Consider the following 137,500-nt stretch of genomic DNA (forward strand, 5'->3'; position numbering starts at 1 on the left):
ATAATTAAGTAATGCATTTATTTACTTCATCCAAAGTGGTAGGCGGTAACAGTATGACTAAGGAGACACACACAGTACAGTTAATAGGTCAATTCCGCCGAAACATAAAAGCTAGTATGTAAACAGTCTGTCTGACCTTTACACTACCAAGCCTCTGTGGGTGTTCTACACCAATGCCATGTTATTGTTTTACAGCTGAATACTAAATCAGCATGTGAGAGTCCCTGTCATGTAAGCTTGTCTGAATGTAGACTCTTTAAAATGTCTTATAGTCCGTTCATCTGGATACACTGCAGCCATTACATCCTCAGTGGGCAACAGATCTTGAATACAGTCAAACTTGTTAGCTTACCTTGAGCATAGGATAGTAGAAAATGTAAAACCTAAAACTAAAAGACAGGACATTGGAATAACCCCACAACCCTAACCCTAACCAGCACAAGCAGGTTTCAGGATGTATAGAATGTTTGAAGGACAGTAAACAACCAACTACAGTACTGTCACTGGTGTACCATCTTCTCACTGTCTGATTGCATGTAGAACACTCTCGCTGCTCATTGTTATTCTTATTTTTATATATATTTTATTTTTTATTTAAATTGTTGTATTCTTAGATTGTTTAGTTCTTAGAAATACTTAAATGTTGTACTTACACTTAATTTAAGATTCGTATATGTTTAGTGTTTTGCAGCCCCCTGCCACAGTAAATTCTGTGTTTGTAAAACATACATGGAGAATAAACCTGATTCTGATAACTGCGCTTTATATTGATATGCTGCTTAAGACAGTGTCCTTATCTCTCTCGCCTCTCCCCAAACCACTTCCTGTCATGTTGCAAACTCTGAGCCGAGGGAGTGGTCCTGTTATCAACTTCTAAACCCAGAAACTCAGAGGAAATCAGGTTTACAGAAGGAACGCTGTTTACGCATAGTTCTATATTCCGTAGCTCCAGTCAAGCAGGGCGTGTCTCCTGTTGACCAGATGAGGTCACTGAGCTACTAGCACTGTGTGTCTTTTGTCATTGGCATATTAAGGGTTAATGTGCCTGACTGCTCTGGCTGCGAGCAATGTTATTGGTTAACAGAGAGAATGTTTGTGCAGTCATTACCTTCAACAGGTGAACTCAGCGTGAGAGAAAAAAGAGACACAGTTAGAATCCTCTGAAATGGAGAGAAAATGTTGTGGGAGGAATTGATCAGTTGAGACCGAAGCAAGCTTGTTTCTAAGAATGTGAAGGTCCTCAGCTGTGCTGTCCCACCCAGACACATGGGAGGCTGTGTGAGCAGGTACCATGGGTGAGTGTGAAGGGCTCTTCTTTCCCCTTTCCTCCTATTACTCCATCACCATACACTCTTGTATCTGTGTTATTGACTTTGGAAGGACTATACCTCGAGAGATCGTGTCTGTGAGTGTCGTAGCTTTGGTGAGTCCTCTAGGTCTGCTGAAGCATTAAGTGCAGGAACTTTAAAACTCAGGAGCGTGTTTGTTCTAGTCGCGTGAACAAGTTGGGTCCTGATATTCAGACGTGCAACCATGAAGGTATTTATTGGTTTAAGGGCCTCTTAAGGTATTTGTGTACTGTAGTTTTTCCAGCAAATCTATTCAATGTCCCATAGAATTGCATACAAATGATAGGGGCAGGGACGTCGTTAGGGCTGAAGCCCCCCTAAAATGTTCTTCAGCCCCCCCAAATCATTTGGCATTATTGGCTTAATTTTTTTTTTAATAATAATATTTAAACTATTGTTTCTCACACGGACAAGTTATTTATAACTCTAACAAATTATAATCCAATAGCCTGTCATCATACTTTACGATACAAACCCCAGGCACTAGTACCGTCTCAACGTCAACGACAGCCAGTTATAAATTATAGGCAAGGAGTTCAAAGTAAATGATGCACGGAGTGAAATTGTAAGTACAAGGAGTTACAGAATGTGGCTGTTAGCGTAGTTGTTAGCGAGTGTTACCTGCTTTAGGTTTACTTGATATGAGGCAAATGAAAGCGAATATTGTAATGGGCTATGTTAAAACTAAGCTAGCTAACTACTTAGTTAGAAACTGTCCCCAGTTTGCAAGAGTGTGAACTAGCGAATTCGAAATACAAGAAATAACTACCGACGTCTCTCTATTCTTTGCATTGATATATCTCTCTAGTATTTCAAAACAATATTATCAGTCCCTATAGAATGTTGTTATTTATAATCAGTTAATTCTAGTGAAAACTAAATGTCATAGTGTCCTCATAACGCTATTGTGCCGGTATATCATCCAATTCATTGACCAGATGGATATAAGAACATTCTTTAGGAGAGGTGGCAGCTCCACCCAGTCAGATGAGAGAGAGAAGCAGGAGATTGACAGGGCTGAAGGAGCCGGTGTGACGGAGGTTAGCGGTCTACAGGTCTAGAAGGAAATGAGTGGAGTTTTTTTTATTTTCTTCTACTGTGGTAGAAATGTATAGGCATTTGTTGTCAGGCCTAGGCTACTCCAAGGCATAGCCTAAACTAGATTATTACATGATATTTTTATGCCAAGTCATAAAATTGGCTTCTGGATTTTGATCAGTTATTTTTCAATGTTTGAACTTATCTTAAAGGTGACATGACATGAAAACTTCATTTTATGAGGTTATTTAACATTAATATGAGTTCCCCTAGCCTGCCTTTGGTCCCCCAGTGGCTAGAATTTTCAATAGTTCTAAACAAAGCCCTTGGTGTTCTTCTCCGCCTTTGACAAAATCAAGGCTTAAACGCTCTGTTTGAAAATCTCCTCCAAGTGACGTAGATACGAGAAAGGTTACCTCCCCTCTCTCTGCTTTGCCCGCCCAGATCATCTGGCCCGCCCATGAGAAACTGAGCTACCACCGTGCAAGGGCAAGTGCGATATCGTTTTTTCCTGGAGAGACATCATGGGGAGCAAACAAACAAAGCACAACAGTTGCTCAGTGCTTGGATGTACAAATGCAAGCTCAAATCTTTATTTAATTCCTTCATCCGAGCCTCTGCACAACCAATATCTCAATTTTATTTTTGCTGGAAATGCTCCGACACAACTTCCCAAAGTTTTGCATGTCTGCGCCAAACATTTCATCCAGGCATGCAGCCCTAAATCTCAGAACTTCTTAAGTGAATCACACTTAGATGAGCTTGCCAAGCACTATAGCATCAATCTGAAAAAAGAGGATAAAAAATAATAATAATTGCCGCACGCAAACATGCCACTCCCCTTGGGGCTAAGCCCCCCCTTTCTTTGAATCCTAGAAACGCCCCTGGATAGGGGTAAGTATTTTAGGCACCACACTTAATCTCAAGCCTTCTGGTTGGAAATGGCAAAATGGCCCTCATCTCCATTTGATGAGGCTGTAAATCAGCTGCTCCCCCCCTGCCTCTCGCTGGCTAGACGGCTGGAAGCTAGTTACTGTGATGTTGAAGGATGGCTCAAAGCCTGTTACAGAGAAGGGATCAACAAATGATCCCAGGAAAGAGAGTTTCTATTCTAACAGTGCCGAGTGTAAGGAGGCTTTATAATAACTTGGTGTATCATCTTAGGATGACAGTGTTATGTTATAATAATAATAATAGTAAGACTTTATTTATACAGCACATTTCATACAAGAATTGCATCTGAATGTGCTTTCCATAAAATCAATAAAAGCAATAATACAATTAGTGATAAAAGTAATACAAATAAATACAAATTAAAATGTGACTCAACAAAGTACAAGCCGCAGTCTTTGCGGTATCTCGAATCCGTCTTAGACTCGAGCTGCCTTTGCAGTTTCCAGAACATATAACATGGTGTGCTTGGTTTCTGTGGGAAGGATCCTTTTTAATGTCCCTGTGCTTCCTGAAAGGAGTCTTACCATCAACTTTGCTCTGTTTTGATGCTGTTCTTAATTTGAAGTAGCTTTTTGAGCAACAAGACTAACATTGAGTGTCTTTAAGAGTGTTCAGGAAACCACTGCATCATATTAAGTGGGAATGTACCTTCCTGTCCTTTAAATGTCCCAATCTTTGATGACTCATGCTTATGACAAAGCATGCATCATTAGCATCACAGGAAGATGACTAAGGCTGATTGTCACCATAAGCCATTAGCTCTGCAGGCATCAATTCTGAATACTGCACAGAATAATGACACCTATGTTATCTCCCCACAGCTGAGCTCCCAACATCTCCTGCCTGTCTCTATCGTCTCAATCCAGCCCTCCCACCCCCAAGTGACTCAGCTCACTGTTACAGCATGTGTTGTGACAGGCAGCTAAATCTCCACTTTGCCTTTCTAAACCCTCCAGCAGGCAGACCCTGTCTGGTCATATAACATCAACCATTTAACATGGTCCTCTGTAGCATGGTGTTCCCCACTGAAACGCTTCATGTTGTTGTCTCTTTGTAATTGTATTCTGCCCCGTGTGCCCACGTTGGGTTTGTTCACACTTTGAAAATATGAAAATTGTCTTTCTTTTTTCCCCTCAAACAAGGGTTCCTTGTCCTTAACAGCTTTTTTTAATCCATGATCCATATATTTATTTCTGCTCCTTGTCTAACCCTGCTACCTTTTCTGTGCCCTCACAGCGAGTTGCCAGGCAGCGCTAATGAAGGCACCATGCCCACAGCCACCTCCCAGCTGGCCAAGCTGCAGCTAGGCTCTGTGGGTGAGGCCTGTGCCCCGGCCAGCGATGGCAGTGCCAGCGTAGGTGACCCAGATGATGACGGCTCCCACTCACCCGCCTCCAGCTCCTGCAGCGCCACCTACAGCAACATGGGTAAGCAGAACGCCCTGACGCCCCCCCCCTCTGGTGAGGAAGAGGCTGGCTGTCAGTCCTCAGGACCTTCTCTGCTGATGAACTACAAGACAAGAAGTGGGGAGTTTGTGAACAAGTCCGAGAGGGTGTAAATCATCTGGGTAAATGGTCAGAATATTAGTAGTGTGTTAAGAGGATACATTAAAGACTACCCTGTTTTCTTTTACGTGAATGACTGGGCACATCCGTCTGTTTTGTTGCTGTACTCATTAAGGTCTAAATATATCCTTCCATAAATAATGTTTGATATTTCTATGGGATATCATGTCCCTAGTCACTGCTCCAGAGACAGAGAGCTCTGTCATGTTTTGGATCAGCACCCGCTGGCTGCCAGTGCCTAGCTACTCAGCAATGCAAAGAGGAAGTTCAGTTTCATGGCCAATAAAGTTGCGTGCAGGACTCCTTCTGGTTTGGGCTGGCTGGAAGCCACGGCCGAGCCCATTCCTGGCTATCACCAAGAGGTGCGGCACCTCAGAACCTGAGGGAGGGAAGGTGGGTGTGCAGGCTCACTGCACAGAGCAGCCAGAAGGAGGGTCACAAGCCAGATCCTTGATCATGAAGGGAAAGAGAAGACTGGTTCAGACAGTGTGTGCACACCAGAGAATGGATGAATGTGATTGAGGACTGATGAGCAGAGTGTGTGTGTGTGTGTGTGTGCGTGCGCGTGCGTGCGCGTGCGTGCGTGTGTGCGCTTGTCTATGGGCGCTTGTCTGTGGGCGTGTGAGAATGTGTAAATTGGCATTGAGCGCTGTATGTGCCCTGATTGTAATGAAAGACTCCAGGGTGACTAAGTGATGAGCACCCTGCAACCTAGTTACAAACAACAACTAATGAGAGAGAGAGACAGACAGAGAGACAGACAGAGAGACAGACAGAGAGACAGACAGAGAGACAGACAGAGAGACAGAGAGAGAGAGAGACAGAGAGAGAGAGAGAGACAGAGAGAGAGAGAGAGAGACAGAGAGAGACAGAGAGAGACAGAGAGAGACAGAGAGAGAGACAGAGAGAGAGACAGAGAGAGAGACAGAGAGACAGAGGGAGAGAGACAGAGGGAGAGAGACAGAGGGAGAGAGACAGAGGGAGAGAGACAGAGGGAGAGAGACAGAGGGAGAGAGAGAGACAGAGAGAGAGAGAGAGAGACAGAGAGAGAGACAGAGAGAGAGAGACAGAGAGAGACACAGAGAGAGACACAGAGAGAGAGACACAGAGAGAGAGACACAGAGACACAGAGAGACACAGAGAGACACAGAGAGACACAGAGAGAGAGACAGAGAGAGACAGAGAGAGAGGAGCTCTCAGTCCTCACACCCAGCTTTGTCTAATCTAGTTCTGTCAGTCATGAATGCTCACCCAGACTATTCCACATCTTAAACATCCTCAGACATGCATGTCCTCTCAAGAGCTCCCTCGTCTCCTTCCTCCCTCCCAGCTGCCTCCAGCCTCACTCACACCCTCCTCCTGACAGCAGGAGGAGCTGCCTCCAGCCTCACCCAGACAGAATCTTAGAGTAGCCAGCCGCTTGGCCAGAGTGGTGCAGTAGGATGTTAGTGAGGGCTGCTGGCACAGGGCTGCATGCTCCCTCTGCCTCTCAGATCATCCTGACACGTTAGCACGTCCAGGTAGGCTTGTCCTCCTGTCTTTCTCTCTTTCTTTCTCATGAATACTTTTCTGACGCACCTGAATATTTGATTGTGCTGTCATACCATCTCCTCTCTCTGCCTGTGCTCCGTTCTACTGAGTCGCTCGCTTTCGATGGATGCATCTACATTTCAGTGTAATGTTTATGTTCAATACTGGTCATGCAGCATTGCAGTTGTACATGATCCAATCAGAGTAGATGAATAGTCCACAAAGGGCCATGTAGTGTGATTTAAATACCTGGGTTGGGAGGAGGGACCTGCTGTGGAGAAGAAAAGAAAAAAAGGTTTCGCTTCGGGATCGTCTTTCAAATGTTTTACTTAGTTTTGGAGTGCTATCCCTTCATGTTTGTTTGGGTTGGACGTTGCTGAGAAGTAGGAGCTGTGTGCTAGTGATGTCCTGGTTTTACAATTCTGTAACATATTCATAAATTCATTTCAAGTATACCTAGTACAAGTGCTAAATTTACAGCCAATCATCGCTGGTGTTTTGCAGCTGTGATCCCTTGTGGGCTGCTGTTGACCAAGAACTCTGAACCTCAAGTCACATTACTGTGGGATAGCTGATCAGGATGACGATCTGAGATAGTTTGTCCTCAGACAAAAGTCAATGCTCAATTGATATTCACTAATAATGATGTAAAAAATGTGAAAATAAAAAAGTTAAGACGAATGCTGTAATAATGTTGATATTGAGGCTTTTAATCACTTTATAATTTAGGAATATACCTTGCTGTAAATGATGATATGATGAACCGCAGTATGTCTTCTGTGGCGTTGTAGCAGTGGCAGACTTAGCAGTTAGATCAGGAGGCAGATTGTGTTTCGCCTTTGACGATTTTAATCAGATTTTCAAGGGGGGGTGTTGACACTTGTGTGCAATCAAAGGATTTAAGGAACTCATTTAGTACAATCTGGTCAACAGCTCCTCACTGCAGACCTGCAGTGATGGCAGAGGTCTGTGATGGTCAGTCCCAGGACAGAATCTGGAATCTGCTTTTATCCATCTTAAAAAATACAGTTTATTTAGACTTTTTGCTAAACACGTTTTAAGAGGCTTTCATGTGAGGTAGACAGAGATTGTGTCAGAACAACTTTGCATAGGAATCTTGTACGGCATCGTGACCTCCCAAACCAGCAATTGATGTAATGGAATGTTCCAGTTACATGTAACCACAGCTTCAAATCATTTGTTGTATAATTGTAATTTGTCCCGAAACTGGGGCATTCTATGAGTTTGCCAACAAAACAATACTACAGTGGGTCTATGCCCTGCTCTAAGACAGACATCACAACACATTAATTCCCCAAACTTTTTGGATCGCTTCTGTTTTTATTCCAGATAGGATCTGGAGACTTTTGCCCACTTAAAAAATGAGGCCACTATTAAGTAACGCCTTCTGCTAAACTTGCTGTCCAACCTCAGTCTTTTAAGCACTCTCTCCCAGATCATGGGATTGGATGGGGCTGCAGCCAGCTGTTCTTTTCACTGTCCTGAATCCTTAAGACCTCCCCTCACATGCTACAGTATCTGACCTTACGTGCTAAAAGGCTTAGTCTTGCTCACCATAAAACATACAGTTGTTCCTTAGACTGAACACATCACAGAGAAGACAAGTAGAGGATGGAATCTTCCTAGCTTGTAACTATAGCGTTAACCAACTGTAACAGTATCTTGTAAAATAGGCTTCCTGGCTTTAATAAGATATTGAAAAAGGTTTTTGTTCACCGTTGTTTTCCCTTGAGCCAATGGCCTGGTGATGCATGTGTTGTAGATGCTGGTTTAATCGCTTCTCTCCTCTCTCAGGTCTGTCTCGAGCCAACATGATCCCCCTGAAGCAGCCCCGCAACATGAAGAGCTCCTTCGACACCCTGGCCTCGCTTGACCTGGACGGCCCCCATGACCAGCACGTCCCCCAGGCCACCCCTCCTCCACTGCCGAAGAAGTCTGTGCCCCGCTCCACCACAGAGCCCTCCAGCCTGGTCATGCCGCAGGGTGCGCTGAAGCCCAAAGCTGAAGCCAAGCCCGGGGGCAGCAACTTCAGCGTGGCCAACCCTCTCTACGACTTGGATGGTACCTGGGAAACCACCAGCCAGAGCTCCTCCCTCAGCTCTGAGCCCCGCCCCCACGACCAGGAGAGCGGCGACTCCCTGGAGAGACTAGTCACCGGCGTCAACAAGGGCCGTCCGGCCAACAGCCTCTCGTGTCTGGCGTCGGCTCCCAGCGCGACCACGGGGAGGGAGAACAGGGGCTGCCGGAGTGCTGAGTCCCTGGCTGGCAGGGCCCGCACCACGGCCAGAGGGGCAGGGGCCAGAGGGAGCAGCAGGACCCAGAGACAGGCGCTGTACAGGGGCATGGACAGCTGGGAGGAGGTGGTGGGCAGGATTCGAGGGCTGCACACAGACACTCTGCGTAAGCTGGCGGGGAAGTGTGAAGACCGTTTCATGGCGGGCCTGAAGGACCACCTGCGCTTTGGGAACGACAGCTGGTCTCTCTTCCGCCTCACCACGGGAAGGCCGTGCTGCGAGGCTGGAGACGCCGTGTACTACACAGCCTCCTATGCCAAGGACCCCCTGGTCACCTACGCCATCAAGGTATGCCTGAGACCACACCACCAACACACTCCTGCCCAGCTCATAACTACAGTTACTAGATATTGATTGTGATCGCACGAGGACTGCCTAACGTGTACTTTACACACTTAGGGTATACACTCCTATGGAATACTAAACAGAATATCTTGACATGTTTCAGTGTAATGATCAGGTGAGGCCAAGGTCTTCTCTTTAGTACGAGGGATGCTGCATGTATGAGACATGGTGTGTGTGTGTGTGTGTGTGTGTGTGTGTGTGGGTTCACCCAAGTGTTGTATTATTTACATATTCTAGAACCTTCCACGTTGCTGCGCTTCAAAGCCTTGTCTGCACATTAAGAAAGTAGACTGGCCAGACTGAGCTCCCGCTACCCCATTAAAAAGTTCCGCTCATGTTAATGTGACCTACTTGTGTGAGGTTCTCTCCTCCTGCTGCCCACCAGCTAAAGGGATTTGTTTATGACTATTTAATGATGTGCTTCTCATTCTCTGAGGGTTGTGTCTGCATTGTGTGTGTGTGTGTGTGGGTGTGTGGGTGTGTGTGTGTGGGGGGGGGGGGGTTACGTGTAAAAGAGGAGAAAGTTAGAGAATGCAAAAATGTTATGTAACAACCAAACAACACTGTTCTGTCCAAATACCATATTCGGCGTGCCGTTGTGCAGCCCATAAACACCCAATAGACAAATTGTTCTATTTCTCCTCGTTTTTCTCACGCTCAATTCTGTATCCAGCTCAGCATGAGCCTCGTGAGAGTGAGGAGGAGCTGCCATGGTAGTCCATGGTGCCTGGCTTCAAAGGGAAGAGAATTGGGAAGACAGAGAGCTGCAGAGGCTGTCACTGGGGTTTAGGAAGCAGAGAGCCAGGCTGGGCAGGGCTGTCTCTCAGTACGCTCTCATCTCCCAGATACATGCAGGATCAATGGCATCAGCAATGAAACCAGTTTGAGGGTAGAGGGTTGAGACTGAGACGAAGGTCTCCCGTGACCTCTCTAGTGGATTTACCAGCTCTTTCTGTTCTATTGAAGCTGGAGGGAACTTTAAGCATTCCTTTTTGTCTCTGCTGTTTTATGCAGAATAGCATCAGAGTGGCAACTGCACATAGAGGACTTGATGGTGATGCGCACAGTGCTCAACAGTATGGATACTGACACTTTAATTTTTCCCTCTGTCCTCTTCTCCCTTTCTCTCTCTCCTGTTTCTCCTTTGTTCCCTCCAGATCTGTCGCAGTAAAGTGAAGGAGACCCAGCAGCAGTTCTTCCACAGTCTGGCTGTGAGGCAGAGTTTGGCCCTGCACTACAACATCCAGCAGGACTGTGGACACTTCCTGGCAGACGTGCCAGCCCGCCTGCTACCCTGGGAGGAGGAAGAAGAAGAGGAGGAGGACGAGGGCGAGGAAGAAGAACAGAAAATGAAAAACAAGGAGACAAAGACTGAGAAAGTTGGTGAAAGTAACACAACGTCCTCAAACACAACCCACAACGGCCAATCAGAGGAAAGTGATGCGATGAGTCACATGGGCACGACGGGGCAGTTAAGAAGTCGAGTGGTGGTCATCACCCGCGAGGTCCCCTTCCAGACTGTTGCCGACTTTGTCCAGGAGGGCGAGGTGCGTCACGCCAGGAACCCCGACCTGTATGAGCGGCAGGTGTGTCTGCTCCTGCTGCAGCTGTGCTCCGGACTGGAACACATGAAGCCCTACCATGTGACCCACTGCGACCTGCGTCTGGAGAACCTGCTGCTGGTGCACTGTCAGCCTGGGAACCCTCCAAACCCGGCCCCGATGGAGGCCAACAACAATGCTGCCCCCTGTGGGTCTGGCCTCGCTACTGCCCCCTGTGGGTCTGGCCTCGCTACTGCCCCTTCGGCCGCCTCTGTCGCTGCCAGCTCCACCTGCCCCGCACGTCTCATTATCAGTAACTTCTCCCAGGCCAAACAGAAGACCCCCCTGGTGGTGGACCCCGGCGCCCTCCGCAACCAGTCACGTCTAGCGCCTGAGATCGTCACGGCAACGCAATACCGCAAATGCGATGAGTTCCAGACCGGCATCCTCATCTATGAGATGCTGCACCGACCCAACCCCTTCGAAGAGACGCCTGACCTGAAGGAGAGGGAGTACACCTGGGCCGACCTGCCGCCGCTGCCCGTGCGCTCGCTGTACTCCCAGGGGCTCCAGCAGCTGGCCAGCCTCCTGCTGACCGTCAACCCCTCTGAGAGGATCCAGATGGCCGAGGCCCGGGCCTGCCTGCAGTGTCTGCTCTGGGGGCCCCGTGAGGACCTGTTCCAGGTGCTCACCAACTCCCCAGCGCCAGGAGCCAACCCCAGCCAGAGGGAGTCCACACTCCAGAACTGGCTGGACCTGAAGCGGACCCTGATGATGATTAAGTTTGCAGAGCGCTCCCTAGACTCTGGGTGTGGAGTGAGCCTGGAGGACTGGCTGTGCTGCCAGTACCTGGCCTTCGCCAGCACAGACTCTCTCAGCAGGGTGGTGCACATCCTCCAGCAGACCCAGGCCCAGCCTCAGACCCAGCCTCAGAGCCAGGCCCAGCCTCAGAGCCAGGCCCAGCCTCAAACCCATACTTGTCATGTGACCCAGGCCCAGCCTCTTTGAGAACCACAATTCAGCCCTACCTAACGCCACGTCTCTCTTTAAAGAGACCCCATCTCCTGTTCTTCACTGATGCAAATGTTCAACACCAGTAAACTTTGGCCTCTTTGGCAGCATTCACTGTTCTCAGTCTAAATAATGTTCACAGTCTCCAGCAGTGTAATTCCTCTCATACTTCTCACGCACACAGGAGTATGGTCAGATCAGACACACACTGTCCTGGGGACGGAAACACTAGCCTGCATCTGCTCGGGCCAACGAGAGATGGATCTCAATGAACTTAAAAGAGCAACCATAAGGAGTAAGGTTACATAAAAAAATCTAGTGACCATGGCAACAGAGGTCACAAGCTCTAGTTGGTATCAGTGCCCTTCCACCATGTGACTAATTGGTCCCAAAAAGTTCAGTCATTCAGTAGTGGATGATGTCATGAATCTGGACAATCGTGTGTGTGTGTGTGTGTGTGTGTGTGTGTGTGTGTGTTTGGAAGCAGTTGACTTGAGGAAGGAGGGGAGCTCTGGAATGATCACTGTGAATGCCCTTGTGTGACACCCTCTTTAGAAATCATTTCTAAAAGACAGGAACTATTCTACCTGTTTAATTGTCAGAGAGCAAGAGCACTGTTTTGCACGTTAACATCTCAAGATCCAACAGTGTCAATACACAGTAATGTTCTGCTTTGACATTTTGGAAGCATCTCTGAGCAGTTAACTTTACTGATAGTTTACAATTATTATGGATAGGAAACTATCCTACAAATTCTTTCAGTTTTCAGAGAGCGTGTGCAGAGTGGAGCTTCCAACATCAGCATGAAGCATGCAGGCAGTGCCCAAACAGATGAGGGTTGACTCAGTATAAACTGGGGGAACATTTGTCCAACACACCTTGCACTCTTGCTTGGGTAGGTTGAATTAAATGCCCAAATCCACATTTCTAGAATTACGAGAAATTACAAGATTTTGGATTTTCTATCGCATTTACTGTATACATTTATAGAGTTCTATCTACAACACCAAAAGTTAATTAATCTTAACCTTAGATCACTTTTTAAGCACTGAAAACCGGAGTGGACAAAAAAATGCTTTATTTCCTCAGATAATCTGTAAGAGTTGGGTATAGCTCAGGGGTTAGAGCACTTGACTCCAGATGGCAGGTTTAGAAACCCCCCCATGTGCTGTATATCGGTTTAGATAAAAGCATCTGCTAAAAGACATTATATTTGTACCATTAGTGTCATGCAAACTTTTGTCACCAAAGATGTGCCCTCTGGTCTCTTTAAAAAAATACACAAAATTAAGTGATATAGAGATGACGGCATTTTAAATATAACAGAAGTATTCATTTAATTAACTTGTTGGATAGAGAATTATCATTCAAGTGTCCTTACTGAGCTTGTTCAAAAATCACCTTGCTGTGGTGTCCAAACCATCTGGGCTGACCACGTGGCTTCATGCCGTCAGCAGAACAGGATTTGGGCTCAGTGGCACCACGGCTCCTGCAGCCTCCCTCCGAGACCTTCTGGTATCTGGTGTTGGGGGAACACGCACTCCTTTACTCCATGTGTTGGGGGAACACGCACTACTTTTGTCTTTTTCTTTGAATTTGTGCAATTATTAAAATGTCAATAACAAAAATATATAAATGAGCTTATAACCCATAAAAATCACAGTATTTTAAACCTGTATGTTTTCTTTGTCACAATATGCAACTTTGTTTCACATATTCTCTTGTATGTATTTTGTGGCACATACTATGACTGAACTGAAGATGAGGATCATGTTTCAAATTTTAAGAACAATTTGTAGTCTGGAACTAAGACTACATCATCACAGCAGGAGGGAAGCTTGTCGTACATTTCAAAGGACTGCACAATCAAACATTTGTACTTTTAGTTTGTACTTTTTTTTTTATTGTTTGTCGTTGAAAAAGTTGGGTTGTCAATGCTCATCACTCATTCAGTGAACAGAACTCAAGAATGCTCCTAGATGAGCTTGAAACTGGAGGTGGATGACGTGACAAATTAAGAGTTAGCTGCCTGCCTTTTGGTTAAACAACTGGTTGTCGAATGGCTCATCAACCCTTGGAATGTAGCAGAATGCACCTGGACTAGGGAGGAACATGACTGTCTGGGTCTTTCCATTATTCACTCTTTAGAGCTTATATCTTTGGTCAACCACTACACTTTACTTCACTCAGATGCCCCAGATCAGTGTAACACAGTAGAACTCCCACTGCCTTAAAACCCTGCTTGAAGACCTACCGCCACCAACCCACCTGCCTATGACGTGCTGATGATGTGTTGTGATATTGACTTGGCTGTTACTGGTAGACACCCTCCCAGCTTCATCACAAGTGTCCTCCTACAGCGAGCAGACCCTCCCATGCAGCAGCTTCAGACTCATTCTAGCTGAACAAATGAGCTCACCGTGAACTCAGTCTTCCCTCCCTGGAATCAATATTGCCGATTTGATCAATGTATGCAGGTTGTTGTTTGCTAGTAAGGGAACAGTATAGAACAGAGACCATCTTGTTTTGCACACACACAATTAAATAAAGCACTTGAGTAAATGCATCGGCAACTTGAACTATCTTGTTACATTTGTTTTCATTCTGTGTAATACTGTGTTTAACAAACCATTCAAAGTCGATAGGTATGATGAGTTTTTTTTTTTTTGTATCAGACGGAAATTGGGATTAATCATCCTGTAGTTTTATTAACCTTTACAAACTGTTGTATTTCAGTAGCTTATCTTAGCAATTATTTTGTTGTTATAACCAAAGTCCATGGCAGCCACTCTATGCAGAGTTCAAGCTGCATTTCAGAAGAGCCCTGGTGGTAGTTCAGTGCAGCCAGAGGAGTGAATGAAGCCAGAGATGTGGAGATGTGTGGCTGGAAGATGGTCAGTGTACCCATGAATGGGTGTGGATGGGGACTGCACTGGTGGCCGTCCTCACCAAGACTGACATTTATGTTGGGTCTGATCTCATCTATTTTAGCCCACATTTCTTTCTGAATACAGTGCACCTCTATCTGTACGCTTTAGGGAAACTATCGTCTTTGTTATTAAAAGAAGGCTTCACTTGACTGGGGTCTAATTTACCGTGAGAAACAGTATGGAGGGGTGTCTGATCTCTGGCCTGATTAAGATTAAAATACTGTGTTATTTTCACCTCTAGGGGGGAAATGTGTTAGTGTACAGATCTATGTCCAGTTTTTCCCTCCTCTTGTAATAACAAAGAGTGAAACCACTTGGGCAGGATGAGTTCCAATAGGTGTCATTCATGGTTATTAATTACCAACAGTCTAATTTGCTGTGGTGTCATTGCATTGTGACAGATTAGCTCATTTGGCTTTCTATATATGTGTATATCTTTCATTAACCGATGGTAAAAGAACAATAAATATATGTTTTTATAAAAAATGTGTGTGTCATGATTCTGTTTGAACGTCTTCAATGCATGTCCCTCTTGTTGCAGTCCAGGGACACTGGTCTATACACACTGGGAATGATAACTGATGGGTTAGTATTGAAATATAAAGCATTTCTTGTCTTCCTCCACAGTAACATGGAAAGTGTAAATACTACGAATGTAATACTTTAAAAATATGAATTATTTTGCTTTTTTATCAATGATGAACTTTATTAATTGTAATTTCATATGAAATATAGGACAGCAGAGACCACAGTAAATTCTACTCAGCGTTGACCACAAGATGGAGACATTGTTTTACTGAATAAATATGACGCGTGAACCAGGGATAACTACTTCGTGTGATTCAGCCTCGATACCACCTATATTGGAGAGAGAAAATTGTTCTGTTGTGTGTCCACAGTCCCTGTCTCTGACATTTCACAAGAAAATTCAGAAAACATTGCGAGATCTTGACTGGGAACTGGGAAGCATGTTTAGGAACGCACCTTGTACGTCGAACGTCTTCAGGAAACCCAAGCTGAACTGGTCACGTGGATAGCCAGTTCATCATACGTGTGTGGGAGGTTGCCCTCACCTAAGACCTGGCTGCCTTTGTGTGAGCAGACTCTACAGTGCAGAATGGACATCTTTTTTAAAGGAATACAGCAAAACTCTTTAGGAGAATGTCATGGCCAGGGTACAGTACAAAGTACAGAAGTTACACCAAATAAGGGGAGTCAGGTGGCTGAACGGTGAGGGAGTCGGGCTAGTAATCAGAAGTTCGCCAGTTCGATTCCCGGCTGTGCCACATGACGTTATGTCCTTGGGCAAGGCTCTTCACCCTACTTGCTTCAGGGGGAATGTCCCTGTACTTACTGTAAGTCGCTCTGGATAAGAGCGTCTGCTAAATGCCTAAATGTAAATGTAAATAACCGCTCCTACTTCTGAATTACAGCTAGTGTGTGTGATTGTCACAGTTGGTTAATGATCCATTGGCTTTGATGTGTTTGGCTTCTCCTAAATGCTACAAACTATGTTTTTACTTTTTTAAAGGTACGCTATGTATAGGTACGCTATACACGCTATGAAACACCCCAGCCATGTATGGGGGGGGGGGGGGGGGGCACAGGCATGTCTGATTATTATTACATTATTAGCCTCATCGCCCTCCACCAACAATGACTTCATTTAATTTGCTTTGTCTTTTTAATTTACGTTTTCACATGTTGATGTGCCCGTTGCGTAAGAAAATAACGCCTTCTACACGTTCTATTGAGCGCTTCGGTGTGTTCCGGTCAAGGGTTGGAAGTTGCATTGCAGGGGTGGGACTCCTGCAGTCAGGGGGAGAGAGCTCTCATGGAAATGCTTCTGGCAGCGGTCTTAAGAAAACCCTACACAAAAGGCATTTACAAACAGCAGAATCTTTCCACGAGAATGATTTCGACACTGCATGCCAGCATACGAACCCCCCAGTGATACATTAAGACCAGAGAAGTATCACGTTTCTCGTGGATTGCAAGGCACCTGTGCCTTTGGATGGAGAGTGGCGCGTGAAGAAGGGAGAGCGGTGGAGTTTTACCCACGTCCCCGTTGCACCAAAAGAAAACTCATTCTAGGTAAGTGCTAAGATCCCAGTTTACCGTTCGCTTGGCACCAATTCACCGTCTCTTCATATTTGTTTCTGAAATATAAACTACAAACTGTTGGTCTCTGTCAGTATTTAATCAGACCCTGCGGGACTTCTCAATGTCTCTTTTCATCATCTCCGTTTCAACAATGACTAGATCAGGCAGAATAAAATGGTAATTATTTGCGACGCGTATGAAAGCATAGCCTTTTTTAATATAATAAACATTTAAGCCGACCCACCCGTGTAAATTAATCAAGTATATTCTTAAGGCTTTTTCAACCGAAACATTAATTTGAAATACATTCTTTCAAAAACCAGTTAATCGGTTGGTAGGATATGTAAATAAAGTGTCTTAGACTGTGTTGGCTTTTATGCATATTTCATGGTTTATTGTGTTTAAATTGGATTTCTGTTGTATTTTAAATTGGCCAACCATATATGACTTTCTTTTTGTCTTAAATCGTTTTCGGGATAGGCAATCGGTGTGCACAGCATTACCGTTCTGGGAGCTGTCCTTTCAGCACCACTCTCGGTCGGGAAGTCCCTGTCTTTTAAAAGTTATTGTCCTTTGGCACGAACGACCACATTTTACTTTATTGAATCGTCCCTTTTACTAAACAACCAGCTCTCTGAAAGTCGCTCGTCCATGATCGAGGATACGTCTCACAGATGGAGGTCAAATGTGCATTCTGCCTCAATTCACTGCAAATGTGATAACCAGTACCGTCGAGTCCATGTTATGACACGCTAGTGCTTCTGCGAGGTGATGCAATAATCTAGAATAGACGACATGGTTTTTGCATCTAATGAAAACTACAAGCTACCCCAGTCTGCCTAGAAATCAGTTCAACAAGAAAAGCTGTAAACAAAAACTGCTTGCCTGCAAACTGAGGTTAGGCCTTAGGCAACAATCCACTGTTAAAATTTTGTATCCATTGTATCATATACCATCCATATAACATTTGTATCCAAGCACATCTTCAGCATTTCAATTATGCTTTAGGACTTATTGAAGACACTTGGTAATGTGTGAACTGGCTGTGCAGATTCCTTCCTGGGCTCTGTCCCCATGCTGCCCCCAGCTTTGATGAAATACTGCACCGAACAGTTAGGGTCTCTAGGAATACACTAGTCAGCCTGGCCATTCATCTAACAGCATCTTAGAGATACTGTACAATCAAGTGTACCCACTCACACACACACCAGCCCTATATCCAACTAGATAATAATGTATCAACATTAGTCAATGCAATGCTTTTCAAAGAAATAAGTAACCAAATGGTATGATAAATCACAAATAACCCATGGGTATTATTCTTTTACATTATAACCACATATATTTTGAGACTGAAGCTACCTGTAGTTTATGGCCTAATAATGTCAGAATTGATCTGGAGCAGCGAAGTTTGAAGTGACACATTATCCTACCTTCTCTCTGGTGTGCAATAAAGATCTCTGAGCTAAAGCCCCATTGGCATCCTTGCCCTGTATTAGGAAGAGCCTGGAAAATCATCTGATCTCAATCATTTTAAAAGACAAGCAATCAGCTCCAACCTCTTTATTATGTTCTACTTGTTTAATATTTGTTTCTGACCAGTTGACAATCTATCGACCATCTGTTCTCTATGGCATACATTGATTGTTAGTGCTTTACCCAATCAGGGTTCCTTTTCACATTGTTATTTTCCCACACACCGAGTCTCAGAGAATGTGATGCCAGGGTTGAAGAAGAGTGAGGTAGAGTGTTCAAATCAAATCAAATCAAATCAAATTTATTTGTATAGCCCTTTTTACACGCAAGCATGTCACAGAGGGCTTCACATACGCCCATAGAACTGCCCCTCAACCAACCTAAACCCTCAAGGAAGACAAGGAAAAACTCCCAGAAAAACTCCCAACGGGAGAAAAAATGGAAGAAACCTTGGGAGGAGCAATTCAGAGAGGGATCCCCTCCTCCAGAGACGGTTGGCAAGAGAGAGGAGCAGAACACAAGCTAAACATAGTCATACAGTGTCAATGGGTTTTGAGAGTGTTGTTTGGGTCCTGATTGATGTTCAGGGAATCAAGCGCGAGGGGAGGCCCTGCTAGCAACATTCACCGTCTGACATTTCAGCTGCGATGCAGACTAGCTCTGGGAGGATCGTTTTTACTCCACCACAGAGGAGAAACCACTGTCAAAAGAATGTGGAAAGAGAGAGATGGAGAGAAATAGCAGAGAGAGAGACACAGAGTAGACATCAGGACATAAGAGAGGAGATTCAAAGGAATCCTCTAGACCGCTCACAAGCTCCTCTATAGAAGCACGGCTGTTCATTTGATTATGACTCATCTGGCCACATTAAAAGCAATGTTGATTTATTAGTAGTGCTGAGGCCGGTGAGAAATGAGAGGGAAGCTGACAGAGTGTGCCCTCTGAGATCACTCCCTCTATTGGTTTGACTCTAACTTGCTTTGCCCCCCCCTCTCTCTCTCCATCTCTCTCTATGTCTCTCTCTCTCTCTTGCACAAACACAAACACACTCTTTTCCTCTTACAGTGTTTCGATTTAAACCTACAGTAGCCCTACCCCCATCCATGTAGCCCTACCCCAATCCCTACCCCCATCCCTCCCCCATCCTACCCCCATCCTTCCCCCATCCACTTTCTCCTGTGCAGCATCCATTATTATTGATCCCTGGGGTTTTAGCTGGGAAGACTAATAAAGGCAAGTACACATTTTCATTTCTTCTCAGTACAGAGTATGCACGACACAGAGTAAGATTTTAGCCGTCAGTACACACCAACGCATGCATACATACCAGGACACTAAAACAAAACAGAATAACTTGAAACAATTAAGTATACACACCCGTCAGACTTCAAACACACACACACACGTCTAAATGCACACACACACCTTTTCCTAATAGACACATCTCCATACACATAAACACTTGTGTAGATAGAGTTACAGCTTGACTTTGATAGTGTTTATCTTTGTCTTCTTCACAAACAGAACACATTTTGATGATACATTGTGTTATAGTGGGATACCCATGACAGTGCAATACTCTAGAGAACATATGGGGTTTGTGTTTAAAGCAGCGTGTGTGTGTGTGTGTGTTTTTATTCTCTGTTGCCTTCGTCCATAACCCCGGTCCTGATGCCTCACCTAGCTGCTGTGATGACAGAGCTGACAGGCACACACACCAGCTGAGCGGAGCAGGTTGTAGACCTGGTGTCCACACACCAGCTGAGCGGAGCAGGTTGTAGACCTGGTGTCCACACACCAGCTGAGCGGAGCAGGTCGTAGACCTGGTGTCCACAGTCTGTGTGGGCTGCAGCATTCTCTCCCCACAGGAAAGAGAGCCTGCACACACAATAAGATCGGGCACATTAACATCTTCTTGATAAAGATGGAAAGTGAAGGTCCTTTATCTTGCACAAGGGAAAAGAAGAACAACTAGTCATCAGATCATGTCAGCCATCTTGTTTCTATAAGGGCAACACTTTTGTGTCTTTCTCCATCAGATTTTAAGATTATTTGTCCTGTGTGGTAGAATTGTTCAATGAGTATTGGTTTCTTGACTGGGTTTTTAAAATATAAGCGTTTTTTTTTTTATGTCAGGTTACGTTGCATTGCACTCTACCGTTGTGGAATGCATACTTTTTAAGGATTTGGATTGGCTAAATGCTAATCAACATATTTTAAAATATTCAGTAAATTGACAGTACAGAGAAAAAGAGGCCTGTTGATATGCTGATATATCCTGCTGATATCGATCTCTCTGTTCTCTGTAGCATCAGTTCTCTTTTGTTTTTTCCTTCTCTTCTTCCCCACTCTCCCATCCTTCATACTTTCCAGTTTCCATCAGGGTAGAGCTTCTCCTGCCTAGTGAGGGTCTGTCAGAGCAGGGTAGAGCTTCTCCTGCCTAGTGAGGGTCTGTCAGAGCAGGGTAGAGCTTCTCCTGCCTAGTGAGGGTCTGTCAGAGCAGGGTAGAGCTTCTCCTGCCTAGTGAGGGTCTGTCAGAGCAGGGTAGAGCTTCTCCTGCCTAGTGAGGGTCTGTCAGAGCAGGGTAGAGCTTCTCCTGCCTAGTGAGGGTCTGTCAGAGCAGGGTAGAGCTTCTCCTGCCTAGTGAGGGTCTGTCAGAGCAGGGTAGAGCTTCTCCTGCCTAGTGAGGGTCTGTCAGAGCAGGGTAGAGCTTCTCCTGCCTAGTGAGGGTCTGTCAGAGCAGGGTAGAGCTTCTCCTGCCTAGTGAGGGTCTGTCAGAGCAGGGTAGAGCTTCTCCTGCCTAGTGAGGGTCTGTCAGAGCAGGGTAGAGCTTCTCCTGGGGATGGGCTCTACTGGAGGCCTCACTTCTTGCAGCAGCTGTCACTGTGACTGCACTGCACCAGCCAATTAAATTGGGCTGCCCTGAGTTTACAAATGCTAAGCAATAATTGAGGGATTTCTTTTGCCCTCCCCAACCCCTTCCCCCCACCCCCCACCCCCACCCCCCTTTTCCTCTTCTATGTCATTAGTGTAATGTTCCATTTCACTTAAGCCTGAACCAATGGAAGTTGTACGTTTATAAAAAAAAAAAGAAGCAGGGCAGGGGATGAAGTGTTGAGGTGAGAGGGTTCAGAAGTGATCAAAACTGTGAAATGACACATTGTACCTGCTGGCACACAGCTAACACTAGGTCTCTATGTTTACATCACATTTACATTTATGCATTTAGCAGATGCTTTTATCCAAAGCAACTTCCAAGAGAGAGCTTTACAAGAGTGCATAGGTCACTGATCATAACAATGAGATAGCCCCAAACATTGCAAGCAGCCAAAACATGAAGCAAACATTGTGAAAAACCCAATAGGTGCCAAAGGGAAGAAACATAAGAGCATGCAGTTAAACGAGTTACAATTAAACAACATGTACCTGTAGAAAAGCAATCAACAGTAAAATATTTCACAGCTACTACAATAATTTAAATCTGTTACAACTAACCAACAAGAGCAACAAGTCTCAATAAGAGTCATTGTGATAATGGAGGATACTAGCATCAGGTCGGGCAAATCATTCCTAAGTACAGTTGTACTCCTGGAACAAGTGCGTCTTGAGCCTTCTCTTGAAGGAGGGTGGGGGTGTAAGGCTGCAGGAGAGACTTGATGTAGTCGGGTGCAGTCCCATTCACCACTCGGAAGGTCAGTACCAGGGTCTTGAATCTGATATGGGCCGTGATGGGTAGCCAGTGAAGGGAGATGAGGAGTGGGGAAAAATGGTAGCAACTGGGTAGGTTGTAGACCAGGCGGGCTGCTGCATTTTGAATCCTCTGGAGATGGCGGGTTGCGCATGCTGGAAGACTGGCGAGCAGCGAGTTGCTATGTAGGTGTTTTACCCTGCACATTTTTACCAAAGGCTGTTCTGAACTAAATAAAACCTCTCCCGCTGCAGTAACACCAACATGTTCCCTGTAAGGTGTTTATGTACTGCGATGAGGCATGACTGCCATGACTTCTTAATTACTAAACATGACACTAAGCAACCATGTGACGTGTTAACGTTTATGCTAAGGCCAACAAAGCTAAAAAAAAATATTTAAGGGCTACTAACTCTTTTGAAAATCAAGAGTATTCATATGCAGTACATGTTTACCTGCAAATACATTATATGACATGCCTATTCAAAGTGTTGTGTTCTTTTACAGGATCCATCATAATGTTGCCCTACAAAATGATGACAGCTTTTACAGGATCCATCATAATGTTGCCCTGCAGAATGATGATGACAGCTTTTACAGGATCCATCATAATGTTGCCCTACAAAATGATTACAGCTTTTACAGTAACCATCATAATGTTGCCCTGCAGAATGATGATGACAGCTTTTACAGGATCCATCATAATGTTGCCCTGCAGAATGATGATGACAGCTTTTACAGTAACCATCATAATGTTGCCCTGCAGAATGATGATGGCAGCTTCTTCCACAATTGATCCCCCTTTTTGCGATCCCTAGTTTCTTTAGCTTCATCTGTGATGTCGAGACAATGCCATTTTTGTTTCTTTACTTCATTTGTTCCTGTACAACTGAATGTAGCAATAAAACTTGATAAAGTGATTGATTGATTGTTACTGGAGTACAGGATTGCTGAGTTCTTCTTCTGTTTGCAGGCTGGTAGCTGCATGATGTCCTCAGCACATGGCAGGGATATATCTGACTACCATCTCAGTGGTCAGTATCCAGCACACTCCTCATTTTGTTACCAACTGTATTACATGTTGTGGTAAACAGTGGAACTTGATATTGCCTCATTCACAATGTCTGCCCTGTGACCCCAATGTCTGCCCTGTGACCCCAGTGGTCCGGAACCCTCCAGGGTGGGAGGTGGGTGTGTACCTGGGTGGGTTCCTGGTCCTGCTCGGCGTGGCCGGCTTCAACATCTGGAGGCTGTGGAAGTCCGGCACGTTCCCTGCACCCTCACCCTTTCCCAACTTTAACTACCGCCACTTGCAGGAAAAATATGGCAACTCCTTCTCCGAAGTGCGACAAAAGGTGAGATCAAGTGTTCCAAATATATATTCAGGACTTAAACAATAGTATTTTTAAACAATGCTTACAGGCCAGAGGTCTCAACATTAAATTGATGTTTATATTTATTTTAATCACGGGATGTATTTCTATGTATTTTGTGTGTGCACTGTGTGCGCACTGTGTGGGTGTGTAATTGTGTGGGCGTGCGTGTGTGTGTGTAAGTGTCCTTTGGCACCAGTTAAAGAGCATTCTGTGCAGCAGATGCTACATTCCGTTTCTTTCTTTGCTCTGTAGAGAGTGGTGGCCAACAACCACAGACGGACCTCCACCACCATTCCCCCCAGCCGCAAGCCCAGCTTGGCGCTCGGGGACACCCCCGATGACCTGAGGGACCTGGGCCACCTGGAGATGATGAACCGGGAGCTAATGCTGGACGCCACCGTGCCGGTGCAGCTCAACCGCTCCATCTCCACAGACTCCCTCAGCTCCATCTCCTCCGTGGCCAACAACTTTGGGCACGACTTCACTGTGGGTCAGCTGGAAGTGACCCTGGAGTTTGAGGCCCGCCCGGGGCCAGGGCCGGGCCTGCTCCACATTGCGCTGCACCAGGGCAAGGACCTGCTGGAGCGCGAGGAGGGGGACTTCCCTGGGTGCTTCATCCGCGTCACCTTGGTGCCAGAGGAGATGAATGTGGGCGTCACTAGGGTGAGTTTGGGTGGGGTTGTACAGCTGTGTAAGAGTGTGTGTTCTCTGATGGTGTCTCTATTTTTTATTAAAAACATTTTCAAAAAACATTTTCAACCTTTCAAAAACCTATTTTTCGAAATAAAAAGATATATGTATTTGTTCAACCTTTCAAACCTATTTTTCAAAACTTTTTAAGGGGACTATTTTTCAAAATCCTCCTCTCTCCTTTTCTTTCACCGTGTGTATGAAAAAAAAATCTAAAAAGTTTACTTTATCGATGAGACAGAAGGAGTCTGACATTTCCTGGTGAATATATTACGTGTCTATAGTGTTTTTTGGTATTGATGTATTCATAGGATGTGAGGTCCAGTTACCATAGTGACACTATTGGCAAATTTTTACCTAAGTATATGTCAGAGTCCATACATATTTACTTTAACTTGTGTTAAATGTGAAAAAGTGTAGTCAGTATTGCCATTACTGATTATATATTGAAAAACAAACCACTCCCAATTGCCATTCCTTTTTTAGGTTCAGAGCAGACCGTAACTTCTAAAGGAATGTGTGGTAGTTCCTGCTGCAGCGTCAGGGGAGCTATTCCCTGTTTATGTAGGAATGACGTCAGCTCTATTCTTCAGCACAGTCCACAGGGGAGCAAGCCATCAAGCCTGCTACCCCTAGCTATCGTTCTCTTCCTCTCTCCTTTCTCTCTCCCCTTTCTCTCTTATTGTCCTCTCCTTCTCTGTCACTCTTCATGGTCTCCTCCTTATCTTTCTTGTATCGTCTTCATTCTTCTTCTGTTCCTCTCCTCCTCCCTTGCCCCCCCCCCCCCCCCCCAGTAATCTTAAACCTGTAATTAAAAACGACAGTCAGTCACATGTAGATGTAGAGTTCCAGTCGCAGGCAGCATAAGCAGTGATGCAGGTGAAGATGACGCGTTGGGTGACGCACGTGGTTTAGATGTGTATATTTATAGTGCTGTGGTGTTTCACAATCTGTAAGTGTGAGAATATGCAGCTTGTGTTTTCTCTGTGATTCTTGTTGTAAGTTATTTCTCTGTTGGGCAATGGTTGACTGTTTTGATGTTATTTATGGGTATTCTTTTACATTATCAGGGTTTTACAGGAACTGAACAGACATGGCCACACAGAGATTCCAGTATATAATCATACAATCTATGATCTAGCCAACCAGACCTTTTGTGATATAATCGCAGGTCCAGACAAACGCGTTCACAGTCGTGTTCGACGAGCGCTTCTCCATCCCGCTAGAGCCGGCCGCCCTGGAGGACAACAGCCTGAGGTTCTCCGCCTTCGGGATCGATGCAGAGGAGAGGAACATCAGTGCTGGGGTGGCAGAGTTGAAGTTGTCTGACCTGGACCTGTCTGTCAGACCCTTCAACGCCTGGCTCTACCTACAGGATATCAATAAGGTACCGCTAAAGAAGACACTAATCACTACTTTAGCCCATTCTGCTCTGTTACACTGACGGGTTTGTCTGCTTCTCTAGATGGAGGGATGGATGGATGGATGGATGGATGGTTGGTTGGATGGATGGATGGATGGATGGATGGTTGGTTGGTTGGATGGATGGATGGATGGTTGGATGGATGGTTGGATGGATGGTTGGATGGATGGTTGGATGGTTGGATGGTTGGTTGGATGGTTGGACTAACAGGAGTGTCACTGTGCCCAGGCAGTGGATGCAGTGGGGGAGATCCTGCTGTCTCTCAGCTACCTGCCCACAGCAGAGCGCCTCACAGTGGTGGTGGCTAAAGCCAAGAACCTTGTGTGGACCAACGGGAAAACCACCGCAGGTGAAACTATTCTTTAGTTGCCCCCCCCCCCCCACCATATCCTTCCTTCACCTACTTCTTTTTTCTATCCAAATTCAGATTTGACTCGTCTCCTCTGCAAAAATCAATTAAGGACCTTATGCCATATTTAAATTATGACCTCAATTCAGGGAAATATACAACAAAAGTATATAATTTTATAATGATAATATATGTTTTATACATGTTTTTAATACTGGGAGATTGCCCAGCTTCAGCAATGGAAACTACATTAATGACAAGCAATTTAGCAACATCTGCAAAATGTTCAAAGTCATTCAAATCTCTCTTGTCAACAGATCCATTTGTAAAAGTGTATCTTCTGCAAGATGGCAGGAAGATCAGCAAGAAGAAGACATCCATGAAAAGGGACGATACAAACCCTATCTTCAATGAAGCGATGATCTTCTCTGTGCCCGCTGTGGTGTTACAGGTGATGCTCGGAGCGTCCTGGTGAATGTCCTCACGTGGGGATCATGTTAGAACCCAGTAGGATTCCACAGCTGACTAACTAGTTTGAACTCTGTGTCACTCTGAGGTTTCTGCAATTTGTATGAGTGTAATCACTTTGATATGTTCTTGTAGACCATATCAATTCATACTATTCCACAAGTCTCGAATGTACTATAATTAAAATCCATTAAGTTCTGAGTCTGAGTTCTACTGGTGTGCTCTGTCCCCAGGTCCTCTCCCTGAGGGTCACGGTGGCTGAGGTCACCGAGGACGGCCGGGGGGAGAACGTGGGTCACGTGATCATCGGCCCAGAGGCTAGCGGCATGGGCATCACCCACTGGAACCAAATGCTGGCGACCCTGAGGAAACCTGTGTCTATGTGGCACCCTCTGAGGAGAACCTAATACTCCCCCCTCCACCCCCCCACCCCACCCCCACCCCACCCCCACCCAACCCCCACCCCACCCCACCCCTACCCCACCCACTCCACCCCACCCCCACCCCACCCCGCCCCCCCCGCCCCCACCCCGCCCCCACCCCGCCCCCACCCAGCCCCCACCCCTGCCCTATGTGGTATCCTCTGAGGAGGACCTAGTGCCCCCCCTTTCCCTGTACAGACCCTTCAGTCACCAGGGTCGGGCTTGATTCTATTTTAGGATAAGGAGAGTTCAAATTCCAGTAAAATAATTGGAAACAAGTATTTTAAAATAAGTCTGTTAGAGTTAACTGTTGAATACTCAACAGAGGTACATTTATTTTAAGATTGTAAACAAAATTGGAGGCAATTTTAGTTTTCTATGGCTAGTAAAATCCATACCGCTTTCCAAAGTGCCTCCAGTTTTGTTTATGCAATTGTGATGCATCCACTTTCAGTGCATATTGGAATTTCAACTAAGTCCTTAAAAGCAGATTTTGAATTGATTATTGAATGGATGGAGACAGAGTCCAGCCTTGGTGTTCACAGCTGTATGCATGGTGCCTACTGTTGTTCTAGTTTACTGTCCTCCAGAGCAAGACAATACAAGGGGGTAATTAGCTCCTTTTCAGGAAAGGTTTCTTTTGAAACCCATCATCACTCTGTGGATGATCACAGCCCTGTTTGATGAAGGACTACAGCGCTGATGCTGAGGTGAGCTTGATCTGATTTTCTTGTGGTTATTTGTAAATAGTGAGAGTGACACATTATACCGTTTAGTTGTTTTATCTTGTGTTTTTTGTTTTTTTGAGAATAATAAATCCAGGTTCTTTAATCCAGGTTCAACCAATTTGTAGCAGTTGTTACAGGGTGGCCCCATCTGACCTAAAACGTTGCAGTATCAATTATTTATATTTAACAATTATTGGGGTGCTCTGTAAAAAGTGTACAAAGTATTTGCTTTCATTGTTTATTGCATAAAAATAGTACAATCTTATTACTATCATGAATGAATAAAACTGTCATTACGCTGATGAATATTGACAATGTGACAATCAATATTCCTCACAATTACATTTTCATTTAAATTAAGGAGCCATTGGAAGCTTAACAAAACTTTTGACAAATGTTGTGGAAAGGTTAATACTGTCAGATGTTTGCACCCAAGCAATCCCCATCAAAACCCCACACACAATACACACACACCCACATCAACACAATACACACACACATCAACACAATACACACTCACACACATCAACACAATACACACACACCCACATCAACACAATACACACACACCCACATCAACACAATACACGCACACACACATCAACACAATACACACACACGCTTACTGGTAAAATACACACACACCCACATCAACACAATACACACACACGCTTACTGGTAAAATACACACACACCCACATCAACACAATACACACGCTCTCTGGTAGAATACACACACATCCACATCAACACAGTACTGGATGTTTGCCGGGAGCTTTACTCTGCTCTTATGTAGCCCTTATGAACACTTATGTAACCCTTATGTAGCCCTTATGAACACTTATAACAACATCCTGTTTGTAGGTGATCAACTCCACTCGCACTACTACTCATAACCTTTCTGGGACAGTATACAAATAACGGCACTGTTCTCTGTGGCTGCATCTGTGAAGTCTGATGTCTAATTATTAATAACCCCCAGTGGGGTTTAAAATGTGTCCACACAATATTTTATGGGGGTTCTTTGCATTGTACTCCCGTTTGGCAATACAATTTTATTGTACAACAGAATGTGAACTAACACGTGAACTAACCTCGTTTGTATGACAGCATTTTAAAAACTGATCAGTGAAATATAAATGTTAATCATGCATTTTCAGATTACTTTGCCCATCTACTTTCTCGAGTAACCGTTCTTCAAATTCTGTGTTGCTGCTGAGCTCGTGGTTGGCTTGCCTTCCTAGCACCTCATAATTTCACAGCTAACTCAGCTGTCGAGCGCTACATTTCCTACTGTGCCAAATGCATAATTGAAGCAATATTTTCATTTTCTGTACGCATTTGATCACCAGTTATACATTTGACCATGCATGTTTGAAATGATTTTGAACTTGATGTGGATGTGTCTTCAACATAGTGTGTTTTGTGTGAACACTGTTTGAAATAAAAGTAATGCAACATAAACCTTAGCCAGTAGATTTTTTTGTTTTATTTAAAATATAATTACTTTACACACACATTTTAAATGTTTTACAAATTGTACATAGAACTATCAACAAATATTGTTTCTTTGTAAGAATGGAATATTTAGTTATTAGAAGTGACCAATAAATGCATATGAACTCATTGTTTGTAATATCTCAATGAATATTCATATTCAATAACCATATTCACTTAAAAAACTGTACAAAATAAAACATGAATGACTATTATCGTATTCATAAGATCAGAACACTTTTGGGGTATAATCAATTTTCGCATAATGTAGCTCTAATGTTGCAAGAGTGCCTTTCAGTCAGAAAGTAGGTCATGTGATGTGAGCCAATAGAAAACGGGGTAGACCCGGAGCAAAGTTCATCGTCATTTCTAAGCAGTAAGCATTGAAACGGACGATTACCAAACTACAGACGCTTACATTTTTGTTTTAACGTCTTGCGACCTAACTTAGCTGCTCGTCAAGATGGCTGAGAATAGAGAGAAAGCTACAGATCAGATGAAGCTATGGAAAGAGAGTCGAAACACCCAGGTTGGCATTTTATTTTTCATTTTGTTAGCTAGTAGATAATAAGTTCTGCAGAGACAAGAGAGCCCTAGCCAGTTCGTGCCAGCAACGCGTTGTTATCTGAAATGGGCAGGAGGTCGTTTGAGGACATTAGCTACACTCCGGCCAGCTTGCTAATGTAAATATAATATTTAAGTTACTTAGTTAAAAATCTAACTACTGTAACCAAAGCTATTCCAACTAGCACTATACTGTAGAAGTATGCTGTTAATACACGATGCAAAAATAAGTAGAGCTAGCTTGCTAGCTATATTCTTAGCTACATTGTTTACTATTCTGTTACAGTAGCAGAACCTGCTGAGCAACAAATCAGGAAGCTTCCGACATAAGCAAGAAATGTGTTTGTTAAATTAAAGGCTAGCCATTTTACAATGTATTCATTTATCAAACGCTTATCCAAAACGGCAATAACGGATAAAGTGCAGCAGAACAGATCAAGGATCAAAGTGCATTGCTAATTTGAATGTATCTTACTTTTGAAACCTAGCCTAATGTCCGTATCCTCGATAACTGGTAAGCTCGGTAGCCCTTGTAAAGACTTTGACCCAGCATAATTGCATTTTCATTCTCTGAGACTTTTCGTGGGTGATACTGCAATAGCTATATGACAGCTTGCGTTATTACATTGTCTAATGTTTGTCCCTGGGAAAGCGTTAGGTTTCCCAGGAAAAGGTTATCTGTTTGCAACTGAGAACTTCTGTTCATAGACATGTAGCTATCAAGTTGCAGCCATCCTGCATGAATCATGAACTTTAGCCCCAATGCCAACTCATGTTTATCTAACCATAACATTCTTGGAAAATATACGAACTTGTAAACATTGTGCAATGTTGAAGGCCATCAAGAGCTGTTTATGAACTTGCCTGAAAGCTAGACTGCTCCTTTTTAACCATGAACTACTCTTCTACGACAACACACTGTATTGAAATGCATCTGAATTAAGAAGATAACAAAAATGTGTATATTTTGAAACAATCAGAGACCAGACGTACTGACCACAGGAGCAGGGGTCCCCATTGGAGACAAGCTGAATGAACAGACGGCCGGCCCCAGGGGCCCGCTGCTGGTGCAGGATGTGGTCTTCACCGACGAGATGGCCCACTTCGACCGTGAACGCATTCCTGAGAGAGTGGTGCATGCCAAAGGGGCAGGTGGGTGGAAAAGCACCAGCCAATCAGAGACCAAAGCACCGGCCAATCAGCAAATAAAACGTTGTATGAAGACCAGAGGCTGACCCATGTATGATGGTAGAAAGCCCAGTTTGTTGAGGGTAGGCCTAAAGCAGACAACCACATGTAGAGCTGTGCTGGGCCTCCTCAGCAGGTGGTTGGTCCATACTCAACGTTACTACGGTTACTTTATGTTGACCTCTAACCTATACCACCACAGCCAGCAGACTGCTCTAAGCCGGGGGAAAGATTAGGCTGGAGTTTGATCACTTGAGCTGTGGTAAAATCCTCATGGTGAGCCGGGGTTTAGGAACCAGTGGGAACCTTTTTAAACAGTAAATACAACTGCTCTGTTGTATAGAGTATTCTCTGGTCATTTATTTTATTTGTTTTACATTGGAGAGTTATTCATAATACATTATGGGTTGTTTCTGTCTGAACACTGAGAAGTGCTTCCCGTGTATCAGTCTGCTGCAGAGGCTGACCCTAACATCTCATACACAGGTGCCTTCGGGTTCTTGGAAGTGACCCATGACATCACCCACTTCTGCAAGGCCAAGGTGTTTGAGCATGTCGGCAAGACAACACCTATTGCAATCCGCTTTTCCACTGTTGGTAAGACACACCACAACCTCCATGATGTTCAAGAAGACACCCACTACTTAGGAAACACATTTGTAGGGTTGAATCCATACTGTCCATCCATCAATTTAATAATAGTGTAATATTGTTTCCAGCGTTACTTGCAATCAGTAAGTCCTTCACAAAGAGTTTCCAGAAGTGCACATTCAGCATGCAGTCATGTGTAGCTGTGTTGCTAGTTTACTCATTTGCTCGGTGGTTTCAGCCGGGGAGTCTGGCTCGTCCGACACGGTGCGTGATCCACGTGGCTTTGCTGTCAAGTTCTACACCGAAGAAGGCAACTGGGACCTGACAGGAAACAACACTCCTATCTTCTTCATCAGGGATGCCTTACTGGTAGGTGACAGTGGGCTGAGTGATGGTGTAGAGTGATGTCTGCTGATTGAGTATTAACGTCTCTCCCTGCTCTTCCTTGTAGTTTCCATCCTTCATCCACTCTCAGAAGCGTAACCCTCAGACCCACCTGAAGGACCCGGACATGGTGTGGGACTTCTGGAGCCTGCGGCCTGAGTGTCTCCACCAGGTACTCCTCAGCCCCGGGGCTCCTCTGGGCACATGTTGCTATTAGAACACAACTTGAAGGTTTGGTGTCGTGGGTGAGTCAGTGTTTTTGGAAAAACCTGAGAACAAATTAAAATGACTTGAACTCAAACAGCTATTGCACAAATAAATGGTATTGCTAGAAAAGCTATATTTGAGCTGAATGGTTTACCAGGAGATCAGTGCAGTGTGCATGAAGATGGCATTCCCCATGTCTCTTTGAAGGTGTCCTTCCTGTTCAGTGACCGGGGGCTTCCAGACGGCTACCGCCACATGAATGGCTACGGCTCCCACACCTTCAAGATGGTGAATGCTGAAGGCCATCCTGTCTACTGCAAATTCCACTTCAAAGTAAGGCTTCCATATAAACTCCATGTATCCTATCAAACAGTTCAAAAGATCTTTTGTCTCCCTAATTTAGGATGAATTTTAATATCCATGTAATGGAATACTGGCAATTTTTGGGAGGGTAATATCAATATTTAGTATTCAGCCCTTGGTAAAACATGTCCTTGTCCTAGACTGACCAGGGCATCAAGAACCTGAAAGGGGAGGATGCAGACCGCCTGGCTGCCACAGACCCAGACTACGCCATCCGGGATCTGTACAACGCCATCGCTACCGGCAATTTCCCCTCCTGGAGCTTCTTCATCCAGGTCATGACCTTTGAGCAGGCGGAGCAGTACCAGTTCAACCCTTTTGATCTGACGAAGGTAACGCCCTCCTGCCTCAACATCCACTGATTACATTTAATTACATTCAATTACACCAGAACTCCTAAACTTCTTTCATCTGAAAACAATTAAATAAGCTTAATGCTGCCTACATTGAATACCACTTAACATTAGCATGTCAAAGGTCCTGGTGTGTGATCTGTTGTTGATTCTGTCCATTTGTTGAAGGCAAAATCTTTGGATGTTCAAACAACAGATAATATTAGCTGGCAGTTTTCCTCTTTGTTCAGACTGTAGAAAGTAACCTTGTCTTTTGTGTGAGCCCCTGCGGTGACTCCCTGCGGTGACTCCCTGCGGTGACTCCCTGTGGTGACTCCCTGCGGTGACTCCCTGTGGTGACTCCCTGTGGTGACTCCCTGTGGTGACTCCCTGCGGTGACTCCCTGCGGTGACTCCCTGTGGTGACTCCCTGCGGTGACTCCCTGCGGTGACTCCCTGTGGTGACTCCCTGCGGTGACTCCCTGCGGTGACTCCCTGCGGTGACTCCCTGTGGTGACTCCCTGCGGTGACTCCCTGCGGTGACTCCCTGCCTCCTTACCCCTAGGTGTGGTCCCACAAGGACTACCCCCTAATCCCTGTGGGGCGCATCGTCCTCAACAGGAACCCAGTCAACTACTTTGCAGAGGTGGAGCAGCTGGCCTTTGACCCCAGCAACATGCCCCCAGGTGTTGAGGCCAGCCCAGATAAGATGCTGCAGGTAATTCTATGAGAACAGGCAAAAGGTGTCTTTTGATCTAAATGTAGGTGTGTATGTGCACGTATGCAGAAGAGAGCATGTTTATGCCATGTGTCTCAAGGTATTAAATCATATGTATTATCTGTCTGGTAAGAGGCACAGCCTGCCTTACCCATTTTAACACAGGCCTCTAATAGTTGTCAGTTTAATTGAAGTGGCTCTATATTTAAGAGTGTGTGCGGGCTCCGACTGCTCATGCCTCTGCAGGGTCGTCTGTTCTCCTACCCCGACACACACAGACACCGGCTGGGCGCCAACTACCTGCAGCTGCCCGTGAACTGCCCCTTCAGGACCCGCGTGGCCAACTACCAGAGGGACGGCCCCATGTGCATGTTTGACAACCAGGGTGAGTCACTGGCACCCAGCCATGCTGTTCTGGTGCTACAGGAAGACATGGCCCGCTTATCACTGGACTTTCAGACGGTGTGTTGACATGCCACTACTGGTTAATATTTAGGTGAGGGCTAGTGGATAGTTAGTTGAATTTCTATATGAACAGTATGTATACACAGGGAGGAGTCTGGTGTGTGGGGGACATGTATATAACATGCTTTCTTTATTTTTCTTCTATTTGTGACCTTTTAGGTGGTGCTCCTAACTACTACCCCAACAGCTTCAGTGCTCCAGAGACACAGCCCCGCTTCGTGGAGTCCAAGTTTCAGGTGTCGCCTGACGTTGGCCGCTACAACAGCGCAGATGACGATAATGTCACTCAGGTATTCCTTTTCTTTAGGAATGTTGAACTCAGATTTAAATTACAGACTGTTCCTTGGCCCAGAAATGCTGTTAGAATTGTGCAATTTTGGTCCTAGTTTATCGACTGAAGTACTGACTTTATGCACTATGCCACTACAGAGAAAAGTGTAAATGATCATATAAAGAATAATAAAATTGAAAATGCACAAGAATGTAAACATCCTGTGAGGTCTGTCCGAACAGAACAAAGGTTGCTGACGTGTGTGTGTGTGCGTGTGCGTGTGTGTTGTAGGTGCGTGCGTTCTTCACAGAGGTGTTGAAGGAGGATGAGCGGCAGAGACTGTGTGAGAACATGGCTGGACACATCAAAGGAGCCCAGCTCTTCATCCAGAAACGCTGGGTGTGTGTCTCTTGACCTGTTCAGATATACAGATACATCTCTGCTAGCGTTGTCAACTTGACCACAGATGCCACAGCTTGTAGTGTCTGGCAGCCATCATTCTGTCTTCTCACTGGTGTCCTGTCCGTCCTCTCTCAGATCCAGAGCCTGATGGCTGTCCATTCTGACTATGGCAACCGTGTCAAGGCCCTGTTAGACAAGTACAATTCAGAGGCCAAAAAGGTATGTGTCAAAAGCAGAATAGAGTACAGTAGTGCTTTATTGATGCCCAAGAGGGACTTCCATAGTCACAGCCTCATTGATGGACACAATGCAAATTATACAAAACAAACAGTATGTGTTGAATAAAGGACTTGTGTGGTGACCACTTTCTCTGCCTCTTCTCTGTCTGCCTCTCCTCTCTCTGCCTCTCCTCTCTCTGCCTCTCCTCTCTCTGCCTCCTCTCTCTCTATCCTCTCTCTGCCTCCTCTCTGCCTCTCCTCTCTCTGCCTCTCCTCTCTCTACCTTCTCTCTGCCTCTCCTCTCTCTGCCTCTTGTCTCTCTGCCTCTCCTCTCTCTGCCTCTCCTCTCTCTGCCTCTCCTCTGTCTGCCTCCTCTCTCTGCCTCTCCTCTGTCTTCCTCCTCTCTCATCCTCTCCTGTTCCCCCTTCAGGACTCCGGTGTGCGTGTCTACACCCGGGGAGGAGCCTCTGCCATGGCTGCCTCCTCCAAGATGTAATACCTACTTTAACCACCAGGGGTTGCACATGCATCCATCCCAGAGAACTGACCACCTGCCATCTTGATCATGCAGATCTGGCTACTAACCGTCCATGAATGCTTGCTTATGACAGTGGACAGTCATCTTTTCACATCAATTTTCAAAGTTCATACAGAAAAGATGTCCATAATGCAGCATAATTGTAGACAGCAAGGAAGCTTTTTAATTATTATGCACATTTCACAACCACCAAATTTCAGACAACTGTCCACTGTCTCAGAAATACAAATCTGATCAATAGATAGCTTTTTTTCCATTACATTCATTGTCCTGGCTCCAGTTCATGAATGTTGTTGATGTAGTTGATGGGTGAAAACCTGCACCGCTGCTATGTTTGTCAAACAATGAGCAAATGCTACCAGTTCAAAACCAGGGATAACATGTTCCTGATGGATGGCACAATGCTAAGAGACACAAAGCATCTCAGTTCTTCTGCGATAGGAACTACCTGCCTCTGCTACAATGTATGTAATTATTCTCAACGCCAAAGTAACGCAACAGTGCCTAATTCAGCTACAGCCATAAAACTTCACTGGAGCATTTCAGAAGAAGTTTGTATGGATACCCATTCATCAGAATGAAAGACTGAAATATAGTAGTTTGGTAAACTTTCACAAATAGCAGTGTTTAGGTTTAATGAAAAATACCACCACGTCCGTATATATCTCTCTCCTTTCTTCCCTCCCTTAATCATAGTTAGTCACTAATGGACTTGTCTGTTCAATCTGTACCTGTGATCTTGAGAAGTAATCTGTTATATTAACATGAAATTATGAACTTCTTTCTACCACTAATTGGATATATCAAATTGTTGTATTGCTTGTTTTGTTGTGTAATAAAGGCCTAACTGCAGTATGCACAAAGCTGTGTTTTCTGTGACAGATGTCGTGGTCCGTCTCAGTCCATTACAAGATGAATTGGAGGCAAAACAGCAACATGTCACTTATGTCTGGTTGTTTCAACATATGTTTTACCAACTCAGAATAATTGCGCTTTTATAGGTTCTTCCCCCCATTTTATTGGGATATTTGGCTTAAACTGTAGGTGTGGGACAGTGGGAAACTGGTCCCAGTTGTCCTCAATGGGATTGCTGGTTTTGCTCATTTACCTTCAAAATCAGCGCATATTATGACGTGTGATTAATTTATACATATTTTCATTCCTCAAATTTTGATGAACCCCCAAGGCAACAGAATTGTCATGTTTATTTAATAAAAATTGCACCCTGTAATAAAATAAAAAATTACATTTTAATAACAAAAACCTTTATTGTGAAAAGTATTGATGACCTCACCCGGAAATGAGAATTGTTTTAAGCTTGCTTTTGCTTCTGACTATCATGCTCCTTGAGTTCCACGCAAGTGAAAGTTTGAGGACGAACTGTACACCAGTAGCCCGTATAGATGTACATCTATTTGTGGAGTTCGTTCAAATAAACTGTCACGAGATGGTATGGGACTACGGCCGGGCCAAAAACATTCACCACCACTAACGTTGCTTCACCTCCGAGTTTGTTCTAAGCAAATCCTACCATTACCAGTATCAGCTACGTGGTTAGCGAGAAACTATTAGCCAGCTAGCTAACCCGGTGAGTACTGTAACTCTCTCACTGACGAATTAGCACAGCAAAGCCAACTAGATAGCTAACTGCTATAACTGATTGTTATTTATGGACTTCAATGTTATGAATTACGTTTCTTGGTGTGTGTACTGTAAGTGTTGCTCACTGGCACAGTCTGGGCAAGTACTAATAGTTTAATCCAGCTGACGAGCTACTTTCAGTAGCTAACGGTAGCATTGGCTAGCTAACTATCTTAATATATGTTCCTGGCTGGGTACTCCATCTAGCTGGATAACTGAGTTGCTGAGTTGGTTTTTACCATTTTATTGGAGCAATTTACACCTCCATACGATCTTAGATGGCTTGTTAGCTTGCATACGGACATTATTTCAAGACAATTTGCACAAGCTTAGCCTACACATTTTGACAAGTGTTCGTAGGCTGTGTGGTAATTACAGGATGTGGTGTAGCATTGCAGCTACAGTGGGTATCTTTTTTTGCTTGTAGATAGTATGTCCCCACTTTGGTTCATCTAGTTATCAGAAGGTCAACGTATCACTGACAACGTTCATTTGAATTAATATTTAAACCTTGTACGAAATAGAGCTGGTTTCATATAGTCATCCAATGTTAGTGGAAACAAATGGACAATTCAACATCATGTACAATAAGAAGTTGATGAAGTTTCATCCTTCCCATCCAATAGCCACCAGTGACACAAACCATCAGCATTACCCAACTCCTCCTCCCTGTTAAGGGAGAGTGGCTTCTGAAAAAAGCACTTGACAGCACTACTAGGGGTTGACAAAGACTTTAACATGATTCAAAGTGTTCTGTGGGTTGATTAGACAAAGCTGAAGGCATTGTATGAATGTGTGTTCCCATATTAGGAGTCATTGTAAGCATGTGGAGGAAGGCTGCAGCCGTTGCCCTTTTGGCTCTTGCTGTGGGGTACTTGTACCGCTCCAGACCTGATCTACCGGACCAGATGATTCAGTACTTCTTGCCTCTGCTGCATCCACCCCCCCACAGCGAGCCCAGTTCACACACCGTGGAACAGGTTATCTCCAGTGCCTGGGAGGTCATGATAACCACACCTGCTAAACAATGGGGAAGAGTGGCAGTTGGGTAAGTTTCAGATATTCTGGAATGTTCCCTGAGGAGTTTCCCCGCTGACAGAAATATTAACTCTGGGCGTTTTTACTCTTGTTGTCTGTGGTTTTCCCCCTCTTTCCTCAAGGGTAAATGCATGTGTGGACGTTGTGGTTTCTGGCGTAGGGCTGCTCCAGGCTTTAGCGATGGACCCCGGCACGGGCCTTGACCACCAAGTGTTGCACTCCAAAGAGGACCTACGGGAAGCGTTCATCCACTACATGGGGAAGGGGGCAGCCGCTGAGCGCTTCTTCAGTGACAAGGAGGTCTTTCAGAGGATCGCACGGGCCGCTGCAGAGTACCCTGGGGCTCAGGTAAGCTAGAACAGCCTCAGTCTGTGTCAGATCACTAGGCTTATATGGTAAATATATAGGGGGTGTTAGTGAGAATATCAGCCTAGGCCATCACTCTATTGTACGCAAAGTAGCAAGGACCCATCCAATCAAGTTCATGAATATTAAAGTGTAGGAAGTCAAGAGTAAACAGCACCTATCAAGATGCTAAAAGCACCATATCATATATCAGCCATGCCTTGCTTGGCATAAGGACTGTGATCATGACTGAAATATGACACAGTAAAGGGGACTACTATATTTGTATTTAGAATCCATTTCAGCTGTGATCAGACTAGTCCTCAAATTAGAAGGGAATATTTAGCCCGTAAGGTCAGTGAGGACGATTGTACTGCACTTCCTGTCATGGAAATTGCATGTACTTTCTTGTAAGTCGCTTTGGATAAAAGCGTCTGCTAAATGAATGAATGTACTCCGCCTTTGTCTCACTTGGTGTCTCTCTCAGTCCAAGAAGCCATCTACTGGTAACTTTGTTCTTTGGTAGGAGAGCTTGACAGGACTCTTAAACTCCTGACAGGGCTAATAGGTATGTATTGACTCAGAGCGGGTTGGTACATGCATTACCAAGTTTCTAACTTCAAATTTCGGTTAGGTTGGTAAATTAGGATTCTGAATATTAATTCACAGTATGATTTAAATTATTCTTACCATTTCAGTAGAGTGCTTGGCTTGGCCAATAACTGCTTATTCACTGATTGAAACCCATAACCTTTGTTTTTCTAATATGTTGGAGATATGGTGTTTAAGTTCTCCAGCCGGTCGCTGATAGTAACTGTGTTCCCTTTTAGCTTTACGTGGGTGGAAATGCTGCTCTCATCAGCCAGAAACTTGCTTCCTATCCAGAGCTGATGGTAGGCTGGAAATCACTGTTAAGGCTGTTGTGTAGGATGCACTGGCTGGTACATCTGTGACAGTTAAGGATCAACATCATGTGGATACCCACATGTGGCTTTAGGCTTGCTTTATACTCCTCTTTGTACAAATCATCAGTACACATAATATATTATACAACCCCATGCCTAGACTAACTAATAACGTATGAAACGACTATGCACAAGCCTACTTCATACATTATCTCTGCGAGAGAGCGATCCCTGACAGCTAGTGTTGTTTAGGTTCTGCTGTGTGGTCCTGTGGGACCTAAACTGCACGAGATTCTGGATGAGCAGATCGTCGTGCCTCCTGAGTCTCTTCAGGAAATGGATGAATATCACCTTATTCTGGAGTACAAGGCAGGTAAGATGAATGATCAGCTTTGTCCTACAGGCTTTGACACTTTTTGATCAATACAATTAGACTAGACTAGATTTATGTAAACAGATGGAATGGCAGACACAGGATGTGACATGCCCAAATTCCCAGAGTTTAAATCTAACAGCTTTGCATTTTTGTCAGAGGTGTGCCACACAGGCCTGTACTTGTGACTGAAATAGATTTTGTCTGACCATCATATCGGTGTGTTTTTTTTTTTGTGCCATCATTATTAGTCTCATTCCAAATGTTTAAATTATCATTGTTTGACAACTTGGAAGTTATTGTATTCTACAAGTTATCATAATGTATTCTAAGTATTCCCACTCATGTGAACACCCTTGTTCCTCTGGTCTTGTGCTCAGGGGAGCAGTGGGGTCAGACTCAGGCACCCCAAGCCAACCGCTTCATCTTCTCCCATGATGTGTCCAACGGGGAAATGCGTGCACTGAAGACGTTTGTGGCCAGCCTGGAAGAGTTCCAGCCAGACCTGGTGGTCCTCTCAGGCCTGCACATGATGGAGGGCCAGGGGAGGCACGTCTGGGATGAAAGGCTCAAAGAGGTCTGTCACACAAAACTAACTTACTAAAGATGACAGTTTTTGTCCTCTCCTTAGTGACTTAGTCATTCTGGTCTGAGCATCAGTATCCTGTGTTGTCCGGAGAGTTGATGGTGATATTTGTAACGTTTCTTTGTGTGTAACTGAACGCTGTGCTTGGTCCCCTGGGGGCCGGGGTGCTGTCTGTGCCTCAGGCAGTGGCTTCCATCTCCGATGTACGAAATCAAGTCCCCATCCACCTGGAGCTGGCAAGTATGACGGACAAAGACTACATGAACCGTGTCATGCAAGAGGTAAATGTGTAGGTTTAACACTGTGAACAAGAAAAGGACGACATTTTACAGAATGACTTCATCTGGTGCATCCCATAATGTCTGTCCCTCCTCATACAAACGGTGTCGGATGAACAACATCCATATTTCAGAGTCATCGTCGGCAAGCAGAGATGCCATATTTTAAAATGACTGTATAGTGTAACGCTGATGCCTACTAAGGGTGCTTTGCTGCTGTCTCCTGTTAGCAGGTCGTACCTATGGTCTGCTCCATTGGCCTCAATGAGCAAGAGCTGCTGTTCCTGTCCCAAGCGGGTTCAGGACCTCACTCAGAGATGACCTCCTGGAAGGGGATTCCAGATGTTGGGCGTGTCAGCGATATCCTTCTGTGGATCCTGGAGACCCATGGGCACAGCGACCCTGAGTCCGAGGCCGACCTGACACGCATCCACTTCCACACCCTGGCTTACCACGTCATGGCCACGGTGAACGGCCACTGGGACAACCAGCCGGCGGCAGTCATGGCTGGCGCTCGCGTAGCCAGCACCCAGGCCTGTGGTCTCCAGACGGTTGACGTCAACAAGGTAGTTCTCAAAGCCCCACTGGAGTTCTATAGTTCCCACCACGAGCCTAGGGAGATCCTAACTCTAAACCCAGGTGACCCTGTCACCGTGTGGCGCCGTGGCAACGTGACCTTCTACCTCACACCCGTGCTGGTTTGTAAGGAGCCACTCCGGACAGTGGGGCTCGGGGATGCCATCTCCGCAGAGGGACTGCTGTACTCTGAAATGAGGCCGCAGCAGCCTTTTCTAGATTAGCGCTCCCTTAACAACAAAGTCTTCAGTCGCCTCATGGCTCCTGGGATTTGGCTCAGTTTGCAATGGTTTGTTTTTAAGCAATTTGGACAAACACAAACTGCACAAACATGTACTGTGCCTTGATAAAGAAACCCACCCCCACCATGCTTCCCACATTTCAAAGATACATTGAGTAGACCATTTAAGCTAAAAGAATCTTTGTGGAACAGGTATCAGCTATAAGCACATATATTGCATATTGTGTCATATTGCAGGGTTTCCAATCATGAGAATAATTTCAACTCTTAATTGTGTTTAATACCATTTCCAGTACTCCTCTAAATTTGACCAGCATTGGGCTTATGTTATCATTAGGCTTATGTTATCATTAGGCTTATGTTATCATTAGGCTTATGTTATCTAATCACATTCATTTGGCAGTTGAACAAGTGCTATACAGAGCACATCTAGGCCAACTGATGATAACCTACTAAGACTTGACACTCATTAAATTACAATGAAGAGATTATTTAATTAAAAAGCATTACACAATTATTAAACTACAGAATGTCTCAATAGAAGCTGAAAATGTGATACTGTTGTGGAAGGGGTTGGTCTCATTATCATGGCATGTCAATATGCAAAACAATGTTGATAATACTGTATAGGTAATTCTAGAAGTATCATCTAGGACATAAACATCATCCTGCCTGTGTTTCCTGTTCAAGCTGCATGCAGGTCTTGCCACATTCTTTTTATCTTCTTTTTTTGTCACATTCATAAACTACAAATAAAGAAAATTATGACAGAACAGCAGTGATCTACCCAACCTTGAAGGAACTCCTAACATACATCTTTACTGTAGGTTTACTTTGCATATATTTGTAAGCTTTTCAGAAAGCTAATAGATAAAGTACATACTGTAGACCCTCCAGATATTCTTCAAATTCTATGCAAAATCCATAATGGACTAAAACTGTCTGGACATATGCAGGATTGTACCTTTAGATCTGCAATTTGTGTTATCTCAAAAGGCAGAGAATCACATGCAAATTATTTAAACAGATGCTAATGATATACTTTTCTTTCTGTTCACATAAGTCATGAATTTTCCCAACGAATACCTGTCCTCGTGAATATCGTGTAGAAAAAATGTATTAATATGATTCATTTGTTGCTGTCAAAGATTGCAGAAACATGAAAGAACAAAAAAAGTTTTTAATGCAAATAAACGCTTATATTTTTTTCTCGTGAACCATCCATTTGAATCACTCCAGAACTAGTGTGCCTACTCATCAAAAATTATATTTCCATGTGACATTTATGTTGAAAGATGCCAAAACGCATCTGAGGTGGTCAGAAGGTTAGTTGGTTAAAAGGCCAACTTAGGCCTTTATTTAAGCAACACCAGCCGCCCAGGCAGGACAACCTAGGCTTTGTACATTTACCTGATATGGACATTTACTTGATAGCCATTTAAAAACCTTTACAGTACCATAGACCATTTCTGTTCCCAGTGTTCCTCATCTCATTAAATTGTGTTTGATGTATTAGGCGTTAGTATATTTGATTCTCAAAACATTATCAAATCGTTGACATTTAGTCTTTTAGCTTGTGTTGTTATTGTTACTGCATGATTGTATTTGGTTGGTGGAAATGTCCTCCAACAGATTGGAGGAAGTATAGGATCATTGGTACAGTGTCATATGGAATCACAGAGCAATGGATCATCAGCTTGGCTGTTGCACTAGGGAGTCTTAATGTAAAGTCTGGATGAGAATAATTGTACTTCCATTCCTGAAGATGAAGGCAGTCTTAACTCAGCTGACAGCTTGTCTCTTATCTGAGACTAAATCTATAGGGACATTTTCTATAGAAATTGAGATTTAGTGAGCACTATGTTAAGACTTTCTTACTAAACAAAATGTTTGAACTAAGTTGGTACCCTTTAAACATACATGGTTCTTGTGTGGTAACCAGCCAGTCTTCATGTGCTTACACTACATGATTATAGGGAATAAAACCTTTCTTTTTTTTTTTTTACAGAAAAACTTACCTATTGTACTGTTAGGATTGAAAATGTAAAGCAAATATGGTTTTGGTGGGGGGCCTACCTTTTGTTTGTATGATGTTTGTCCTTACATTCTGCAATAACTGTTTACCATGAGCTAACCATTCTCATTTTGTCAAGAAGGCAGACCAATTCTGATTAAAAGTACTGGTAAAACTTATCGGATTGAAATCTTCTTTTCTGGTGCTTGTTTTATACAGAGTGAGAATTATACAATGATAATCGAGGGGGTCAACTTATTCTCCAGGTCGGAAAGTAATATTTACGATTATGGGTAAGAGCGATCTATAAATGTATAGCCTACCATGAGCTAACCATTCTCATTTTGTGAAGAAGGCAGACCAATTCTGATTAAAAGTTCAACAGTCCAAGTCTTAATTAGGGAGGGGGGGGGGGGGGGTGTCAAAGCCCCCGTAATGAACCCTAACCCTAATGTGAAAATATAGCTTGTTCAAGCCAGCATAAGTGGTGTTTGTTTTTTTAGGTTGCATTTTCACAATTAGAATAAATTCAGTTTTTAAGAGTATATAGTGTACTTGGCTTGAACCCCTACTGTAAATACTGGAAGCCATATTAATAATTTAAAGGAACTTTCACAAACAGCACTCTAACTACGTTGGAAATGTATCATGTTGTAATATATGCCCAACCGAGTTTTAAATTCGTTGTTGTCCTATGGTACTGACTGCAGAAATCACGAGCGTTTTACGCGTTACAATATTCAATTGGCTTTCAGATTGAAAGGTGAACCAATCAAAGTGAAATTCGTCTCCTTGTCAATGAGCTGCTTGTTTGGAATGGGCGTGGTAAAGCTCACATAGCAAACTACGGTCTCCTCCCCGGATATCCACTTTTCTCCCCGGCACATATAGGTCAGCCGCCACGGCTACATTTTCACTGGTTCATGGTTCGTATCTACGAGAAGAGGATGAAGTTTCTAGTGGCTGTCACAATTATAGTGGGATCGGTGGTTTTTCTGCTGTTTCCCAGCGGTTCAGACGCTGACGAGAAAAAGAAAGGGCCTAAAGTATCGGCCAAGGTAAGCGAAGCCTGCATTGCGAGGCAAATAAGCTAGCCTAGCTACGTTAGCTATCTTCCCCAGCCATAGTTATACATTGTTGGCTTGGCAATAAGGTTACCTGCAGAAACCAACGGCGATCAGATCAGTGTAGGCAACGTTAACAGAATGTCGTTTGCATGGAGCATGGAACAGAACGTCGTTTGCATGGAGCATGGAACAAAACTATCCGCTAGTAATATGCAATACAATATGCCAGGAGTAAGAGAGCGCGACCAAACCTGTAAATGATCGAATTCGAAAAGTGACGTCCTTAAAATGGCATAGCATGCTATTTTAACTAGATATTTCCCTTTTGTTGCAACGCAATGTGATGCAACAAAATTTAACTTAACTTAAGTGAAGCAATTGTGGTTAGTACCACAACAGCGCATTGGTGTACCAGACAATAAGAAGCTAGTTAGCAACCCAGCTACTATGGCCACGTCGACTAGCTTTGCAGAAAGCAGGGCCTGCATTTCCTGCCTCCCTATTTACCATTTCCGCCAGGTTGGGAAAGATGGTGACTGACTTTTTAAGCTTTAATAGTTGGCGTATTTCCCTTTTTATATTGAATAATTTGGTATTTGACCATTTGTTGTCTGCTCAGACAGCAGTGATGTATGAACTTCTACCCGGCAGGTTTATTTTGACATCCGAATTGGAGACGAAGATGTTGGACGAATTGTTATCGGTTTGTTTGGGAAGACTGTTCCCAAAACGGCCGAGAACTTCATGGCGTTGGCGACTGGAGAGGTAGGTGTTTCATCTCACTGGTTCAGTTAACCCCCGAACGTGTAGTGTAATAGGTTATGCACCACATTTATTCGAAAATTACTCAAGGGACATATTTTTATATTTTGTTTGAGCTTGATATAGTTGAAAGGGTTTCTTAACTTTTTTTGGTCATTCAATATGCTGTATCACAGCCACTGCAGCATCTCTTCCAATGAAGATTTTGCCTCCCAAACGTTTCGTTTAACTTGTTGTGTGGATTTAAATGAATGTGTCCTTTTGGCGATCCGACAATTACTGACATTATGCATTATCCATCTCATCTAAACAGAAAGGATTTGGCTTTAAGGGCAGCAAATTCCACCGAGTTATCAAGGACTTTATGATTCAGGGTGGAGATTTCACTCGTGGAGATGGCACTGGAGGTAATCTCAGCACAGACATTTAAAAATCTGACAGTGGTGGGTATTTAGTGCAGATGTAAGTCGTCATTGAGTACCAACATTTTTTATTTGATATTTAACAAAAAAACACAGCACTTTGAATCCTAGATGACACAATGTGGGCTGTTGGGTGTGTAAAGTACCAAAACAATTGCAGTGGTATGAACTGTTAACATTGGCTTTTTATTGTAGGCAAGAGCATCTACGGAGACCGATTCCCCGATGAGAACTTCAAGCTGAAGCATTACGGCCCTGGCTGGCTCAGTATGGCTAATGCTGGGAAAGATACCAACGGCTCTCAGTTCTTTATCACCACCATTCAGACACCGTGGCTGGATGGGAAACATGTGGTCTTTGGCAAAATTCTGGAGGGCATGGTGAGTGTCTTATCTGCACACTAAGAGGCTCACCCCCAACTACTGAAAATTACAACTTTTGGAAAGCTGTTGGCTTTCACTTCACTGTTTATTAGCTTAACCCTTGTGTTATCTTCGGGTCATTCTGACCCATCAGTCATTGTGACCCACCATCGTATTGCGACAACTTAACCGCATACAAAAACAAAGTGAAGCATTTTCTTTTAACTGTTCGGCTGTCTCAGACCCCCACATTGCGAAGGTTAAAATACAATTATTTGTTTTTGTATTGGGTAAACCTAACAATGGTTTGTTATGAACCTTTGGGTTATGTGACCCAAAGGCAGCACAAGGGTTAATCATCCGTCTTGTTTTCAACAACTATTCAAGCAGACTGTCAAGATGATGTACAGTGTCACTTAGATGAATGGTCTGTGGTACTAGATTGATAACTAGCAAGTAGTTCTATAAGAAAGATTATGGGTAAATCCTCTTGGGCAGTCATGCAAAAGCTTATTAGAAACTGCCCAGACATACTGACTGAAAACCAAATCCCAAAGCAAGATGACTCGAGTTTGCTACATTTTAGAATCAGTCTCCAGAGTTGGTCTTTAAAGTCTTATGTTTACTATGGGAAAAAAACAGTGATGTGTGGATCCTAACATGCCTCATCCACAGGACGTGGTGAAGAAGATCGAAGCCACAAAGACAGACGGCCGGGACAAGCCTCTTAAAGACGTCACCATCCATGACTCTGGCACGATAGCAGTGGAAAAGCCATTTGCCATTGCCAAGGAGTAGTGCTCCTAGCGAGTCCACCCAGAAAACTGGACTGGGGGGGGGGGGAGAATGACACCTTGTTTATTTCAGTCTTTTTCTTTGAGAGCCCTCTGGCCCCCACAGACTGCCTCCTGTGGCGCAGGGTTAGGGTGGCCTCTGGGGGCCATGACGGTGCCACACCACAAGATGGTGCTCTGGGCCCATTTCCATTAAGGCATTCCATCAAGTCACTCAGCTTTTGTGTGGTTATTTTATAAGGGATCTTTATTAAAAGATTCAGATTTTTGTTAGTGAGGTGTGGACAGTTTATTTTTTCAATTTCAAGCAGTTCAAGTTTTCACTTAGGGGGTAAAGTGTCGTACAAGGTCTAGTACTCAAGGGCAACCCATTTAACCATTCATCCCAATGAGGATTTCATTATAGAATAACCATAACATGGCATTTACTCATTTGGCAAGTATAAGGCACCAACATTTTTTGTATTCACTTCTGAAAATAGTATGCACAATTATGCTGTGTCTGGGTCCCCTGCTGAAAGAGCTGGAGCTTCTAGTCAAATACAGGTACCACAGTCAGGGCTGGGGATGGGCTAGGCTGGGGGGCTGAGGCTGGGCCTGGGCTGGTGTTGGCTGTGAAGCTGACCCGGATGTTTCTGTGGTACAAGCCCTGGAGGACTCCATCCGCAACAATATCAGGAAGGTCTGTTAAAGGGGAACAAAGATTTTGAAAAATAAAATGCATCTTTTGGATTTAATTGGGTATGCATTTAGAGGCTGCCATACCTGAGCCAGAGACTTTAAGATAGGGATCCTTGCAGAATCCTAGCACCTGATGTTGCAGCTGACAGCTAAGGGATGAAGGAGAAGTGGGTTTAAATTGAATTCTGGTTTATTTTATTCACTATGGGACTACAAGTATAGAGCTCATGGGACCGATGCATACATTAATACAAATAAACAGATGGACAGAAGTGTTTTGTCAGCGTTCATATATGAGCCAGAGCATATTTTATAATAACTACATCTGCAGAGGTAATAACTACATCTGGAAGGCATTGATCCAACAAGCCAAAATGCATCACAGTTCTATTGCAAAGAAGCTTGACAGAGCCTACAAACACTTCATAATGGGGATAAAATAAGTCAATTTCAACATGGCCAAACTAGACAATATGCATGACTTTGGGTAATTGTATATATAGGATCATATATAAAGTCTGGGGTGAATGATCTCACCTGTAGCTCTGAGGACCCATATTGTCCAGTGACCTGCAATTAAAGGAATAATGTATTATACATGTTGATTAGACTCAATATGGTTAAGTAATGTAAGAGTGGTGGGAATGGGCACAGTATTTCATCTGACAGGCGTGTGACAGTAGTGTGGTTGTCGCTAGGAGACAGGCGTGTGACAGTAGTGTGGTTGTCGCTAGGAGACAGGCGTGTGACAGTAGTGTGGTTGTTGCTAGGTGACAGGAGTGTGACAGTAGTGTGGTTGTTGCTAGGAGACAGGCGTGTGACAGTAGTGTGGTTGTTGCTAGGAGGAGACATACTCCAGGCTTAGGCTCAGCTTGCTCCCTGAATGGAAGTGTTTGATATCCAGAAAATCAAGTAGAATCTGGGGAACTTCATCATTTTGGTAGAAGATCTCCTACACAGAGAGGTCAGTGTCAGAATAGAATGGGACATCTCACCAAACTATACTCTTCATTATACAAAAGATTAAAGTTTTAAGAAGACATGTGTGTGCAGTAGATCACAAGTTTTTTTACTGCAATGAATAACTGCACAAGGAGTTCCCCCAATAATAACCCATATAAAGCTAAAGGCACATTTTCTGATTAATTTTAACACGTACATTCCCGTCCTCCCTCATTTAATTGTTCAACGTTTTAATAGCATCAAAAAAGTGTTACTGAGGGATGTCAACTATTTAAAACCGAAACTAAATTTGAATCCATGTTCCATACCTGAATGTAGTCCTCCAGCTCCTGCCTTCTCTGTTCCAAAGGTTTTGTTCTTAGATGAGGGTGTCTCTTACTGGGGAAGTCTGGGGTTGCTATGATCTTCCTCAGCTACACAAACATCACATTTGTTAATACAGAATAATACAGGACTTGTATTTTGCAATTCAAATAGCTGCCTATTTTTAATTCGAGAGCAGCTTTTGTTTTATTCTATGAGGGATATTTCTATTTAAAACCAGAGTTTGTCTCCTTATGAGAAGCCAAGTCACATGTCTTACCTTTCTGTGCAGGTTCTGGAATTCACTGTGTCTTCTCAGCACAAAGTGTTTCCTCCCATTGAACAAGATCTCAACTCTGAAAAGCTGTGAACGATGGAGTGTTTGGGGTGTGCTGGTTAGACCATGCCTTTCACGTCAACACTCAATATCAATTCAGTGTAGCACAGTTCACTCTGACTGGTTGACAGTGACAGTCACATGGGACAGAAAATGTAGTTCTCCAGTTATGGCTCTAAACCAGGACAGGAAACACATTACCCTTTAGACTAACTGGGTTGTTGGCCCAGAGGAATGTCAGCTAGATCACATGTCGGTTATACACACTGTCCTAGGGAATGCAGACAGATTCAAGTTGAATACTTAGGAAACAGATGAGATATTCACAATGAATACATTGAATGGCTTTATATGCATATATACATAGACTACTATTTATGACAGACATTTGTAAAATGTACATATGCTCTTTTGTACCCCAAATATGTTTACAAATTATGATTTCCATTAAGTTTATAGTTTATAAAAAGTCTAAAATAATTTCATTCAGTAAGACAAATTACACCAGATGTTTAATTATCTCGATCGCATTTATTATTGTATACAAAAACTTAAATAGTACAATTTTAAAATGTTTACAATGTTTGCACACCGTACATTGTTTCAGGTAGTTTGAGTCACTGTGGCAAATAACGACGACTGCAGGGGATATTTTAGTTCGGTTGGAAAACGTCACACCCTCTATAGTCTAACTGTTTAACTGTTATACTTCATTAATTGGTTATATTGAGAAATGCGCCAAGTCAGGTCCTTAGACCGCACCTTTGGATATATATATATTTGTTTTTTTTCTGGTGAAAAGTTGTGGATTATGGTCCATGAATTTCCATGTTGCGGCTTCTTCAGACACATTTGACGTGATACAATTATATACCCTACAACAGTGGTCTTCAAGTTATTACACTGATTTCGGATACCCAGTTTCATTTTACCAATTAAATTGCACGTCTTCAGCATGATTTAAAAAAAACTAAAGTATTTTCTGAAGTGACTCAAAGTTGGTTAATTGTTTAATGTAGCCTACAAAATCTGCTCTGAAAAATTTAACGGAAATCTATTAAATTACTAGCGTCAAAGCATTAGGCAAATTTGCCTCAACCAGGTAGAAAGGTGTATTATCGTCGACTGGACCAGGTGAAGCAGTAGCATAGCCTATAGGCAATAATTACAGACAAATAAGACAGTCATATTTTTGGCTTTGATGTTATAGCCTGTAACAAACACGTTTAGTTTGATGTAGGCTACATTGTTGTCTGTTATGTAGTCATTCAACTGTTGTCTATTCGACAGTATTCGACAGCTTTCCCTCTCGTTGCCGAATGGAAAACTGTACGGACTAGCCCACTTCCTAGTTGACTTGTTTGTACACCGTATGTTTGAATAAAGGGGGCAATGAATCGTGTAGTTCTATTTAAATACATTAAAAAGCCATAAAAAAGTCGATGAAACAGGCTTTCCCTTAATTTAAATGTGCACGCTTTCTTTTTTCCCCAAGTCGCTGCTAAAAGGTGTGATCTGTCCGTAGTGTTACTTGATTAGAAAAATTGTTTGTCGAGGTATAGGCTAGTGAGAATAAATCGCACTATTATTCTTACCTTTCTTAACTTTCCCGACTCGTCGACCTCCTTCTCGAGCGATGGAATCAGTATTAGGATCATAGGGGATATTTTGGGGATCAGCGTTATGCTTCACACATGCAGATACCAAACGGTTCGGTTGACAACTGGCGACTGTGCACTCGCGTGTACTCCTCCTGTTGCAGCCCTCTCTCACTTCTCTTAATTGGATAGAATAAACCTATACAAGGGAAGCTCAAACTGGGAACGAAGAGAAATGACAGTCATAACTTAAACTATGATTCGAGGTTGATGAATAAATGCCGATTCTTTATACTGATGCCACACAGATATCCCTGATCACTTATATCCCTTTGTAAGGCTTCTTGAAATCAAATTTAGGCTATTTGATTGTGAAACAAACTGAGTCTAAATTGATATTTTGACTCTTGTCTTGAGTCCGAATTAATTTTTATTTGGATGGGTGGACGGGATCTGAATCATAGTTCAGTTAATTTACCAATTAATTAGGCTAAATGTAGCCTAATTAAGACTGGAGTTATGAGCTACAACTGTAAAAGTATGATGTAGCCTAGGCTACTTTCTGATCTAGTTCCATAAACAACCGAAATGGTTTCACTTCTTAAAGTAGCCTTAACCACGAGGTTAATGTTACCGAAATAAGATCTTCCATGTTAAAAAAAAACATTTTTTTCCTCAAATAAAAGTTAATAACAACAAATTCTTCACACATTTTGTTGTTATTGTTTCTACACTAGTTTTTTTTTTTCTCTCTTACTGTTATTAATTTGTTATTACACTATTATGTTATTACACTATATTATGACACAGATTACACTGTTACACTGACGCTGGGAAAGGAAGGAGTGAAGTACTTCAGTAGATTTTTCTTGTATCAGTACGGTACTTCACTTTTTTCTGTACATTTTTTACTTTCACTCCGTATATTTTTTACACAAATATCTATACTTTTTTTCTTCTTACTCTTTCAAGCCAGACTCGTTGCTTTAGTTTTATTCTGTATTTGGTGACATGATCTCTCTCCTCTCACTGTGTGTGGATTTATTTTTCCTTTACCTTACTAGTAATGGCTACTTAAGAAAAGTGTTTCTTATTATAAAGGTATGTTATGGATGAGACGGAGGGAGTTAGCAATGTTGACATGACTGAGAATAGAGACGTTCCTGATCATCCATGGCCATATATGAGGGAGATGTTCGAAATGGTCAGGGTCATAAAGGATTCCTGTCGAATGCGCTGCATGTCTATAGTGTCCTTTGTATTAATGTATTATTATGATGTGAGGTCCAGTTACCAGCGTGACACTAAAACAGCTAGTAGTAATGGCTACTTTTTACTTAAGTATATGTCAGAGCCCACACTTCTTTACTTTAAAAGTGTAATCAGTACTTCAACTTTTACCAGTCTTTTTAAACACTAGTATCTGTACTTCTACTTGAGTGTAGGATGTGTGTACTCATGCAGGTAACCTCACATTGTCAAGTTCAATAAACACCAGGAGGGACCAAAGAGAGTTGAACTACAAATTATATTTTATTTTAAGCAATATTGGCAGTGTCATTGTGAAAAGTAAAAAAAGATCTGACCTTTGATACAGATCTCTGCTATTTTTTGTTGTGTCTAATCTCCCAATTTGTCAATTTATGAAAACATTGTGATTTTACAGACTGTAACGTTCAATACAATTTCAGTCGTCGGTGAGCCTCTGATTAAATATCTGGAGGTCACTAGACTAGAGTGGTTTCATATCAACTGTGATTTTAGAGTCAGTTCAGTTCACCTAGTGACTGATTGGCTCTCAATAAGGGACATGTTTTGAACCCATCCGTAAGGTACAACTATAAGAAATATATCTATACTAAGTCAACAACCTGTACATGTACAGTACGTTAGAACTCTATATCCATATTTTCTACAAGTTTGCATTCTTTGTGAAATCAGAGAATAATAGTTGTAATCCTTGGCTCTGTGCCTTTGTAGATGGTTGTTTGATCAAATGAGGATCAAATAATGTGTCATTACATTTTGAGTTGTCCATCCGTATTTGGAAAAGTCTGGCTAATCAACAACCACTGACATAGCCAAGTAGGCCAACATCATTAAAAAGAAAAAGCATCACTTGGTAAACCAGGGCTAACAATGTCTGTTACAGATAGAAGACTCCAAAAACAAGTAAAGGGTTGGGCCGCATGGCGATGCAAAGGAAGAATCTAACCCTTTAAAAAGCAAGACAGATATTAGAGAAAAAGAAGCTACAGACTAGAAATGACAACATCCACACAGGACTTTCCTGCTTTCCACCTATTGTGTTTTGAATGCAGTGAAGAGGGTGTGTGTGTTGGAGGTGAGGTATTTTGAACAACCATGGAGTTGTGTTGACAACTATTTTGTTTTTGTAAGTTCTTCCACAACTGCAGTCAAACTGTTCTGAGTGGTGGCTGTGTTAACTGTGGGGCTGTTTAATGTGAAACTTGTTTAGCACTGAACAGTGATATTAATCATATCAAAAACAGTCTGAATTTAACCCAACATGGAACAGCTTGTCTGTTTGTTATGTCTCTCAAATGATGCCGAATGGCTTCAGGCATCAGCACCTACTAAATATATGAAAAGTTCAGACATCTAATGACTCCAGAGTAAGAGTCCTCTCTCCACCCAAGACTTGGAACATGACCAATGCTTGATGCATGGCAACCGTTTTCACACCCTACATATCAACTCAGAAGTGTCTCTTGTAGCACTGTGTTCATGGGGTTGAACCTGCAGATCTTTTTTTAAGGAGTAATTTCAAAATCAGTGCTCCATAAAGAGCTTGATAATTAGATTAGGTCCCACTTGAAACCTCCACACACTGTACATCTGTGTGGAGATGACCTAGATGTAAACAATATGCAGGGCAAATGTGTAAGATCTCTGGATCGAGCAACGCCCTAAACCCAGAGAAAACGGACTTGTGTAATCATTCACTACATTTATAAAGACACATAAACACCTTGCAACCAGACGTATCCACACCCATCGCACAAGAGCTTAATATTTGTTTATCCAATAAGAAAATATATGTGGCAAGTTAAATGAAAAATATACAATTATTAATACAACAGTTAGTGAAGAGTTATATATATATATTTTTTAGGGTGATTAAAAACGTGATTGTAATATAGGGTTTCCCTTTCCAGAACATCCTCAGGTTCTATTCATGGTTTATAGAAGAGAGGTCAACTGTATGAAAAAGGCAACCTCCTGTGTCATTTTAAACTTCCATCTAAAGGTCTGGAAAAAGGCCAAATCATGCAATCGCTTTCGCCTCTGGCAAGAACGCCTCCCAGTACTTTATCAACTAAAACAAAGAAGAAAAAAACATTTTAAGGGTTATATTACATCCTGATGTTCCCAACCTCGGTTGGAGATGTTCACTATATTACATCCATCCTTACAGGGTTTTTTTTTCCTAAAAAATATTGCTGATGTATGCAGTGAATATCTCCAACCGAAGTCAGGATTATTATTACATTTTTAATTTTGTTTATGACAATGACCAGGAAGTCACCTGTTGCTGAGACGTAAGAAGAGACTCCAGATATTTGACAATCAGTCTTTTGAAATCTCTGGCTTTCTCTTTCTGCAAAATAAAAAAAACATGGAAAATGATACATTTGCGATGACTTACTAAAAAGATAAATAAGGACTATTAGTACTTCCTATTTCTTCCACCCAGGCAACAAAGAAATGCAGAAAAATGTAATCGTTGGAGTTGTACCTCAAAGCGGAGGACTTCCTTGCGGACAGTAGCAGACACTCTGTCAAAGTCTCTCTCGTACTGAGTCACCTTGGCTTCCCACTGTATAACACAAGTTGTGAACTCTGAGTTTTCATCTCATGAAAACGTGACGGCCACTTTCTCTCTCCCTTTCTTTCTTACTTTCTCCCCTCCCCCTGTACAGTCCTCATCTGTGTTTTGTCCTATCATCACATGTAGAACATATGCAAAGACTGTAAGTCTTGAGATTTGACCTTGCTGTGTGTGTTTAGATAAGGTTCTGAATCCTGTTCAGGGGTCGTGCTTGTAAATCAAGCTGGAGGAAATACTCTCGACTAATTTCTGGATGACTCAGCAACATTTTCACCTCAGCTACTACTTACTATGCAACAAAGTGGAGTTTATAATGCAGACATGTTTTCCTTTGTTAATCCAGCAAATTGCAGTCGGCTCTGTAATAGTGAATGTCATCTTTATTTCTGTTTGGGTCTTTTCCCATTATAGTGCTTCGTGTCTGGTTTTTGACCTTCGTATAAATCTACTTTCTGACTGACTCAGACCTGGTAGGATATCTGCTTTGTACCTCTGAGATCTCTTCCTTGGCCTGCTGCAGCTTGTCGGGCTTGTTGGCCCACAGGAGTTTGGCTTCAGTCTCACGCTTCTTCTGCAGCATGTTTTGAGCATCCTGCCAGCGTTGCCACACTTTCATACGCTGATCAAAAGATGCCTGTGGGACACAGATGAGACTGCCTGCTAACTGCACTGTAATAAGAAAGCAGTCCTACTTCGCAGGAAGGCAGGAAAACGTTTCTAGATTTGTCTTGTTTTAATCTCTACGGTTACGACATCCGTCACCCTCACCTAAAACAATCCAGCAACATTAGCTTTAAGTGATCAGTAACTGCACACGGACACTGGTGAGCTGTTTGTAGTTTGTCTTTACCCTGACAGAGCCGAGCAGACGGATGTAGTCGGCTAGCATCTCGGCGAAGCCAAACGAGTCGTTGGAGGCCTGATCCTGGTGGAGCTGCTCCATCTTGTCTTCCACCTCAGCCAGCTGAGAGAGGGCGCGGGACAGGGCCGTGTTGTCCTCAGAGCTGCCCAGCATGGCCACGCTCTTGGCAAAGCCAGCCGTGTTCACAGACAGCTCTGTGGCATGAGGACAAGAGAGAAGAGGAACACACGCTCTGCTACTAGCCATGTTCCACTTGGAGTCATCTCCTGTCAGGTGGGCAGACTATAACCCCTTCATCCCCTCAATATGATTGAACTGCCCCCCCCCCACCCTCCCATGACCACACCCCTGCATAGAACACCCCCCTCCTATAGAAATCACAAAAACGTGAATGGAGTTGATGAATGACTAACCTTTCCTGTGGTTAACCAGAGACTCCACCATGACATGAAGCTTCCTCAGCTGCTGGTCCTCAGTCTCCACCTCCTGCAGCTTCTCCTCAAACCACTGCAACCAAGACAGACCAACATCTCAAACCACTGCAACCAAGACAGACCAACATCTCAAACCACTGCAACCAAGACAGACCAACCTCTTAACAGATACACTGTTTTGTTCTTAACAGATATACTGTGTTTTAGTATTTAGGGCAGGGATGATCAGCAATAAGGGCTTTTGTTTGAATTATGCAGTATCACTTATAAAAATATCTTCCTTGTAAATTTACAAAAATGTCCCCGTTCAAACCCTACTCCCATGTAGCCTCATTAATGAATGAGCAAATTAATCACTCGTTTTATGATATCCTATAGCTTATTCCTAAGCAAGCACACCAAATGTGTTTATGTTCAAAGTCCTGGGAGCTCTGAATGATTTTTCACTTCACGTACCAGAACACCTCATGTACCAGTACACCAAATTCAATTAAAACACAATTAGGCTGCATATCACCTTGATCTTTGAAAAGGAGTACTCACAACATCCGATTCGTTCATCTTGATGGTCATCTTACTGACAGCGTCAGTGGCCTTAGAGATCATCTTAAGGAACCCAGCCCCACTCAGAGCTTGGGTGCTCACCGCTCTGGGCAACTTCAACACAAACACAAAACACTTATTATGTCTCTGCTTGTTACTCAACTGATTTTGTAATGTACCAAGAAGAGGCCTGTGAGTACTCATAGTAAAATGTGTTTTATGATGATATTCAGAAATGATTGAATGAGGAAGAAGGACAGGTTCTCTTATATTTTGCCGTAACTGTCAATAGAAATGTGTTCAACTGACAGCCCTAGTTAAGTAAACATAACAGGTTTCAGATCACCTGCTCACCGCTCCCAGTTCTGGGATCACCTAACTCCTATTGGTAGTCTGATAAAGACTTCTACTGACAGGGCCTAACCCTAACCCTACTGACCTAAATACTTCTTTAGTTCGGAGGGACTGAACATATTTCCCCAAAATGATCTCAATGACAATTTAAAATGGACAACACAATTAACACCATCTCACTTTTATGGACCAAGTGATGCAAACCTGTACCCAAACTTGTCTTAGTACGGAAATATGCATCACTTACCTCCTCCCTCTCCAAGAACTCTCTGACATCAGGGTCCTGTAGCAGAGATGGGTGGCAAACTACCCGCTGCAGATACCTGAGAGGTGACCAAATACAAATAAAAAGTTTTCATCTAGATAACCAGTGAAGGACCATTCTTAGTATCCCCACACAAAACATGAATAAAAAAAAACATAAAAAAGGTCCACAATGGCTGTAGTCAAGGTGAAGCTACAGGTTTCCTTATGATGTGGTAAATTTAGAAAAGAAAACTTCAGGGTTTGTTGAGAAGGCCCTACCTCTCCAGAGCCGCTCTCCTCCTCTCCACAAACTCAGCGGATGAAGGGTCCTCTTTCCCCACCTTCACCTTCGTCATGCCTGAAGACACAAGTCAGGACCATCAGAAGACAGACATGTTTCAACTGAGACATCCTACAGAGATGGTTCCCCCCCTCACCCAGGAGGCTCTTCTCTGGAGGGGGGGGCACGATGAAGCCGTTGTGGGCATGCTTCTCAGAGAGCTTCTCATACAGGCCCAGGAAGTCACTGAAGCGCCTGCGCACTGTGAACGTCTTGCTGCGGAACATGGGAAGGGTGGTCTGGAGAGGAAAACAAGAGCTGTGACCTCAAATCCTGGAATATATCTTCAACAAACTAACAGGAAATGTTAAATGGTCGAATTAAACACCCCATCCCTAACACAAATTAATTTCGGTATGAAACAGTATTATCTCATTTCAACACTATTGGAGCCAATAAGGTTTACCTGAGTGGATACTTTGTAGCCCATGTATGCATTCATGCCATCTCCTGTAAAATGACAGAAAATAATTGAAACATGGTTTAAAGATAGGTGTAGATAGACTTTTGTTAATGTGTATATTTCCTTTTCCATGGGATTAATTAAGTACCTACCAACGATTACTACCCTTGGGTACATCCAAAACATTTAGAGATCATTTCAAATATGTTCACCAATTGTATGGCCAAAGCTGCATATTCACCAAGAGAGAGCTCAAAGGCATAGACTACTTATTGATCTTACCCACTTTCTCTGGGTTTGTTATAGAGATATTAATCTCAAATTTGTCTTCACTTTCCTCCTCCTCCATCTGTGAGAAAGAACATAAATGAAAGGCTTGCATATAAAAGTATCTTAATTTACAGGTTTTATTGCATATCCTGTGCACATCTTATGATTTGTATAAAATGTATTTATTTAAGAGCTACTAATACACAAAAGACAACTATAATTCCAAAACCTCAAGATAGAAAAGCTAACAAGATGCCAATCAAACACAGATGATATAAAAACATTCAAGGCAAATACAAATATAAAGGCTCATGATGGTTCTCTACCTCCTCCTGGGCAGTGGTCTGTGCTTTGGACACACTGGCTGTGGCAAAGAGGGAGGGTGCAGACACAGTAGGAGCCACCGTCTCCTTCTGTTTCCTCTCACCTCGAGGGCTGTCCAAAGACAGCTCCACTGTGGCTTCTGAAGAGAGAAAAGATGAACACAATAAAGACAAGGATGCAAGTCCACCCTTTGCCACACACTGCACTTGTGCTATGCTGGAGCTTTATTCTGAATGCACACATAACCTGGAACTTCCCATGTGTGTTGGATTGTTAAAGTACTTGTTTTATATTTGCATGCTTTTCACTTCTCATTATGTAGACGTTGTGTATTGTTATAGCGCACTGTTGTTAATTGATCAGTGGATCATTGATCGAGGACAGACCTCTTCAGCACACTGACGTTGACAGTCTTGTTGTGTTCTACAGATCATAACATCTAACTGGCAAGAGTACCAACCTGCAAATATATCTGTTTCCTCATCAGAATGGACTCCATTGGTCTTGGAATTGGCACTGCTGCTGTTGACAGCACTAACAGAGACCGAGGACAGGCCTTCCTCTGCGAAGAGGTCAGCGGCGTCCTGGGTAAAGCTATCACTCAGAGGCCCACTGATATTACCAGCTTTAGTCTCCACTTTTTTTCTGGGTTCCTCACTTATTGTAACATTTGCTGATTTCCTTGAGGTTCCACCTATTGGTTCATTGAAAAGTTCCTCATCAGGGTCATTAAATAAACTTGTTTTCTGGGGCTTGATTAGGTTCTTCTGTAATGGTTCAGTGAACAGATTGCTTGCTTCATCGTCAAATAAATCACTTGTTGTATTGGAAGTTGGGTGTTTCTTGACAGAGTTTTTTAGTGACAGTTCAGCAAAGAGGTCATCCTCAACCAGATCTCCTGGGGCCTCACTATCTATGTTCATACTCACTTCTGTGATCTCACTGACAGACGGAACCTGAATGTTGTCAGCTAGTGGGTCGTTTTGAGGAGCTGGTCCACTCAATGCCTCAGTGACTGCCTTGTCAATGTCATTTTGTGGTATGTCATCAGTGTCAATTGCTGGTTCACTGTTACCTCTTTGTGGTTTTACTAAACCTTCAATGTTCTCAGACAATTCAGTAACATCACTTTCTGCTTCTGTAAAGTCACTTGGTTCTTTAATTTCATCTTTTTTTACCTCAACACCTGTCTTTTCATCCGGTTTTTTAATCACATCTTCAGACAAGTCAACAATGTCACTTTCTGACTCTATGTCACTTGGTGCTTCAATTTTGTCTTTTGGTACCTCAATAAAATGTGTCTTTTCGTCCGGTTTTTCAATCACATCTTCAGACAAATCAACAATGTCATTTTCTACTTCTGTAATGTCACTTGGTTCTTCAATTTCAGCTTTTGTTACCTCAACAACGCCCGTCTTTTCGTCAGGTTTTTCGATCACATCTTCAGACAAGTCAACAATGTCATTTAATGAATCCGTAATATCACTTGATTCTTCAATTTTGTCTTTTGGCACCTCAATAACATCTGTCTTTTCATCAGCTTTTTCGATCACATCAACAATGTCACTTTCTGATTCAGCACTGTCACTTGGTTCTTCAGTTTCAACTTTCAATAGTCCCCCAGCATCTGTGAGATCACTGATAATGTCATTGGTTGGTGTATTGATGAGAACATTCTCAATTTGGCTGACATGCTCGGGTTTGGCATCACTGAACAAGTCGATAGTTTGGTCTTTTATAGAACTGCTGGGTTGTTTAAAAATGTCACTTTCTGCTGCTGCAGGATCATTTTCAGCATCCAATGGGTTGCTCTGTACATAGAAAAATAAATTATTAAAATCTGGCTGTCAATTAACAGTCAGAAAAATATGAAGTGTGAGCATCTATTGGTACAACATTATAGATATTTTGCAGACAGGTGTATAGACTCACTCTTGGCCTATTTTCTTTCCAAAACATAACTTAAATTAAAAGAAAAGGAGCTACAGAAAAGTATCAGTCACATTCTATCAACTTAGTTATGTTTTCAGTAATGAAAAGTTTGTGTTAAACAATTTCAGATTTCATTTGGAAATGACTATAAAATCTGGCGTCTGAACTTTGACTGTTGATTTTAAGAAAAACATCCTGGTTGTGCTGCAGGTGGCCCCACACTCACATGACCGGAGGCTGAGCCAGCCTTTTCAGCAGCAAAGGACAGGGGTTACTTGGGTATGCTGCAAACTTAAGTACCAACATGAGACTATTTTTAAAATTGAGATTTTGTTGCAAGTTTACACATCACACAGCTCTGCCTTTAACACAGCCAGAACAAGTGAACTAGGAAAGACCAACAGGCTGAAGATACACTGCCTTTGTAAATTGAGTTATTTGGTGTGTAGACTAACGTTTAAATTTTTTCGGGGGAAGGGGGGGCGGTTGTATAAGACAGCAATTTGATGACCCGCAAACTACTCGATTCCATACCTAGCCATAAGTCTCCCCTCCATACAAGCCGAACCCAGCATCATTATTATTATTTTTTGGGATCAGTTAAAGGTCAGCTACCCATATGGCAGGGTAAACAACAGCAGAGCTACGTATCACAAGGCAGTAGCAGCAGCCTAAACAGGACAGGTCAGAGTACGGGACAAGTTAATTTATGAGTGTGTCGCCTAATTTATGGGTTTAATGCTGTTCAGACTTCTTTCTAATGCTGGCTGGTTAGTTCAGCAGGCTAAATTACAGCACACAACAGCAGATAATACGTTGTTGCAGACAAACGACAGAGAAGGTTAGGCTCTTGGCTGCAAGGGCTAGTCAACTTCAGACGTTAGCTACGTACTTGTTACCTAGCTAGTGACTGTGATAGGCTAACCAGCTAGTCGGCTGGTAGAAATGAAATACACTGCATTGGCACGAGCTTAATTTACAGATTTATTAGCTGACTAGCTCTTCACAAGCGGGCCTTGTACTGGTACTACTAGGAAGTGGCTAGCTAGCTAACTTTTCCTGTAGTCTTGGATTGCTCAGACAGTAGCCTACTACTTTCTTACTAATCGTTTTAATAATTTGCTAGCTGGCTAAACATATAATTAGATTCACTAACACTGACCGAGTCAAGAAAAATGTCTTCTCCGTCATCACTGTCTTGGGCACCAACTTCTTCAGTCTCAAGTTCTTGATCCTCGGACTCTGGAAAGGGAGGAGGACTACGCTCTGAACTAGTCGCCATCTTCATACATAGGTTAGCAACCTAGCTATTAGCTGAAACTGACTGTGGTTGCAAGGAGCGAAATGCCAGGTTTCAGCACAGGATAAGGAAGTCAGGTTAGAGGTGCATTCAGAGTCGGGATGAATAATGCATTTCTAGCTAGCTATGAGGGGCCAGTTTTCATCTTCAACACAGCGACAATAACATACTGCAAACGTTACAGGCAATGGCACGGAAATATTTTAGTTAAAACTAGGCTACTAAGACTGTGAATGCACCTGTCGCATTCTGACTAGTCCTACGACAACATTCACGCAAACAATATTTCAATTTCCAATCTATGAGAATACTGCTATGTTAAAAACTCATGTTACTAATATAATTACAACTATTTCACAATTAATGATTATCAATTATATTTGGTAACCAGCTGATGATCAGTATTTGTTTATCTAATCATATATTAATATTAAAGCTCTCCTAGTGCTGTCTTGACGGCAGCTAATCTTACGCATCATACAAAAACTAACACACTCTTGAACATAGCTCCTGATCATGTGGCACAAACGAGGACGTGTTGCTTAATGTGTAATGAACGTAATAATCTAACTATATGATTTATTCAGGCTACTGCTATTCACTTGATTTTGTATGATTGTTATTTACATGTGCATTCTTCCCCGTAAGATCTTAAGGTTTTTCTGGTATGCACAACTAGCTCGACATAGCATAGCTGGCAGACATATCAGACTGCTAGCTATCAAGCTAGCTAGCGTTACGTATTGATGTCTCGTCGCATTCATGGAGAGTCTGGCGATGCAGCTGCACGGGAGCCACTACTCTTAGGCGACTTATATCCATCGAGCCTCGACTCCGACGAAGGTAGCTAACTTGCTAGCTAGTAAAGGTAGTCACGCACACCAGCTAGCTCTAGCTATCCCCCAAAGTCGTATCTGATCATTAGGGCTGCACATACTGCCAGTCACACAACTACACAGTGCTACCTGGGCTGAAATCAATAATTGGTAATTGCTAGAGCAACATTCCAGGGCCAACAACGATGGGCCTTAGTTCATAAGTGACCTTATCTTGTCAGGGTGGTTTGCTTGAAACTTAAAACTGATGTTTATATGTCTCTAAAGATACTTAATTGAATTAAATGCCCAATATTCAGCTATTTCATTAATTTACCATTAATCCTTTAATTCTTGTTGGTAAGATACAAACTAGTTGACTGAAAGTAAAAGTTTTGTTTTGTGTGTGTGTTTTTTTTTTTTTTTATGTTAGGAGAAATTATTTTAGAAAGTAGCGCCAAAGATGCTGCTAATGTGGAGAGTGCACACAGAAAACTTTCATATGAGGAAGCCATCGAGGAAGCAGGTAAAGCAAAAAAAAGTGTTTTTTTAAATCAAATATTCACCGTTGTTTACCCTCCCGAAACGGAATTGTCTCCTTTTCCCTGTCATAGGTTTTGGTTTGTTTCATGGCCTCTTGTTGGTTGTGTGTGGCTGGGCCAACGCCAGTGATGCGGTTGAGATATTATGCGTCTCCTTCCTGTTGCCAACTGCTCGTTGTGACCTGTCGCTCAGCTCCTCAGACATGGGTCTATTGACCTCCAGTATCTTTTTAGGTACAGATCTCTGCACCACCTTGTCCATGTGTTTGGGGTCCACACATTTATTTGTCATTCATTCAGATTAATTGTCCACAGATGCTGGTTTGTAATTTAACTCCATTACAATTTGCACTTGCACAAAGCACTAACCCTTAACTCCAAGCGCAAATCTGACCACCTTGCATGTGAGTGTGGAATAGCTCATCAGCACTAAAAGGAACGACGTTGGAGGTGTTATCCTTTTTAAAATTCCTTACAACAGTGGTACCCTTTAGATTTGAACATCAAAGGCATTGAGATTGTCGGTATTGATGTCTGCTTCTCCCCTTCACAGGAATGATGGTTGGTGGGTATGTGTGGGGTTACCTTGCTGACCAGAGGGGGCGCCAGAGAGTCTTGGTGATCTCTTTGACTGTGAATGGGGTTTTTGGGGCACTGGCTAGTCTGGCCCCATGGTTCTGGCTATTCCTCATTCTGCGGTTCATCAGTGGTGTAGGGTAAATATTTCATTACAGTTGGTGGTTGTCGATCATTAGTGTCAGCTATACTGGGATACTTTTACTCTACAAAACAAAGAGGCAGTCCTTGAGACCAGTAGGTTGCTGATGTATTGCTGGTGTGAATACCAGCTCTGTTTGTGATCCGATGTTTCCCTGTTGTTCCAGGGTGGGAGGTTCCATCCCTGTCATATTCTCCTACTTCTCTGAGTTCCAGCCGCGTTTGAGGAGAGGGGCCATGATCAGTGGACTGGCCACCTTCTGGATGGCAGGAAACATCCTGGCAGCAGGTTAGGGTGGAGACCTTCCCAGCTGGGGTTTTAAACACGTGTACATCTAGCTTACAAATATGTGTACATCTAGCTTACAAACACGTGTACATCTAGCTTACAAACATGTGTGTGTATTCTTCAAGGTCTGGCGTGGCTGGTTATTCCATGGAGCTGGGCACATTTCCCTTTGGGCTCGATGGATTTTCAGAGCTGGAGACTTTTCGTGGTGCTGTGCTCTGTCCCCAGCCTGTCGTCTGCTCTCATCTTCAGGTTGGCCATGCCAGAGAGCCCCAAGTTCCTCATGGAGGTACACCCTGATGCATTGCCGCAGCACAGCTTCCTCAAACTGACTGTTTTTGTCTGTTTCTTTTTCTTTGTCACAGTAACAAACCTTCTTCTAGCAGTACTGATATTGCATTACATTTAATGTTCTCTTTCTTATAAAATTGTAAGGTAGAGGTGACTTTTGAAAACGGCTAAAATGTGCAGCATACCTGTTTAGATGTTTGGATGGAAGTCAAGCTTTGACCCTGGATAAGTGTTAATCTGGTCTGTCTTTGACCCTGGATAAGTGTTAATCTGGTCTGTCTTTCCCAGGCAGGCCAGGAAGCTGAGGCCCTACGAGTCTTTAGGTTCATGTTTGCTCTGAACAATCGACATTGTCCCAAACCCTTCCCAGTGAGTGTATATAAATCCTTGGTTACTACATTCCTTCAGTGTCTGGGTTTAAAATATTGAAATATTTTACATTTCTACCTGTAAAATCTTATATTCACAGATAGCTGGTCTCCAAGTCCCTCCGCCACAGAGGAAGAACAGTGTGGACACTCAGGGACCTGGTCCTCTTTCTAACTTGCTCAAAAAGGTAAGGACACAGCTGCACAGCACACACACACACCCCCTCTGGGTTTAGAAGAAAGGTTAAGTAAGGAGGAATGACAACATTTACTGTTGTAAGACAACTAGATATTTGGATTTTATACAGCTTTCAGGTTGTGTTGTTGTTGCCTGCTGCAGGGCCTGAGTCCAGTTCAGCAGCTGTTTAAAGCCCCACTCAGGGAGAGGAGCACAGTCCTGCTCATCATATTCTACTGCATTTCATTTGGGTGAGTATCAGTAATATCAGTAGTGAGTATCAGTAATATCAGTAGTGAGTATCAGTAATATCAGTAGTGAGTATCAGTAATATCAGTAGTGAGTATCAGTAATATCAGTAGTGAGTATCAGTAATATCAGTAGTGAGTGTCAGTAATATCAGTAGTGAGTATCAGTAATATCATGTCAAACCGTTTAGGACCCCCAGCACCTCTGTCCTGTGATAAGCCAAATTAAAAGAATGAAAAGAATAATACTTCTACTTATCTTGAACTTGTGTTTGCCCAGACGGTCAGTCAAAAAGAGAAGGTTTGGGTAGCTGAGGACTACAAGAACAACAGGGTTATGTCAAGCATGCATTAACACGGTCTTTCCTCTTCTGTAGGTATTATGGTCTGTGGATGTGGTTTCCAGAGTTGTTCAGAAGAATCGAGAATGGAGGTTCTCCTTGTGCCAATGTCTCCCGCTCCCTAACACAGAACAACCACAGCTGCTACCCAGTCCAAACGGCAGGTAGATCATCCAAACAGCAGAACCAGTCAAAACAAAAGGCAGCTAACCCAAACCCTGTCTCAGTTTTGGTCTTGTTGTTGCCTTGCATCTTTTTGCTCTTAACATAATACGTTGATATGTGCTATTTAATCAACAGGGGGTGAATTAAACACACTATTACTTCAGTTGAGGAAAATATATTCAAATATTGACCAATGCAGTGTTTTTGTAATTCAAATATCTGTAATCTAAAAGTGATGGTAGTGGACAAATGTAAGATGATCCACAAACTTTAAATCCATTTGATGTTATTTGTGACAAAGTATTTCTGACTTCTTTCAGTGTACAAGGAGGGATTTATCACTGCAGCATCAAACCTACCAGGGAACATTTTCACCATTCTTATGATGGACACCATTGGAGGAAAGACCTTACTTTGTAGGTTTGTTTTACACAGTTGAATATTAGCAAGTAGAAATGTAGTTAAAATTTGAATGTGTGTGTGTGTTCTAGCCTGCAGTCTCCTGCTCTCCAGCCTTAGTGTGTTTGCCATTTATGAAGTGAAGACCAAAACTCAGAGTCTGCTGATGTCCTTCCTGTTCAGTGGAGTGTCTGTGGTAGCCTGGAATGCCCTGGATGTGGTGGGCACTGAGCTGTACCCCACACACATAAGGTACCAACCTTCTAACCATCAGCCACTGATGTTTTTTACCGTTTGTCTATTAAGTCAAGTCTGATCTTGAGGCTCGAGACATTTCTTTCTTGGCAGGTCTTCTGCTCTTGGCTTCTTCACCGGAGTCGGCAGAGTTGCAGCCATCATGGGTAATGTAGTCTTTGGCCAGCTGGTGGACACCGACTGTGCAGTTCCTGTGTTGCTGGTGTCGGCCCTGCTGCTGGTTGGAGGGATAGCTGCTCTCCGCCTTCCCAGGACCAGGCAAGCAGAGCTCACATAGGAGATGACACCAGAAGGCTGGATGCTAAACTACAGGCTGAACATTTCTGGAATTTCTAAGGAAAAGTAGTGTGTATGTATGAGGAAATTCTTGAGATGTGACACTAAAGGCTTCATAAAGGTATACAGGAGTCATACTCTGGTCATCTGGTGGGTTTTTCATGTGGGTTCTTTCTCCGGCCTCAGTTGTAATTGACCTGATTGAATCAATCCACAGGGTGGATGATTAGAATCAGGTGGTTTCTAACGCACATGTAAAGGATGTTCTGTGGTTCTGCAGGAACAGGGCTTCTCAGCCCTGGTCTAAAGATACCAAGTTAAGTAATGATATCATGACGCACAGTATGAAGCCAAATCACACCACTGGAACTCTGTGAAAAGAGACATTAAGAAAATGTAACTTCCAGACCTTAAATAATTTCTTGCTGAAATATTTTTACATTCGACATTAAATTATGACTACCTCATGCACAGCTGTATACTATATGTACTTTCTGACCAAAGAGGATACAGAACTTGCGTTTGAGTTTTCTTTACATGTTGTTAAGTCAAGACTACACTTAGTTCACAATAACTTTTCAATCAATTGTTAACTTGCCAACAACTTGTTAGTTGAAAAGTTTGTAAAATGCTAGTGAATGTCTTGTCTGTCCAGCTGTGAAAGAAAGCAGTCAGTCCAGCAGGCATCAGACAGATGTCTTCTGACTCCTACCCTCCACACAGAAAACACACTGTGTTCAGATCAGGATCTTTGAATGCCATAATTACATCAAGTGCTTTGACTTAGTCATTATGTCCATAAGCAACTGTACTTACGTACAGTGTACACAAGCTATTTACCATTTATGAAGTGTGGTCCAACATTTTGTATAAAATGATTGTTTTCTACAATTTGGGGTTTTTGTATACACTGGACAATAGTTAAGGTTCTTACAATAAACGCAAAGTTAGCCACTTTATGCTTAAACGTCTTTAATGTGTTTTATGTGCGCAGAACATTCACATCTGCAACAGAAACGCATGAGGTAGACAATCCAACTCAAATAAAATAGTGACCCCAGTGTTTTGTTTAATTATTAATGTTTTGACTTAAAACTGTAAAAATGGGTAAGACCCTGTAGTAAAAATTTTGAGGTATGCCACAGAACCTGCACATCCTCAAGTTTATAGCTTACATCCTAAAGGGATGCTTTACCTTACAAAGTGTGCCAGTAAAAAAACGTATCAAAAAAGGAATTCTCTGGCAGCAGCAAGTCTAAAAACAGAAAAAATTAAAAAGATTTAATTAAGAGAAGAAGCCATGTAATGTGGCTCTTTAACACCCTGCTTTGAACACACGGTGTGGAACATCTTGAGGGTAAAAAAGGAGTCCCTGATCACCACAACCTCTCCACAGCAGCTGTAAGAGTGTGTGTGGGGGGATATCATCGTGGTCAAAGTGAAAACTCTAAAGTTGTTTGGGACCACCCCGCTCCTCTGTGTACAATGAGAGTGGCTACAGAGGGGTTCAGCTCAAGTTCACCCTTTTCTGGTTCTTCATGATGGGCCTGTGGCAGCACAGCACATCCATGGAGTGTTGCCAGTGCCAGCAGGTGCGGCAGTAGTACTTGAAGCAGGCCTGGCCGGTCCAGCACAACCAGAGAAGAAACATGTTGCTAGTTATCCTGGGTGGGCACCTCCACTTCCCCTTCACTGCCACTCTATACAGTGAAAGCCCATACTGCACTACTGCTTCATTACACCACCAACTGCACCATCGCCTCAGTTCAGGCTGCCCACAATATCCTTCCTCTTAAACAGGAAAACACTAAACCTCAATAAATTCCTTAAGCAATCCAAATATCCAAAGAGCTAAACAAAGATTTGTTCATGCCTCTAATAAAATTCCCATGGCAGGTTAGCACACAGCAACCACAGAGGGAGGATGTGTGTATACAGAGCTGGAGAGCTGGGTCAGGGCCAGTGGCTGGGGCTCTTACCATGTCTCTGCAGAAGAAGGACCCAGGCTGGCGGCTGCACCTCTGGCACACCGAGTCTTCCACGTAGGGATCGATCTGGACCTGTCAACACCAGAGGGGTTACATCTGTGTCTGAGCCACTCCCAGAAGTGACACTACAGGAAGCTGCTGATGCCAAAGCTGTCTCTGATTATTCTGCCACTTCTGCCAGACATTGGTATTGGTGCAGCTCATTGGTGGTTATTTGCCATGTGACGAACTCTACAATGACTTGCTCTTTTCTGAATGGGATGATGTACTGGTATTTTAAACCGTGTGTCCGTACCTTCTTGGTGAACTTTGGTGTTTTGATCTCCACAAATGCAGCGTGTAGAGACTTCAGATAGCTGCTCTGGGTACTGAAGCTCACGCGACCTGACCCTGTCAGCAAACTGGGATGAGAAATGTGTAATGTGGTGCCAATCCACAACCTCAGAGCTGCACTCCTACCTATGGGATACTTGTGTCTGTCAGTGTCGATGCCGACATAAATGACCCCTCCAAACAGGTCGTTCATGATGAGAGCCAGGGCCTCTGCATTCAACATGCCATGCAGCCCACCCACAAACACCGTCCTGCTGGGAACCAGACGCTGAGGTGGGCACACAGAATAGTTACTGTCTGCCAGCACCCAGGGTATCACCTGCACCTGCAGACACACGGTCACACCCAGGTCACGCTAAAATCAGGCCTATGGAAGATCAGTAATATGTTGCTTTGTGGGGCAGGAAGGAAAATGTTAGAGACATAGTCCACAATCAATACGTGTATGATGCATTAGCAAGTGCTAATTCTTTAGCATGAGGCAGCATTAAGAAAATATATATTTGTGTCTTCAATATTTCATTTTACTGAAAGAGTACACCTTACTTTACACAAGACAAGGAGTGCATTTCGATGAGACTCAATAAAATGGTGAAAATAATTTCCAGTCAGGAACCTTTTTGATGCGCATTTTGCGGCTGGCCATCTCAAAGTAGTACTCCTGGGAGTCCTCCGGCTGGAGCAGGCTCTGAGAGCAGGCCTTCAGCAGAGCCGCAACAGACCTCTCGTCTTCAAACATCAGGTACACATAGCCTGCAGGAGTAAAGACCAGCTTCAACCTCCACACTGACCCACACCCAAACATAGACCCAAAACCCAGAGATAGATCTACCAGAGAACCCAGGTAGGTGGTATCAAATGGGACAGCACTGTCTATACTCGACATCATCACCAGTGGCAGGTCTGACACAGTGCTCTCTGACTACACCCTGCAGTGCACTGCACCTGTGGACCCATTACCTTTGGGTGGGCAGTGTGGGTTTTTGAGGTCCTTGCCAGGCCACTCTACACTCAGGTGGCCAAACACACTGAACGTGCTGTTCAGTCTCGCTGTGGAGAAAGGAGATCCCATTCAATACACCTTTACTCATAACCTCAAAGGCAATTGAAACACTTACCATTCAATGATCTGTCCACATGCTGCACATGATCATAACACACTAATAGATTTCCATTAACAGCTGGCACATGATTTGAAATGAGAAATGTATTATAGAATACCTAATTTTGCGTTTATATATATATAAATATTTTTTTTTTACATTTATAGGTAAAAATAAAATAATCTATCGATGACTGCATAAAGAATAGTTACGGAACCCAGTGGCCCTTTACACACAAGGGAGTGATAAAGAACGTTTTCCTCCTCACCCTCAGTGGTGTCCCAAGGCAGGCCGCCCAGGAAGACCTTACAGGAGTACTTTGCGTTTCTGTAGTTTTTGGGGGGCAGTTGGCCCCTCCATGTCAGGGTGGCATCGTTCAGGGCTACAGGAGGGAGCAGCCAACCGAACAGAGACATGAAAAATCACTGAGAGAATCTTGTGTTTCAGTTACACAGCACTACACAATACACTGGTGTATTGTGATGTAGAGCACAATCTAAACTGGACCGAAATGGTGTGAACAAACACCACTGACACCTGTACTATGCACTGTGGTACCTGCACACTGTCTGTGGAGATGAGCCTCTGCCTCTATGCTGAGGGGGCGCTGAGCGCTCCCACCCTCTGGCCCGTCCCAGCTGGGCCACCCCACGGCCCGGGGCCACCGCCTGGCCCGGGGCCCCACGCTGAGGAGGTGCTGGTCCAGCTCAGGGGGGAGAGGGGACAGTGGGTGCAACAAGGAGTCCTGCTCCAGTTGGAAGGAGGCAGACAGGTCTCTCTGTCCTCCACACTTTAGTAGGGGCACCGAATGGGAGATCTGCAGTGTTGACTGAAACACACACACGGAGCTCTGATTTCAGAAACGAGATTTGAACTTGTAGCATAACATTGTTTGGCATCAACAGACTAATAACCAACAAATCAGACCCATGGCTCCATGAACATGTTAAAGGCTTAACTGCTCACCAGCAGGTCACAGAGACGCTCTGATCCAGAGCTGAACCCACTGGTCTCAGAGTCAGGCGGACTGTTAAAGCAGGTGTCCAGGGTGCAGCTCTCCGTGTGGCTGTTTGACCCACCCTGCACGACAGCCCTGCCCCCAGGCCAAAGGCTGTTCAAACCAGGATGGGGCCCCAGCTTGGTGACTGTGATTCAACACAGAATTAGACAATTGTTAGACATGATAATATCCTATTTGTTTTTCACTCATCCACATATTATGTCAAGTGTGTTCAAAGCCTTACTTGTGTAATGTATCTCCGACCACTATCTAGCAAAATTACAGCAGCACACTATTAGTATGAGTGTACGAGTGCGGAAGATACTGACTGGAAGATGGGCTGGTGAGTGAGGGAGGGTCCAGGCTGCTTCCCCAGTCAGCCAGGCTAAGAGACTCCAGTCCCATGCCCAGCCATGCTGCGGTGAACAGGCCACTCTGCAGGCCGAGAGAGGGGTCCTGATAGGACCTGGATCGAGTGGAAGGGAGACAGTTGTCCATCACAGAGGTACCAATGTCTCTCAGTTCTGTGAGGAGAAAGAGGGAAAGTAGGGCAGCATCAAAGTGAATTGAATGGAAAAGAAATGAAGATTACACCATCATACCATTAAAGGTGCTGAAGTTACCTGAAAGTGGATGGTCTGCGTTCCTCTCATTGAAAGGGGTGGTGCACAGTCCACTAGGCACCAGCGAGTTTCCCAACATAGTATTCATCCCATTAAAGATATCTGCATTGCTACTTGTTGACGGGGTTAGGGAACCACTATCCCAATGGTTAACGTGCCTTTCATCTTTCTACAGCATGGCAACAAGGTGACAAGTTGGTAGTGACAAGTTGAAACACATTAACTAAGCTATTTTTTTTTTTTTCATGTTAATTCGTCATAACAAAGAAAATTATAGCACGAAAATAAGGAACTTTAATATATATGTACGGCGGCTCGAATTCAATGTCAAGTATAAGTTTAGGTATTGTGCCGGAAAGCTAAAGATGCTAAACTAAATTTATATAAAGGGAGACTGGTTTATTCAGTCTTCGAAGAAAAGTGTAAGTTAGCAAAATGTTTACGAAGGAAAAACTGTTAAATACTTACCAGAGTGAACGCCATTTTCAAATACTCGGGGCTAACTTAACTGTCTCTTATGAGTGTAAAGTACCCAAATTAGGCATTCGTCATTGTCATAATAAGCCTAATTAAATGTTTATTTCTGTTGTTTTTTAAGTCTGTAGCAGGACCTCTATAGTTGTGTGACTGTCTTGACACTATGGCTTAGTAGTACATTAAATATAAGACAACTCTGTGTGGCTCACTGCTCTGGGCCTACAGTACTGTCCTCCAATACCTACACTGCACGCGGAGTGCAATCACGCTCTCTGTTCGTGGGAAGGGTCTAGACCTGAGGTCATTCGAATGAGAAATGTATTGGTGTATCTAATTTTGTGGAACACATTTTTATTTTATTTAAAACATTTATAGGTAAAAATAACAGAATCTATCGATGACTGCATAAATAAAATTAATCTTAAAGCGAGCTCATCTATGGAAAATTACCCGGTTGACCAATCAAAACCGCCGAAGAGGATGACCGAAGAATACGGTTATCTTAAAGAGTTACACGGACCAATTTCAGTCTGTTTTCAGAGAAAATTTGTGGGTTCATGAATCAGGATTTTGGCACTTTCTCTAACTCTCCAAGTCATACCTGAATGGACACAGCCAATCCACAACCCTTCCCTGTGAAATGTAATGGTACCACGAAAACGCACACACAGATCACGAGAATCTCCAAAAGTTATTAACTATTATGGGCAAAAAGACCTACCACCAAATAAATCCAGAAATCACTTTAGCAAAGATGTGCGAGTTTAACCGTGTGTGTGTGTGTGTGTGTGTGTGTGTGTGTGTGTGTGTGTAAAAATAATAATAAAAGATTTTGGTGTTCAGTAACGCTTAAAAAAAAAAAAGGTTAATGATCCAACTGTTTATAAACACTAAGCAGGACCTCATTTGCCAATGTACACAACACACAGTATTAAGAGTGTCAGATTACATGCAGATGTAAATAACATGCACTGGGCAAACGACTACACATTTATCCTTTTTGTGTAATATTTTATTTATATTTTCATTAGAATAATAAATAAAGCTGCAACGCTTATACACCACATTATTGCACAACCACACATGGATAACGCATTGTCTTGATATCAGACAGACATTTAAATAATAACCATTTAAAAGGTTACTCAGGTCACCCTTTCTTGCTAAATATCACTGAGAGGGAAAGCTTTTATCTTTTGAGTTAAACACTGTATTTGGTGGTTATGGACAATTAATGCAATTAAACTGTGTCATTTAAACAGCACCCTCTTGCCAAGAGGATTTAAGTGACACTAAGTTTACATTCATTAATTGTACAATGACTGCAGTAACAGTGACTGATATTTGCAACTAGGAATGTTTTACTGGCGATAATGAAAAACAATGAAGCATTATAATTTCTAAATAAATAAGTAAATAAATAGATGCACAAATGAAACAATGCAAGGGGCTGTGATTTTCCCAAATATGTCTACCTACAGACAGAGAAATTGATGTATATAGAATTAAAACTGATGCATTGGTGACCTCTCAGTGTGTTTTCAATCCTCCTCTCAAGATGCAGGTGGGATGTATGATACAAGGGAAGTTCAAGAAGATGGTTCCTAACTCAGTAGAGAAATGTGTAACATTGTTAGAGTCTATTGTAGGTTATCTACCATTTCAAAATAATATTGCACCTAAGTAAATAAAAAAGAAAGTTATTGGAAAGGCAGAACGAGGGCATGAGTGAACCGAACATGATTACCTGGGGTCCTCATTTAACATTGCCATATGTCACAGCCTCTCGGAAAACAATATTTCACATCACACTTTGGAGTGGATCATGTGCCCACACACACAGACTTTTTTCTATTTGACTGATGAAATGCATTTAAGGACATACAGTATACTGTATATATATAATTTACATACTTTTTAGTCTGCTAGTCTTCTAATTAAATAATGTCTCCATGTATGACAGTTTGAAAGATATCCAAGCTGCTAAATGACTAGTAGAGTGGAATATATTACTCTCACAAATATAACGATTCAGCATTAACAATCATATTACCAGTATTGAAATGAGGGATTGAACATCCAGTTGACAAAGGCTTGAAGGAAATATCAAAATAACGAATGACCATCTTTTCCTAGATTCTATATCCTGTCACAATATTGATCATATCGCAGTACGTTCCTGTCTGACAAGGCCTTGTGAGTTGGTATTTTTCTGCATGCTACATTCTCGCTCACTTGAAACATGGTCAACTGTCTAACGTGAGATTAAACACATACAGTATGTGCATCATTAGCCGTTCTGAAACAGGGCTAACATTATGTACTGAGAACTCAGGCTAAAGGACAAACTGAATTTCTATGCCTGATTGTCATTGCAAATTGTGCACTGCAATAACATTCTGGATTTCATGAGGACTCTGTAAAGTTGTAATTTGTTCTGGTACCCAAATGCAAAAATATGTATCCAAGTCTAGGACTCTTAAGCTCAGGTCAGGGCATGGCTGTGTATGTGAGAGATGAGACGATACAAGAGCGATAAAGAAGTAGGGGTCAACAATCCAACACCAGGGGGTCATCACTGGGTCAGAGCCTGAAGGATGTCCTTGACCAGCATCGTACCGATCACCATTTTCTCACAGTTAACTGTCAGCTGGGCAGCACCTTCCTGTCTGGCCACCACCGTGACCAGCACCAAGCTGCCACTGGTCACGGTCTTTGCTGCAAACCTGTGAGTCGGCATAGGGGGAGGAGGGACAGGAGGGCTGAGTTCAAAGGTCATAGTGTAAAAGAGTGAAATCAGAAAGACAAAAATAAAGAATAAAGCAGGCCAACAAACAAATGTTAATTGACAAGGTTTTAGCACAATAAAATTACAACATTCACTTCACTAAATTTTAAACAAAACTGTTCAAAACAACATTTTACGTAGTAAATGATGCTTGGGAGTCAGCCAAGCCCAGCCTTAGTGTTCTCTCACCTGCACTCCCTGTCAGACCCACAGGGCACACGGCCCAGGCTGGCGGCCGTGGTCACCCTCTGGACGATGGTGTGCTCCCCCTGACACCTCTCCCCCAGAATCAGCTTCTCTGAGATCTCGTTCATGCCCATCAGCTGACCTACAGCGGGGCACAACGGCACCGGTCAGTCTGGGGAGATTCACTGACATCACTGTTCAGTACACATCAAGGCCTAGGTTTAGCTTAAGATACTTGATTAATGTAAGAGGTAGCGGGGTTATGAAGACTGTGAATGTGTGTACATTTCCAATTTTCTGGGTTTTGGAAAGAAACAATGACCTTCATTTCGATAGTCTACATTAACCATTTAACTTAATGAAGTGATACATAAGAAATCTGCAATGTATTAAAGGCTATTGACTCTAATGTTGAGGGAACGTGTCAATGTTACAAAACTAGACTAATACAACGAACGGTCCAAACTATTCTCCTGCCTCAGACACACTCAGACACACTCAGACACACTCAGACACATTCCAATACTTGTCCTCACATCCAATTTTTCAGTTTATATGTATATGGTGGCAGACATAGATTTGAAAAATATCCTCTACTTGATTTCAAAATCTGATGCATGAAACTTGAAAGATGCCCCCCCCCCTCCTCAGAACAGCTCTACTTGATGGACCAGCACTTTAAACTATAAAATGACCTATACTAGACCCAACAGTGTTACGCATTCATGAGTTCAGATAAACAGTCTGCAATCATTCTGCAGAATGTGCGGTGCTGGGGGCTCATTCTGCAGAATGTGCGGTGCTGGGGCTGAGTATGAACATTAGCAGACACCCAGTGAAGCAGCGTTCCTAGTCATTCTTGCTTGGGGCTCAGTGTCAAAGCCTTCTGAGATGCGTGTTAGGTCTGGGCAGGTTGATTGGCTTGATCAGTGAACTGAAAGTGCAGAATCATTGTCAGGCATTAAAGGGAAGGATCAGCTTGAAGCAATGAGGGGAGGTAAAGGCGGGGGGAGGGGGGTGGGGGCGGAGTCTTGTGTGAGGGTGACTGAGGCAGGTGGCACACAGACAGCCAACGAGAACAAGTCTATCAAAGGAAACTTACCTCGACACCTCTCTATTGGACCAGTATCAAGAGAGAGGAACGGAGCATATGACACATATTTAAACACAAAAAACCTGGTTGACTTGATTTCAAAACCTTGGCAAAGGTTAGTAAGACATCCAGACGATGTTGATTTGGACCAAGGTTTCATGGATGATTAGGTGACAATGTTGAGATATTATGCCTACTGACTACACCAGTGTGTGTGAGAGAGGATTGGGGACGGATTGATTCTGTAAATCATTAAAAGGAAGAATGTCCCAAATATGGTACATAAAATAATATAAACAATGATCATGTATTTGACCGTTTAGGGAATCAACACAAAATGTGGTGTTAGTTTAACTGGAAAATAACAACAATAAAAAAACAACTGTGACATAAATCATGTTGTGTTTTGTATTTTGTTGCCATTCTGGTTCCTGTCCTTACCTTGTTCCTTTTTAAATGCATTCTCCGTCATGAAGACAGGCATCATCAGCTCTCCCACTGGGGGCTGGATTGACACAAAGAACTTCTTGGTGTGAGTGCTGAAAGCACACAAGAGGAGAGAGATGGTCAGCGCTCGTCTGGTGCCCTGACCTGCGGTGTTTCAGGAGCAGGACAGACAGCGTCTCTCACAAGCCTGTTGTCTCACCACAGCTGGAAGTTTGCAGCTTGCGTTGAATCGCAGAAATCAATTCCCATCACCACTGTAACAGTCTCACCAGCTGGTAGCACCTCTGAAAAAAAGTTTACAAAATCAAAATTAAATAAGAGTACAGTCTAGCTACACGTGAGCTTCAAAATAAGATGACTTGAACAATGTATTTCAAACGGCAATTAAAACAGGAAGAGAAATCCCAATTATAGAAATGAACTCTTGATATTAAATTTTGTACACACATGGACAGAATACAGTTTGCATTGCATTGATTTATTTGTGGCGGCCCACCACAATTAAAAATTGACTGCCACATATGTATAAAGTGTTTTTTTAAAATACTTTTTAACATGGCAAAAGAAAACATTATATTGTAGAGCTGCGCGCAGCGCATTGACCCGCTCAGCCCCATCTCGCCCGCTCGTGTTCTCTCTCTGAGTACAACGGGCCGACACGTCTGTGAATAACTATGGAAGCAGATCAGTGACATCATGTTTTGAATTTTGAAAGGCATTGAATACTTAATATTGACATTTTAGGCCAACACTTGACTAACCGATTTCAGTGAACTCTTTGATTCTCATGCCAGACTGTAGTTTGGCGTCTTCCACATGCAGGTTCTTGGCCTCGGTGTTGGTGCTGTTGGTGAACTGGATCTGCACGGCCACCATGTGAGGGTCAGGACTGAAAGGCTGCCGGCTGAAGCAGTACTCCACTGACAGGCCCTCACCAGTGATGCGGTGAAGCAGCTCGTAACTCCTCAGGCCTCCAGATGGGGTGATGGTCTGTGAGAGTCAGCAGAGGAAACAATCTTAAGTTTTGCTGGTCGAGATTTGACATAATCAGTTTGCTCGTCCTCGAACCCAAGCTGATGACCCACAGGACTAGTCTAGATCGTCTGGTGTTCCCTGGCTGCCCTCTCTGTGGTGTGTGTCTATCCTCTGGACATAACTGAGGGGATTAGATGATGAAAGTAAAATTCACAGAAGCAGCTGAATCACTCCTGCAGAGCTTCAGGGTTAACAGCCATGTGAAAACTTTGCCAGATCTATTACCAATGTTATGCTACACCGCCACCTGGTGGTATAAAACTATAACACTAGACACCAAGACCCTGAGATGCTTTGCCTGGTTAGCTGAAATATAGCCTATGGGAAAACCTATCTAGGGGGATGCACTGTAGGTGGCTGGTACATAACCAAGCGATAACATGAGGTATAAAATACACAACATTCTGTACACATCGTGTATGTGAATATTCTGCACATGCAGTAAACATGTCTGTCCTGACAGTGGGGGCAGGGAGGGTGTACCTACAGGGGACAGGACACTGTCCTGACAGTGGGGGCAGGGAGGGTGTACCTACAGGGGACAGGACACTGTCCTGACAGTGGGGGCAGGGAGGGTGTACCTACAGGGGACAGGACACTGTCCTGACAGTGGGGGCAGGGAGGGTGTACCTACAGGGGACAGGACACTGTCCTGACAGTGGGGGCAGGGAGGGTGTACCTACAGGGGACAGGACACTGTCTGACAGCGACAAGCCCTCCAGGTCCGTCACCAGACTGCTGGACAGGAAGTTGTTCACAGGCGTGACTTGAGGAGATGGGCTGGGCTCGACTAAGGAGAGAAGGAATTACTGTTAGCTCCATCCAACTGAATTGTAATACAACTTTATTTAGGATTAAATCAAATTTAACAAGGACATGCTCTTTATGTCAGTTTTCACAGTTGGCTTACAGTCATCAAGATCCAGCAGAGACATCTCTTTCTTCTCCTTCTTGCTCTCTTTTTTGGGTGGTTTAGAAGGAGGTTTGGATATGATCTGGAAAGGAATAAAAATATACTAAAAACAAATAAAAAATTTGTATGCATATATGAATGTGTTAAATGTTAATAGTATGGTGGTGTGTGAGAGCATGTGAGAGGGTTAGGTTTATGTTGCTGTGAGAGGATGTGAGAGGGTTAGGGTTTTGTTGCTGTGAGAGTATGTGAGAGGGTTAGGGTTATGTTGCTTTGAGAGTATGTGAGAGGGTTAGGGTTATGTTGCTTTGAAAGTATGTGAGAGGGTTAGGGTTATGTTGCTTTGAGAGTATGTGAGAGGGTTAGGGTTATGTTGCTGTGAGAGGATGTGAGAGGGTTAGGGTTATATTGCTGTGAGAGGGTTAGGGTTATGTTGCATCAGAGAGCTCGAACCTTCTTCTTCTTCTTCTTCTTGTCAGTCTCAGACTCTGACTCTTCTTCTGACTCTTCTGATTTGCTGCTCTCTGATTCGCTGTCCTCTTCTTCCTCTGACTCAGACTCGGATTCGATCTTCCGTGGCTGAATCTTCTTCTCTGGTTTCCTCTTCTCGTCTCCACTGCTTTGCTCACTGAGAACAGACGCTCGTTAACGAAAGGTTCATTTCACACAACCAGATCAGGTGTGTCTCGCTGAGAAAACGGACCCTGAACGAAACTAGTAAAAACGACTACAAATTCCACAGCAGCACTAACTTACTTCTTGAATGAAACCAGTTGAACTCATGTATGCATTACTCATGATGTATTCTACCTTTCGCTCTCTTGCACTGCTTTCTTAACCTCCTTTTTTTTCTTCTTCCTCTCCTCCTCCTCATCTTCCTCCTCTTCGGACTCTGACTCGTCTTGGCTGTCATCGCTCTCTGACCCAGACACGCTCTCCTCGCTGCCGCTGGGGCTGGGAGAGCTGCTGGCCGTGTCCGAGTCTGGCGGGGGGGGGAATGTTTCAGGCATCATGTATACCAGCACACATACAGTGCCTGTTGTCTACACCACCTTAAGACCACAGCTTTTAACACCAAATGCACATTTTTACTTTTTAATCCACATTCACAGACGTACAAGCACAATCACAGCTTCTGTTTGAAGGCTCCATGTGTGAAAGTTTGTAACCGTCAGAGGTGACACAGTCTGGTGAAGTGAGTTGTGTTTTACCAGTCAGAGGTGACACAGTCTGGTGAAGTGAGTTGTGTTTTACCGGAGTCAGAGGTGACACAGTCTGGTGAAGTGAGTTGTGTTTTACCGGAGTCAGCTGACTCTGTGGCCCCTGACTCTGCTTCTGAGTCAGAGTAGAACGGCTTCTCCACCTTCTTCTCTTTCCTCTTCTCTCGGCTACTGCACTTGGTCCACTCAGGCACCTGTCAGAGGGTCAGAGGGTCAGAGGGTCAGAGGGCACTGCTAGGACTGACACACTGGGTGGAAGCACACCTGTACAGAGGGTGAAGCATGGCCATGAATGCTTCTCCTTAGCGCACGAGTCACGCCACAATGCACCCCACAAGCTGCATGTGTTTGTCAATTCCACAATTTAGTTCCAACATAAAGCAGCCTTGAATCGGTCCTCCACCACTAAGTGGCAGCACAAGGCGATGCCTTCATGGCCAGTTCTTAACGTATTGTACTGGGAGCAGTTCCATTAAGGGAAGTGATGTCCTTGAGGAGTTGTCAATTCCTCCCCCACCGAAAGATATAACTAATTAAGAAATGGAAAGAGATATTCAATCAGCAGCAGTTTACAGTCCCACTGCAGTGATGCATGTCTGTGTCCATCCACAACAATACTAAAACTGTTACATGAGAACTGAGGCTAATGGTGTGGGAGGAGATTCAACACTACTGAAGGATTCAGCTCTTTAATGGCAGAGACACAGTAGAAGTGTACTGTGTTGGGGGAGCTAAGCACGAATAGCGACTAAGATAGCTTGGGGTGAGGGGGGTCAAAAGCACGTAGGTTCAAAGGTTTTGGCGCTATGGGTGGAGCTCCAAAAAGACAGTCTAACTAACTCACACTGGTTAGAGTTGTGACTCTTTCAAGCAGCGTAAGAACCTGGCAGACGAGAAAAGAAAAGATTGGGATGGAGGTGAGATGAGAAACGGAAGAAAATTATCAAAGAAGTTGAGAAGGAGAGAGAGAAAATCACAGACAGGGAGAGTAGTTGCACTGGTTAAAACTCTGTATGAAGCAAAAAAAACTGTTTAATATTAGTGTCACCTAGAAATATCAGACAGAAAGGAACTGTTGATAATCAAACTAATTATGTTTTTTAACCAAAGAGCATTAACATAAATTAATTACCTTAATATTATAAATAACGCAATTAAAGATTGCTGTAAAATAATACAATTAGCATATTAACTAAAGCTTCTCATTATTGTCATATTCTCATAAGACTAATAATTATAGTCAACTATCTCTTACATTGGGATTTGGTAAGTATCATTAAAGTATGTTAATTTTTTAACCTGGCCAAGGCAGTGCCACATAGATGGAATTATTTAAATACAGAATAAGTTCAATGGTGAAACATGGAGACATTAGGAACATGAAGAGGAATGAAGTCGTAAGGTAAAGGCAGATTTCTACATGAGCGGTTTACACAATGTCTGTCTTCCAAGACGTTTCAGTGTAGTGCATTTACATCTATTGACAGTCCCAAACCCTATACAAGCACACTAATCTTATAATTTACACAACGCAGCAGCTATCATTCTCAGTGGAGCATAGTTGTGTTAATGCTAAGGATTATGAGCACTAGGAAACAGCTGGAAACAGCCTTCCCTTCATAAAGCTACCTGCCCTGTCTGCTTGTGGTCCACAGAGAGGCAAGGGAAGCAATAACCATCAAAACACTGTCATCCTAAACTGGGAGCACTTCTCCCAAGTCTCTCAAGGTACAGAGAGATCAAGAAACTGAAGGCAGAAAGAAGAGAGAGAGATAAAGAGGAAGAACAGAGAGAAGAGAACAGAAAGCGTAAAGGACAGCCATTAAAACACTGCAATCCCAAACAGAGGGGCACCTCTCGCCAGTCTCTCTCAAGCTACAGAGACACAGACTGAACACGAGAGAGAGAGAGAGGTAGAGAGAGAGGTAGAGAGAGGAAGAGAAGGAAGAGAGAGAGGTAGAGAGAGCTAGACAGTTGTTAAAACAACACTGCACTCCCAAACTAATGGGGCACCTCTCGCCAGTCTCCTAGCAAGCCGATCCTCCCCTCGCTGGTGGGAGTCCCCTCCTCCAGCTGTGGGCCCAGGCACACGGAGGGACAGACCAATCAGAGGGAGGGAGACCAATCAGAGGGAGGGAGAGACCAATCAGAGGGAAGGGGGAGAGCTTCCATATGTCCAAACAATAAATACCACTTTACACTTGAAACCTCAATAGAAAATCTGCCACACCGATGAAGACATGGTTACCACTACACCATGCGGGCAATGTGAAAAAGCATTGTACAACGAACAGTTTACAAAGCAACCATGATTACCAAATGTGAAATGCAAATCAAATGTATTTAGTGGGGGGGGGGGGTTATAGAAACGTAAGATACAGAAGATTTGATTTGAAGTTCAGCATTTGGGCCACATTGTTAAACATGACCCGATGGCACATGGAATGAAAATATGGAAATGTTCTGGGATGTGAGAGCTTCCCGATTCCCCATCCTTCATCAAGACAGCACATCATGCAGCAGAGCATGACATGTCTGAAGAATGTTTGAGATGTATTTAAAAAGAACTCACTGCTGGTTGACAGTCAGCTTACACTATCCCATGTGCCATTAGCTCAAACAGGTGATTTCTCACCGATGGAGGGGTGTTTGAGTGTTCACTGCCCAGTGGAGGCCATGGCAGCAGAGGGGTATGGGTAATGTAGTTCATATGTAAGACACTTGTCGTCTAAAGCTTCACATCAGACAATGACTGCCATCTTTCACCGACCATACAGTTAGCTATGGATCAGTCCTATGTGCAGAAAGATTTCTTTGGAGATGTCTGGGAGCCAATAGGGATGAAGCGCCTCATGGATGGCGTTATGTGAGGTGTGTGTAGGTGAATGAAAGAGAGGAGGGTGTTTGGCCTTGATGAGGTGGGGGTGTTCCCCTCCCAGGCTGTGGTCCTCACAGAGCAGCAACACTCGCCCCCCCCCTTGGCCCCCCCCTTGCCCCCCGCCCCCCCCCCCCCCCCGGAGGCCCCTAAGGGCCCCCTGTCTCTGAGTGTTACTGTTCCCACTGCACGCACAGACTCCTTCACCTCCACGTTGCGCACGGAGGGGTCAGGGGCGGCGTCAGGCCAGTCGGACAGCTCCTGGTAGCCCCCAGCCCTGCTGTTCAGCAGGTGAGACAGGGAGCCCAGCTGGAAGTGGTCTCGGTCTGGACAGACAAGACACACGTTGATTAATGCACACAGAACATGGGCAGCGACTCATCATGTTTTCTGTAGAAAATATGACACCATAAACATCCACTGAAAGTGGCAGGCTGTGTATATTATATACCGAACACAACATGATGTGTCAAGTATGGTGTGTGTATGGCAGAGCAGATTGTGAATCTCTGCTCTTTTGAGGCAGTTCACAAACTCTAACTCACAGCAAAACAAATGATTTGTGGTTGTGTTGAGTCTAGGGTGAGACTCAAACAAAATTGTGTTAAAGTGACTGCCTAGTAGACAATGTTTTTAAGAGTGAAAGACGCTACCCTTAAACGGAGACTCGAGGACTGGCGCGGGTTTGAGGGCGAGGAACAGCTTCTTGGCGTACTTGCTGAGGGCACCGCTCTTATCGGTGGGCACGATGAGCTGGCGTATGAAGCGGGCACGGTCACGGATGTCATAGTTCTGGTCGTATTTAGCCAGGTTCAACACGTACTGAGTCAGCAGCTTGGTCTGTCAGAGGAGGAGAAGAGCAACAGGATGTGAGAGAGATCATTCCTGCATGGTGGAGAGCTACTTGGTCAGAGAGACACCGTGAGAGAGATAAAAGGGGGACATAATGTCACTTTTTGTATACATTGTATACAATTTGTATACAATTCCACATCCAATCAAATGTGGGTGTGAAAACCCTCACCTGTTTGGAGTTAGTCAGGTAGAGCTTGGCAGCCAGATTGATGATCTGAAGCTTGACAATGTCCTCCTCATTAGTGAATGTCTTGGCCATTTTCCGGAGGACATCAGGGGCGATCTTGGGTATGTGCTCGCAGTACTCCCCTATGAGCCACAGGATGCTGGCTCGCGCCATGGCCACCTAGCACACACACAACAGCCTCTGGACTGTTACAGCATCAAACACATGCAACATGCCTTCTGTTTACCATTTCATTACATCAGTTCTCCTCCTCAACTACATGTTCTCCTGAAAATTAAGTAAAAATAACTAAATCCTAATATTCTTTACTACCCTGGCTGAAAATGTAACATGAAAATATCAATGTCAGCATGTCATGCATCACATGGGTGACTTGTTTTGCGTCACAGGATCACTGATCCTGACGGTGGCCAGCCAGGTGGCACACCTCACCTGAATGTTGTCAGTGAGTTTGGCCATGTGCTTGATGATATCGCTGTGCTGTTCTGGCTGCATCTGCAGCAGCTTCTTGATCACAACCACAGACTCAGCCACCACCAGCTCTACAGGACCAACACACATGTTTAAAGGACACACTTTCACTCATGCATTCAACATGCAACAAAAGCTGATACATTGATTATAAAGGCATCTGGTTTCATTTATAGTTGGCAACAGAAGGTTCCGTCTTGATAAATGACACGTCTCCAGTCTAGTTTGTGACACAGACCTGAGTTGTCCTAACAAACTGAATCAAAAGCCAGTGAAGAAGTCTGAGCTGAGACAGTGACAGAGACTGAGGTGTTGCGTAACTCCAGAGGCGTCTGACTCACCATCGCGGTTGGACAGCAGCTGGACCAGCCCGTTCAGACACGTGTCCCTAACCTCCCCAATGTTGGTGGCACAGCGGCCGATGGCTTGGATGGTGGCAGCCACAAAGTCCTTATCCATGCTTTTAATGTATGTCTGACAGAAAGAATATGAACACGTATTAAACGTATAGTAAACCGGGGAACACCCTCTTCATGGCATTACAACTGGTAAACAATGTAACCTACCTGGAATTCTCTCAGAATCGTTGATATATTTGTCTCATTGGCCAAATTAGTCAGCACCTCCAGCTGCCGAGCAAGTGATAAACATTATTCAAATTGTCCTCATGCACGTCCCAGAACAAGAATTATTTATGTAAATACACATCATACTAAATTAGCAACATAATTTTAGCATGAGGTACATGTTACCTTCAGAACTTTGATCTGTGTTGGGTCGGTGGAGCGGATGTAGAAACTCTTCAAGTAAGGTTCAAACATCCCCTACAACAGGAAACATCAACATATACTTACGTTTTGGATTAAAAAAAAAAAAAAATCCAAAAGCAATGTTCTTGGACTGTGCACAGCTCTCTGATGGATATTCTCTGACTGTACATAACCCTGACACTAACCCAGAAAGGTGACCAGTGACTCACCCTTCTCTTGATGCTCATGGTAGCCACATTCTGAAGGACAACATATTGGACTTCGCTACAGGGGGAGAGGAGAGAGAAGCACAGTGTCATCTTTTGGCAGGGCAATTTCCCCTGAGTCACCATCGTATGACCAGCCCCTTTAAACCATCAATACAGAGCAGAAACCTGACACACACAATGACACTATTCCATTTGAAAATTGGCTATGTTCAAATGTTTCTCTTTAATTTATAGCATTCTCCATGGTCTGTCCTTGTTCCTTTCATGTTTTGCTTTCTGTGGCCTAATATAAAGTAATGTCCTTTCTTGACAGGTTTAAATTAAAATGCCAGTCAAAGACACGAAAATGACACTAAATATCAATTGAATTTTGAGACTGAGAGCAAAAATCTGTCAGGGTAAGGGGTAAGGTTTGGACAGGAAGAGGACAGCTTCCCAGGGAGAGAACAGGAGGGAGAGGACAGCAGGAGAGGAGAGCAGGAGAGGAGAGCAGGAGAGGAGAGCAGGAGAGGAGAGCAGGAGAGGAGAGCAGGAGAGGAGAGCAGGAGAGGACAGCAGGAGAGGAGAGGACAGTAGGAGAGGAGAGCAGGAGAGGAGAGCAGGAGAGGAGAGCAGGAGAGGAGAGCAGGAGAGGAGAGCAGGAGAGGAGAGCAGGAGAGGAGAGCAGGAGAGGACAGCAGGAGAGGACAGCAGGAGAGGAGAGCAGGAGAGGAGAGCAGGAGAGGAGAGCAGGAGAGGAGAGCAGGAGAGGAGAGCAGGAGAGGAGAGCAGGAGAGGAGAGGAGGAGAGGAGAGCAGGAGAGGAGAGCAGGAGAGGAGAGCAGGAGAGGAGAGCAGGAGAGGAGAGGAGGAGAGAAGAGCAGGAGAGGACAGCAGGAGAGGACAGCAGGAGAGGACAGCAGGAGAGGAGAGCAGGAGAGGAGAGCAGGAGAGGACAGCAGGAGAGGAGAGCAGGAGAGGAGAGGAGAGCAGGAGAGGAGAGCAGGAGAGGAGAGCAGGAGAGGAGAGGAGGAGAGGAGAGCAGGAGAGGACAGCAGGAGAGGACAGCAGGAGAGGACAGTAGGAGAGGAGAGGAGAGCAGGAGAGGAGAGCAGGAGAGGAGAGCAGGAGAGGAGAGGAGAGCAGGAGAGGAGAGCAGGAGAGGAGAGCAGGAGAGGAGAGCAGGAGAGGACAGCAGGAGAGGACAGCAGGAGAGGACAGCAGGAGAGGAGAGCAGGAGAGGAGAGGAGAGGAGAGCAGGAGAGGAGAGCAGGAGAGGAGAGCAGGAGAGGAGAGGAGGAGAGGAGAGCAGGAGAGGACAGCAGGAGAGGACAGCAGGAGAGGACAGTAGGAGAGGAGAGGAGAGCAGGAGAGGAGAGCAGGAGAGGAGAGCAGGAGAGGAGAGGAGAGCAGGAGAGGAGAGCAGGAGAGGAGAGCAGGAGAGGAGAGCAGGAGAGGACAGCAGGAGAGGACAGCAGGAGAGGAGAGGAGAGCAGGAGAGGAGAGGAGAGCAGGAGAGGAGAGCAGGAGAGGAGAGGAGAGCAGGAGAGGAGAGCAGGAGAGGAGAACAGGAGAGGACAGCAGGAGAGGAGAGGAGAGCAGGAGAGGAGAGGAGAGCAGGAGAGGAGAGGAGAGCAGGAGAGGAGAGCAGGAGAGGACAGCAGGAGAGGAGAGGAGAGCAGGAGAGGAGAGGAGAGCAGGAGAGGAGAGCAGGAGAGGAGAGCAGGAGAGGAGAGGAGAGCAGGAGAGGAGAGCAGGAGAGGAGAGGAGAGCAGGAGAGGAGAGGAGAGCAGGAGAGGAGAGCAGGAGAGGAGAGGAGAGCAGGAGAGGAGAGCAGGAGAGGAGAGCAGGAGAGGACAGCAGGAGAGGACAGCAGGAGAGGAGAGCAGGAGAGGAGAGCAGGAGAGGACAGTAGGAGAGGAGAGCAGGAGAGGACAGCAGGAGAGGACAGCAGGAGAGGACAGCAGGAGAGGAGAGCAGGAGAGGAGAGGAGAGGAGAGCAGGAGAGGAGAGCAGGAGAGGAGAGCAGGAGAGGAGAGGAGGAGAGGAGAGCAGGAGAGGACAGCAGGAGAGGACAGCAGGAGAGGACAGTAGGAGAGGAGAGGAGAGCAGGAGAGGAGAGCAGGAGAGGAGAGCAGGAGAGGAGAGGAGAGCAGGAGAGGAGAGCAGGAGAGGAGAGCAGGAGAGGAGAGCAGGAGAGGACAGCAGGAGAGGACAGCAGGAGAGGAGAGGAGAGCAGGAGAGGAGAGGAGAGCAGGAGAGGAGAGCAGGAGAGGAGAGGAGAGCAGGAGAGGAGAGCAGGAGAGGAGAGCAGGAGAGGACAGCAGGAGAGGAGAGGAGAGCAGGAGAGGAGAGGAGAGCAGGAGAGGAGAGGAGAGCAGGAGAGGAGAGCAGGAGAGGACAGCAGGAGAGGAGAGGAGAGCAGGAGAGGAGAGGAGAGCAGGAGAGGAGAGCAGGAGAGGAGAGCAGGAGAGGAGAGGAGAGCAGGAGAGGAGAGCAGGAGAGGAGAGGAGAGCAGGAGAGGAGAGGAGAGCAGGAGAGGAGAGCAGGAGAGGAGAGGAGAGCAGGAGAGGACAGCAGGAGAGGACAGCAGGAGAGGACAGCAGGAGAGGAGAGCAGGAGAGGAGAGCAGGAGAGGACAGTAGGAGAGGAGAGCAGGAGAGGACAGCAGGAGAGGACAGCAGGAGAGGAGAGCAGGAGAGGAGAGCAGGAGAGGACAGTAGGAGAGGACAGCAGGAGAGGAGAGCAGGAGAGGAGAGCAGGAGAGGAGAGCAGGAGAGGACAGCAGGAGAGGAGAGCAGGAGAGGAGAGCAGGAGAGGATTGTGACATTGACCCAGTGACCCCTAACTGACCTGTGACTCCTCATGAGGCGCACCAGGGCCTTGGCGATGACCCCCACCTCTGCCTTAGGGGCCAGGTGGAAATACAGCTGAGCCACAGCCATCACCACCTGGGGAGAGAGAGAGAGAGAGAGAGAGAGAGAGAGAGAGAGAGAGAGAGAGAGAGAGAGAGAGAGAGAGAGAGAGAGAGAGAGAGAGAGAGAGAGAGAGAGAGAGAGAGAGAGAGAGAGAGAGAGAGAGAGAGCGAGAGCATAAGAGACTGAAAACATCATGCTGCATTATATTCAAGCACATAAATTAGTGCTGTCAAACGATTAAAATATTTAATCGCGATTAATCGCATTAATGTCATAGTTAACTCGCAATTAATCACAATTAATCGCACATTTATATCTATTCTAAATGTCCCTGATTTATTTTTGTCCCAATCTTTTTTCACATTTTAATGCTCTTATCAACATAGAAAAGTGGTTCGGATTGCTTTGTGCAAATATTTTTTTTATTGAAAACAACATTGCAATCGCCTGGCTTTGACGAGGGGGCAGGGAATTCGCATCAGCTGTGTGCTTGGCCATCAAGTGGTATTTCAGACTGGACGTGCTGCGATGATAGCTCAGTTTACAACGACAAAACACACAGATCACTGGTCTTGTCAATAGAACCATTTGGCAACTTTTTAAAAGCAAACTTTCCATTTAGAATCTTATTGGCATCCATTTCGGCATCTCGCGCTCGTCATCCACTCAAAACGTAACGTTAGCCTACTACCAGAGAATGTCTAATATCCGTAAACGGGCTCTGCTACTACTCTTTAGCCAGCTCGCAAGTCAAACGAGTGTTTGGCGTGCCTGTTGTTTTGTTTCCGGTCTAGCTAGATCCGGTGTGGTGTTGTAGTTTTTCTAACGTCGGCAGTTGTTGCAACAGCATGTGAAAAAAACTACAAAGTTTGCTAGGCCAAAAAGAGCGTTAATCGCGCGATAAAATAATTGACGCCGTTCATTTGGGTTTGCGTTAACGCCGTTAATAACGCGTTAAACTGACAGCACTAACATAAATATAACAAATAATGAACTGCTGCTAGAAAAACATTGTTGTGTAGTATACAGAATACTTTATAGTATACAGGATACATGGTGGTAGTGTGCTCAGTAGTGAGTATGTGGTGTGCTTGGTGCTAAAGCAGGAGGTGGTGTAGGGTACTCACGGCTGCATTCCGACTCTGCAGCAGTGGCTTGGTGTTCCTGAGCAGCAGTCGGTGGTCTGGGTCCATGACGTAGGGCCTCCTCTTAGATAAGGCTGCTGGCTCCGCCTTCTTCTGTTTCTCCTCCTCATCTTCGTCTTCATCATCATCTGAGCCATAGAATGCCTTCTCCCCCCTGTCTCCTCCAGAAGGGTCTCCTGCACAAGCAGGTGAGAGACAGGCAGACATAAGCAGACAGACAGGCAGGTGAGAGACAGACAGACATAAGCAGACAGACAGGCAGGTGAGAGACAGACAGACATAAGCAGACAGACAGGCAGGTGAGAGACAGGCAGACATAAGCAGACAGACAGGCAGGTGAGAGACAGGCAGACATAAGCAGACAGACAGGCAGGTGAGAGACAGGCAGACATAAGCAGACAGACAGGCAGGTGAGAGACTGGCAGACATAAGCAGACAGACAAGCAGGTGAGAGACAGGCAGACATAAGCAGACAGACAGGCAGGTGAGAGACTGGCAGACATAAGCAGACAGACAGGCAGGTGAGAGACAGACAGACATAAGCAGACAGACAGGCAGGTGAGAGACAGGCAGACATAAGCAGACAGACAGGCAGGTGAGAGACAGGCAGACATAAGCAGACAGACAGGCAGGTGAGAGACTGGCAGACATAAGCAGACAGACAGGCAGGTGAGAGACAGACAGACATAAGCAGACAGACAGGCAGGTGAGAGACAGACAGACATAAGCAGACAGACAGGCAGGTGAGAGACAGACAGACATAAGCAGACAGACAGGCAGGTGAGAGACAGACAGACATAAGCAGACAGACAGGCAGTATACACTCACGTTAACATTAGGGTTGAGGAACTGAGTCCTGGCGTAGCGAGTGAGCATGTTGATGATGACCACTTGGCCCCATTCCTCAACATCAATCAACAGGTTGCAGAGCTTGCGGTAGTTCTTGTGGATCAAGTCGATGCGCTCTGGACAAACCTCCTCGAAGGCCATGACGACGCTGCCAGCAACCAACTACTCAGAACAGAGCACAGGGCTGATGACTGGATGAGGAAAACACCTCACTGCCATCTGAGTTACACTACATGCATGTACTGTACGTACAATGTGTATTTATCATCTTGTTATGGCTTTGCATATCTTCTTTCATAATACATATTTCACGTTAGTGGTTACCGTGGTTTTATCAGCAAGGAGCTTCTCAATGACCTCAATCAACTGATCTTTTTGCTCAGGATCCAAGCTGAACATAGACAGAAAACAGCATCATAAGCAGGCTGCTGTGTTAGTAACTCCCACACAAACTAGTGTTACTTTGCCTGTTACTTTTGTTGACATTCCTACGTAGGTTCTGTAGGTTTTGTAGGTGGTTCTTCTAGCTGTGGAAGAAGTACCTGTGCAGCTTGGGGATGGCATGAGCAGCCGTCTTCCTGACGTAGGGCGACATGTCGGACGCCGCCTCCTTGATAGCCAGCATCATGATCGGCACGATGATGGTGACCCGGATGCTGGAGAGCACGCGCAGAGCGCTGGCCCTGATCAACTGGTTAGGGTCCTAATCACACGCAGCAGGACACAGAACCAAACAGAGGATCAACTAAACAGGGCAGCAAGCAAACTCCTTTTCCTTTAACAGTGGCGGTAACAGCCCAGAAGGTAAAGCTTATTCCACTCAACAAAACATATGACCAGTTTATTTCATAGTACAACACTGCAGGAGGACAGATGACAGTGTGAGACTGCTGCGACTGAGACTGACCTTTAACCCTCGTTGGAATGTGGAGATGGAGAGCAGGGCCAAGTCCTGCTGCTCTTCAGCATATCGCACCAGATACACGTAGACCAGCTTCTTCACCTGAGGCCCAGAGAGAGAGGGGGGAGAAAGAGAGATGGAAAGAGAGAGTGAGTAGGAGACAGAGATGGAGAAACACACAGAGAGATGGAGAAACACAGAGAGATGGAGAAACACAGAGAGATGGAGAAACACACAGAGAGGGAGAAACACAGAGAGAGATGGAGAAACACAGAGAGATGGAGAAACACAGAGAGATGGAGAAACACAGAGAGATGGAGAAACACAGAGAGATGGAGAAACACACAGAGAGGGAGAGAGAAAGACATCAAAAACAATGACAAACAAACAGGACTCGCTTTGTTAACCCCTTCACCCATCTTTTGTATTTCTAATCTTTTATGGAAAATGTGATGAGGACAGTGAGCTACCTCAATGTTCTTGCAGGCCACGTTCTTCACCACCGCTGGGAAGAGATCTGAGGCATTCTTCCCTCTTGCTATCATCTGTGAGGTACACAAAATCCAGAAACTGTTATGCTATTTGTTAAATAAATATTATACAAGGATTTCTATTTTAAAAAACTTACATCTGCTTACCACACAAAACATACAGAATATATACAGTATATCTATGTAAATGAATTACAAAGGCACTTACAATTACAAACCTGTTGATAAGTATAGCAGCTAAAAGCAGGGTTTGTCAGACTTTTAAGGTTGACACCAGAAATGGAAACTAAATATACAGTATTTTCTCTCCAGTCCTCCATCTCGTCATATGAATAATACAACACAGCTGTAATACCCCTGTAGTACGAAGCTGACACCAGTAATGAATATTTAACCGCCGAATGTGCATTCCCAGTCTCTTACTTCTGTCCTCTCTAGCAAGAGACTCTAATCTCTGCCCCCCCACCACCCCAATGTGCACAAACGCAGGTCTGTGATGTTGTGTACATGGGTGAGTGTATTTAAGGACTACCTCATATAACAATGTGGAGATGATGACTCCAGTAGTGTACTTACAGCCACTATCCTTTTCATGGCCTCGAGCTTCAGGGAATCTTTGTTGCTGTCCAACATCTCCTTCAAGTCATCGTGTCTGGAGGTACAGAAAAGAGACAGTAGCTACTTCAGTTACTTCAAGTAAACAACCATATCATGCTGCGCCTATCCTTCATTCATCTTGAGAACATTCTTGCCTTCGCTAAAGATTCAAATCTCAATACAGAAAATTCTTCCTGGAGCAGGCAGGGGTAGATAATGGCATTAGTAGCAAGTTTACTGCCGTAAATGACCATGGTCCCACTATTATCTCTTTTTCTTTTTCCTAATCCTTGAATTAACAGCCCTGTGAGCCCAAGAGGTTGAAGCAGTGCCCAGTATCACTGCAAGTTAGAAGAGAAGTTAGAACCAGTTTCACACCGGGCTGTCAGTGTCTATAATGACCTGCTGGGCTCAGGGGCCATTTTGGGAGCTAAGTGGAATCCCTGTAAATAGCATATCTCATCTGCCATGTCCACTTGATGTGAAGGGACGTGGTCCAAAGCCAGGGGGATTGGTTCATCTATCATGTGAGACTTGATGGTGACGGACTGGCCAGTGTCCTGGTGTGCACAGCAGTATCCCAGTTTGAGATGAGACCTGACATGACTACTTTGATAGCACACTGAGGGATGTCGACAGTTTAACAAGACAGTTTGAAAGGTACATTACAGCAAGACGTACATGTGTAGGGGAGGATACCTAAGACCACTCACTACTGAACACATTTCTGAGACATTTTTATACATTTTCAAAATTGATTTTCAAAAGTATCCACCAAAATAGTGTACTTTGCAATTGTACAATGGCATTCAGTTAGGAAACATCCCCCATCTAAGACTTAACAAAGTATTGACTTGAATAAAATTGGACATGTTTAAACCCAAACTACAAGGACGGTTGGAATAATAGGCCTATGATGATTATGAGTCAAGAATGCATGTTCATGTTTTTAGTTCTATAATACTTTTTTGTTTTGTCGTTGATGTACCTGCTTAATCTGTCATTATTTGTTGTCAGACAATATACTGTATTTCCTTGAGGTGTCAGTGGCAGTGAAGGACTGGGTCTACACTGGAGCCTCTGCAGCAGGGCGGGGGCCAGGCTGCTGGGCTTTAGCATCAGCACAAGTGAGCTGTCAAACGAGGGGTTCACATCTGTAGGCAATGGCATTGGCCAGGCATCTCCTAGAATCCAGCAAAGACTACATCCTCCAGGAAACCTCCTAACATTGTAAGGCAGTTTATCAAGCTGACACCATGCTGCAGGACAGACATCAGAGACCTTATAATGTACTGCCCCCTCCACCCTTCTCACTCCCCAGAAAGCACCTTCATAAACAATGAAGACCATAAACTATTGAGATGGGAACAAACAGAAGGTATCGGGGCTAATTAAAAGATTCCCCTTGAGATCAACAAGTCCTCTGTCATTTGTGTGTGTGTGTGTGGGGGGGGGGGTGAAATAAACAGCAATGAAATCTCTACACAACTCAACTCGTTTGAATAGTTTCCAAGGCAACAAATCAACTCAATAAATTGTAGAGGAACGATTTCCTTCATCCCCACATTGGCATGGTTGTGGATGCAGTTGCTCTAAGCAGGTCTAACCACACAGACTGACAGACAGACAGACAGACAGACAGACAGACGTTTTAGACGGGCACGATGTAGGAGGAAAAACCCCCCTTGTGGTCTGTCAGTCATAGTGGGATCACCTGTCAGTCTTGTCCTTATGTCCTTGTCCTTGTCCTTATGTCTCACACAGTGTCACACACAGGGATCAGCTGACATTATGGGGTGCCCCGTCATTAAAACACAACATCTTTCGTATGGTATGTACTGCTTTTTACAGGGCTTAACACTGTTGAGAGAAATGCAACCTTTTGATACACTCTACTTTACTGCTATGAAGAGAGCTACACCAGACCTAAAGACATCCTGGGAATGTGGGGAAGTCATATCAATTTCCAAAACAGATGTCTTCTCCCAGTGTGAATGCTTAAACACAAGTCACCATTAGCAAAAACGTGTTCCTGGAATGTAGTTTACTATCTCCACTGCCAAGGTCTAGTATGGGACCTCTGTCTTCTTGAAAAAATCGAGCGTTGTGCTTTCCTGTGAAACCAATGTTGGTTTACACTGAAGTGAAAAGGCTCCACAGATAACTGTGGAGGAAAAAATGTTTTTAAAACATTTGCAAAGTCTTTAATATGACACCTATCTGTGATGGTCCGGCTAGCTCCTCATCTATCAGGCTGAAGGACAGTCAGCAACATTGTCATAATAAACACACCCAATCATTCTCAGCGATGTTAAGAGGGCAGTTTATTAAGACCAGGAAGCCTTGTGCTCCTCAGATACTCCCTCAAAGTAGGAACAACATCCTGTAGTTCCCCCACCAGCCCAGTCTCCACCCTGAGTTCTGTCTTTACTAAACCTGTCAGAGGGAACGATGAACATGTAAGCTCTCTGCCTCTGATGTCAGACAGAATATCAAATTGGGTGTCTCGGGCAGAGTACAAAAGATGCTAAACCCACACCTGTCTCCTGCTGATCCATAATTCTGTATGTGGGCCCACATTCCAGGCAAATTGCTGATCAAAAAGTGAGTACCTACTTAAGCTTACCTAATGAGTCATCCGGATCATTAGGAAATGAACTCAAGTTCCTGGCCCAAAAAGCTTGAGTCAGACATCAACAGTAGCATAATTTTTCCAGTTACAGAAACATTAAGACTAATCATTAAAACTGAGCTGAGCCTGAGAAGAGTATCAAAGATTCAACTGCAGCTGTGTTGCAACATTCATCAGGAGCTGAAATTGCTTCTCTCCTGAGGACAGAATCACTTCCACTTCACACTGAATACTGTACTACATTTTTCTGTCTCTCTTTCTAACTCTGCTATCCTCACAGGCCTGATCTCTGATCAAATTGAAATATCATAAATCTATGGAAGTTGTCAGTGATTTGTTTCTGTGAAACATGGCTACCAGCCTGTCTATTCATGTTCTCGAAGTCTCGCCCTCCCCTGCACACAGCACCACTGACACAGTGAGGATGGATGTTGAAGAAGTCCTTCTCTTTCTGCTTCTCCTGCAACAAGTCTTCTGATACCCACACAGGATCAGGTTCCTGTGAGTGGAAAACCTACCCTTACTACCACGTCTGAAGGTAACAATACAATCCTGAATTATTCAAGTCTACTGAGGTATTAGAACCCTAGATGCATACATTAGGGGTCAGGTTACCTGTAACTGAAGCAGTAAGATCAACCAAACCTTCCTGACCGATCAGAACGGTCTCAGAAACTGAAGTGATGTCAGAAAGGGTTATGTGAATTATAGACTTTAAACATCAACTAGCCACCTTTGTAGGTACAGACACACCCCCAAAATCAGTCAAAGTTGTGCCTGAGTTATGCCGTCCTGGCTAGCCTACCGCAGAGGCTGGCTCTGGGCACTGGACCCCCCACCTCCTCCACCCTCTTCCAGATGGGCCGGCTCTTCCTGGTCTCCCCCTCCTCTTCCACCTCCTCCTCTTCCACCTCCTCCTCCTCCAGAGCGAAGGTGGCGTAACTCATCAGGCTGCAGGGCATTGTACCAGTTCTGCTGGATCCCATCTGGGGTCAGCACAGGGCTCTTGGCCTCCTCCTGGCTCTGGACCTGGTTCTGCACCGTCTTCACCATGTTCACCGCATTCACTGGCAGCTGCAGCAGCCTCTGCATGGTCGTCATCCTCCCTGTCCTCGGGCTCCACCGCTCAAGTAGATCCCAACAACAACAAAACTGTTGAGTCCCCGAACAAAAACAACCCTGGCAATAGATACAAAAACTTTCCGGGGTTCAGACCGCTCCCATGAACTGCTCCTCAGTATGTGTGGTGCCTGGTTTGTCCATAAGAATCAAACCAGGGAACTTTCTTAAAATGACGTTGTGACCAGCAACACTGTTTCTTCTAATCCTGATAAGGATATATCTAACAGGAGCTTTTTCCTCTCCGACGGCAGAATAATGTGTTAGGTGCCAGCTCTCGTCTCACTGGCTACTGGGTTCAGCTGGGAGCCGGAGCAGACGAAGAGGCTGATTCAGAGCTGCCTGATGGAGGCCGTGCAGTTCACTCTGTTTTACTCCTCCTATCTTTCCTTCCTTCTGTCGCTCCTGTTGTTCTCCCTCTAGAGAGAGAAGGCTTGTTCTGCCTGCTCAACGTTCAGGCGTTCGATGCTATGCTCTGACGGCAAAGCCGCTCTCTCTCTCTGCCTCATTCCCTCCCTCTCTCCCTCGCCACGTTAGCACTCCTCCCTTCTCCTCTCCTCTCCACTCCTCCCCTCCCTAACCCTTTATCTCATGCGCATGCTCTGTTTCCACTGCTGGGTTTGATGCCATCACTCTCTCTCTTCAGCTACTGGCCCTCTCTCACCTGCTTTCTTCTTCTTTCACAGCAGTGATATACAACAGCAAGGACTCTCTCTCTCACTCCCTCCCCTCTGCCTCTCTCATTCTCTCTCTTTTATTCTCTCCCTCTTTCTAACCAGTGAATAGAGATGGACTGTGGAACGTTATTGCCTTGAGGATGTGTTCATGGGTGGCCATGATCACTTTAAAAACAGTACTGTGCAATTGTTGCAGTTCACTCCTGTGTACATGTGAGCACACTCTCACGTTAGTCCCAATGGTCTGTACAGAGTGCTGTGCTGAAGCAAAGTAACAATAAATAACGTGTGTCCATCTAGGGTCGAGGTACTGGTACTAAACCACGTACTTTCGTAAGGGACTAAGAAGTCAATAGTGCTGCACTATCAGGATCATACCCACAGTACACCCATATAGGTTTCATTAGTGGGGTAAGTGATGATACCATGCCCACTCTTTTCTCTCAAATTCCTGGGGCTGTAGAGGCCAAACACTAGAACCATGTGACCATGCTGACGTACAGGGGGATCTGTGTTCTGGACACTTTTACGGCAGCCATTCAGACCATCAGATAACAAACCAATTGGTTCCTGGAAGCACATTTTATCTAAGAACAATTGTTTGAATGTTGTCATTCATTCACGAGAACATTCTTAGTATGGAGTGTTACTTGCATGTCTACCCTAGTAGACCCATCCAGTCATTCTGCCATCCTCTGCCTGCAGGATCATGTGTCCCCTCCCCCGCCATGTCTTCCTAAACCATTTCTCACCAGGTTGCCCACAACAGTGACAACACGCTTTGCTGCACAAACACTGCCTAGCAGCCTCTTCCACAGCCCAGCCACTCTGCCTAGCAGCCTCTTCCACAGCCCAGCCACTCTGCCTAGCAGCCTCTTCCACAGCCCAGCCACTCTGCCTAGCAGCCTCTTCCACAGCCCAGCCACTCTGAGCACCCACAGACAACACTGGGAGAGAGTACAGGTAAATCATGGGTTTGAGCTAGTTGCAAAAACTATTCAGTTCCAGCCTAGTCCTGAGTTACCATTGCAATTTTGTCATATTCTGAGATATATATTCTGAAATAAAGAACGCAGCACATCAATCTAACAGTCCGAGACCCACCAGGCCCCAGACCCATGAGGCCCCAGACCCACCAGGCCCCAGACCCACCAGGCCCCAGACCCACCAGGCCCCAGACCCACCAGGCCCAGACCCACCAGGCCCCAGACCCACCAGGCCCCAGACCCACCAGGCCCCAGACCCATGAGGCCCCAGACCCACCAGGCCCCAGACCCACCAGGCCCCAGACCCACCAGGCCCAGACCCACCAGGCCCCAGACCCACCAGGCCCCAGACCCATGAGGCCCCAGACCCACCAGGCCCCAGACCCACCAGGCCCAGACCCACCAGGCCCCAGACCCACCAGGCCCAGACCCACCAGGCCCCAGACCCACCAGGCCCCAGACCCACCAGGCCCAGACCCACCAGGCCCCAGACCCACCAGGCCCCAGACCCACCAGGCCCCAGACCCATGAGGCCCCAGACCCATGAGGCCCCAGACCCACCAGGCCCAGACCCACCAGGCCCCAGACCCACCAGGCCCCAGACCCACCAGGCCCAGACCCACCAGGCCCCAGACCCACCAGGCCCCAGACCTCTGGGCCCAGACTGACGAGGCCCAGGACAGGAAGGTGGTGAGGGGAATGTGTTGCTGCTACAGTTGAGGATGCAGGGCATGAAAAAACAATGACTTTCATTGTTTCATTTGCTTTAGAAATATAAATCTCACCAACCCCTTGACAAAAAAAAAAGAAAAGTAAGTACTAACAATAATTACCGAAACTTTGCTCAATGAGACAACATATTTAGTTGAGAAATTCGATTACATTAACAGCTGGAACCAAGATGTCACATCGTAGCACAGTGTAAACCACCTTGAGCAGCGCTCAACATGGTGCACTGGGCACGTTTCCAAGGCAACAGCATGCGGAGAATGGTGTGTCACGTTGGTGGAAAGAGACCAGCCCGACTGGGTAGTCTCCTTTCCACCTGGGTTACTTTGGCCAAGCAAACATGGACACTGGACACCCTGGTGGGTAATAATGAAACTGGCTGTTAAAACTACTAATGGCGTGGATCTGTAATTGTTTTTTAAACCATAAACAGTGTCTGTGTGTCATCAAACTCCATTAGCTAACCATTCATAATACTCCGTTGTCCACTATGCTTTCGTGATGACTAGATGTCATGGTTACCGGTCTAAGTGTGCTTTCCGTTATTAATTCGGTTTCTGATTAAGTCTGTCATTGGTCACGTGTAGGCCTAAACCTTGATTTCGCAATATTAATTTAATCCACGCTTAATAACCAGGACTGTAACTCAGCGATAGATTGCTGCCCTCTGTTGGTGAAAGTGCCTCACGACACAGTGAATAATTTTGTTCCGTTGTAAAGTGAACTACAATAGAAATCTAGTGCTATATTGTTATCACCATCTAGCGTTAATATTAAAGTTGTAATGTCTCTTCAAATAACCGATATTTTCCCTTTCACCTCTAGCGTGACTTAGCCGAGGCTATGCTATGCAATCTAGACTGGTTCACGCCAAAGTGGCCAACTGCAGAACAAGTTCCGGGTTGTGTATTGATATAAGCTCAATTATGGTCTATGATGGACGCTTATGGTTTACTAGCCTACACTGTGGTGCTTCCGCCTATACTTTGACCGTTAAGTTAAAGAAATTCGTGAAAAAAAATACAAAATAAATCCAATATTTTAGGGATACCTCAGCCAAAACATTTGACTTCAGCACCACCGGCGCTGTCCAATCGAGAGGTTCTGAAAATGGCCCGGATGTGTCTCAAACAACATGAACTATTGCCTTCCTATTGGCTGCTACGGGAAGCATTTATTGTGATTTTAATGTATTATGCACATAATATCTTAGAAGAAAATGTTTGCAAGGATATGAACAGTTATTACAGGCCTGTATGCAATTTAAACGAACAGGTTACCGGTTAAACATTTTTGGCCAAGACGTTCAATCAGATTAGCGTAGCTAGGCACAAATTTTAACGATATGACAAACAATGACGCCTGGTTGTACCCGTTAACCATGGAACACAACGTAAAGGCTAGTTGTGTCAAGTAGTCTATTAGCCCACACCAAATCACAGCGAGATATAGTTAGCCATGGCCCTGAAGGCCTGCGCAGTAGCCTGCGCAGTAGCCTACACCGCCAAGACACAGACATTGAACATGCAATGCAGCCTGTATGAAGTCAAATAGGGCCTAATGTAAATTCTACATAACTGCATGTTCGTTTTTTAGAATTATTCGTCTACCAAAAACCCAGCCTAGCCGCTTCCTTTTCATCTCGAGACGCAGGAAATGACATCTGCACCTCCCCCATTCATTGCAAATGATATTCCAATTTGGCAACACACAACCGCAAAAAGCGCTTGTTTTTTCATACCTTTTGTAGTCCGAGGAAAAAATACCTCCACTAGCCGGATCGTGGCCATATTCGGGCTCACCGACACTCGAGGACCCCCCCTTTTCATCGTTAAAGCCGGAGCTAGCAGACATTTCTCCTTCAGAACACAACGATGGAGATTTACTGCGGTTATCAGGGCACCTCTTAAAGGCACACAAGCCGCGTTCTATTTGCTACATTGATAGCAAAGGCGGGGATGATGCTCTGTCGCGGTCACGTGATATCCACCGAGTCACCGACCCTTCTAGTAATCGGCGACTTTGTCGGATGGACACTCATCTACTTGCGTGTCATTGCATGCTATGCCCTGTCGTTTAGCGCCAGATCACAGTGCCCACAGAAAATGAAATTGTAGAAACGACACCCGCCACAGATTGCTATGTTTAGAAACGTGTGCGAGGATTTAGCAGTGGCTTTTAAGCAGTGTAAAGAATCTTCAACTGATTACATTAACATAATATATTTACCTGAATAATTAATATACTTCAAATAAAAACAACCTTCTGAAGTCATTAATGTAATGTTCCATTTGAGCTATAGGGTCTTGGCTGGACCAGCATGGTTCTTCTCCACTGATGGCAAATTTGTCAAGAAATCACTGCACAAACAGAACACAGGATCTCACACATCCCAAATCTCCCAGTCCTGTTTTTTGAGTATGTAACCCCCTGATATCAGCAACAGAACATGTAACCCTCATAACCGCCATTCAAGGTCAGGGAGTCTAGGATTGTGGTGGTCTAGAAGGGCAAAGTTACCAGCAAGTTGTCTCCAAGTTCATAGTGAGGTCATTCCCTCCATTGAGAACAACCCAATAAAGTGCCCAGAGAAGGGGTTTAATGCATCACTGATTGATGGAGCCAATGTCACCAATGCTGTGAAGCAGACGATGAATGGCTGAAGAATATCGACAACTCCCGATTACTCAGTACATTTAAGACCCGGCTGTACCAGCACAGCCTTCTGGCCAGGCTTCTCTGCCTCTTCACAGTTTATAAGTTCCCTACGACTGCTGTAGAGGGCATGAAGAGGGAAACCAACAAGCACCTGAGGAGACCCCCCCCCCCCCCCCCAAGCTTCCTCTGTATGCAAGCTGCTCTTCAGAGGGCCTCTGTATGCAAACCAATCAATTCCAGCTCTGCGCAGTGATGGAGCCTCTACTCTAGAGAGTACACCCCCTGACAGCATGAACTAGGGGTGCTGAGGGTGCTGCAGCACCCCCTGACAGCATGAACTAGGGGTGCTGAGGGTGCTGCAGCACCCCCTGACAGCATGAACTAGGGGTGCTGAGGATGCTGCAGCACCCCCTGACAGCATGAACTAGGGGTGCTGAGGGTGCTGCAGATTTGACTTAAAAATTCACCACCGTGGAGCACCAGTGCACTGGAAGAACAATGATGAAAACCAGGCTAAGAAACAGGGTGGGGCTGAAAAATTAAGAGACAAAGAAATCACCTTCACTAGATAAGGTTTTACCAATTGAAAAACGGGTATGTTTATGTTAAAGCTCAACTATTTTGTGCTCAAATAAAGGCCCAAAAATTTGGCACGCATTAAGGATAGAACTCCCAAACTTGCATCCCATCGAATACAGAATATGCTTGCATTAGCAGGGCAGCTGTGGTGAACTATATGGGGGCAGGGCCGGTCTGGATCAAAGTCCAGATCCAATTTTGACTCCCAGTACGTCCATGCTGCCCCGCAACATTAAGCCCCCGCCAGCACCCCCCTGATAAAATATGTTCCCGCGGCTATGGTCATACATTGGTCAGATAGGAACCAGAAGCTTTGACTGGTCCACTAGAGGGCAGTATAGCCCCCTATCCAATGTGTTAGTACGACTGAGGTCCCACACATTAAATCTGAGCTATAGAGAGAATTATTTTCCAATGTACTTTAAACACAAAGACCGTGTCAGAGCCCACGATTGAAATAGGAAGTCTGTTCCAGAGGAGACAAGCTCTAGATGATAAAGCTCTGCTCTCCACAGCTCGACATTTCAGCTTCTAGAACAGCACAGGGTGAGCCAATCAGGTGACTAGATAATGAATATATAAAATATTTAATTTTAATACGTTCGCAAGTACTAACCCTGACCCTGACCTTGGCTCTACAGACATTTGAAGAGCTATTCTTCCATTTTCTTTCCTCTTGCTAATTGAACATTTTATCCTCTGGGCCTACAGTCCCTCGCACTGATCCTTCTAAAAACCACCTCATCACATCACATCAAACGTAATAATGAAAAAAATCTTTCATCTGTGCATGTCATTAAACCTTAAATGAAGGACAAGTTAATCAATGATGGGGAATGACAGGTTGGTAAATGAATGAATCCTGCAGATGGGGGCTTCTCAGCGATCGATCAAAGGGGTTATGTTGAGACGGTAGGCCAAGGATGGGCTACCCTCAGAGCAGCAAGCCTCTGTCGATATACACAACTAGCTGCATGTCTCCTGCTGTGGAAACACACAACCTCCATGATGGGGCCATTAGATCACCCAGAATGTGAGTATGGAGGCATGTGTGTGTGGGTCGGTGGGTGTGTATGTGTGGGTGGGTGAGTTTGTGTGTTGCTGGGTGTGTGTGTGCATACAGCATGATGGGTGCTTTGCATATACATGAATTGTTTAACTGCCATTTCTGTTGAGGTTTTTGGTGATTTATGTGCCAGTAAATCAATACTTGTTTTTTTATGTGGACACTGTAGTTTCAGCATGAAGCCATTGGAGGGCAATGTTGTCCTTGTTATCAACCTTGATACGATAACCCGAACATCAACATGATCTATGAGAGAAGTTCATCTGAACCACGAGCCTCACACAGAAACTCAGTGTAGATTAATAATGTACAAACAGGCCTACTGTTTGCTATAAAATGAGCAGAATGGATGTTTAAAAAGGCTGATTTTGTCTGTGTGTCTTGAGTTGAGAGAGATACACAACAATATAAGAACTAGGGCATTTATTCTTAAAAAAATATATTTATATATTATATTGCCCTGTACATTTTTACAGTTATAATTGATATAGTATCTGTTAAGTTTTAATTGTTCTCAAAGACCGACAATGCTGGACAGTTCAGTCAGATTAATTTAGTCCTTTTTTATTGTTTAAATCTTCTATGTTGTGGGTGAGTCTCGACTTGTCCACAATATTTGTTGTCATTTAATTGTTGAGATGTGCACAGGTTTGGGACAGCATCTACTTCTGTCTGTATTGGCACCAGTGAGATGCCAGGGGATGCTGTGTTTGACTTGATGGAAGTGGATGTCAGTGCAGCGAAGTATTGACAACCCTTCACTTCCTGTCCCACTCGCAGACAGGAAGTCACTGTCACCTGACTCAGGTATTGGCACTTTGTCTCATTGCCCCTTTGGACCTCTTATTTCCTGTCAGTGCTGACATGGACCTAGTCATTCACAGTTACAGACGGATGGACAGACAAACAGAAAGACGGACGACAGACATTAAAAGAGGTCATCTTGCATGATCTGCCTATCCCAGTCACTTATGGCTAACCTCTTGTCTGATTGTTCGCCCTTCATACAGAATATAAACAGTAGGCCATGTACAGTATATAGTTACTAACACATGCACCAGTAGTAAAGTTTAGCCATATGACTTTAATGTAAGTACTTTCTGTAAGTCCCTCCTCATTTCTCTCTCCATCCCCTCTGTCCTCTCGCTTTTCTCCAGCTCCTTCTCTCCATCCACACATTCCTTTCTCCTCCCTACTCCCTCTCTCCATCCCACAGTCCTCCCCCTTCCTCTCTCCATCCCACAGTCCTCCCCCTTCCTCTCTCTCCCCGCCCTCCCCCTTTCTGTGTGTGCAGGCTGCATGAGGTGACAGGGGTAGCCTGGGGCGAGGGGGGGCGAGGGGGGCGAGGGGGGCGAGGGGGGGTGAGGGGGGGCGAGGGACCATCACACCAACAAGTCAGCTGCCTCGCACTGTGACATGCTCCTTGTTACCGGGGAGACGTGCCTGTGACTGACTGACTGAACTTCCCAGGATGGAGAAAGTTTCCCTGATGAGGTGAGAGAGTGAGTGGGAGAGAGAGAGAGAGAGAGAGAGAGAGAGAGAGAGAGAGAGAGAGAGAGAGAGAGAGAGAGAGAGAGAGAGAGAGAGAGAGAGAGAGAGAGAGAGAGACTAGCAGGGACCAGGAACACTGTGGACATGCCTTAGTACTAATTTCATGCAAGCCTATATGTTGTAAAGACATAGTACTCTGAAAAGATTGGTACAAAATGGAGGCCATCATCAACTCTCTACGCACTCGTAATTTTCAACCTAATTCATGGTTGTGTCCACAACCAAATTCCAATGTATTGTTTTGGGAATGCATGTGTATGCAGTACTGGCTGTGATTATGGGTGCATGTGTATGCAGTACTGGCTGTGATTAATGCATGTGTATGCAGTACTGGCTGTGATTATGGGTGCATGTACTGGTCATCTGGTTTTGTTGAGGCTTCTATAAAGAAAAGAAGGTCTTGGATTTCATGCAAAAGATGTCCCAGGAGAAGTGTCCAGTCAGATGAGAAGAGCGAGCCCTGCATGGTGCTGGGGATGTGCCGTGTCTGTGGGTGTCTGAACGTGTGTGCATGTGTGTGCATGGGTGTGCATGTGTGTGCATGTGTGTGCATGTGTGTGCATGGGTGTGCATGTGTGTGCATGTGTGTGCATGTGTGTGCATGGGTGTGCATATGTGTGCATGTGTGTGCCCAGAGCCAGTATACTGTATATCACTGCTGTACCTCTCTAATTTCATTAATGTGATTTCCTGTCCGTTCGCTGACATCTTAATAGACATTATTTGTGGTTCCCTTCAAATAAAGCCAAAGCTGTAAATTGCAACTCATGTGAGGAGTGCCCTGCGCAGCTATGGAATATATTTTCCTTTAGTTAATTGAAACCCAAACCAACATTTATTTGATTGCAAGTTACTTGTTAATGGCAAGATATTGCTTAATAAAAAATATGTATCATTGCTTATTTTCACTAATGATTCTTCATTACCGGCCTATGGGGGCTTTTGTATTGGTGAGTGCAGGAAAAGTGTCTGTATGGAAAAGACGCCACAATATCTGCTTAATGACTCTGGGCTTCAGTAAGGGCACTTCTGCTTACCATAGTTGTAAGAACAATACTTTGTCTCTGGAGTGTGTGTGTGAGTGTGACTGAGTGTGTTAGTGTGAGTGTGACTGAGTGTGTTAGTGTGTTCACCCTTTAAAGCAGAGCAGGTGCCGTGTGCCCTCTGTAGTGGTCCTCTGCATGCCCCTCTCAGGCGCTGTAGCGTGCCAGCTGGGAGAACATCTTCCCTGTCGTAGAGGAGCCCCCGTCAGGAACACACACCCTTGTCAGGCGCTGCAACTTGGCAGAGACTGGGACTGATCTGGCATGGTGGGCAAACACATCTGACAACCCTGCCACAAAAATGATGCCCCTAAGATGCAAGATATGCTCCCCTCACACACACACACACACAGAGAGGGGGAGGGGGGAGAGAGGAGGGGGAGAGATGTGGGGAGAGAGGAGGGGGGAGAGAGGAGGGGGGAGAGAGGAAGGGGGAGACATGTGGGGAGAGAGGAGGGGGAGAGAGGAGGGGGGAGAGAGGAAGGGGGAGACATGTGGGGAGAGAGGAGGGGGACAGAGGAGGGGGGAGAGAGGAAGGGGGAGACATGTCGGGAGAGAGATGGGGGGAGAGAGGAGGGGGAGAGAGGAAGGGGGAGACATGTGGGGAGAGAGGGGGGGGGAGAGGAGGGGGAGAGAGGAAGGGGGAGACATGTGGGGAGAGAGGAGGGGGAGAGAGGAGGGGGGAGAGAGGAAGGGGGAGACATGTGGGGAGAGAGGAGGGGGAGAGATGGGGGGAGAGAGGAGGGGGGAGAGAGGAAGGGGGAGACATGTGGGGAGAGAGGAGGGGGTAGATATGTTGGGAGAGAGGAGGGGGAGAGAGGAGGGGGGAGAGAGGAGGGGGGAGATGGGGGGAGAGAGGAGGGGGGAGATGGATGGTATAAAAGAAAAGGGAGGACAGAGGGAAGGTCCTGGGGATGACCACCGGAGGCCTATCCTCTCCTGAGATGCATCTCTGCACCTCTGTATCTCTGCATCTTACACACTTCTTGAACACCAGCCAGTAAGAACATGTGTCAGGGTCAGGGGTGTACAGTATAGTTATGAAAACAAATCTTTGCTGAACTTTTGTTAGAGATAATACATTTTATTACCAATTTAGGAAATTAGAAATGTAGTTCAAGTATTTGATTTAATTCAGGACCTGGTTTACCTTTGACTCCACTTTGTCATATAAATTCTATATGATTTCATCAGTTTTACATTCTCTTTATTTTAGTAGTGATCAATTAACCAGATTAAATAACACAGTTTACTATAGTGTACAGGAAATCTAGAAATCCAGGAATTTATCTGTCACAGTTACTCTCTCTCTCACAGTGTGTGTGTGTGTGTGTGTGTGTGTGTGTGTGTGTGTGTGTGTGTGTGTGTGTGTGTGTGTGTGTGTGTGTGTGAGCAGAACAGCAGACAGTCTCAGACACATGTATTACTGGCTGTTAGGGTCACTGTGAAAGCTCACACCCCTCAGCCTGCCTCAATCACACACACACACACACACACACACACACACGCACACACACCTATTGTGTTAATTATCAATTAACTGTGATATACACAACATTTGTTCAGCAGTTAATGTCTATGGGAAAGAGCAGAGGCCCAGGAGGCCTAGACATCATGCTGCTAGCAGGATCATGTCATCATGCTGCTAACAGGATCATGTCATCATGCTGCTAGCAGGATCATGTCATCATGCTGCTAGCAGGATCATGACATCATGCTGCTAACAGGATCATGTCATCATGCTGCTAGCAGGATCATGACATCATGCTGCTAGCAGGATCATGTCATCATGCTGCTAGCAGGATCATGTCATCATGCTGCTAGCAGGATCATGTCATCATGCTGCTAGCAGGATCATGACATCATGCTGCTAACAGGATCATGTCATCATGCTGCTAGCAGGATCATGTCATCATGCTGCTAGCAGGATCATGTCATCATGCTGCTAGCAGGATCATGTCATCATGCTGCTAGCAGGATCATGTCATCATGCTGCTAGCAGGATCATGTCATCATGCTGCTAGCAGGATCATGTCATCATGCTGCTAGCAGGATCATGTCATCATGCTGCTAGCAGGATCATGTCATCATGCTGCTAGCAGGATCATGTCATCATGCTGCTAGCAGGATCATGTCATCATGCTGCTAACAGGATCATGACATCATGCTGCTAGCAGGATCATGTCATTATGCTGCTAGCAGGATTATAGGGCCAGGGGCTGTGCTACTGTGTGTGGGTGTGTGTATGTGTGTGAGAGAAGGGTATGTCCGTGTGTGTGTGTTTCTTTGCTACTGTCTCCTCCTCCACCTCCAGGCCTCATGGCCACCAGCTCCTAATCAAACTCCAGGGTCCATGTCCCCAGGCCAGACTCACACACATGAACACACACCAGGGGATGTCCGAGAGTGTGAAGGAGAGGAGTCAAGCTGCTCTACCAACTTTGCAGCCAGGTTTGGACACCTCACTACTGACCATCACGTTGCCAGGTTTGGACACCTCACTCCTGACCATCACGTTGCCAGGTTTGGACACCTCACTACTGACCATCACGTTGCCAGGTTTGAACACCTCACTCCTGACCATCACGTTGCCAGGTTTGGGCACCTCACTCCTGACCATCACGTTGCCAGGTTTGGACACCTCACTACTGACCATCACGTTGCCAGGTTTGAACACCTCACTCCTGACCATCACGTTGCCAGGTTTGGGCACCTCACTCCTGACCATCACGTTGCCAGGTTTGGACACCTCACTACTGACCATCACGTTGCCAGGTTTGGACACCTCACTCCTGACCATCACGTTGCCAGGTTTGGACACCTCACTCCTGACCATCACGTTGCCAGGTTTGGACACCTCACTCCTGACCATCACGTTGCCAGGTTTGGACACCTCACTCCTGACCATTACGTTGTCAGGTTTGGTGTCTTTCCTCCTGACCAACACGTTGGGCTCTGCAGAGTAAACTTTCAGCACAGTTAATCAATGGATATCAAATACCATATGATTATTCTCAAAGATCCATGAAATGAACAGAATAACTGATCGTAATTCTGGACTGACCCACTGAACTTATTACAGTAAATTGTCAGCTCACAATTTCAGACGTGTTATGCCTGCAGTTCACTTCTCCACCCACCTACCACATTCACCCACACACCCTCTATCTCGCTCGCTCTCTGGGCTATAAACCCCTTTCAGCCAACTCTGATGCATGGCACCCTGTTGACACACACTAACAGTGATATATCTAAGTGGATGAATCTCTAATTAAGGTTTGGCAGAGACCCCACAGTTACTTAGCGCCACACTTAATTATCTCCCCACCCTGTGGTCTGCACTCTTTCTCTTATTTTCCTCTGCCCCCCCCCCCCCCCTCACCCCAACCCTCTCAAATAAAAGGTGAAACATTTTAACCAAATGGCATTAGGCGTCAACATCAACACGTTGCACGGGGCACAAACTGGATGAGGTTGTGACTGCAGCCTCGAACAAACAAACAGAAGACAAACTGCAAAGGCTTTTTGTGGAGAATGAAGCTCTTTAGGAAACCATAAAGTGCTGAGTCGCATTAATTACGGCTGGAGAAAAAGACTCTCAAAAGAATTGGCACTTAATTTGGTGTTAATTATCATAATTATGCATGATAAGTGTTTCATGAGAAGAGCGCTTCTCAGGAGGACTGAACCATCTGTAACAGTTAAGGATTAATACATCAGCCTTTATTTCCAACAACAATTTACCTCGTCCACCTTAAAGTGCTCTTTATGAATCAATTGTATCTTTATTAGAGTAGAAATTGTGCTTTTTTCATGATGTGCGATTATACAGATCCCTGTGCAGCAATAAGACATCACTAATTAGGCCCCAAATGTATCCTCAAACACACACACACACACACACACACACACACACAGGCACATACACACAGCCAGTTGCAGGTTCTATGCAGGTGCCCACATCATGATAGGAAGATGTGAAGGCCAAGTACAAGCGAAGGGACAATGTGAGGATGGAGGGATGTGGTTGGCAGAGCGAGAGGAGGAAGAGATGTAAGGGTGGAGGAGGTAATCAATGAGAAGTCCTGAACTTGGAAAACCCTTTTCATGTTTGGTAATCAGCTCAGTTCACCAGTGTCACAAGCAGAGGAAAAGGAGATCAAACCTGAAAAAGATGTGTAGTCGAGGCTGTAAGTGCTGTAGGAACATATCACATGTCATGGAGGATTCTCTTAGCATTCCAAAAGAATCAATGGGTCACGCACAGCACATTTCACCTTCTTCTTAGTAAAGGACAAAAGGACAACTTAATCATTCCCAGCCCGACTATTCCCATGTATACCTACCTTGTCACACATTACTCACTGCTTGCACCCCCCCCCCCCCCCCCCCACACACACACACACACACACACACACACACACACACAGACACACACAGACACACACACAGACACGCTGATGTGGTCAGGGATGGATCCAGCCTGCAGCCTGAGGCGACCTTGAGACTTTACCTCTGGCCTTCCTGCTGCACAATGTGTGCATGTTTGTGTGTTTCACATATTTCTCATCTTTCGTCTCCTCTCCCCTCTTCTCTCTTCTCTCCCCTCCTCCCTCCCAAGCTTAGAGGACATTACCATTATTGATGAGCTCACCCCATCACCCCAGACACAGGTTCTTAAAAGAGAATAATTTCATGCAAATGAGATATTGATGAGCTAATGATTAATTGGGTGCTGGACTGTGTTAATATGCAGTAGCTGTTGTGTAATATGCATTTCTAATGACTCTGTCTTGGTGTGTTCAAACAAATGGGCGACTTTGATCATTGGAGCACTCTGGGGCTTTTCTGCATGTTGGCAAGAGGAGGAAGTGTTGCCGAGGGCAACCATGGGAGCACACTGAGAGGAGACAGTTACGTTCCGTGGTTGTTATGATTTTAAGTGTAGTTGTGGAGTAAAGAGCAACACCCTTTACCTGTGCACACTCTACCACCAACCTCAGGGCCACACTCCAGAACCTAGCCCAGGAGGTTTACTGTGTGTCAGTACGAGTGTAATGTTGTCACTATGTGTGTGTCAGTTTCAGTGTGTGTGTGTTCCTGCTTGTTTTGCAAGACAGGAAGGGGGCTGGCTTGTGCACATCTCACACACCAGTGTAGCTGAGGTCCTAGTGTTCTGCACAGGCCATCTGCAGGGGAGTCCTGGCCACAGCTGTCCACAAAGACTGACACACGTATGACATCCCTGTCACTCTGAGAGGAGAGGACTGTGTGTGTGTGTGTGTGTGTGTGTGTGTGTGTGTGTGTGTGTGTGAAAGAAACAGTGTGTGTGTCTGTGTGAAAGAAACAGTGTGTGTGTGTGTGTTTGTGTGTGTTTGACAGTTGATGGCTGTTGCTTAGGCAGTCATAGATGATTGAGTGACATGTACGCTTGTTCCTGAGCCGAGAACTAATCATACAACGAGGTTCTTTAAGATGAACTTCTCACCCATCAACTACAGTATGAAGTGTGTGTCCTGCTCAGGACTGCACATACTGTATGTGTGTGTGTGTGCGCGTGTGTGTTATCTAGATAGAGCTTTGACAGACTACATGTGTGGCCTTGGAGACCTGTATGTTTGTGGAAACCTGTAAGACTTTTAGTTTCCTCCTTTTAAGATAGTGCTCATATATATGGACTGCACTCCCCACCACAGCCTGAGAGAAATCAATTGGGAAACCTATTTACCATGCTGGAAGGAGATTAACTATTTGCTGGGTTACACACTCAGGCACACTTTCTCTCTTAAATACAGGCTCTCTTCCTCTCTCTCTCCCTCCCTCCCTCCCTCCCTCCCTCCCTCCCTCCCTCCCTCCCTCCCTCCCTCCCTCCCTCCCTCCCTCCCTCCCTCCCTCCCTCCCTCCCTCCCTCCCTCCCTCCCTCCCTCCCTCCCTCCCTCCCTCCCTCTCTCCCTCCCTCCCTCCCTCCCTCCCTCCCTCCCTCCCTCCCTCCCTCCCTCCCTCCCTCCCTCCCTCCCTCCCTCCCTCCCTCCCTCTCTCTCTCTCTCTCTCTCTCTCTCTCTCTCTCTCTCTCTCTCACACATACTCCTTTGTATCTGTGTTTCTCTTGCAGTGTGAGAGTCTTGTCCATAGTATTTATGGACTGCAATAAGGGAGACACTTGATCTACTGATCAACAGACACATCCGTCAGGTCCGTATGGAAATTCTGCATATTGGTCATTGATTGGCTGGAGTGGGCCAGGCCGCTGCGCCGGGACGCTGATGAAGGAGGAAGGGGCGGCTCAATGACCTGTCAGATTACAGTGCTTCTCAATCACTTACAGCCCCGAGTGCATCAGCTAGTAACATCACCTCCGATTGGTCCAGGTGACGTCACAAGGTGTGTGTGACCTCCAGCAGGACGGATCTAAACCCCAGTCTCAGTATGTGACCTCCAGCAGGACGGATCTAAACCCCAGTCTCAGTGGAGGCTCGCTTCTTCAACTGTTCACACTCCGAGCTTTTTAAAAATGTAATTGTCTAAACATGAGAGATACGTGAAAACTTGACTGTTAGACTGTTGTACTGTAGTGAACACAGGATGGTGTCACTGCTACCTCAAACCATGACAGGGTGAGTGAGAGGCAGCTGTACAGGGTGTGTGTGTGTGTGTGTGTGTGTGTGTGTGTGTGTGTGTGTGTGTGTGTGTGTGTGAATGAGAGGCAGCTGTACAGGGTGAGTGTGTGTGTGTGAATGAGAGGCAGCTGTACAGGGTGAGTGTGTGTGTGTGAATGAGAGGCAGCTGTACAGGGTGAGTGTGTGTGTGTGAATGAGAGGCAGCTGTACAGGGTGAGTGTGTGTGTGTGAATGAGAGGCAGCTGTACAGGGTGAGTGTGTGTGTGTGAATGAGAGGCAGCTGTACAGGGTGAGTGTGTGTGTGTGAATGAGAGGCAGCTGTACAGGGTGAGTGTGTGTGTGTGAATGAGAGGCAGCTGTACAGGGTGAGTGTGTGTGTGTGAATGAGAGGCAGCTGTACAGGGTGAGTGTGTGTGTGTGAATGAGAGGCAGCTGTACAGGGTGAGTGTGTGTGTGTGAATGAGAGGCAGCTGTACAGGGTGAGTGTGTGTGTGTGAATGAGAGGCAGCTGTACAGGGTGAGTGTGTGTGTGTGAATGAGAGGCAGCTGTACAGGGTGAGTGTGTGTGTGTGAATGAGAGGCAGCTGTACAGGGTGAGTGTGTGTGTGTGAATGAGAGGCAGCTGTACAGGGTGAGTGTGTGTGTGTGTGTGTGTGTTTGTGTGTTTGCACTTATGGTGGCTGACTTCTCTCCCATCCCTCAGTGCAATGCATGTGTCTCACTGTGCACACACACGCAAACAGACACACACACAGACTGTGCACACACACGCAAACAGACACACACACAGACTGTGCACACACACGCAAACAGACACACACACAGACTGTATTTCTTCCTCTTTCTCAGTGTCTGGGTGGTTAATTGAATGTTAATTTGGGTAGCAACTCCATTTTGAATTATCTGATGTTGGATTAAGACCACGTGAAGATGCAGAACAGTCTGTGTTGGTGAAGGGTGCTTGTGTGCAGGAAAATCCTAATGGTGTTTGTTAAAGGAGCAGTAATTATACAACTGATGCGACCTGAATGGACTTTTTATGTTCCATAGCAGGCCATGTTAGTTAAACTGGAGAGGATAATTAGTTAATAATATGTACTCAAACAAAGTTCACCGTGTTTGTCTTTTTTAGAGATTAAACATCTGAGGTGGCAGAAAATAAAAGCAGTGTTTTGAGTTTTCCCGGATGTGTCGAGGAAAAACACTTAAAGGAATGCTTTGATCTTAGTTTTAATTAGCCCAATTCCCCTCTAGTATTCCTTAACCAACAATACTCTGAACACACCCGCTTCTGCTTCATCAGCGACTTAAGTTTTCTTCCTCTTTGTTTTGTCTGTTCATGTTCAAGTCTTCCTTTTCTCTTCTTTCTAGTAGTCTACAATCACATTTGCAGTTTACAGTAGGCCACAGGTCACAACGGTTTTGTCCTGCTAAACAAGCCTCGATTGCTTTACTTGAAAACATTCAATACAGAAGTCTTCATCATGTGTTTCTATGGATCTTGATTCATGATAGATGATCAATAGAGTGCGAGGTCGCGTCATGTGGATCTCTAGCTCCTCACCCTTCTACATTTAGTCATTTAGCAGACGCTCTTATCCAGAGCGACTTAGAATAAGAACAGGGACGTTCTCCTTCTGCCTTGCCCATCACACAATATGCAATGGGTTCCATTCCAGTGTGGCCTCCTTATTTTGAACCATTCAATTAATTTTGACCAAAAATAATAAAGTTTGGAACCCAAAAACTTGGTTCCTAGCTGGAATGTTTTTTTCGAACCTGTAAAAAATATGTTTACCTTTTAAAAGAAAATGATTTTTTTTTTAGTTTTGTTGAAACTTAAAAACAAACGTTTTAGAAACTATTTTAAACCTTTCTAAAAAATGTTCCAAAACCTTTTGAAACAATTTTTTTTTTACCGTTTCAAAAGAAATTTGAGAAAGGTTTCTAGTTTTTTGTAAAAAAAATAAATAAACGTTTTTGAAACTTAAAAAAAAACATTTTTAAAAACATTTTAAAAAACATTTAAAAAACCTTTTGAAACTTTTTTAGCTTTTACCTTAAAAAAAAGACAGTTAATTAAAAAAAAGATAACAAACAAATCAAACTAAATCTTTGAATGCCGATCTGATTAAGGAATCTGAGGTTTTTGGAATACAAATTTGAGCAATGTGCCAACGGATGCGCTAAGAATGTGCGTTGGAATGCACCTGTGAATGTGAGGCCAAGTGTGAAGTACAGCAGGAAACAGACTGATGAATTGAACGCGTGTGTCTCACACCACAAGCACTCCAATCCAACATGTATGAGGTGTGTGTGACCCATCTTGTCCCCACGCCTTGTGTTGTGTCTGACAGCACATACACCAGGGGCATGGCAGGGAACATTGCTCCAATGAACTAGGTTGATGCCCCTCTCTCTGTGTGTATGTGTGTCAGTGTGTGTGCAAGAGTGGAAGAGGACAAAGTATTGAGTAGCAGGATTGGTCCTGTCCCTGGACACACCTCCACTGCCCCACTGCCCCACTCCCCCCCCCCCCCCACACACACACACACACACCAAAACCACACAAGGCAGGGATGGAAAGATGCCGGGGCCTTGATGAATTTTCCTCCCTGTCAACAAATTAAGAGGCGTTATTGTTGTCGCGACAACAAGGCATCTTGGTCGCCGTGGGGAGCACCATGGAGACCAGTGACATTCTCCTAATCATCCGCAGCTGTCACAAGGCCCTATCCTGACACCTCTCCTTAAAACCTGTCTCCCAGGCATAAGGTAATTATAAGTGCCAGCTGAGAGAAAGAGTGGAGAGAAGTAGAAGCAAGAGACAAGAAGTGTGTGAAATAAAGAGAGGGGTGCTTGTGTCAGTAGGGAAGTGTGAGAGCACTCCAGATAAGTAGCCATTGAAGTGGAGCAAGTGTACAAAGACACAGTCACCGCACTGTGTCTGGGGTGTCGTCCCTGTGCCCCCATTGGGGGGGGGGTCCCTGGGTAGCGCTGAGGGGGACAGGTGAGCGACGGAACTGTCACTGGAGCTGACACTGGAGACTGTTCTGTCTCTCTCTCTCTCTCTCTCTCTCTCTCTCTCTCTCTCTCCCTCCCTCCCCCTCTCCCTCTCCCTCTCCCCCTCCCCCTCCCCCTCCCCCTCCCCCTCCCCCTCCCCTCCCTCCCTCCCCCTCCCCCTCCCCCTCCCCCTCCCCCTCCCCCTCCCCCTCCCCCTCCCCCTCCCCCTCCCCCTCCCCCTCCCTCTCCCTCTCTCTCTCTCTCTCTCTCACACACACACACACACACACTCAGAGAAGAGAATGTGGGAGTGTTAGATTGAACCAGAGCAGCCATGGTATGGTTTGCACTACACTATGGGATGACTTAACTAATTATGGACAGTTTATGTTTTTCAGAAAGTTGCACTTTTTTGCTCTTTTGCACAGCAAAACTGTGATTTTACAAAACTGTGAAAGTTGAAGCAGATTGTCTCCATTTCAACATAGTTTTTCGACCGTTTGTTTTGGTTTGAAGTGGATTGATTGTTTAACGAGCACACAGACACAGAGGGTCTACCCCTGAAGTCTTGGTTGCTAATGAAGGCCACTGCCCAACGCCAAACCTCTTGGCTGCATTGACTATATCATATCATACAGTATCAATCATGTGATACTGTATGGTATGAAATGATCTCTCTCCATACAACAAGACCAGTGTCAGGTACCAGTACTGCATCAGGGGCACTGTTAGTGGAACCTTCAAGAGACAATACAACCTTCCCATCGACAAGGCTCTCACACAGGTTGACACGCACATACATACACATACACCAATACAACCTTTCATTTCTCTGACAGCAGGACCTTTCCTCAGAAAAACATTCCTGTCTAACCATCCACAGGGGGCTAAATTATTCAAATACTCTAATCCTCCTCTTCTCCCTTCTTCCCTCTCAAGCACTCTGCCACTCATCATTTGTCTTTTTATTGTTGCCAATTTACAGGCGATCCCTCCCATTAATGATGCCAACTGTTCTAAACCCAGTCAGAGGGAGGGAGGATGGGAGGGAGGTAAGAGTGGAGGGAGGGGGGAAGGGAAGAGGGGAGGGAGGGGGAGGGGAGGGAGGGAAGAGGGAGAGAGGGAAAAGGGGAGGGAGGAAGGAGGGAAGTGTCAGCTCAGAGGAGGGAAAGTGAGCAAGGCAAAGACAATGCACGTTCTTCTCGAGCTCACTAATGACATACAGACATTCCCTTTCCCTTCTCTCACCGCTCTCTTTTATTCCTCTGTCTCTCTCGCTTTTTCTTCTTACACCATACTATTTAGCTTTATTAGCTGACTAGATGCGTGTTTTTTATTGTCTTCATCCTGCCAGTCATTTGTGTAGTATTGTGAATTACGTACATCTGCTTGGATTACTTTGAAACGTTAAAATCGTACACATTCATTACGCTGCTTTAACGTCAGCAAGTAAACCAGTCATTTTAGAACCACTAAATCATCATCAATCTGCTGTTTAAATTATCCTATAAATGTAAAAACTTGCTAAAAAACACCTCCTATAAACCTGTGATTGTGAGCGTGTTGATGAGGCTAGCAAAAAGGTGTTTATTTAGTACACTTTTCCGACTCTTGGGGACCATTCTATCTGATAACAATTTAAAACATAAAAAATACATTTTATGTATTTGGTGTTGCCTGATTTTTACTATTTTTGATATAAAAGCAGCTTCAACATTTCCTTCATTGAAAGTTATAAAGAATCGAGCCCCATCTTTCTGTGGGTAAACAGGGTCGGTCTGGAGATGTGAGAAATGCACAACCAGAGGCCTGGATTTATATATATTATATATATATATATATTATATATTTATATACATGCAAAAAGTATCTTAAACTTACAGAAAAGCCCATTCCTGTTCTGAAATGGAAACACCAATTAGATTAGTCTCTTTTATAACCGACACAGAATGATTAGTTCCTTCATAGTGGTGTTATGACTCCCCCTCCTATATCATGACAGACATACAGTGGTCCACAGGCGACCTCCAGAACTCTGCATTACTTATCTTCATCATTTGAATAATTTCAAAGTAAACAGGCAATGAATAAGCTTATCAGATCGATGTTGAACACTTATGAAGGATATATTGTTCCGAAAGGATCCTTTTACATATTTGTTTTCCAGTAATTTGGACATCTAGAGTTACATATTTATTTCAATATCGCAAATATGTAGGATTGATTGGTGAAGTCAGGTGCCAAAGACAGGAAGGTGTATTTGCAGGGACCCGTACAGTATAATCAGATGATCGTGGAGTTGGAAGAAAGTTAGCAGACATTTTTGTGGATGTAATTACAATTATATTCCTGACTGTACCTCCCACAGGTAATAAATATGTAAAGACATTTCTAAATTAAAATGATCTGTACCTTGAGCCTTTCTCCTAATATCTATATCAATGTAGAGGAAGGGATGGAGCAGGAAGAGAAGGAGCAGGAGGAGAAGGAGCAGGAAGAGAAGGAGCAGGAAGAGAAGGAGTGGGTTATGAGTTTATGGGGAGGGGCAGCAGAGAGAAGCATTGTAAGCTAGTGGGGGATGGCTGTCGCTATCTTAAATGAGGAGTTCCATACGAAGCTTTGGATTAACAGAACTTAATCCCTCATCAAACAGACAATAACAGGACGGCCTAGTCCTCGCCAATTCTTAGATTAACTCCACTCAGTGGGGTAGGCCTCCACTCTATCCTCTGCTGTGACCTCTGGATGGCAGCAGGCTAACTAACACTAGCAGCATTACAGAAACTGCTAGTCAACAGTCCCAGTTCCCAGGCTGCTCATGTCTGGGCTTGATTTGAACACGGTGGCATATACTTTCCAAAATATGGGTATATACTTTGGAGTTTAAGGAGAAGTAAAACTTTGTAGATTTAAGAAGAGCTATTTGATGTTGTTTGCCTTAATATAATCCTGCCTGGTAGGGTACCTTCAGTTGCCATGTTGATAAACCTGAAGAGGCTCCTGATGTGCTAAATCCTAACAGCTCATTTGACTCTGAAGACCTTGATGACTGAATTACAAGCCTGTAATTAATGAGATAGATAGGCCTTGTAATTCCCTCTAAGTGAGAGGACCCCAGAGCCAACAAATATGTTCGTCTAGCAAATATAGGATTACTCTGTCTGGATATTCTCTAACTTGGAGTCCAGTGAGAGAGAAAAGAAGCCAGTGGAAGGGAGAGTGCTGACACTCACTGTTCCTGCAGGAGAGATCTTTAACATAAACAGTCCAATTCTCACTGGAACTCCATGTTTGACGGTTGGAGATAATGTATGTTTACTTTTATTTTTGAAGTATGTAATCCAAAATTTCAGATTAGTTATTTGAAGGCTTTGGTGTATTTAAACTCCTAATGAAGGTATGAAGTCATGTTCATGTAGTTCTATTAATTACAGTTTGAACCAGGGGCATAGCCAGAATAATATTTTGGGGTAGGCCTAGAAAAATCTGGATAGAATTAATACATACATACTAATGTATTATTATTATTATTATGTATTAATACATATTAATACATACATACATCTGAATCTTTTAATTTGTCTTATTTACTTTGCAATGTGCACACGGTGCATAATCTTTCGGATATATTTTTGTTTTTGGGTAGGCCGAACTGGCAACCTTCTGACTAATAACCCGATTAATAGCCTGATTTGCTAACCGCTCAGCCATCTGACCCCATTTGATGCAAAAATGAATGCTCGAATAAACATACATGTTTAGTCAAACATTTTAAACATACACAAATGTAATAACCTTGGAGGCCCAATGTGTGAAGGGGTTTGGTAGAACTGGGGACTCAGAACATTGTATTGCTATTTTTCACTTGTGCAATTAAGAAACATTTCTATGGTCTCATTGAATTATAGTTAAGCAACCAGAAACAACATGAACCTACTGTCACATCCCCCCACGCCCTAGGTCATGTCTTGGTTCTGTGTGTGTACTCACCTCTCCTCTTTTCAGTGTCTCCTACCCTGCCTGTGATTGACCTCCCCAGTCCTGATTGACAGCACCTGTTTTCAATCTAGCCCCAGCATATTTAGCCCTTGTGTTTCTATCTCTCGTTGCTAGTTTGTCTTTGTACCTCGTGTCATTCCCTGCCTAGTCTTCTGAATCCAGTAAAAACCTTTTTTTGGGTCGTGCTTTTGACTCCTCCACCTATCGTCATTACACCTACTTCCACAGAGCATGTTATCAGTTGTCAGTTACCAGTTATCAGTTCACTTAAACGTACAGTTGTCTTACACACTATTTTATTGTTACATTTACTGATCTTAGTCACCAGGGTGCAGTGAAAGCCTTATATAATGGCATTTGTCATAAAACTCCTGTATATTCTGTTTAATTTGCTGTTGTTAACCAGCTCTGGTAATAAATAAAAACTCCATATGCTTCATCGTGTCTTCTGTAAACATAAACAATGCAGTTAAATGAGAGAACATGTAGGAACCAATAAAAACAGTCATCATACTTGTCCCTGTTCAGCCTCGCCTTATTTATAGCAGAAACATACAGTAGAAAACTGCTCTGATGGAAGGGTTAGGTAAAAGGTTAAACGTTTGGTCACATGTTGGGTTCCAGTCTTTGGTCTTGACTGCTTCCTCCGTTCCATCCTCTCCTTTGTTGCTCAAACCATTTTCCTATTTAGACTCAAAGCAAAACAATGAAGCTTGAAATGTGTGGTCACATCTTCAAAGGAATGTGTCTGTCTCACTTCAGTCACTCCTTGCTCTTTCTCTCTCTCTCTCTGCACATCTGTCTTAACCTTCCCTGTCATATTACTCCTAACTTCTGTCTTTCAGACTACCACAAAACTTGTCAGTGTCATTGTATATTTATACTAATGATACAGAGAGATCAAGATGTTAGTCAGTCAAAGATGCTACTTGTCAAATACGTATTTTGCTGGCCAGTGATACAGTTAGCCAGACAGCAGTACTGCTAGCCAGTGAAACAGCCATTCAGCTAGCCAGGCAGGGCTGTTGCTAGCAAGTCAGAGATGCTACAAGACAGATGTTGCTAGTGAAACTGAGGTGGCTTGTTCCCTGACTTTCTGAGGTAAACAAGCAAGGCAAGGTTAAAAAGGGACAGACAGTGTGAGAATCAGCGTTCCACCTTTCCTTTCCCAGAGTTTGTGTGAACGAATAGGCTGGCTGGCAAAAGGTGAGCATGAAAAATAGCCCAGCTCCAGGTTGACCCAAATCATCCATTATGTGGACTGATTATGAGCACAGTGCAGCTTACAGGTGGGCCAGATCAGGGGAAACACTAGGTCACTGTCAGACTGGGTTTAACCACACCATGACCAACTCTGCTGTGGTTTAACCACACCATGACCAACTCTGCTGTGGTTTAACCACACCATGACCAACTCTGCTGTGGTTTAACCACACCATGACCAACTCTGCTGTGGTTTAACCACACCATGACCAACTCTGCTGTGGTTTAACCACACCATGACCAACTCTGCTGTGGTTTAACCACACCATGACCAACTCTGCTGTGGTTTAACCACACCATGACCAACTTCTCTGGGTTTCAACTGCAGGACCAGTTCTACCAGTAGTTAGACTGTGGTTCAACCACAATTGAACCCTGACAGTCTTTATTCAGTGCATTTGCCGAGTCACCGACCAGCTAACTTGAAGACAGCTGAAGCATCTCCCAATCATGTCATTTCCAGTCACTCACTGTCTCTCGTTGAATGTTGTCACTTTGACCCCATCTAATAGTGGACTTTTGAATTCTAACTGCTGTACTAGATCGTGGTTGTAATGCAGACATGCAAATGACCTGGAATGCAAATGTATATAAAATATGGCTATTCATGTAATTTTAAAGAATGTTAATTCAGAGCAGGTTTGTGTGTTATTTTGGTCAGGAATTAAACTAAATAAGCATTTATCTTAATAACTGATCTGGACTCAGTGAAGCTGAGACCATAAGTCTGTCGGTTGCAGAGGTTCACGCAATCAAAGCAGCTAGCTTAGCCTCTGCAGCGTGACTTACTCCAGTGACCAGGGAAGAATTAACACACACACATACATACACATACATACACACACGTACACACACACACACACACACACACATACAGACACACACACAGGCACACACACATACAGACAGACACACACACACACATAAAAACGCGCACAAACGCCTCAATGCACTCCAATATGACGCAGCCCTATTGATATATGCAGTTAATTATATTGAGTTGATTAAAGTCAAGGACCGGCTGTGGAATTCATCCTAAATATCTAATGGGTGTTTATAAAGAGAGAGAGAGAGAGAGAGAGAGAGAGAGAGAGAGAGAGAGAGAGAGAGAGAGAGAGTGAGGTTAGTGTTTATGTCACTCAGTGCATACTAATACTGTTCATATTTTTTCATTAGTTTCTACTTTTACTAGCCTTAAAATCTGGAAACATCCAGATCCAACAACCATACTAACGACTCTGTTACGTGTTCTACAGTTGTAATAACAGCACTTCTGTACATCGATTAGCATTCAGCCTCACTCACACATAAATCAACAGGATAGATAACACTTGGGTTTAGGCAGGACATTGCATAAGGCTACAGCGGTGAGTGTCGGTGTGTGTGTGTGGGTGTGTGTGTGTGTCGCTGTGTCGGTGTGTATGTGTGTGTGTGAGATTACTTGACACATCACTTAACAGACTCGAGGCCACTGTGAGCTCTTCATTTGGATTAGAACAGATTAAGTTCATATATAGATAGTAGTATAGGACGCAAATGACTGACTAATTAACATGATTATGTTAGACTCACAGTGTAAGGTCTTTGGTCTAAAGGGGTGTGTGTGTGTGTGTGATTTCCATGTAAATTGTTCTCCTTTGTTCTGTGTCATGGTAAAATCATGCTGTTTACCATCTGCTTGACAGATACCACACCCTTCAATTGTTCTGGAACATTCATCGTTCCCGAGTGTTTATCCTCGCTCTCAGTAGGTCTTAACCCACTGAGACACACGTGACGCAGCACACCAGCAGGCTGCAGGCCTTGTTACCTTAGTGCTCCACAGCAGTGTAAGGTTGGCACACTCTTGGTACTGTTCAAGAGAAGCCACATGAGCTTCCACTCGCACTAACTGACAATGATAACTAGTAATTACAACCACTTAAAATGTGCATTATTTTACCCAGTGTTGAATAAACTATTGAGGCAGAAAATTGTCCGGTTTTATCACTGGCATATAAACACACACATTTAAGAGCTTCCCTTGGACGATCTCCAGTGGACAGTTCACTGTGACACTGTACGACAGAAATAGGCAGACATGCGAACAGACTGAGAACTGTGTGAAGTGGCTTCAATACATTTCTATCTTTGACACCAGGAACCCAACTACTAACACTGAATGTCCATTGAGGATTGATTCACCACTTAAACTGGAAGTACATGTACATTCACCAAACACAAAGACAAGACTTCCGGAGCAAAAAAACTAAAAACGTTTGAATGAACATCTCTTACTTTTCTGCAGAAAGGTCTGGGGTGTGCCCACCCTCCTCTTTGAGTGATAGCAGTTTAGAAGAGAGGGGGCCTACTGGAGATTAGGACTCCAATTAGCATTTAAGGTGCTGTCATAAATTCCTTCCTAGAGTGGAATGGGGGAAGCAGAACAAATGAGGGGATTAATATGTGCTCGGACCGACCGATAGTGAGAGGGGGTCTGGGTCACCTTGGAAGAAAAGGCTGGTCTGAAACACATGCACGATGTGGGCCCAGCACGCTGCTACACCACGGTGCCACATCACGGTGCTACACCACAGTGCTACACCACGCTGCTACAGCACCGTGCTACACCACGGTGCTACACCACTCTGCTACACCACGGTGCTACACCACGGTGCTACAGCACGCTACTACACCACGGTGCTACACCACGGTGCTACACCACGCTGCTACACCACGCTGCTACACCACGCTGCTACACCATGGTAAGATCAACAAAGTCTTGTGATTTACAGTTTCTTTAATGTTCTGTACATCAAAGACGTTGGTTATGGTCCTTGTCTGTTCATTATCTTTAACTAAACAATTCAATGCAGAAACACCTAAAATGACTTAAAACAACAGGCTTAAAATTACTTGAAACAACAGGCTGGAATTGACTTGAAATAATAAGCTTTTTGTTCTTTCTGGGAAGTGAAAGCATGCAGTGTGAAATCAGAAGGTTTCAAAGGAAAACAGTAGCTCATCACAGTATCTTTTCACTTCAGGCATGGCATTTCTATAATATTTAATAACTATCTCGAGCTTGTAAGTGACTGAGGCTGGATGCTGAGTCGCTGGTCTGACGGGCTGCGTTCTCAAAGCTTCCTTCCACAGAGGTTGGAGTTCAACCTTTGAACAGGAGGTCAGGGTAAACGCCTGGCTGTATGCAGCTGTACTGCAGCTCTTCCACTAGCAGGGACAAGGTGACTTACAGGTAATCTATAAGAACGAGGAGCCAGCCAGGCGCCTGAGGCTTTTATTAGATCTCCAATACTCTCAGTGCCAGAGGCAGCCCTAGCCTCGGCCCCAGTCTTAGCCCCAGCCGTGGCCCCAAGAAAAAGCCCCAGACCTGACCCTTGTACTGGCCTCAGACCTGCACCCAGACCTAGACTATACTCTGCCCAAAGAAGGGCTGCACCAGAAGGGACCCAGGACAGTCATGGTGGCAGCCGCCTTTCCCTCAACTGAGAGGGAGGAGACAACTGTCACACACTTGCTCTATGAGAGAGAGAAGAAAGAAGAGAAAGAGAGAGGAATGATGAGAGAGGGGTGGAAAAGCAGGAAAGGGATCTATCTGTCAGAACTTAGGAAGTTTTTTAGCAGTACATTGACCTTGAGCAGTTGCAATTGATTTCCAGTTAACGGCTCCAAAAAGCGTTCTGAAACCACGGCGAGCTTTGATTGGGAACAGATTTCCCAAAGTCCGATAGCATGCCACCTGCCTGTGGTGATGGATGGTCCTCCTGTATCCCATCAATCCTCACCTGCTGCACAGGACCTGACACCTGCCACAGATTTATCATCATATACTGCATCCTGCGAACGGTCCATTCAGAGAGGAGCATGCTATACAAAGGCCCCTCCCCCAAGGGTTACTGGATAGGGGCAAGGGGGTAGATTTATTCCTGTTCTGTAAAAATAAGAGAATAATAGATTGAAGCAAAGAGGAGGAAGAGAAAGCAGGAGAAGGAAAGCAAGAAGGAAGCAGGAGAGGTAGAGGGAGGAAGGGAGGAAGGAAGGAAGGGAGGGAGGGAGGGAGGGAGGGAGGGAGGATGGGAGGGAGGGAGGGAGGGAGGGAGGGGGGAGGGAGGGAGGGAGGGAGGGAGGGAGGGAGGGAGGGATGGATGGATGGAGGGAGGGAGGGATGGAGGAAGGGAGGGAGGGAGGGAGGGAGGGAGGGATGGAGGGAGGGAGGGAGGGAGGGAGGGAGGGAGGGAGGGAGGGAGGGAGGGAGGGAGGGAGGGAGGGAGGGAGGGAGGGAGGGAGGGAGGGAGGGAGGGAGGGAGGGAGGGAGGGAGGGAGGGAGGGATGGAGGCACTAAGCTCTGGTACGATGACACTTTGTGTCTCCCAGAGAATCAAACTGCAGACAACAACAAACCATTCCATGCCAACTGTGTTTGATTAATTCATTACTCACTACAATTAAGGAAAGTTAAATAAAGTGTCCATGAACACTGAACATCGTCTCTCTAATGAATACCTTCTCTCTCTGATATTACAAGTGGATAAGAACCTCCTGCTGTTTTTACGACTTGTGAGCATTGTGTGAGCTGCTGTATCTCTCTGTTCTCTCTTGAAACTCCCTCTTCTCTTGATGTTTCTCTGTCTCCCAGCAGCTGAACAGGCTGAACGACGAGCCTTCCAGGAGACCTGAGACTTTGGGGCAGGGTGAAGAGGGGTGGGAGGGGGGCGCCTGGCCAGCCCTGGTACTTTAGGTCTGTGTAATCTCTCTCAGGCCTTTTTCATTAGCTACACTGACTAAAAGAGCTTAACCACAGAGCCCAGTTAACCAGAGAACAAAAGGACACAACGCAGATTCCTCAGAATACATGTCCGCTCAGCCACACTTCCCCTCCTTCTCCCTTTTTCTCTCTCTCATTCCCTCCCTCTCCTTATTACCTCACTTCCATTACTCTCCTTTCCCTTTCTCTCTCTCTCTTCTCCCCTCTATCTCCCTTTCCCTTGGTCTCCCCCCTGCTCTCTTCCTTTCCTCCTTCCTCCCTCTTCTTCCAGAGCAGCTCTGTGTGGATTAGAGATGGCATCAATGGGATGAGACGTATTACTAATCGATTTGAGGAGAGCTTGTCTTTGTTCTCCCGAGACGAAAACTTTGGATCTCAACGCTGTGCACACGCCTAATGCTGCTGCTAATGCTGCTGATCTAAAGATGGAACGCCAAGGAGGGAAAATATCTCTTTCTCCCGCCCTCCCTCCTTCAGTCTCTCATCAGTTAAGCAGATGAAGTCTGTATTGTAGTGTATCTTGTATTGTCTTATGCATTGTGCACAAGAGCTGGTGAAGGAGCTTTGTTCGGATTCTGGAGGAGAGAACAGGATAAACAAACAGAGTGAGGGAATCTTGTTCAGTGTGGAAGATGAAGGTTCAGGCTACTGTGGCTTCCTCTCTCTGACGGCCCAAAAACTCTACTTTCTAATCAGAGCACCTCAGGACAGCTATGGGTCTTGGGAGGAGGGATAAAGGAAGGAGAGATGGAGGGAGGAGAGGTGGAGGGAGGAGAGGTGGAGGGAGGAGAGGTGGAGGGAGGAGAGGTGAAGGGAGGAGAGGTGAAGGGAGGAGAGGTGAAGGGAGGAGAGGTGGAGGGGTGGTGAGGAGGAAGTAGGAGGGGAGGAAAGAACTGGGGAGCGACTGATGCCATATTTCTTCATGAGGGCGTCAGTAACAGAGGAGTGGCTATATGAATGGCCTGTCATTGGAAAGGAGGATAAACAGCTCCTGTTTTGCGAGGTGGAGAATCAGAAGACAGGGTTGCCAGGTTTGACCAACAGGCTTGTGTGATATCTTCCCTTCACACTGTTCTCATGTCACACTTTGTCTAGGGATAATTCACCATGACTTAGAGCTGGAGGACAGCAGGTGTAGGCAGCCTTGTCCAGCAACTAACCTTCACTGACCAACCTGTCTCCTCCAGCCAGTTGACTTGTTCAACACAGAATTTGGAACCAATTTTTTGAAAGTGGAGAGGAGGAAACCATTTTTTCCCAAAGTGGAAAGGCAAGAGCATGTAATCAAACTGGACAGAGATGGATCTGCAAGAGTTCAAAGAGCATACCAACAGCTGAATAGATTTGGTCATTTTACTTGGTAGAATAAAATGTAATAATGTGTCACATACTATGGTGTGTAAAATGAAGAAATATAATGTAAATGGAATAATGACTGAATGAATGATTGATCCAGAGAGAAGACTCTCTCTCACTTTCTCACCTCCTATACTTGCTGTCCGAGATCCCCAGTGTGTGTGTGTGTGTGTGTGTGTGTGTGTGTGTGTGTATTCCAAGGTAATGTTTTCCATCCAGCAGCTCCAGGCTGCCACTAACCCTCCTGCTGTGGGCCTCACACCCACATCTAAAACACAGCTCATGTTTCTGCATAACACTGTCAACATGTTCATCATTTCACCAACCTATCTTGCAGAGAGGATAGAGCTACAGTACAGACTGCAGTATGTAGTAGCACCTGGCTCAATGATGGAATTTAGATTTAAACTAACATAAAGACAGACAGGCTGGCAGGCAGTTAGACAGGCAGACAGATAGACAGACAGGTAGGCAGACAGATAGTCAAAGATGTCTACATGCTGTGTGAGACATTATCCAGATGTGTAGTGAAGAGTTTGAACATTGGACGTCTGTTCAGTGTGGCCAATTAACTGGTTCAATCCTCCTACTAAACTGTTAGTGTCAGTGTCAGTGTCTGTGTGTGTGTGTGCGTGTGTGTGTGTGTGTGTGTGTGTGTGTGCGTGTATGAGTGTGTGAATGTGTGAATGCGTGTGTGTGTGTAACCATTACACTATTACTATGGTTGCAATACTTACTATTATTTTGAAACATTATTTTTTTAGATATAATTTGTAGTGTACTGTAATTCCAATATGTAGTTCATGAATATGACAGCAGTCCCCCCTGGTGTAACCTGTGTCAGGAGTCGCTATGGATGTTTAGCTGTCTATTAGCCATGACGTTTGGCATAATTTAGCATAAGTCTGGTTAAATGTAGACCTTGATTAGTGTGGAGGGTGGTTTAGCGTGTGTACGTTTGTGTGTGTGGGTGTGTGTGCATATGTGTGTGTATGTACGTGTGTGTATACAGTACGTGTGTGTGTATGTGTATGCAAGCATGTCAGAAAGTGAGCGTTTACACACGTGTTGTGGGGCTAGTTAGCCCAGCCAGTTCATCAGCTACCATCACAGCAGATGTAGTGTGATGTTCTCCTGTCTGTTTCCCCCTGCGGCCACAAGGACTCTGGAGGAGAGGTCTCGTTCATACTGTTGGACTGGAGCACATTAGAGACAGATGGTGCAAGCAGACATTTAAAAGGTGAAGAGAGCACTTGAAGCTTGGGTGGCTGCACTTGTTTTCTTGAAAGGACGGTTATCATCTGTCTGGTTATCATCTGACTGGTTATCATCTACCTGGTTATCATCTGCCTGGTTATCATTTGTCTGGTTATCATATGTCTGGTTATCATCTGTCTGGTTATCATCTGTCTGTGTTTTAAAGCCTGTCCTGTCTGCATGCTGCCCTGCTGACAGACCCTCAGGGTGTCTTCACTGCAAGATTCAACACCAGGCTAAAACCACACAAACCATTTCATTTTCTCCCAAAATAATTTAAGTTTGTGTCTTGGGTGGGTCCATTGAAACCACAATGGACGTTCTCATTTGGAGAGCAACCAGAATGTCAAATTATGGCAATAAACATTGATTGAGAAAGGATCTCATCAAGCATAATATGAATTGGTCTTCAGGTTTCCTTTAAGTAAAATTCTAGTAATTTCTTAAAGCAACACTCAAGGTATTTACCATGGCTGAGAGCACTTTATTTCCCAGTATGTTCAGTACGTTATCAATGAATTTTAAGTCAGTGCAGTTTATAAAAGCATGGACATTGAGAGAAACTATCAGTTGTGGATATGATGTCATCAAACCAGTTTCTTTCTTTGTGACAGTTTGGCAATTCTTAATATTCTGAGGTCAGACAATCATATAACAGTATGCATCAACTTTGCAACTTGTTTTGCTATTGCTTTTGTGTTCATAAATAATAATAATGACATTTAAATGTAATAATAAAAAAATAAATGCGAATTCATAAGTAGGATTTGTTCCTACATCACTGTAACTTCCTGTCGTACATTCATCTACAAAGGTTTACTGCCATTAACCTGTGTAGTAAGTAACTGTGGTGCTCCAGGGTGTTTCCACAGCTCAGTGACATCAGACACTTTTTCTCTGGAGGATTTTCTTCCAGCATCAGAGGCTCTGTTTGGGGTTTTAATGAATAAAACACCATGTTTATCCTGGCTGTTTAACGCTAAATCCCCGTGAACAGTCACAGGGACCAGGAGAATATGTATTTGTGCTAAAGACACAGGGGATTTGGCGAGAGCTGCTGCTGGCTTTGTAGTCGCTGAAGCTTCCCCAAGTGACGAGTACCTGGGAGACTGCTCATATTTACTCTCCTGTCCTTTGAGTATAGCCCTTTTCATTATTTGTTCTTATATGCCACTGCTCCCCTACAATGTATACTCCAGAGAGAGAGAGAGAGAGAGAGAGAGAGAGAGAGAGAGAGAGAGAGGGAGGGAGAAGGAAAAGGGAGTAAGAGAGTAAGAAAGAGAGGGAGGGAGGGAGAGAGGAACTGGGTGAGTGAACGAGCTATTTATATGCTTTATTTGTTGTTTATGACCATTTGGCTAAGTAAATTACAAGACCTACTATAGGAAAAGTAACAGTATACTGGTTTAATGGTATTTTTAAAAATTGGTGTATACCTTTTAGTTAAATTCCAAAACTCTCCCAACAGTATGACTTTATAAAAATGTTTTTTGGCGAAGATTGACATCAAAACAATATTCTATAGTTCCAGCAATAGTCAGTGTTTAATTAACGCAAAAATAATATAAATCAGTAAAAAGCGCAAAAGCGCACTTTTGCGCACGAATATGATGGCACTACCACATATTGCCAAAGAGTGGCAATGTTGGGTTTCTTTATCGATAAAGCTCCTAGGATATTGCCCCTTTCCAGATCAATATGGTCTCCATGGTCCCTTGCACACTGACGTTTTCGTCTTGAAGACTCATCATTGTAACCGTCAAGAACTATTTTAAATTAAAATTCAAGATTATTTTTAATTGTTTACAAATAGCCTTGTCAGATTGAATTCAGTGGCAGTCGTTATTGGGTGGACAATTTGATCCCGATAGTGAATAAGGTATGTTTTTTTAATTCTGTGCTAGAGAAGCAAACGCTTGCCTTTCCATAATTGTTTCTTCATAAGTAGTCTGTTCATATCGACCAAAGCCAGTTTATATTTATCCTACCAGATTCCATTCTCCTGACATACTCGGCTGTTTTGGGACAACGTTTAAACGGTATTCCTCCTGTCCAGCACTGAGTGCTGCATTCCGGCTGCTACTCGGATGGAACACTTATGATAAGTTTGGTTACTGCATTATTAATATAATTGACTCTCCCACACGAGCATGCTCATTGGCTGCGAGTCCGGGACAATTTTATATTTCAGCTCCTGACGTCAGGGCGCCTATAAAACTAAGCAATGCTTTTAAACTCGCGTGCTGACTGATCCCCGAAAAAAACTCCATCCGTGCGGGGTAGAGGTCTGTATTCTTTCTCTATGAGGCAACAATTTGCCTGTGAAACGCCCGTGAACATCCTCAATCTCGCGCACTAATCCTAACAGAAGCCATGAAGTGTTAAATGTTGGAAACACACTCGGGCGCAGACACTTGCATGCTTGGAGAGAGAGAGAACACGGGGAGAGACGCACGCGCTGCTCCAATGCGTCTGTGCAATAGACACTCTGCGTGAAGGGGAGAAAAAAAACTTATCGAATTACAAAACCAATCCTGCGCTGCTCGATTACTAACTCCTACTTTTCCTCCGGTTTTGAAGAGAAAAAAAAATAAAGAAATCAAGCTGGCTCAGTGCGTGTCTCAGCAGCTTAGTTTGACAGGTGCTCCTCATCTCCCTTGGAGGACTGTCAGCAGCACGAGGATGGCATCAGAGCTGGCAATGAGCAACTCCGACCTGCCCACCAGTCCCCTGGCCATGGAATATGTTAATGACTTCGATCTGATGAAGTTTGAAGTGAAAAAGGAGCCGGTGGAGCCCGATCGCAGCATCAGCCAGTGCAGCCGCCTGATCGCCGGGGGATCCTTGTCTTCCACCCCGATGAGCACGCCTTGCAGCTCGGTTCCCCCCTCTCCAAGCTTCTCGGCGCCCAGTCCGGGCTCGGGGAGCGAACAGAAGGCGCACTTGGAAGATTTCTACTGGATGAGCGGGTACCAACAACAGCTGAATCCCGAGGCTCTGGGCTTCAGCCCGGAGGATGCAGTGGAGGCGCTGATCAGCAGCAGTCACCAGCTCCAGACTTTCGATGGCTATGCTAGAGGGCAGCAGTTCACTGGCGCGGCCGGGGCAGGAGGCACCATGGCGGGGGAGGAGATGGGATCAGCAGCCGCTGTGGTATCGGCGGTCATTGCGGCAGCGGCAGCCCAGAACGGAGGACCCCACCACCACCACCACCACCATCATCATCACAGTGGTGGACATCATCCTTCTACCGGCGTCCAGTCCAGCGGCACCAACGTCAACCACCAGCACATGCTTTTGGATGACAGATTTTCCGACGAGCAGCTCGTGACCATGTCAGTGCGGGAACTCAATCGGCAGCTTCGTGGGGTCAGCAAGGAGGAAGTGATCCGTCTGAAACAGAAGCGGCGGACACTGAAGAACAGAGGCTATGCCCAGTCCTGTCGCTACAAGCGGGTCCAGCAGAGACATGTCCTGGAGGGCGAGAAGACCCAGTTGATTCAGCAGGTGGACCTTCTCAAGCAGGAGATATCCAGGCTGGCCCGGGAGAGGGACGCGTACAAGGAGAAATACGAGAAGCTCATCACCAACGGCTTCCGAGAAAACGGTTCCAGCAGCGACAACAACCCGTCGTCGCCAGAGTTTTTCATGTGAGTTTCTCCGTCAAAAAGTTTTGACAAAATACAAAAAGCGTTTTATATGCACAGCCTACATGCATTAGAACCAAACACATGAATGGGACTCAACTTCAATAGAAATATTCGATCTTAACCTTTGTGAATATTGTGATTAAATATTATTGCCAATCATCATTGCCAGGCATCAGTCTTTTTTGCCCCAAAACAATCTTTAAGGATAGTCTATGCTATAGGCTATAATCCCGTTTTGTTTTTGTAACTCTGTACCTGTGTTCAGTAAATTATGTTTGTCCCTTATGATTTTAAACATTATTTGGTTGAGTTCTACTAATTAAGTTCTACTGAACTTGAACTTGTCGATGAACGCATCGATTTGGTTCCTGCAAACATTGTTTCTGTTGAAATTAGGCATTCTTTTAACATTAAGCTACCCCAGTTTCACATCATCCATCTGTTTTCTTCATGTTTAATGGATACTAGGAATGCTTGAAAACGTTTATTTATTTGTAAAAGTAGACGGTGTAGTCTTTTCTAAACCAACCGCGCATCCTGTAAGGATAATTTTATTGTAGCTTCAAACACAACTTTGTCGTGGGACAAATAAGTGTCAACTGTATTTTTATGTCTTCATTTAGCAGAAGCTTTGTCCTTCACATTTGTGAGAAAGTTTATTCGGCGTCCTGACAGACTGTGATTGACCCTCATCCGCACGAGCTCGCTGATGACGCTGTCCTTTCAACTTGATCCAAATTGCCAGGGAAACAGGACCTTAGGAATGATGTCGGAATGCCGAGTGTAGGCCTAATGTTGTCCATGTCCACGATGTCCACCCACACCTGACACGACGGCACATATTCTTGGGGTGTACGGAAACAGCAAGAAGCGAATTTAATAAATATAATTTCACAGGCAACAGGTTGTTTAATATGAAGTAATACTAAATTAATATACTAAATTGATATTTGAAATGCACTGTTGTTTTCTGATAGGCCTATTTATCATGTAATTTATAGACGGGAGAGAAATACGCACAAGCCTGTTTTCGTGATTGTCTAAAAAATAATGGCTTTTTATTTTTGATCAGAAAATTGTTAACCATGGGAAACGACATGGAAAGTTATGTAACCTAACAGTTTTGCACAATTACGTTTATTTTGACAGTTTGACTAAACTGCTAAATATAGCCTAATAATATCTAGGCTAATTGCTTTATTCCCGATAAATGGAATATAGGCTATTTAAAAAAAATCTAAATGAAATGATTACTTATCATTTTGATCTCAACATTCAACAAGGAATGACGTGAGTGCCAACTTCATTTAGCCTACCTTATTTACAGTGTCTTGTTTAAGAAAGTTATTCCGTTCTTGCTTATTGTCTTGTGCGATTTTGCAATGGGAATTGAAATTCCAAGTTGAACTTATAGTTATAATGACATTTTCATCCAAATGTTCTATAAAATATATTGCTTAAACACGTTTTGCCTGGCAAACTGAAGGGCGACGCCACCTTTACGCACAGATGGCAAAGAATATGTCCCACAACCTGTGCACCGCAACTGTCTGTAGCCCGCTTCAGTCTCCTCCTACACCCTTTAATATGAACCTCCAGAAACATCTGCCCCGCATTCTCTGGATCAATTTAATTGACACCTCCTACTGTGATTTATCTAAAAGACTGATTTTAAAATCATATTTTAGACAGGATTAGTTGGAGATATGTCCATCATGCCTGAGACAAGAAATATGTGGTGGACGGTAGGCACAATTGTGGCGTAGCTATATTTCCTTTTGCTTAAATGTTATTTTTCCAAGAACAATGAAATGTAGACCATGACTGATATTATATTGACACTATTTAATAAGTTCAACACATACCCTACTGTAAATAGAAATATCTTACTTACAGAAATAGAGTACCGTTGTTTTCAAGAGAAAGGGAACAAGCTCAGGTCACTTCTCTCAAACACGCGTCTAAACATGATGACACATCGGATACGTTTTTGGCCAACTTGAACCATTTTAATAATGAGTTAATTTAGCAGTCGCGAAAATGGGTATGTTTTGAACATGCGACCTTTTGCTTTGAAGTCAAATGCTCTGTGCTATACCCACTAATATCCACTAACGCGATGCAGAAGCGAATCTGGAAAGTATTTTTTCCCTTTTAAAATCTTTGTCGCACCGTCCCGTGTGAATGAAGTTCAGTAGGGATTCATTTGTATTAACCTGTAGCCTACATACACAGAATATTGATAATCTATTCATACGAATTTAGCTGAGTAGATTTACTGGGTGAGCTGATTTGATGCTTCATCTTGCAGCTTGTTATGAAGGTAGAGTCCAGTGTAAAGTTTCATCCACTCAAGAACACTGTGGAAAGGGTGTTGTTTATTCTGATGAAGGCCTGGGAGCCTGTTAAGGTATTCACATGTATTCCTTATGTTCTTGGTTCCTTACTTCCTTAGATTGTCACATAGCACATAGTCACTAACGGTTAATAACTCAAATATTTTCTCTGTTTACACTGAACAAAGAGAAAGAGATGGAGAGAGAAGTATTTATATTTGTTTACTTTAACTCGGCTCACCCGAACATACAGCACATCACTCTAATTCTCTATCTCTCTCTCTAATTCTCCCTTTCTCCTTATACATACATAGTTTATTTTAAACAAGAGAGAGGTGTTCTATATATATATACACACAATTTACTATTGTATACTCTATATACACAGAGAGAGAGAGACTGAGAGAGAAAGAGAAAGGCTTCCTGCTCCTTTTAGATGATAAACGATCAGAGATGCGTCCTAGCCGAGAGCAGAGGGCCTTTTAGTGGGCCGTGTCTGTTAATTTATGGCCCTACCATCTGATTAGGTCAATATAGTGTGCTATTTAATTACATTTGTGTTAGAACCCGGGACTGGAGGGTCCATAAGTCTTTCATGGCACCTTTGTATTCTTAGGCACGGCTAGAGGTCTAATTAGCGGGTTTCACAGAAGGAGTGTCTGAATCTTGTCCTGTTAGAACAAGCATCCATACAGTGAGGAGAGTCAGCCATGGGCCCTGTTAATGCTGGAGCTACATTGTATAAGCTGATAATGCCTTGCATTCACTCACTGCGCCCACTAATGTTATTTCACAGTCATACAGGTTGTCAGTGTCAGTCTTTGAAGAATTTGGCTGCTGAGTTGATGGTAGGATGGAGAATATCAAAGATTGAAGTCTACGCAATTTTAAAAAAGTATTTGTGCTTGGGGCTCTGTGTGTGTGCGTGTGTGTGTGTGTGTGTGCGTGTGTGTGTGTGTGCATGTGTGTTTGTGTGCGCAAGTATGTGCCAGAGAAGTCACTTACTCACATACACAAACGCATACACAGATTATAATAGGATACATTTTTTAAATTGTAGCAATCATTTTATTTCCTATCCTAGTCTATTGACTTGTGCCCTGCGATCACCTGCTGTATGTCCCATGATTAGGTTATTAGAGATAATGCAGTTGTCTCCTGTCACAATATTGGACTTTCTCTTTGAGGTCAACTATGGGAAATCACTGAGAAGTTTATCCTTATTGACATTTGAATCATCCTTATGTACTTCACTTTAATGCCTGCAAATTAATGGATGGGGAGGGGAGGGTGGTTGTGTGTGTGTTTGTGTGCGTGTATCAGACAGGCTGTGTGTATCAAGCAGTTTGTATGTGTGTCTATGACATCTACCATTATGCCTTTCATCTGACCTTCTACAGGGGAGTAACTTCCTATAGAACAGTCTTGTTGTTGATGAAATCATCTCCTAGATAGAATTCTGTTACCCCATGCCCCCCCCTTCCTCCCATGGCTGTCCCCCCCCCTCACGCATCACCCCCGAACCACGCTACACCTTTCTGTGTGATAAACATTTACATTTAAAGTGATTTAAATCAAGGCACATTTTTGTCCCTAGTTCAGACCTGAAGTTCTCTTTCTCGTTCTTTTTCTGTCTCCCTCATTTTCTGTCTTAGTCTCTCTCTTTCTATATATTGTCTTTATCGTTGATTCTCTCTCATTCTCTTTCTCTCCCTCTCTCCTTGTATCATTTATTTTAAACCCTCATACTTTCCCCTACCCCAGTAGTACTGGGAGTGTGGTGTCTGTCTGTTTGTTTCTAGAGACACTTTGCTAGCTCGACGCAGAGGGGAGGAGATGGCTCACAATGTTACTGACTTACAACAAATAAAAACCTGTCTTGCTTTTTAGTCTGTATAGCGATGCATGTTGTGTACTCAGGCAGTTGGGTTACATGCTCTCTGGGCTCCTTCTTATACAGGCACTTGAAGAAATTCATTATCAGAATCCAGAACTATAGGGCTGTACAAGAAAGCAAATGATGATTAAAATGTAAATGCCAGCCTTTCTGAGTCTCTGACAGTGCAGCTGAATGTTGGGGGCAGTTGAACAGTTGAATCGACAAGCAGGACGTCTATGCTGTGTCTTTGAATGCTGCAAAAACAAGAACAGAAGTTTGTGTCTCTGAGTGTGTGAGAATGTGTGTTTATGAAGCTGGAGGGAGGTGGAGCAGAGCCTACTCCCTCTGTTCCACCTGGGCTCCAAGGATGCTAGGACTCTCAGTCTGCCTTCCTCCACACACATGCCCACATCTTACTCTCTCTGTCTCTATTGTTCTTTGTTTTTCTCTCTTGTTATATCTCACACACACTCTCACTGTCTGTATGCTTTGTCTCTCAGGCTGCCTCTATTTCTTTCTCTTCTGTCCCTCTCTCCCCCCCCCACCCTCCCGTCCCTATGAAAGTCACACAGTCATTGATCTCCAGTCAGTCAAGGTGACCCACAAGGCTGTTCAGATCTTCTTCATTGGTACCTGGTAGACCTCCGGTCGTACTGTTCAGATCTTCTTCATTGGTACCTGGTAGACCTCCGGTCGTACTGTTCAGATCTTCATCTGTGCCTGGCTAGGAGACCTGCCATCAGACGGACCTCCAGTCCTGTGTTTGAAATGCTTGTTTGCTTGATCTTCACCTTCCTGTCTCCTTAATGTCACCTTTGCAGAGTTTATGCTATGCTGCTGCTTTCAACAAGCTTTACATGGGTACACACACACACACATACACACATGTAGTATACATGCATATGGACAGAATCAAACAGACACAAGCTCACTCACACAGACAGTACTACACACATATGAAGATTTTTACCCATGTTGTGTCTCTTGATGAAATAGTTCGAAATAAATTGTGCATATGTGTGTGTATGTGAAGGTTATTGTTCACTGAGATAAATCAACCAATCAATTAGGATCCTTTTCCAAAGTCAGATTTTCAGATTAATATATATTATTTTTATGCTGTACATATATACTGTACATAATACTGTACATGTACATTCATAAAGGCAAACATGTTTTGTGTCCCACAAAAAATAAGCTTTATATTAATGTAAAATAATATATTTTATCAATTACAAAATTCCATCCCCATTAAGTGTGCAGAATCTATTTAAAAACGTTAATCACAAAGTTAGGGACTTGATTTAAAATTTTACTTTTGGTCCGCACCTTAGATTAGTAGTAAAATGCTGGATTATTCAGACAAGCAATTGATGAGCTAGTGTGCAAAGTAAGTAAGAATAAGTAGAATCATCAGACCTTTGCTGACGTGAACATGTATATAATAATAATGAACTATTTAATTTATTTATAAAATAATATATTTAAGGTTGAATGTAAAAATGTTGGGGAGAAACTATTTTAAATCTAAACATTAGAAAAAATGAATTTCCTCACTTACTGTAATTCTGTTCTTTTCAGGACGTCAAGAAAGTTCCTCCACCTGTGACCCCTTCCCTGGAGTCTGAGGTAATACAACGTTTAGTCATTTTACAAACATGTAATATATTGTAACATTTTATATATAGCTATTTCATTGATAATCAGAACTGCACAGTTTGTGGCACATATATTTCCTGCTCTGCATTATGGAAGGTTCCATTCTACTTGCAGTCACATTACGTTACCTTCTTCTACAACTTCCACGTCTCGTCTGCACTCTCTTACAAACTATTGTAGTTTTATGTCAAAAAGGCTAGTATGACAGGATGTCCACCTCATGCAGTCCCACTGGGACACAACGGCATTCCTGTCACACGTGACATCACGATGGACGGAAGCTTAGGGGAACGACAGTTCACTCTCAGCCTGCAGAGCGGCTGTTGGCTTTAACTGGCCCTCTTCCTGGCAGCACAAGACTGTTATGTCTCATGAGGCTGGCTCGCTCTGTCACGTCGGGCTCATTTCATGACCAGAGTGTTGCGTCGTCATCCGGTCCAAGGTTTTCTGCCCACTTCTTGCCTCCAATGTATTTCATTCTGAAATGTTTGATGGGGTTGATTTAATTTCCTTTATCAGAATGTTTTTCTTCCTGCTCTGCTCGCTATCCTCTCTGTGTCTGTGATTGGGTGGAGAGGTGAGGGAATGTTCCGGACAGAGATCTTCTCCAGGGCACAGAGAGGCTGACAGACAGTTGACATGTGACATCCCTAGTGCTCATGGGATAGCACCGCAACCTCTGACCTCTTAACCTTTGACCTTGTGACCCTGTCTCCTTTCGTCTCTGAAACATGCTTCCCTTAACACTCAGTTTCTCCCAGACAGACGGACAGACAGACTGACAGACTGACAGATGGAGACATAGGCAAACAGACAGAAAGGCAGGCAGGCAGGCAGGTTATGACTTCAACTCTGACTCCAGACCTGCTGGCCTGCAGGGTAACCAGAGGCAGACAGTCACCTTGTGTCTCAGCAACAGAGAGGCAGCAGGGCTTATTTAAAGGCTGGTCAATGCTGAGGTATCAACCTTCTAGCCAGGCAACTCATCACTGCTGTAATACAACTCTCTCTGACACAAGCACACGTGTGTGTGTGTGTGTGTGCGCGCGTTAGAACACCTGCATGCATCAGCACTTTCTTCTTGTCAGGCGTTCTGAGGTCACATGCAGGAGTGGGTTTAGGGGAAGGTAGGGGGGTGTGTGTACTTGTGTGTGT

General features: G+C 44.4%; 11 protein-coding genes across 15 annotated transcripts in view; 7 read left to right on the plus strand and 4 right to left on the minus strand.

Annotated features, from left to right (window-relative positions):
* Positions 1-15,064, plus strand: part of peak1 (pseudopodium-enriched atypical kinase 1) — a 69,705-nt gene extending 54,641 nt beyond the window's left edge. For both annotated transcript variants that reach the window (XM_084671301.1, XM_084671299.1), the window contains exons 4-6: positions 4,578-4,768; positions 8,252-9,039; positions 10,254-15,064. In XM_084671301.1, the coding sequence (XP_084527427.1) occupies positions 4,578-4,768; positions 8,252-9,039; positions 10,254-11,645 (2,371 nt within the window). In that variant the 3' untranslated portion in view covers positions 11,646-15,064. The remainder of the gene's footprint in view (positions 1-4,577; positions 4,769-8,251; positions 9,040-10,253) is intronic.
* Positions 15,065-22,830: 7,766 nt separating this feature from the next.
* syt12 (synaptotagmin XII) lies at positions 22,831-26,558 on the plus strand. The gene is made up of 7 exons (XM_084672839.1): positions 22,831-22,879; positions 23,007-23,200; positions 23,474-23,884; positions 25,083-25,298; positions 25,563-25,683; positions 26,001-26,134; positions 26,385-26,558. Exons 1-7 carry the CDS (start codon positions 22,831-22,833, stop codon positions 26,556-26,558), a joined length of 1,299 nt encoding a protein of 432 aa, XP_084528965.1.
* A 2,598-nt stretch (positions 26,559-29,156) lies between these two features.
* cat (catalase) lies at positions 29,157-35,921 on the plus strand. The gene is made up of 13 exons (XM_084671284.1): positions 29,157-29,327; positions 30,343-30,514; positions 31,037-31,147; positions 31,380-31,510; positions 31,593-31,697; positions 31,940-32,065; positions 32,236-32,427; positions 32,992-33,144; positions 33,391-33,529; positions 33,769-33,899; positions 34,172-34,279; positions 34,418-34,501; positions 34,931-35,921. Exons 1-13 carry the CDS (start codon positions 29,262-29,264, stop codon positions 34,994-34,996), a joined length of 1,584 nt encoding a protein of 527 aa, XP_084527410.1. The 5' UTR covers positions 29,157-29,261; the 3' UTR covers positions 34,997-35,921.
* Positions 35,922-36,373: 452 nt separating this feature from the next.
* adpgk (ADP-dependent glucokinase) lies at positions 36,374-43,214 on the plus strand. 3 transcript variants are annotated; one of them, XM_084671243.1, is made up of 8 exons: positions 36,374-36,626; positions 37,490-37,727; positions 37,840-38,065; positions 38,893-38,955; positions 39,220-39,340; positions 39,721-39,917; positions 40,109-40,207; positions 40,435-43,214. In XM_084671243.1, the coding sequence occupies exons 2-8, from the start codon at positions 37,504-37,506 to the stop codon at positions 41,002-41,004; spliced, it is 1,500 nt and encodes a 499-aa protein (XP_084527369.1). In that variant the 5' UTR covers positions 36,374-36,626; positions 37,490-37,503; the 3' UTR covers positions 41,005-43,214. The 3 variants fall into 3 exon arrangements, with proteins under 3 accessions (XP_084527369.1, XP_084527370.1, XP_084527371.1); XM_084671244.1 differs by having other exon boundaries at positions 40,438-43,214; XM_084671245.1 differs by lacking the exon at positions 36,374-36,626 and having other exon boundaries at positions 37,598-37,727; positions 37,878-38,065.
* Positions 43,215-43,876: 662 nt separating this feature from the next.
* ppib (peptidylprolyl isomerase B (cyclophilin B)) lies at positions 43,877-46,715 on the plus strand. The gene is made up of 5 exons (XM_084671246.1): positions 43,877-44,093; positions 44,754-44,867; positions 45,178-45,271; positions 45,482-45,666; positions 46,324-46,715. Exons 1-5 carry the CDS (start codon positions 43,959-43,961, stop codon positions 46,444-46,446), a joined length of 651 nt encoding a protein of 216 aa, XP_084527372.1. The 5' UTR covers positions 43,877-43,958; the 3' UTR covers positions 46,447-46,715.
* Positions 46,716-46,853: 138 nt separating this feature from the next.
* Positions 46,854-50,459, minus strand: snx22 (sorting nexin 22). Its single transcript, XM_084671247.1, has 7 exons — positions 50,322-50,459; positions 48,670-48,753; positions 48,395-48,499; positions 47,978-48,075; positions 47,661-47,693; positions 47,208-47,272; positions 46,854-47,126 (listed from the first exon to the last, which is right to left on the minus strand). The coding sequence occupies exons 1-7, from the start codon at positions 50,382-50,384 to the stop codon at positions 46,975-46,977; spliced, it is 600 nt and encodes a 199-aa protein (XP_084527373.1). The 5' UTR covers positions 50,385-50,459; the 3' UTR covers positions 46,854-46,974.
* Positions 50,460-51,838: 1,379 nt separating this feature from the next.
* Positions 51,839-61,320, minus strand: snx1a (sorting nexin 1a). The gene is made up of 15 exons (XM_084671431.1): positions 61,048-61,320; positions 58,414-59,764; positions 57,956-58,092; positions 57,642-57,708; positions 57,363-57,406; positions 57,054-57,195; positions 56,896-56,974; positions 56,618-56,693; positions 56,017-56,130; positions 55,453-55,546; positions 55,028-55,233; positions 54,668-54,811; positions 54,085-54,165; positions 53,875-53,946; positions 51,839-53,664 (listed from the first exon to the last, which is right to left on the minus strand). Exons 1-15 carry the CDS (start codon positions 61,171-61,173, stop codon positions 53,614-53,616), a joined length of 2,784 nt encoding a protein of 927 aa, XP_084527557.1. The 5' UTR covers positions 61,174-61,320; the 3' UTR covers positions 51,839-53,613.
* A 55-nt stretch (positions 61,321-61,375) lies between these two features.
* On the plus strand, positions 61,376-66,487 carry sv2 (synaptic vesicle glycoprotein 2). Its single transcript, XM_084671434.1, has 13 exons — positions 61,376-62,028; positions 62,434-62,526; positions 62,615-62,776; positions 63,096-63,258; positions 63,427-63,548; positions 63,674-63,837; positions 64,128-64,208; positions 64,309-64,395; positions 64,548-64,636; positions 65,011-65,138; positions 65,460-65,555; positions 65,631-65,790; positions 65,887-66,487. The coding sequence occupies exons 1-13, from the start codon at positions 61,932-61,934 to the stop codon at positions 66,068-66,070; spliced, it is 1,626 nt and encodes a 541-aa protein (XP_084527560.1). The 5' UTR covers positions 61,376-61,931; the 3' UTR covers positions 66,071-66,487.
* Positions 66,488-67,115: 628 nt separating this feature from the next.
* cpeb1a (cytoplasmic polyadenylation element binding protein 1a) lies at positions 67,116-71,833 on the minus strand. 2 transcript variants are annotated; one of them, XM_084671432.1, is made up of 12 exons: positions 71,585-71,833; positions 71,117-71,285; positions 70,823-71,017; positions 70,460-70,638; positions 70,052-70,322; positions 69,762-69,875; positions 69,351-69,440; positions 69,007-69,143; positions 68,517-68,715; positions 68,353-68,447; positions 68,049-68,129; positions 67,116-67,687 (listed from the first exon to the last, which is right to left on the minus strand). In XM_084671432.1, the coding sequence occupies exons 1-12, from the start codon at positions 71,597-71,599 to the stop codon at positions 67,577-67,579; spliced, it is 1,656 nt and encodes a 551-aa protein (XP_084527558.1). In that variant the 5' UTR covers positions 71,600-71,833; the 3' UTR covers positions 67,116-67,576. The 2 variants fall into 2 exon arrangements, with proteins under 2 accessions (XP_084527558.1, XP_084527559.1); XM_084671433.1 differs by lacking the exon at positions 71,117-71,285 and having other exon boundaries at positions 70,823-70,959.
* A 773-nt stretch (positions 71,834-72,606) lies between these two features.
* ap3b2 (adaptor related protein complex 3 subunit beta 2) lies at positions 72,607-99,526 on the minus strand. Its single transcript, XM_084672058.1, is given in 27 exon segments — positions 72,607-74,355; positions 74,571-74,709; positions 76,102-76,199; positions 76,307-76,391; positions 76,869-77,097; positions 77,826-77,932; positions 78,053-78,137; positions 78,509-78,683; positions 78,866-79,037; positions 79,355-79,469; positions 82,346-82,476; positions 82,804-82,990; positions 83,175-83,351; positions 83,625-83,734; positions 84,005-84,137; positions 84,230-84,292; positions 84,416-84,487; positions 84,643-84,697; positions 87,474-87,571; positions 88,666-88,859; positions 89,499-89,694; positions 89,857-89,923; positions 90,075-90,235; positions 90,440-90,535; positions 90,904-90,978; positions 91,501-91,576; positions 99,406-99,526. Coding segments are annotated over 27 exon segments (3,396 nt in total). The 5' UTR covers positions 99,519-99,526; the 3' UTR covers positions 72,607-74,168.
* A 29,977-nt stretch (positions 99,527-129,503) lies between these two features.
* On the plus strand, positions 129,504-136,295 carry LOC146259239 (transcription factor Maf-like). Its single transcript, XM_084672346.1, has 2 exons — positions 129,504-130,471; positions 136,268-136,295. The coding sequence occupies exons 1-2, from the start codon at positions 129,504-129,506 to the stop codon at positions 136,293-136,295; spliced, it is 996 nt and encodes a 331-aa protein (XP_084528472.1).
* Positions 136,296-137,500: the final 1,205 nt, after the last annotated feature.

Source organism: Hypomesus nipponensis, chromosome 14, assembly GCF_054491055.1.
Source record: "Hypomesus nipponensis isolate SF chromosome 14, ASM5449105v1, whole genome shotgun sequence".
NCBI classification, from domain to species: Eukaryota; Metazoa; Chordata; class Actinopteri; order Osmeriformes; family Osmeridae; genus Hypomesus; species Hypomesus nipponensis.

Excerpts from the sequence above, each read along its gene's own strand:
- LOC146259239 (XM_084672346.1), top strand. The coding sequence starts at position 129,504 with ATGGCATCAGAGCTGGCAATGAGCAACTCCGACCTGCCCACCAGTCCC. Across the intron at positions 130,472-136,267 it reads TCGTCGCCAGAGTTTTTCAT|GACGTCAAGAAAGTTCCTCC; the intron begins GTGAGTTTCTCC and ends TGTTCTTTTCAG.
- snx1a (XM_084671431.1), bottom strand. The coding sequence starts at position 61,173 with ATGAAGATGGCGACTAGTTCAGAGCGTAGTCCTCCTCCCTTTCCAGAG. Across the intron at positions 54,812-55,027 it reads GTCTGCTCGGCTCTGTCAGG|GCATCTTTTGATCAGCGTAT; the intron begins GTAAAGACAAAC and ends TGTGTCCCACAG. Across the intron at positions 53,665-53,874 it reads TTCTTACGTCTCAGCAACAG|TTGATAAAGTACTGGGAGGC; the intron begins GTGACTTCCTGG and ends TCTTTGTTTTAG.
- cat (XM_084671284.1), top strand. The coding sequence starts at position 29,262 with ATGGCTGAGAATAGAGAGAAAGCTACAGATCAGATGAAGCTATGGAAA. Across the intron at positions 32,066-32,235 it reads ACTGCAAATTCCACTTCAAA|ACTGACCAGGGCATCAAGAA; the intron begins GTAAGGCTTCCA and ends TCCTTGTCCTAG. Across the intron at positions 34,280-34,417 it reads TCTTCATCCAGAAACGCTGG|ATCCAGAGCCTGATGGCTGT; the intron begins GTGTGTGTCTCT and ends GTCCTCTCTCAG.
- sv2 (XM_084671434.1), top strand. The coding sequence starts at position 61,932 with ATGTCTCGTCGCATTCATGGAGAGTCTGGCGATGCAGCTGCACGGGAG. Across the intron at positions 62,029-62,433 it reads GAGCCTCGACTCCGACGAAG|GAGAAATTATTTTAGAAAGT; the intron begins GTAGCTAACTTG and ends TTTTTATGTTAG. Across the intron at positions 62,527-62,614 it reads GGAAGCCATCGAGGAAGCAG|GTTTTGGTTTGTTTCATGGC; the intron begins GTAAAGCAAAAA and ends TCCCTGTCATAG.
- snx22 (XM_084671247.1), bottom strand. The coding sequence starts at position 50,384 with ATGATCCTAATACTGATTCCATCGCTCGAGAAGGAGGTCGACGAGTCG. Across the intron at positions 48,754-50,321 it reads AGTCGGGAAAGTTAAGAAAG|CTTTTCAGAGTTGAGATCTT; the intron begins GTAAGAATAATA and ends CATCGTTCACAG. Across the intron at positions 48,076-48,394 it reads AGCTGGAGGACTACATTCAG|GAGATCTTCTACCAAAATGA; the intron begins GTATGGAACATG and ends CTCTCTGTGTAG.
- ppib (XM_084671246.1), top strand. The coding sequence starts at position 43,959 with ATGGTTCGTATCTACGAGAAGAGGATGAAGTTTCTAGTGGCTGTCACA. Across the intron at positions 44,868-45,177 it reads TGGCGTTGGCGACTGGAGAG|AAAGGATTTGGCTTTAAGGG; the intron begins GTAGGTGTTTCA and ends TCATCTAAACAG. Across the intron at positions 45,272-45,481 it reads TCGTGGAGATGGCACTGGAG|GCAAGAGCATCTACGGAGAC; the intron begins GTAATCTCAGCA and ends TTTTTATTGTAG.
- adpgk (XM_084671243.1), top strand. The coding sequence starts at position 37,504 with ATGTGGAGGAAGGCTGCAGCCGTTGCCCTTTTGGCTCTTGCTGTGGGG. Across the intron at positions 37,728-37,839 it reads TGGGGAAGAGTGGCAGTTGG|GGTAAATGCATGTGTGGACG; the intron begins GTAAGTTTCAGA and ends TCTTTCCTCAAG. Across the intron at positions 39,918-40,108 it reads GGGATGAAAGGCTCAAAGAG|GCAGTGGCTTCCATCTCCGA; the intron begins GTCTGTCACACA and ends TCTGTGCCTCAG.
- cpeb1a (XM_084671432.1), bottom strand. Across the intron at positions 70,639-70,822 it reads ACTCACCAGCCCATCTTCCA|TCACCAAGCTGGGGCCCCAT; the intron begins GTCAGTATCTTC and ends GTTGAATCACAG. Across the intron at positions 68,716-69,006 it reads GCAAAATGCGCATCAAAAAG|GTGCAGGTGATACCCTGGGT; the intron begins GTTCCTGACTGG and ends GTGTGTCTGCAG.
- syt12 (XM_084672839.1), top strand. The coding sequence starts at position 22,831 with ATGATGTCCTCAGCACATGGCAGGGATATATCTGACTACCATCTCAGT. Across the intron at positions 22,880-23,006 it reads ATCTGACTACCATCTCAGTG|TGGTCCGGAACCCTCCAGGG; the intron begins GTCAGTATCCAG and ends CTGTGACCCCAG. Across the intron at positions 25,299-25,562 it reads ACCTACAGGATATCAATAAG|GCAGTGGATGCAGTGGGGGA; the intron begins GTACCGCTAAAG and ends CACTGTGCCCAG.